The 121,421-nt window shown below is 34.3% G+C and overlaps 10 protein-coding genes across 17 annotated transcripts; 7 read left to right on the plus strand and 3 right to left on the minus strand.

The window, feature by feature from the left end:
* Positions 1–250: 250 nt before the first annotated feature.
* On the minus strand, positions 251–4,924 carry LOC142609376 (WD repeat-containing protein LWD2-like). 3 transcript variants are annotated; one of them, XM_075780948.1, is made up of 2 exons: positions 4,748–4,924; positions 251–1,620 (listed from the first exon to the last, which is right to left on the minus strand). In XM_075780948.1, the coding sequence occupies exon 2, from the start codon at positions 1,591–1,593 to the stop codon at positions 583–585; it is 1,011 nt and encodes a 336-aa protein (XP_075637063.1). In that variant the 5' UTR covers positions 1,594–1,620; positions 4,748–4,924; the 3' UTR covers positions 251–582. The 3 variants fall into 3 exon arrangements, with proteins under 3 accessions (XP_075637063.1, XP_075637061.1, XP_075637062.1); XM_075780946.1 differs by having other exon boundaries at positions 251–1,646; positions 4,748–4,922; XM_075780947.1 differs by having other exon boundaries at positions 251–1,610; positions 4,748–4,899.
* A 30,569-nt stretch (positions 4,925–35,493) lies between these two features.
* Positions 35,494–50,239, plus strand: LOC142610280 (putative UDP-N-acetylglucosamine--peptide N-acetylglucosaminyltransferase SPINDLY). 2 transcript variants are annotated; one of them, XM_075782059.1, is made up of 18 exons: positions 35,494–35,727; positions 36,158–36,596; positions 37,513–37,674; positions 37,764–37,939; positions 38,100–38,175; positions 40,139–40,267; positions 40,397–40,516; positions 40,655–40,723; positions 40,806–40,887; positions 41,747–41,841; positions 43,440–43,504; positions 44,748–44,946; positions 45,855–46,049; positions 46,582–46,676; positions 46,783–46,918; positions 47,047–47,264; positions 48,791–48,918; positions 49,430–50,239. In XM_075782059.1, exons 2-18 carry the CDS (start codon positions 36,186–36,188, stop codon positions 49,855–49,857), a joined length of 2,784 nt encoding a protein of 927 aa, XP_075638174.1. In that variant the 5' UTR covers positions 35,494–35,727; positions 36,158–36,185; the 3' UTR covers positions 49,858–50,239. The 2 variants fall into 2 exon arrangements, with proteins under 2 accessions (XP_075638174.1, XP_075638175.1); XM_075782060.1 differs by lacking the exon at positions 35,494–35,727 and having other exon boundaries at positions 36,470–36,610.
* Positions 50,240–52,471: 2,232 nt separating this feature from the next.
* Positions 52,472–56,040, minus strand: LOC142609720 (peptidyl-prolyl cis-trans isomerase CYP18-2). Its single transcript, XM_075781423.1, has 6 exons — positions 55,875–56,040; positions 55,611–55,706; positions 55,454–55,515; positions 54,683–54,816; positions 54,035–54,119; positions 52,472–52,841 (listed from the first exon to the last, which is right to left on the minus strand). The coding sequence occupies exons 1-6, from the start codon at positions 55,944–55,946 to the stop codon at positions 52,796–52,798; spliced, it is 495 nt and encodes a 164-aa protein (XP_075637538.1). The 5' UTR covers positions 55,947–56,040; the 3' UTR covers positions 52,472–52,795.
* A 1,790-nt stretch (positions 56,041–57,830) lies between these two features.
* Positions 57,831–63,260, plus strand: LOC142609541 (mitochondrial fission protein ELM1-like). Of its 3 annotated transcripts, none has more exons than XR_012839625.1 (11): positions 57,831–58,126; positions 58,354–58,468; positions 58,597–58,663; positions 58,869–58,965; positions 60,819–60,968; positions 61,090–61,216; positions 61,497–61,609; positions 61,686–61,749; positions 61,843–61,947; positions 62,041–62,149; positions 62,775–63,260. XR_012839625.1 is itself a non-coding variant. In XM_075781144.1 (11 exons), the coding sequence occupies exons 1-11, from the start codon at positions 57,941–57,943 to the stop codon at positions 62,874–62,876; spliced, it is 1,224 nt and encodes a 407-aa protein (XP_075637259.1). In that variant the 5' UTR covers positions 57,833–57,940; the 3' UTR covers positions 62,877–63,260. The 3 variants fall into 3 exon arrangements, 1 of the variants encoding a protein (XP_075637259.1); XR_012839626.1 differs by having other exon boundaries at positions 57,832–58,126; positions 61,843–61,904; XM_075781144.1 differs by having other exon boundaries at positions 57,833–58,126; positions 61,843–61,936.
* A 1,226-nt stretch (positions 63,261–64,486) lies between these two features.
* LOC142608592 (casparian strip membrane protein 1) lies at positions 64,487–65,937 on the plus strand. Its single transcript, XM_075780282.1, has 3 exons — positions 64,487–64,892; positions 65,174–65,297; positions 65,513–65,937. Exons 1-3 carry the CDS (start codon positions 64,624–64,626, stop codon positions 65,726–65,728), a joined length of 609 nt encoding a protein of 202 aa, XP_075636397.1. The 5' UTR covers positions 64,487–64,623; the 3' UTR covers positions 65,729–65,937.
* A 2,642-nt stretch (positions 65,938–68,579) lies between these two features.
* Positions 68,580–72,826, plus strand: LOC142610724 (DNA-directed RNA polymerases II and IV subunit 5A). The gene is made up of 4 exons (XM_075782642.1): positions 68,580–69,485; positions 70,484–70,663; positions 71,251–71,364; positions 72,533–72,826. Exons 1-4 carry the CDS (start codon positions 69,285–69,287, stop codon positions 72,656–72,658), a joined length of 621 nt encoding a protein of 206 aa, XP_075638757.1. The 5' UTR covers positions 68,580–69,284; the 3' UTR covers positions 72,659–72,826.
* Positions 72,827–74,813: 1,987 nt separating this feature from the next.
* Positions 74,814–79,910, plus strand: LOC142610927 (mRNA-decapping enzyme-like protein). 3 transcript variants are annotated; one of them, XR_012839903.1, is made up of 9 exons: positions 74,830–75,148; positions 75,345–75,385; positions 75,562–75,611; positions 76,199–76,343; positions 77,195–77,251; positions 77,511–77,625; positions 78,540–79,016; positions 79,326–79,437; positions 79,515–79,711. XR_012839903.1 is itself a non-coding variant. In XM_075782917.1 (9 exons), the coding sequence occupies exons 1-8, from the start codon at positions 74,990–74,992 to the stop codon at positions 79,380–79,382; spliced, it is 1,101 nt and encodes a 366-aa protein (XP_075639032.1). In that variant the 5' UTR covers positions 74,830–74,989; the 3' UTR covers positions 79,383–79,399; positions 79,515–79,810. The 3 variants fall into 3 exon arrangements, 2 of the variants coding, with proteins under 2 accessions (XP_075639031.1, XP_075639032.1); XM_075782917.1 differs by having other exon boundaries at positions 79,326–79,399; positions 79,515–79,810; XM_075782916.1 differs by having other exon boundaries at positions 74,814–75,148; positions 79,326–79,910.
* A 2,700-nt stretch (positions 79,911–82,610) lies between these two features.
* LOC142608599 (uncharacterized) lies at positions 82,611–85,143 on the plus strand. Its single transcript, XM_075780288.1, has 3 exons — positions 82,611–83,503; positions 84,274–84,822; positions 84,999–85,143. The coding sequence occupies exons 1-3, from the start codon at positions 82,649–82,651 to the stop codon at positions 85,098–85,100; spliced, it is 1,506 nt and encodes a 501-aa protein (XP_075636403.1). The 5' UTR covers positions 82,611–82,648; the 3' UTR covers positions 85,101–85,143.
* Positions 85,144–86,511: 1,368 nt separating this feature from the next.
* On the plus strand, positions 86,512–88,982 carry LOC142609904 (small RNA-binding protein 11, chloroplastic). The gene is made up of 4 exons (XM_075781631.1): positions 86,512–86,698; positions 88,197–88,265; positions 88,364–88,470; positions 88,547–88,982. Exons 1-4 carry the CDS (start codon positions 86,584–86,586, stop codon positions 88,664–88,666), a joined length of 411 nt encoding a protein of 136 aa, XP_075637746.1. The 5' UTR covers positions 86,512–86,583; the 3' UTR covers positions 88,667–88,982.
* A 10,456-nt stretch (positions 88,983–99,438) lies between these two features.
* LOC142609952 (putative F-box protein At2g36090) lies at positions 99,439–100,737 on the minus strand. Its single transcript, XM_075781678.1, has one exon. The coding sequence runs from the start codon at positions 100,618–100,620 to the stop codon at positions 99,565–99,567; it is 1,056 nt and encodes a 351-aa protein (XP_075637793.1). The 5' UTR covers positions 100,621–100,737; the 3' UTR covers positions 99,439–99,564.
* Between the last annotated feature and the right edge of the window lie 20,684 nt (positions 100,738–121,421).

A 121,421-nucleotide genomic window follows, 5' to 3' on the forward strand; every position in this document is an offset into this window, starting at 1 on the left:
TTGTTTTTCTCTAAACTGGTTTGAAAAAATCTTTTCCAACCAATCACGTGGCAATATATTATGTCATCTAAGTGGATTATTTGATTAATCTCTGCATAGAAGGTTGGAGGAATAAAACATAACTCTCATTTCACTTTAGAAAAATTGAAACAAAATCTTGAGACCATGATAAAGTGTATTAGAAAACATGACCAAAAAAAAACAAAGAAGGAGAAAGAGACCAAATGTAGGAAATTAACGAGATTCAGTCTTAGAAGATGGCAACATTTCTATTATTAAGTTCTATATGGTTTATTTTTAACTAAGAAAGATCAACATTATTTTGCTTTCACTCCAAATAAGACTTGAATTATTTTGCTTCCTCTCCAAGATCTAAAGTTATATAACTGATTTGAACGTTGATTAGAAGTAGGCTTTTTTTTTTTTTTTAGAAACAAATTAATTGTTAAACACACACACTTAATTATACTCTCTCATCAAGCTCAAGCACACTTAACCCAAAGTACCACTACAAAAAGGCCTAAAATTAGAAGTAGGCCTTAATATCACTAAGATCAATGACATATAATTCTATTTAGATCTCTAAACCTTCAAGAGCTGCAGCTTATTTAAGAAGGCAATAGCAATCCAATCCATCTCCAAGGGCGACCAACGTGCTTGATTGATCTCAGCCGTTGATCCATACCACATTTCAGGCTCCAAATCACCGTTAATTTCTGATCGAAAACCCAGTCCCACCACGTCCCAAATTAGAGCCCTTGAATCATCCCCAGCAGAGCACAGCTGCTTTCCGATACGTGGAGCCCATGATACAGCATTTACACTCCCCTTATGCTTATTTAGCTCCATCAAAGGTGATGTTGGAAACCTAATGTCCAATATTACAACTCTATTGCTATCCATTCCAACTGTGGCTATAAATCTTGGGTCGGCCTTGTTCCACTCTAGCCTCAACAATGGGATATCTCTAACAGGGTTTTCATATATTATGGTTGATCTTTCTTTGTCTCTTAAATCAAAAACCCTAACAGAACCATCACCAGAGACTGAAGCAAACACATTGAACCCACCCCATGAAATGTCATACACTTCTTTGTCATGTGCTACTAATTGTGAGTCCACAATTTCAGTCTCTACATCCCAAATGGTACAAGTTGTGTCCACACTAGACGTGGCAATGCGCCGCGTGTCACATTCTGCCCAATCAAAAGAAGTGATAGCTGAATTGAATTCACTAGTCTTGTTGCCATTGAGGAGTGCCTTGAGCTCAATTCTATCCTCATGGATTTCCCACAATCGCAAATAGTCCCCGGAAGTGGCTATAATGTCAGGATTTGTGGCGTCTTCAGAGGGAAAGAACATTAGGTTTGTGGGTGAATATGGATGATCAAAGACTAGGCGATTGTCTGTGGAGAAATCAAATGTGTCATGGCTGAATTGAACAAGCTCAACCTTGTTGCTATAATCTTCAAGGAAACTCCCTATAGCAAGACGACCATTCTTGTCACCACGGACTGACCAAGCTAGTGAATAAATTGGCCATTGACTCATATAAGTGTACACGCCTTGTTTTTTCTCTGTTGGGCTTTGCATGGTGGTGATCGAGCTAGCTGAAATGAACTGAATAAGATGATAGTCGAGAATTTCTGCATAGTACATTAAAAAATAGGGTTTATAACTATATAATTCTATTGTGTTCTAACTTCTAATCAATCAAATTCATGAAATAGCTTGCGGAATATATATAAAATAAGTATGATTCTACAAAGTGGTGGAGGCAAAATTTTAGCAATTTAACTATAAGCCTTCACCAATACAAATGCTCTAAATAAAATAGAAATTCAAAAAAAAACATAGAGAAACAAGTTGCAACTGGCGACTTTTGTCACTTTTTTTTTTTCAAAACCAGTGGTCCCATTCTTAGTTAAAAAATAAACTATATGGTCCCATTACTCCTGTTTCACAGTAGTATTATTTCCCAAAATTTTCATGAGCATATATGGTTGATTCTTTAACCAGTTAAGCTGAATTGCTTTCAGTTTTTCTGTCAGAATCCCAAATAGTATTTCAGAAGTGACGAAGTCACATTTTTTGTCGACATATATGAAACAGTCGATTTATTAATTAAGGACAATTGCTTAAAGTTGTTTTTTGGGATCCCAAATTCCCAATAGTATCTCAGAATGATCATGGGCATAAAAATTGTCCAAGTCTTATCATGAAATATACATTCAAGTAACAAAGGTAATTTCCGAAGAATTTTTCTGGAACTCTAAATCATGAAATACACAGTAGGCACAGACTCCTGCAAAAAATAAAAGTAGAACAAAATTGTCCTATTCAGACAAGGATGAATCACATCAATGACCTTTAGGTCGAGAAGAATAAGGTGATTTTCATAACCAGAATTTCATTTTTGGACGTCAAAGTATATACCAAACAAAATTTCACTGTTCAAGAACAAGAAATATACTAAAATTCAAGATTAAATTAATATATTAAAAAAAAAACATATATTTAGTATTAACAAAATATATATAAAAGAAGAGAAGTAAATAATTGTTTCCTAATACATTTTTATTCAATCATGTCTATGAAGAACTTGACATTTTTTTAAATCTCAATAATTATCTATAATTGATTATGCATTAAATTTCATACTAATTTATATTTCAATGAACAAAAGTAAAGATTCTATTAATTTTTCATTTGTGAAGCTTAGTTTCGACAAGATTTATGTCTAGAAGAGATCAAATAAATTATATATATATTAATTATATGTCAAATAATTTGTTAGCTGAAGAAACTAATTAGTTTTTCAAGTAAAATAAAAACCAAAACCGCAAACAAAGTTAGAAATTACTAGGCCTCATCATTAAGTTTTGCGATATGAGTAATATTATTACAAAGAGGTTAGAATTTAAAATAACTTGAGATCATGTTACGTGCATCCAATGCGTGGGTTTTCTGGGAATTGAATTATGTCATGTAATAACTAATAATACTTTAATCTTATTTTAATTATAATATTATGAAATTTATATGTGGAAATACACAGAATACTTAATAAAATTCGAACTTCATATATAGAAACTTTCCTTGAATATTAGGGAAGCCTTTCATAACAAGGTACCCTAATTAAGCATGAAATTCAAATAAGACTTTTTATAAACAGGAACTGATTTATTTATTTTTACTTTTTGTTGAAATTATTTTAATATTTTTAAATAAAATTTGAAAATTTACATTTTCCATGTCATCATTTTAATATTATTTTATTTTATTTTTAGACAAATAGTGTTAAAAATATGTTAGTTTAAACTAATTAGAACTAATATATATATATATATATATATATATATATATATATATATTTTTTTTTTTTTTTTTTTTATAGAGGAACCCAACATTAAACAAATTTTGGATGCATTTGAGATTTGCTTTAGAAAATTGTTTTTTTGCCTTTTGTCTCAATTTTATTTTTTGTGCAAATAATCTAATTTTTCCCTTTTTAAAAATAAACTAAATTTTAGTTATTTTTTTAACACATTTAACATAAAAATTGCCAAAAATCACATCTTTTGATAAACATTATGTAAATAAGTTATTGAAAATAAGTAAAAGTTAAACACTCTCTTTATTTTATTCAATAAAAATTATAATCAAATTAATCAATTGTTTTTCTAATAAAAACCTTAATTTTATTTTTTATTTATTAAAACTTGTTATTCAAATATGCATCATGTATAAATAAATCATTTTTTATGAATTTCTTACACATTGCAGATAGTATTATTATTATTTTGTTGCTGATGGCCACTAGTATTACATATGTTATTAATAGATTATAGTTATTCAAAAAATCAATTTATATATATATATATATATATATATATATCAATTCAAAAATAATATACGTAGAGTTGTGGTATATTTTTGTGTTAAAACCTCTTTTCATCTTCTTCATGTGAGTGGGTTTGTTTCTCAAAAATAATAACAATAATAATATACATGGCAGTATTTCACGCGTTAAATACATGATAGGTGAGACTGTATGTTATACGTACAGTATTGATAACAAACCTCTCGCAATTTGAAACTTTGTAAAAATTATTTGTTAGGAAAACAATTACAAAATTTAAAACATGCTTCGAGGTATAAGTCATCAACCATACATGTGCAGAGAATGATACTCCACTATCGAAAACTGATGAAAATTTAGTATAATCAGGAAAGCTGGGGATACGAAAAATGGAAAAGAAGAAAACCAACAGAGATAGAGAGAGGCTATCCAAATTATTCCAAAGTGTTGTAACACTTCACTTAGCAAGTTTGTAAAGATATTTCTAATATCTTAGCTTATAAATGAGAGACCTTTAAGGAAAATAATTAGATGATGGTTATTTCAGTATTTCTTTGTACTATTTGTGTATCGAAACTCCTCCTTTTCTAGTAAATTTTTTTTTTCTTTCCCCTTCCAGCTTAATAAGCAAAGAAAAGAAACACTGTTGGAGAGAAAATGGAAAAACAAAGAAAAGAATCGGAGATGCGGAGAGAGAATAACATCATCAAAACAAAGTACAAGTTTACAGCATTATTTTGGGGGGTGGGGGGAACAATTTGTAGAAAAAATATAAGTCATTTTTGTGATATAAGCACATATATATTTACACTTTAGAACAGTGTTGGTTCATATAGAGTTTTCAGTTGCTACCAATGGCTCAAAGAGATCGAAAGAGAGACTTACATTATTGGTCAAAGGCACAGTTAGTTCCAGCTCCTTTGCAACTCATACAACCACATGTACATGATATCGGACTCTCTTTTTTTTTTTTTTTTCTTTTTTGTTGCTAAACTGTTATCGAACTCAAACAAGAAGAGTGAGAGAGGATTATTGATAGTAGGTACTGAGGGTGGATAGCTCAAAGCTTTGTAGTTAAGCCAAATAAATGGGATGGTTAAACTTTCAAGTCAAGGAAGGGAAGGTAGAGCTGATGGTCAATGCACGCGCACACTAGTCCGGAAGGGTGGGTTGTTATTCCTTTGATTGTCTTTATTTCAAACTTTCTCTTATTTTCTTTAACTGCAACTCGGAACTGCTTTCTTACCCACCTACCTTTGATCACCTAATTGCCCTTTGACCTAATTGCTAAGATGTATGGAGATTTCATTTGAGGCATCGTATCCATGTCATAATAGTGTTCAATCTGCTATATCATGTAATAATTTTTTAAAATTTGCTTTTATCATTAATTGTAAAAATCTCAATGTACAATTAATCATGAAAAGTAAATTTTCAAAAAGAATATGAATCGTTGTATTTCTAAATAAAACAAGCACCCACTTTTATTTTCATTTTGACTTTATGCATTTAGTAGAAGAATTGATACTTTCATAGTTTCATATCATAGTATTAAAAGGAAGAAACCCCTTTTTTTTTTTTTTACTTAATTTTCTTGAACTTCCTATATATGGGTTTTTTTTTTTTTTTTTTTGCCTTCCAAGTTTAGTTTGACGGATGCCTTAAGGTTACCTTGAATATAAGATGAAATATTGGTGTCTGTTTAGAAATAACTTATTTAGCTGAAATTAAAAACTTTTTGCTGAAATTGCTGTAGAAAAAAATAAAAGATAGCTGAAATAGTACAATAGAATCCAAGAATAATACTAAAAGTGCAATAAGACCTATGAATAGTAGCAAAAATAAACTAAATAGTAAAAAAAAAAAAACTGACTTTTTAAGCCATACCAAACGCACATTGATTATATAAATGAATATTTATTTATTTATTATTATTTGGGAAATGTAAACGGCACCAGAAGGATCATATATTGTGAGATCCACTTAATAAAAAAAATTGGTATAAATTGATAAAGTAATTGAAAATATGAAGTGACAAGTATAACTTAAACAATTAGTTTTATTGACTCTGCACCATGTAAAATTAATTTAAAAAATCTGACATAAAATACAATAATGTGACATAAAATAGTTTCTTAATAGGCACCTTACGGTACCCCTTAACACTACCTTTATTATTTTACAAAAACAATGTATAAATACTAAATAGTACCGGTGTAGTTGGACTCAATGGTCAGCATATATATATATATATATATATATATATATATGTATATATATATATATATATATATATATTTTTTTTTTTAAGGTATGATATCTTATATGTCTTTAAGCATGAAATCTTTTTTCTTTTTTCACATCAATAATTGGAGGTGAGAGATTTTAATCTTAAATGTCTTAATTAAAAATTATTAGGAATTTTTGTTGTATTAATAACTTTATTATGTTTAAGTCGTAACGAGGCACTTAGGGAATTTAATGTTCACACCCTAAATAAAGAAAATTAATTTCATCAAAATAGGGGCACTTAGGGAAAAACGTTCACACCCAAAGAAAGAAAATTAATGAAGGAATCAGGATTTTTTTTTTTTTTTTTGAGAATGAAGGAATCAGGAATGTTGACAAAGGACAAACAGGGGAATATATATAGCATACCATATCTCCATATCACTTCTTTTCTTTTCTTTATTTTTTTGAAATTCCTAATACAGTTTCCCTTGGGATACGATATATTCTATACAGGAAAGGTCTGTATAAAAATCACGCGCGTTTTTTGGCCCTTTCGAGGGTGCAAAAAGACATAATCTTGTTGTTATTGTTGACATTTTCCTGTTTTGGGGGTTGTATTATTTCGTTGTCCACGAGGCTACCAAATATAGGATATCATCGACAAACAAGAACGGAGAAAGGCATATACTACTATGATACGAAACATACGTAAAAGTGTGAAGTGTGTGTGATTTTGTTGTTTTCTTCAATAAATATATAAGGGATTTATTCAAATTTAGAGCATTTGCAGCAGTGAAACTAAATAATTATATAACTATTTTAGCTTCATCAAAACATAAAAATACATGTTGCAACAATGGAGTCATACCTGAATTTTTTTAGCTTCTTGCTATAGTGCACATCCATACATAAATGTGCACTGTAACAAGAAGCTAAAAATAATAATAATATTTTATTACACTACTTATTAAAATAATATTTTTTTATCTTCCCGTTTCACATATCATCTCTCTCTCTCACGTTACTTCCCTCTCTGCTCTCTCAGACCAAAGCTCCTCTCTCTCATCTCACAGATCAGGTGTTTGGTTATGGGTTTGGTCATTGAGATCTCTACGAAGCTTTATTCGCAAAGCTCTTTGGTCTTTCTTAAAGCACTCATCGAACGCCGATGAGCACGACGTGCCTCCACTCTTGTTGCTCGACCTCGCCGTCAGTGAGGGACCACGGCGATGATTTCGAGGATGCGAGGGATCCAAACATCTTTTTGACTCGAGCTCGGAAGCTATCGTCTATGGATTCTGAGGACGCCATTGAGATTGAAGGAGAAGGAGATTTTTTGAGGTTTTCGTTCACTCATTTCTGCGGGAATTTTTCTGGGTTCATGGAATTTTTCTGGTTTTGGATTGTTGGGTTTGTGATCGAAGCTCTGTGGGTTTTATTTTTGTGGTTGTGGGTTGATTTTCTTGGATAGTTGTGGGTTGATTTTCTTGGATAGTTGTGGTGGTGGTAGGAGTAGACTGTGGGCAAGGTGGTGGTGGTGGTAGGCTGTATGAAGTGGTGGTGCCGGTGGTGTGATGTATTATTTTATTATGATATTTATATTATTTTATTGTGTTAAAAGCTAAAAAGATCCACTACTGTTGAATGTTTTGTAAAATGTGTAGGTAAAATAGATAGAATAGTTTTTTGTGGTACTAAATAGCTAAAAAAATAGCTACATTGTTGTGGATGCTCTTAAGTCTTGCACATGCTTGCCATTCTATTGAATAATGAGATAAAATAAAAAACAAAACTGAATTTTCAACATAGGGTAATAATTTGAATAATTTGATTTTACCCTTGTGTTTTGTACGGAGATATTCAAAAATCGAATTCTCTTGAATTATAAAAAATAATAAAAATTTTGTAAAACTTCTGAAAGTTTTACCATCAATAAAAGAGTCATCAATTTTATTATTTAGGAAGGCAACGCATAGATTATAAGAGGTTGCATAACATTAATCGAAAAGTCATCAACTTTATGAGGTGAAAAAGTCCAAAGCTATATAAGTTGTTATTCAAATTAATTTAACCTGAATAAAAAAACATTGAAAATTTGAAAGGTAGTCAAAAGCTTAAATGATGACTTCACGTTGGAAATACTATATGAAATTAGTGGGTAAGTTAATATTATAAATGTATACAAAATAAGAGCATCTACATCAGTCTCTCTATTTTACACTAAAACCCTACTTTTTATATTTTACACATTCACTTTTACAAAATACCCACATCAGTTCCTCTATTCTACCCATCTTTTAATTAAATAATCAATACTCTCACAATTTTTTATTATTTCTCCTAACAACTTTTACAAAACGCTCGCTCTCACTCTCTCCTTTCTCATTTCTGTTTTTTTTCTCTCTCTCTTCTTTCTCATTTCTGATTCTTTTCTCTCTCGCTTTCTCTTTCTCTCATTTCTCATTTCAGATTTTCTTTTTCTCTTTCTCTACCCATTTCAAATCATCCCGTTTCAGATAAACTCTCTCTCTCTCTCGATTAACTCTCCGATCCGCTCGGATCCGAGCTTCGATCCGCTCGGATCCGAGCTCCAATCCATGATTCACCAGCTCAGAGCTCGGATTCGCTCCGATCCGTCCTATCCGCTCTGATCCACCAGCTCCGATCCGCGCCGATCCACCGGCTCCGATCCGAGCTCCGATCCGCTCCGATCCGTCCAATCCACGAGCTCCGATCCGCTCCAATCCACCAGCTCCGATCCAAGCTTCGAGTTCCGATCCACGATCCACCAGCTCAGAGCTCCGATCCACAAGGTCCGATCCACAATCCACTAGCCACGAGCTCCGATCCGAGCTCCAATCCACTATCTGTGTGTGTATCTCTGTTTTTTTTTTTTTTTGAGAAGTGTATCGCTGTGATGATGTTTGTGTGTTTGTGTGTGGGTGTGTTAGTGTGCATCTGAGGAAAACGAAGATGAGCAGTTAACTAGGTTGTTGAGCACGGATAGGAGAGAGAAAAAAAGGAGCCAATGGAAATTAATAACAAAGGGATAAACAAGCTACGATAACCGTGTTAATATACACGGTTACTGTAGCTCGGGGATGGATTTGCACAATTTTGCATGTTTTTACACCCACTGATGTGTGCATTTTTTGGCTCAAAATGTGTAAAATTGGTAGTTTTTTGTATTTTAGATGATTTTAACTGGACTAATGTGGATGCTCTAACTCATCAAATTAGGTATCTCTTCCGTACAAAAAAAGTAAATGGGTGGTTGAACCTAGCATCTGATCCAAAAAGGCATCAAATCAAGTTGACAAAATAATATCTAGGCACAATAATTATATGGTGCACACAGCCTCAAGAGTCAAGATATGTTGCATTGAGCATGCTTAAAATTTGGATGTTCCAAAAATCTCCCATTTATTTTTTTACTAATGATAGGCTACTTTTTTGCTAAGCTAAATTGGAGGATATTCATGTTATTCAAGAAATTTTGAAATGTTATGAGGTTGCATCTGGTCAACAGGTTAATAGGGAGAAAATAACCTTTTTTTTTTTTAGAGAGAGAGATTCAACTTATGGCCTCTGCTCCTAATAATAGCTCTTTATCATCAGACCAAGACACCAATCAGTTTTTGGTGTAGGCAGGAAAAAACAACCTTGTTCTTCAGTAAATCCGTAAGCAGCTTTAAAAAATTCCATTAAGTTTTTGCTTCGGGTTTCAGAAATAAAGGAATACGAACAATTCCTTGGCTTACCAATGGTTGTAGGGAGAAATAAGAGGGCGAGCCTGAACTATATAAAAGATAAAGTCTGGAATAAGTTGCAGGGGTGGAAAGAGAAGCTATTGTCGCAAGTGGGAAAGGAAGTTCTATTGAAGGCCATTATTCAAGCCATACCCACCTTTGCTATGACTTGCTTCAAGCTGCCTATCGGTTTATGTCATGACATTGAGATAATGATCCGCAAGTTTTGGTGGGAGCAAAGAGAAGATAGTCGGAAAATCCTTTGAAAGAAGTGGGGGACTTTGAGCAAATCAAAGGTGGTGGGTGGATTAGGGTTTAGAGACTTATGCAAGTTCAATGATGCCATGCTCACAAAACAGGTGTTGATGCTCATTTTGGAAAAGCCCAACAGCAGGAAGAAGCCCAACTATATGGGCAGGAAGAGAGTTAGTGGATTGAGAGAAGAAACCCATCAAGCCCGAATGGCAGGAATGATGGGTCTTAGGCCCATAAGGTAAACAAATGGGCCTACAGGAGCCCAAAGGAAGAAGCAGTAAACTCATGGGCATTATGTGATGTAGAAAAGTGAGAATGGGTCACAGCAAGCCCGAAGTAATGAAGTAAGAAAGTAAAGGGTTGATAGAAAAACTCATGAACCCCAAGGATGAAGGATATAATAATTGGGCGGAGGAAGCCCAAAAGAGTTAGTAAAAACTCATGGGAATGTAGAGTTGGAAAAGGGCCGAGGACGCCCAAGGAAAGAAAATGGTCTGAAGAAATGGACCAAATGAGTCCACAAGCAATGTAATAGGTCAAGAAAGTCCAAAGTAACATGATAAAAAAACCCAATAACAATATTAGGACATTGTAACTAATTGAGGGAAGAGCATACAATAAGCCTAAAAGACCCCTAACAAGCAAGGACCAAATAGCACCGTAGCAAAAATAACAGAATGGCATGGCAGAAACACTGGAAAGCCAGCGAAAGGAACAAATAGTGGACTAAAAGAGAGAAAAGCCCATAATCAAGTAAGGCCTAACCCTTGGGGGAAGCAAGCCATAAAGAATGGAGGGTCATAAAATAGTTCACGCCACATGAGGTCAAGAATGAGCGGTAGAATGCATAGGCAAGCCTCCAGTCCGCGGCAAACGCATGAACAGCAGACAAGTTTTTGACATACACGAAAGTGGAGCACACACAAAACCCAAGCACCACTAACCTATACCTGTACCCAGTCAATACAGGAGTAGTAGGCCATGGGTTAGAGGTAAGAGAGAGTATGGTCTGGCGGTGGGGAGAAGGGAAGGCCTATTCTGGTGTTCCCGCTCAAACTCTTTTGGGGAAAAATGTCCTACTGGGATGACATACTACTCAAAAGAAAAAGGATAAGTTGGTACCACTAGGTGCATGCCACGAAGGATAAAGAGAGAGACAAAGAGCCCACCTTGTTGCGGATAGGAATGTCACGGTGAACAAGCAAACAAAGTAAAATTCTTTATTTGATAATGGTGTGTGGCACAACCAGTGCAGATAAGTGGTGGTGGCCGGGCACCTAACAAGCCAATAAGTGGTTTGGAAGTACACCCACGCCCAGACAAAAGTAGTTAAAGGGTAAAATAGTAAAAATCAGTCACGACAGGCAGTATTTAAAGGGCTATAGCAGTGCAAAGGATCGTCATCGCAACAATAACAACCATTAGGAGAGAATTACAACACCACCATCACCATAACACTACACGAGTAAGCACTAAAAAAGAAAGAAAAGGAGTGGGAGAGAATCAAAGTAGCAAAACAGAAAAGAAAGAGAATGAGAATCAGGAAGAGAAATAGAGTGTGTAGAATGGCAGACATGCACCAATAGGCTAATCCCTTCTCTCCCTCTAAAAACCCACCCTATGTTAAGGATAAAGGATTCGTTTGGGTATAAGTCATTCAAGCTCGTTCCCTCAAAGTGGGTAATTTCTAACGGCAGGATCCTCCTGCGAGGTTACCCACGTTGAGGAAGTGGTTCCCTTCTTAGTCTTAATCCCATAATACAACTAAACGCAGCAGACAAACCTTTTTTTCCTTTTGATTTTATTATTTATCATAATTATTTCATTTCTTGTCTTTGTAATTTCACTCATAACATGTTCCTTATTGCTATATCGTTTCTTTTGTTAAGGATTCCTTATTTATTTCATCTAACGGGAAGCATATTGCATACTGTACTTGTCTGCCATAACTCTTTTGTAACAGTTTCGCCTGTCATGGGCATGTGACCAAAGTTTCAGCAAAAAAAGGGTATAGTTTGTGCACAAGCCAACCCAAGGTAGGTTGCAATTGGACCTGTCCCAACTCTCCTATCCAGAACACTTGGGCCTCGGTATAGCAGGAGGCAGTCCAGCCCAAAATCACAAAAGGCCCACCACAACAGGTTTGGAGGTTGGTAAACGATATTGAATCCCTTTTTTTACAAGGTTTTTAAAGAGAAATATTTTCCAAATGGCTCTATATTTGTTGCTAAAGCTTTTTTTGGGTACTTTGCTTGGAAAAGCATCCTACGGGCTAGAAAAGTTATTTCTGTGGGACCTAGATAGAGAATTAGGGATGGGATAAACATCAGGATTTTTGAAGATTGATGGTTACCAGATGCAAGGGGTGGAGAAATTCTTTCACCAGGTCCAAACCTTCAAAGAGATGCTACTGTGGACACACTTATTGATGGAGACTCGGCAAATTGGAATTTCCAGCTAATTGATAAAACCTTTCTACCTTTTGAAGCAAGTAGAATAAAAGCAACCCCTCTATGTTCTTTGCAACAAATAGATCGATTGTTCTGGCCATGGGATAAAACTGGGGAGTATTCAGTGAAGACAAGGTATAAAATATTGTAGGATTGTGATTTGGCATTTGCTTTAAATAATGACTAAGTGGTAAAGTTTTGGAAGAGCCTTTGGAAGCTAAATGTCCCAAGAAAGATAAAACACTTTCTGTGGAGAACTTGCTCTAATGCGATGCCAACTAAGATTAATCTCCACAAGCGTAAAATCATTCCTGATGATCTATGTTCTCGTTGTTCTAAGGAACCTGAAACTGTGATGCATGCCCTTTGGTCTTGTGAGGATGTGCAGATGGTGTGGACAAAATATTTCAGATGGATGGATAGAGGCGTGGGTGCTATGTGGTCCTTCTCTAACTTGCTAAATATGGTTAAAACTCAACCACACTTGTTGAATATTTTTGCTGTGATAGCTTGGAAACTCTAGAATCGCAGAAACAATATCAAAATGGTTGAGATAATGATCCCTATTGAGACTAAGACAGATTCATCTTGGGCATACAACTTGGATTGTCAATAGGTGTTTAAGCAAAGAAAGCATACCTCTAGACCCCACAACATCAAATGGAAGCCACTAGATGATAACTGTGTCAATGTGAATTTTGATGGCACAATGTTTAACGACATAGATGAGACTGGTATTGGGGTTGTTATTCACAATGCACGTGGTGAAGTTATGGCCTCCCTTGCTAAGAAGATTTAGAAACCCACCACGATGATTGCCCTAGAGCTACTAGCCGCCAGATGAGCTGCCCTCTTTGCTCAGGAGATTGGTCTTCACCATGTGGTACTTGAGGGTGATTCTGAGCTTTTCAACAACTCCCTGAAGTTTGGTACAGATTTCAACTCAATGCATGGTCACTTGATAAAGGATATTCTCTCCTCTATAAACTCTTTTCAAAGTATTTATTTCTCTCACACTTATAGGCAAGGTAATGCGGTCATAGATGCCTTAGCTAAGAGAGCTAGATTTTCATTTTTGCTTTTAGTTTGGATGGAGCATGTTCCATCTAATATATTTCAATTTGTTTTAGTTGATTTTCCAGCGACTTGATCAATAAAGCTTCTTGGTATCTTCTCTAAAAAAAAAAGGTTTGTTTCAAGTTTAAGCAACATACAATATTAATAATGCTATTAAAAAGTTTTCATCATTGTGTATAATGCTCTACTTATTTGCTCATAATTTGAAGCTAATCAGAGCTTTAGGTTACAAACCTAAATCATACTTAACTTTAAACATTTCTATCGAGTAACTCTGGTTTGGATTAATTTTGCTGGAAAATATTTGATTATTAAGTAATGGCAAACATTTCTATTCCATATGTGCCTAACAAGGTGAACCAAAGCCAAAACCATTTAAGTGAACATAATTAAGCATGGAATTTTGTGGTATTTAATATTATAACTAACCTTCATCTTTTTTTGATCTGATAGGTTAAATGCCAAAGTTGGCAAATGTTTCTTTTTCCTATAGATGACTCACAACCACATTTTGTCATACATACATTTAAGAAATAATACTAAACTTGCTAGGTTCTAAAATGTTAGAACAAGTGGTAAACCATGAGCATTGATTTGTTTAGATATAGATCTTAGAGTTTATAAAGTATATTAGATAATGCTCAAGGTACTGTAAGTCATAACATAAGAAAAATGAAATTGCAAGTTCAGGAAATTCAAAACATGTCAGGTTCGACCAATTAAAAGATAGGCTCAACTGATCAAAACATGAATTTTGCAGATTTTAATTTCAGCCCAACAGTCCACAAGCCCATTAAGTAATTAGGGTTTCAGATTTATTTCACATAATATTTCAAGGAAACCCTAAGGCACGTTTTGCAGAGACTTTGGAGGTGCTCTTATGAGATCTAAAAGGTATTGTACTTTCCTCTTTCAAAGTCATTACCGAAAATCATTTTCATACCATTAGAACCAGGAGATCTGAAGTTGCTGCAACAAGATCAACAACTGCTGATGATCTAAACCTTCAAGGGTGGTCTTGGAGTCACAAACTAGAGAGTTTGTGTTACTAAACCTTTGATTGGGATCTCAAAGTCATAAGCGTTGGAGTTTGTGTGCTGCAAATCCAAAAAAAAAAAGTCTGTGGATTCGGAGCTTGCACGTGGTCATGTCATTTCATTGGTTTTCCTAGGTGATTATATATATGTGTTATTTACTTTTTTGCTGCTGTGCATGATATGATCTTTCACAGTTTAACCTAGATCTCATAATTAACCTAAGTAACTATTTGACTAGTTCACTAGGTTTAAACAATCTGTTTTAAGGGATCTAAACAAACAAACAAAATTAATTAACAGGTTCTCATCATTATTATTATTTATTTAATAAAGATCTCATTATTTATTATGTTCATTATATTCTTTCTCTCTTATTATTTTTTTTAATAAATGTCTCATTATTTGTTTTGTTCATTGCCCCTCTCTCTCTCTCTGGCCTAAGGTTGAAAGTGTCTTGAACTTCTTATTTTGTAAGTGAAAGTGAACGAGGGCAAAAGCCCCACCTTCAATTTTGTGCAATGATTCAAATTTGCTCTCAAAAAAAATTTTGTGCAATGAGACCCACTTCAATTTTGCTTAAGTATCAATTTTCCAACTTGAGCCACGTACGTTAGTCCTGCACCAGAAACCTCAAATTTGTGAAGAGCTTTTACAAATCATCATTTAGCGGTGAATAATTTGCTTTTGTTTTTTTTTTTGTTAATTATCTTATACATAGGATACATGTATTAGCATCATCTCTTCCACAATGTGTATAACCGCAAGATTTACATAATGTGAGAAGAAGGATATGTACATATATTCCACATTTACGTTCTTGTTCTTTAGAAATTTGTCTTCATCCACGACAAGTTGGCCAAAGTCTTTTGTTGGGGGGGTTGACAAAATCCATCCTTGGCTTAATTGTTGAACTTGAGCTACTTAAATAATTCATTGACAAGATCATGGGGATTGTTTAATATCAACGTATGATTCTTTTTTAAACTAAACGATTACATATAGACAAAATATAAGTATAATTCCTCGATTGTTGTAATTAAATTTTTTTTTTTAATTGAGTTTGACCACCGGAAAATTGAACGATTTAATAAAAATATATAGTATTAGATTTTTCATTAATAATTAAATTCAACCATGTAGTTAATTTATTATTCAATGCAACTACATGGTTTAATTTTATTGTAAAACTAAAAAGAACTAAAATACCTAAAAAAATTTACTTAAATTTTACCCTTTGGTAATTCAACTTCCAAGGATAAGAGTGGTTGATGCCACGATGATTGCTTCTTTCTTCCTGTTCATATTGTAAGTGCACAATTGTACCTGGACCCAAAAACAAGTGATTGCTCAGACCCAATGAGCCTTATACAATGAAATTTGTAGAGTATGGGTTTGAAACCTAGGTTTGGGATGTTGGAAGTTGATTAACAAGCTAGAGTGCCACAATTTACGCAAATGATAAACAAATATGACAAAGGGGTCTCCTCGGACGTAAGCCGAGGATGAGTTATATAAAAATTCTCTTTCTATGCCCAAGTTTACAATTCTTAGTTCCTGTTTTTGTTTTCTCAGTAAGAAAAATGTCGATCCCCTTCTCTTTCCTCTCTCGTTTCATTATATACTTCCCCTTCACTGGTTCATCCACGTATCATATAAATCTTTTCCCTGGATTCTTGTCACTTCCACCGCTACCTTGAAGTCTTCAAACAGATAACAGTGGGGCTGCCCCCTACTGTTCAGAGGTCATTTCCCCATTAATGCGGGGGGGAATTAGATGTAGGGTCTTTAATGTGGTGGTAGCAGCCTTTTTCTTAGATATTTCTCTCACATCCTTGCTTCTAGAGGGTGCTTGGATCACCCTCCTATCCATCAGTTTTTCCAGAAGCTTGCCTTTAACTCGTTTAGCAAGTCACAGGGCCATCGCTGGGCCTATTTGAGGAGATATTCCTCCTCGGACAGCTCCTCGGACCTTTACAGTGCAGATTGACTTGTAGGCCTAGAGACCCTGATCAACAACAAACTGATACCAGCCAACCAGGCCCAAAGCCCAAATGTCTGTTCAAGAGTTTTTACCCCCACACATATCTAAACGTGTCTAGAGTACAATTTTTTTGTCTTCAAATTGCAATTCACGGTCATTTTCATTCAGCATTAATTAATTTCATGTCATATTAACTTGATTGGAAAAGAAATATTGCCTCACATAATTCTGAATGGTCCTTACACATGCAACGTCTCGATCCAATTTTTATAACAATGCAAAAACGTGCAGGCAAAAAGATTGGTTCATGGGTGCTATATTAGGCAGCACACAGTTGGTTCTGTTAAAACAAACACCATCATTCATTAAAAAAACAAACAAACAAACACCATCTACTAGTCCACGACTAGCTAGTACAATATTCCCATCCAAACTTCAATATATCATACGATTGGTACGGAGGATATAATATATTTTTAATCAATCATTCATCAAAAGTGAACAATGAAAATAACGTGGTGATCATCAAAGGGGGAAAATAAAAAACTGAGTGAGGTAAGAAAAATTATATAGAATATATATCTAACAAAAGAAATGAAATTGACATAACTTCATCAACTGTTCTTCAAGTAGATCATCTGTTTCACTTTCAGATTGCCTTTGAGATTAGAAGTTAAAGTCAACCTATTTTACTATTTAACTTATTTTTTCTATTATTCATGGGTTCCACTACACTTTTTGGTATTATTTATAGGTCCTACTGTACTATTTCAACTAGTTTTTGTATTTATTTACAGTACTTTCAACAAAAAGTTTTCAATTTCATATAAATGAGTTCTTAACAAATGGACTCTAAGGGTACGTTTGGTACACTAAATGAGATTACGACAGAAATTGTAATCTTTATTACTAGTAATAAAGTATGTTGTAATGTAATAACTAAACATATTCATTAGTTTAGTTGTGAGTTATAATATTAGAATGAAACCTAATATTTATTTTAGGAAATATCTTACTCATACAATTATATCTCCTTAAAAAATTTTATTTTAAAATTTAAGAGAGATATGTGTTATTTTTATGATTTTTTATTTTTATAATTATTAGATGTATATGGAAAGTTTGTTTATTTGAAAATATATTAAGTTTTGAAATTATTGCACTTACTAAGTAATAGCTAATACAACTTTTTAAAGATGAATAGTTATTCCTCATTTTGAAGAATAGTTATTCATAAAGATGAATAGTTATTCAGCTTATTTTTTCTATTATTCATGAGTCCTACTGCACTTTTTGGTATTATTTATGGGTTCCACTGTACTATTTCAGCTAGTTTTTACATTTATCTACATTACTTTTAATAAAAAGTTTTCAATTTCATATAAATGAGTTCTTCCCAAACGGACCCTAAAGGTATGTTTGGCACACTAAATGGGGATTACGACAGAAATTGTAATCTTTATTACTAGTAATAAAGTGTGTTATAATGTAATAACTAAACATATTCATTAGTTTAGTTGTGAGTTATAACATTAGAATGGAACCTAACATTTATTTTAGGAAATATCTTACTCATACAATTATATCTCCTTAAAAGTTGTTATTTTTAAATTTAAGAGAGATATGTGTTATTTTTTATGATTTTTTATTTTTATAACTGTTAGATGTATACGAAAAGTTTGTTTATTTGAAAATATATTAAGTTTTGAAATTATTGCACTTATTAAGTAATAGTTAATACAACCTTTTAAAGATGAATAGTTATTCCTCATTTTGAAGAATAGTTATTCATAAGGAATGACTATTCCTTGTAATAAAAACATAACTAAATTAAAGAATAACTAAAATATAAAAATAACTATTATATTACAGCGCCTATTACAGTCTAACAAACATGCTCTTGAAGTTCGATTTTATGCTTCATAAACTGTGGATAATTATGTACGATTTTTTCTCCCCATTATAAAGAAACACAAAGGGGACAGACTGCATTAATGGAGCACTCAAAATATTTATTTTTATTCGTTCAAATACCAAAAAAAAAAAAAAAAAAACCCCAAATTTAGAGTCTATGGTGGCTAGGGGACCCCTCGGTCTTTAATTTATAGACTTCCCATCAAGTGATTTGTTATTAACAGTTATAGCTTTTTTTTTTTTTTTTGAGAAACTATTAACAGTTTAGTTGATGTAGGATCGGCTCAGTATAATTTGATGTCATAGGTGACAACTTTAAATAGGGCAATTTTATATAAATGTATATTAAATAATCACGTAAAATATACTCAAGAATGTTAAATTTTTTCCAAGTGATTTTTTTTTCTCACACCAGCTGTTTTTCCACTTATTTTTGAAATTTGAAATTTGTAGATCTCAGGGCCCGTTTGGTGAGTAAGTTTGAGTAATTTTTTTGGGTGTTCTTGATATACGTGTGGGTGAAAAAGTATGTGAAAATATGTGTTAGTGTGTTTAAAATGCTGAAAACTATTCTTGAAATAGCCTGCCAATGGAAAATGTTTAAGTAATGCTACAATCACAAACTATTTTACAATAATTTTACAAATTATTGATGTGGCCAACCTTTTATTGGTTTTCATGTAGGCCCAACATTAATATCATTTTTTTCATTTACTAATAATCACTTACCATATCAGTAGTTTTTAAAAAAATTTGTAAAATAGTTTGTATCTCTAGCATTATTCAAAATTCTAGTTCCTCGTTAGGATTGGCTTACCTCTAGTATTTTTTAACTGAAATATCTTTTTATTTTAATGAGAAATTGTCATATCACCCACTTATTAAATAAAATGTGAGATTAAAACCCACTACAACTTGTCATTGTGTATTTAAAATAAAAGGAGACCTCCAGTTAAAAAAGTACTGCAAGTAAGCCAAATCTTAGAAATCATCTTTTCTTAAATCCACTCACATTAATAACTTACCACCTATAGATAATTTTAAACTAATTTTAAATTTTTGTTCATAATTATTTAGAAGTATAAGAAATAGTAACAATTTCTTTGTCAGTCAAAAGTCAAAACACTTATTTTCTGGCTCTTTTTTTTTTTGTGGAGAATACTAAGTATTTTTAACACACACACATGAGAAGAAGGGAGAATATTTTTAAAAAAAAAACTTACAGTGGTGTATATCTAGAAGGGCCTACTTTTGGATACAAAATATAGGCTTTAAACCTCTTAAACTCACACTCATTTTCCAATGTAGGATTAATCCACTGATTTTCTTTTCATAATACTAAGTATGTTTAACACACACACAGGGAGATGGGAGAATATTTTTTAAAGAAACTTACAGTGGTGTATATTCAAAAGGGTCTAACATTTAAATACACAACATAGACTTTAAACCTTTTAAAGAAACTTTTGGCTCATAAGTCACCATCTCATTTCATATAAATCACAAATAATAACCTCCTTATGGGTCAAGTCGTTATTTTTAGGAATTGATTGCAACTTAGATAATATTTCATAAAGTTTTATGATTCTTGTCGTTACGTGACTTAAATTATTTTGGTACTCACTGGCATCATAAAGATTGGTTAATCATCATGTTGGCCATGGCTATTTTGTACTCAAATAATGTCATAAATTAACGTTTCAAAGGCATAATAAGTGCAAAAAAGCCTGAGCACTTAAACATATTTTTCACTTTAAAACGATGACCAAAATTTTACCCTTTTTTTTTTTCAATATTTAGGAGATGATAGATTTAAATCTTGGATGTCTCTATTGAAAATATTAAGATGTGTCAACTAGCCAATTGAGTTATAAGACTCTTGGTGACCAAAATTTTACATATAGCTATGAACTTTATAGAATATAGGGTCTTATGTATCAGAAGCCCTATCAAATAATTAAGGATTTTGTTAACAAATGCTCTAAAAGTATTTGTTTAGGAAATACTTCTAATTTTTTTTAATAAGAAATGAAAAAAAAAAACTGAATTTTTTGACAATTTTTTTATATGTTTTCATAAAAATTGTATCAAATTTTTTAAATGGCTCTTTAACAAATGTACTCAGAGCACCTATTAATTGGACCTAATAATCAAATATCCAAGAATTTGATACATCAATCACTAAATCATTATTCATTCATTAACACAAAAAAAAAAAAAAAGGACATTGTGATCTGTCATTACTAGCTACATGAACAAGGTTAACAAAATCAATATGAAGAACTTTTCGGTCACACTACATGGCAAACACACGTGACATGTCAGCATATTCCTATCCTTTAACATATGAACATGATATTTCTTTCAAGATAGGTATGTAATGAATTTAAAAGAGGTGTAATTCCAACCACATATATGAAATACTATAAAATAAAATAAAAATGTCACTATCACTAAACAATCACTTAAACACGTGAACATCATACCTTTAATATCCCGTTAAAGATCAATAATGGGCCTAAGTGAAGGATAGTGATTTTTGGGCCTAACAGAGAGAAGTGCTTAGAATGTAATTTGACAAAACAACCAATAACAATGGGGGAACAAAAGTCATGGAAATGTGAAACTATGTCTTATCATATGAAGATCAACTCCATTTTGAACCCAATAAAACCTTAATGGGAATCCTACCATTAACACTTTAACAGCAACCTTCAACTAATATTTTTTTTTCTTCTACTTAATAGTGACATTTGACATCACAAAATGGAGAGGATAGGGCGCCCATCCAAAAGCAGTGGGCCATCTAAACTCTAGCTAAGGGCAGAGAGAGCTTATCATGTCAAAAACTAAGGGCCGTTTGATATGCGTGTTTAAACAACAGTTTTTAATTTTTTTAAAAATACGTGTGAATTGAAAAGTGTATAAAAATACGTGTAATATTGTTTAAAAACTGAAAAACATGTGTTTAAACATATATACCAAACATGCCTTAAACATTTCCATTATGATAATGAGTAAATAGGACACGCCCTGGCTGAGCACACTTTCCATATGAACCATTACAAACAAATGAATTCTTAGCATGTTTAAAGTCGAGTGGTCCAAGTGGAAACTGGAAAGCAATATTTTTCTTGACAGTACGTTATCTCCATTTGTAATACCAATAGAATTAAGAATTCCCATTATTAGCAGTTTCCATGAACTATATATAAGAGTACGATTCTAGAATCATGCTAACTAAGCTCAAATGAAAAACCACATATTGAACAATATATATAATATAGCATTAACGAAGCTTTTAGAGCAACCACATCAATGGTTGCAAAGTCCTGCAAAATACAAAAAGGACTTCATTTTACACATTTTGACCAAAAAGAACACCCACATCAATGGGTGTAAAATTGTGCATAAATGCACAAATGATACATTAACCGTGCATATATGCACGGAGCACGGTTATTGTAGCTCTTACATTTAATATTTTAGTATTTTTTGGTAGTGTTGGGTCTGTGAGAGAGAGGGGTAGTGAATGAGGAAATAATAAAAAATTGTAAATGAATAAATATTTATTGAATAAATGTGTAGAATAGATAGACTGGTGTAGGTGTTTTGTAAAAATTTGTGTGTAAAATAGAAAAAAAGTAGTTTTTTTGTGCAAAATAGACGGAAAGTTTGCAATAACTAATACGGTTGCTCTATACTACAATTAGGAATGTACCCCGGTAGGAGGCTTGACCCCTAGGGCTTATGAAAAAAATATATCTTTTCCAGACAAAAATAATATAAAATTTTATATTTAGGCCCATCTTCTAAGTAGCTTAGAGTCCATTTGGTATTGCTGTTCTAATAATATTGTTTAAGTGTTGTTGAAATATATGTAGGTAAAAAAGTGTTGTGAAAATTATTGTGTTGTTTGAACAACGAAAATGTTGTTTAAACAACACAACCAAACACCCTCTTCGCCTTTCTCTCCTCAAAAATCATCCACCCAACGCATTCTAGTCCAGCCCAAACTCGTAAATTTTCAGCCCAAAACATATTCTGATTTGTTAATATTTTTATTTTTAGAAAATTATACAAATTATAAAATGAAGGCAACAAATTCAAGGCCGACATGCATTAGGGTAGTTTTTGTGCATTTTCAGCAAACAACTCAACAGTCAACAGTCAACTATTTTTTATTCTTTTTGGTTTGTGGGGGGTGGGGGGGTTGGACGTGATAACAAGGAAGGGAGGTTTACATATACACTCAACAAAAAATGGTTTGAGTGTTGACTGTTGAGTTGTTTGCTGAAAATGCACCAAAGCTTGTACCCCAACGCATGTCGGCCTTGTAACTTTAAAAAGATCGCCGTAGAAGAAACTTATCGTAATAGCAACATCCACGGAGTTACCAAAATATGTTATAAGAAATAGGTCGCCTTGATAACTGATTGTGTTGACTTTACAGCTACTTCATTTTTGTCCAATGATAGGCTTATTTGTTCCAACAAATCTGAAGAGTCTGTTTGTTTAGAGTGGAAATATGGTGGATAGAAAACTTTGGAAAGAATATGAGAATGAAAACTTTTTTGGTGTGTGTTTAATTAAGTGAGGAGGAAGAAAAATAAATGGTAGGGCACAAGTATTTTCTCTCCGGGCCCACCAAAAAGTTTTCTTCCCAAAATAGAGAGAAAACTAAAGGGAGCAAATGGAGCTGCTTAATAGGCAAAAATGTCCATGTCCAGCTTTTTTTTTTTGTGTGTTGGGCATGTAGCCTCTTTCTTTTTCGCTTTTTTCTTTCCTGGACATTGCCTTTTCTTTTCTTTTTTTCTTTTTTTGATTTCATGGGTTGTGGGTGGGCACATTGCCTCTTTTTCTTTTTTCTTTTTTTCCTTTCTTGTACGTTCCCTTTTTTTTTCTTGGGCTGTGGGTGTGATAGTTGTTTTGTTTTTCTTCTTTTTTTATTTTATTTTTTGTTTGACTAGTCTAGACATGAATTTTTTTTTGGGACATGATATTTATTTTTTAATAAATTTGGTGATTGCTTTTTTTTTGTGTGTGGTTGTTTGTTACTTTTTTTGTTTTAATTGGCCATCATTTTTTAATAAGAATGTATGAGTAAATTTATATAAACTCACTTTTTCCATCCCTTCACTTTTTCACTCCCAACCAAACAAAAAAGAGAGAAATTAAAATATTTTCTATCCTCCTACTTTTTCATCATCCCACAATTTTCTATTCTCCTACTTTTCTACCCTTTCAACTAAACAGACCCTAGAGTGTGTTTGTTTGGAGGTGAAACAGGATGGATGAAAAACTTTGGAAAAAAAATGGGAAGAAAAACTTATTTGGAGTGTGTTTGGTTGGGTAGAAAGTAAGAAAAATAAATAATGGGATCCAAGTGTTTTCTCTCCAGGCCCATCAAAATGTTTTTTTCCCAAAATAGGGAAAAAAACTGAGTGAGGATGAATTTTTTCTTGATTAACAAAAATGCCCATATGCATGTGCACATGGGTTTCTTCAAGTTGCCTTTATTTTTTTTCTTCACCTTGGGCAATAATGTTGCCTTTCTTTTTTTTTCATGGGCAACATTGCCTCATTTTTTTGTTCTTTTGATTTTCTAGGCCTAGACGTGCCTTTTCTTTTTCTTCTAGCCAGTATTGTTGCCTCTTCTTCTTTTTTTCTATTCTTTTTTTTTTCTTTTGATTTTCTAGGGCCTAGGTGTGATTTTTTTTTTCTTCCCTTTTTAACTAGATGTGATTTTTTTTTTGGACATGATTTTTATTTTTTAATAAATTTTGGTGATTGCTCTTTTTTGTGGTTATTTGTCACTTTTTTGTTTTAATTGGGCATTATTGTTTAGCAAGGGTATATAAGTAAATTTATTCAAACTCATTTTTTTCATCCCTCCATTTTTCCACTCCCAACCAAACAAAAATGAGAGAAAATAAAATCTTTTCTATCTTTTCATTTTTCCATCTTCCCACCATTTTCTATCCTATCACTTTTCCATCCTTCCAACCAAACAGACCCTAAACTTTCTTATGCTGCTAGGAATATAACAAATTTAGGGGTACATTCAATTTTACAACATGCTACATGGTAGGATACTTTTTGTCCACTAATTTTTACATGGATTTACTACTCTCTTTTTTTGCTTACAATTGACCACCTCAATATATATGTTGTGCAATTGGGTGTGTCAGTGGTATTGTTACTAGGAATAAGATCCTCTCATTTCAAATTTCAAGTTTTCTCTATTTGTCAATTTTATTTTCAAGATTTTACTTTTTGGATATAAGGGTGTATAGACTGTCATATGTTGGGCTTTGTGAAGCCTAGTTGTGTTTAATCTAGTTGACGACTCGACCCGACCCGACCCGAATAAACGTTGTTTTGGTTTTTTTTTTTTTTGTGGTTGTTTTTTAGAGTGTGAAAAATTGTAGCCGTACTTTGTATTTTTTTTCCTGATAATAGTGAAATCCCTGCAACTCTGTGGATGTAGGCAAATTACCGAACCACGTAAATATTGTCTTGTGCGTGTGATTATTTTTTCTTAGACATGTATTTTCTCTTTTTTTTTTCTCACAGGTTGGGAATTTCATGTTAATTCCCTACAACTGGTATCATAGCCTAGGGTTAGGTTTAAGTGGGAGCAATGGTAGAGGAAGCAGGAAAGGCATTTGGAATAGAAAAGTTCGATGGCACAGACTTCGCGTATTGAAGGATGCAAATTGAAGATAATCTCTATTGGAAGAAATTGCATCTGTCTCTTTTGGGAACAAAACCTGCGACTATGAAGGATGAGGGATGGGCTCTTCTTGACAGACAGGTACTGGGAGTTATCAAGTTAACGTTGTCTAGGTCTATTGCACGCAATGTTGTAAATGAGAAGACCACAGCAGATCTGATGAAGGCTTTGTCTGGTATGTATGAAAAGCCGTCAACAAACAACAAGATGCATTTGATGAAGAAATTGTTCAATATGAAGATGGCAGAGAACGCATTAGTAGTACAGCATCTAAATGAATTTAACACTATCACAAATCAATTGTTGTCTATAGAAATTGATTTTGATGATAAGATCCGTCATTGATCATTTTGGCTTCTTTGCCAAACAGTTGAGAGACAATGAGGATGGCAGTAAGCAATTTCACAGGAAAAAAAAAGCTGAAGTATAATGACATACAAGATTTAATTTTGGCTGAGGAGATTCTTAGAAGAGATGCAGGTAAAACCTCGGATTTGGTTCTGCCCTAAACCTTGAAACAAGAGGCAGAGGTAATGATAAAAATTCAAATCGTGGCAAATCAAAATCTAGAAATTCAAATCGGGGCAAATCAAAATCTAGAAATTCTAATCGGAACAGAAGCAAATCTAGATCAAGCCAACAAATACAATGCTGGAACTGTGGAAAAACGGGTCACTTTAGGAGGCAATGCAAAAGTCCTAAGAAGAATAATGAAGATGATTCTGCTAATGATGTAACAAAAGAGGTAGAGGATGCATTACTTCTTGCAGTAGACAGTCCACTTGATGATTGAGTTTTGGACTCAGGAGCTTCGTTTCATATCACTCCACACCGAGAAATCATACAAAATTATGTTGCAGGTGATTTTGGTAAGGTGTATTTGGCTGATGGTGTAGCCTTGGATGTTGTGGATATGGGAGACGTCTGGATACTGTTGCCCAATGGGTCTGTTTGGCTACTGGAGAAGGTTCAACATATTCCTGACCTGAGAAGGAATCTGATTTATGTTGGACAACTTGATGATGAAGGGCATGCAATACTATTTGTTGGTGGTACTTGGAAGGTTACAAAGGGAGCCAGAGTATTGGCTCATGGAAAGAAGACTAGTACTCTATATATGACCTTAAGTCCAAGAGACACAATTACAGTTGCTAAAGCAAGTACTGATACAAGCTTATGGCACCGCAGACTTGGTCACATGAGTGAGAAAGGGATGAAGATGCTGCTGTCAAAAGGAAAACTACCAGAATTGAAGTCCATTGATTTTGACATGTGTGAAAGCTGCATCTTAGAAAAGCAGAAAAATGTAAGCTTCTTGAAAACTAGTAGGACATTGAAGGCTGAAAAATTGGAGTTAGTACACACTGATTTGTGGGGGTTTTCTCTTGTTGCATCCCTTGGAGGTTCAAGGTACTATATCACTTTCATTGATGACTCAAGCAGAAAGGTATGAGTTTATTTTTTGAAAAATAAATTCTGATGTGTTTGAAACTTTTAATAAGTGGAAGGTCATGGTTGAGACAGAAACAGGTTTGAAAGTAAAATGTTTGAGGTCAGATAATGGAGGAGAGTACATAGATGGAGGGTTTAGTGAGTATTGTGCTACACAAGGAATTAGGATGGAGATGACCATTCTTGGGACACTACAACAGAATGGTGTGATTGAGCGCATGAACAGAACTCTCAATGAGCGTGCTAGGAGTATGAGGTTGCATGTTGGATTACCAAAAACTTTATGGGCTGATGCTGTTAGCACTGCAGCTTACCTGATAAACCGAGGACCATTAGTTCCCATGGAGTTCAGACTTCCTGAGGAGGTTTGGAATGGTAAAAAGGTAAAATTTTTCCATTTAAAAGTTTTTGGTTGTATTTCTTGTGTTCATATTAATTCTGATGCTCGTAGTAAACTTGATACAAAGTCTAAAATATGTTTTTTCATTGGCTATGGTGATGAGAAATTTGGCTATAAGTTTTGGGATGAACAAAACAGGAAAATTATCAGAAGTAGAAATGTGATATTTAATGAAAAGACTATGTATAAGGACAAGTCAACTGTAGTGCCAGATGTTACAGAGATAGATTAAAATAAAACTGAGTTTGTCAACTTAGATGAATTGATTGAAAGTACTGTCTAGAAAATGGGTGAAAAAGATAAGGAGAATGTAGATTCACAGGTAGAGCAGAGTACACCTGTAGTTGAAGTTCGTAAATCTTCCAGGACCATTAGACCTCTACAGTGTTATTCACCCGCTCTAAATTACCTTATGTTGACTGATGGTGGTAAGCCAAAGTGTTATAATGAAGCCTTACAAGATGAAAATTCAAGCAAGTGGGAGTTCGCCATGAAGGATGATATGGATTCCTTATTGGAGAATCAAACATGGGAACAGACTGAATTGCTAGTATGAAAGAAGGTTTTGCACAACAAGTGGGTATACAGAATAAAGAATGAGCATGATGGTAGCAAACATTACAAGACCAGATTAGTTGTTAAAGGGTTCCAACAGAAGAAGGCATTGACTACTCAGAGATATTTTCTCCAGTTGTGAAGATGTCAACAATTAGAATGGTAGTCGAAATGGTGGCTGCAGAAAACTTACATCTTGTGCAGTTAGATGTGAAGACGACATTCTTTCATGGTGATTTAGAGGAAAATATTTACATGATTCAGCCAGAAGGGTTCGTTGTTCAAGGACAAGAGAATCTAGTCTGCAAATTAAGAAGGAGTTTGTATGGCCTAAAACAAGCTCCTATTACAAGCTCCTAGATAGTGGTACAAGAAATTTGACAGTTTTATGCATAAAATTGAGTTCAAGAGATGTGAAGCTGATCACTGTTGCTATGTTAAGTTTTTTGATAATTCTTACATCATTTTACTGTTGTATGTGGATGATATGCTCATTGCAGGGTCTAGCATTGAGAAGATTAATAATTTGAAGAAACAATGAAGGATTTGGGAGCTGCAAAACAAATCCTTGGTATGAGAATCATTAGAGACAAGGCTAATGGTACATTGAAACTTTCATAGTCAAAGTATGTGAATAAAATTCTCAGCAGATTCAACATGAATGAAGCTAAACTAATGAGCACACCCTTGGGTAGTCTTTTAAACTAAGCAAAGAACAGTCACCAAAGAAAGAAGAAGAAATGGACTATATGAGCAAGGTGCCTTGTGCCTCAGCTAGTGGCAACTTGATGTATGCTATGGTGTGTACAAGGCTAGACGTTGCACATGCAGTGAGAGTTGTGAGTAGATTCATGAGTAGGCCAGGAAAGCAGCATTGGGAGGCAGTCAAGTGGATTCTGAGATATCTGAGGGGTTCATCAGATATATGTCTTTGATTCACAGGTGCAAGTTTGAAACTGCAGGGTTATGTAGATGCTGATTTTGCTAGTAATATTGGTAGTAGAAAGAGTACTACTGAGTTTGTATTTATTGTGGATAATACAATTATATCTTGGGCTTCAAATTTACAAAAGATTGTTACTTTGTCTACTACAGAAGCTGAGTATGTTGCAGCAACTGAATCTGGAAAGGAGATGATTTGGCTACATAGCTACTTAAATGAATTGGGTAAGAAGCAAGAGATGGACATTCTACATAGTGACAATCATAGTGCAATTTTTCTTACTAAAAATTCAGTTTTTCATTTAAAGTCAAAGCATATACAGACAAAATACCACTTTATTCGGTACCTTGTTGAAGATAAGCTAGTAATATTTGAGAAGATTTGTGGATCTAAGAACCCGGCAAACATGTTGACTAAGGGTGTCACCATTGAGAAGCTAAAGCTGTGTGCAGTTGGTCTTCTAGCTTGAGGATAGGAGGATGAGTTACAGGGATGAGGGATTGTTTTTTGGAAGATAACTGCTGATAGTGGTGATTGAACTAGTCTCCAAGTGGGAGATTTGTCAGGTTTTGTGGAGCCTAATTGTGTTTGATCCGGTTGACGACCCGACCCGACCCGACCCGAATAATGTTGCGTGGTTTTTAATGAAAGATTTTCTGAGGCTTAGTCCCTAATAATAGTGAAATCCTTGCAACTCCATGGATGTAGGCAAATTGCTGAATCATGTAAATACTGTCTTGTACGTGTGATTATTTTTTCTTTAGCGTGTGTTTTTTCTATTTTTTGTTTCTCACAGGTTGGGAATTTCGTGTTAATTCCCTACATCATATCATTTAAAATTTTAAATAATTTAGTTTGTACATCTATAAATTTATAAAATTTAATCTAAAACATGAAATAAATCCATTTGAAATAGAGAAGATCCTTTTTGCATGCCATTTTAACTTGTGTTTATGGTAATGTATAATATTCTAGGGGACTTTCAATGAGTTTTACTTGTGTCGCCTTTAATTATATGGCCTCCATAGCTATTTCAAAAGGTGTTTTTTAGTCATCTTGGCCTCTAACGCCTTTATAATTTTAATTGAAAAAATACTAGAGACGTTACTAATTTATTATCTAAGTTTTACAGACCAATACGGCAATCTACATAGAGCTACATCAACTACTAAGCAATTTCATAAAAATAAAACTACTAAGCAATTAGATTGTCACATGTTATTACCATCTTTTCCATAATCAGAAACATAATAGGCAGAATTATGGTTTTCCTCAAAGTTTACCTGAAGTTCGAATTTTGTAATCCCTGTATTATATATTGAAAACATTACATTTTATGTCGTTCCACCATTTTTTTTATTTATTAATTTGAGAAACATTCCACCAATTTCTATTAACTTTATATCCTATGTGTCTAACAGAATCTTTATTTGGCGTAACTTAATTTGACATAGAACGCGAAATTAAAAAGTAATAAAAATAATACTTAATATGATATGGATTCAAATTGAAAAGAAAAGTTCCAAATTTATCAACAGTTTCCTTTCTTTCTCACAATTTCTTGGTAGCCAAGCACAATTTTTTGAAAAATCAAAATTCAACCAAGAGCCTTATAGCTCAGTTGGTACCTTTTGATATTTAATTTCGATGAAAACATATAGGGTTTAAATCCCCCTCCCCCATTGTAACTATCTTATATAAAAGATAAAAATAAAAATTCAAAATTCACACATCTAAACCATTAAGAAAATGGAAAAGCAGAAGCAAGATTAAGCAATGATTTTTAGAGATAAGGAATAAACATCAATTTCCTTTGATTGGAAGAGAATTTTGACGACAAAAATTAAAAACATCAATTTCCTTCTATGAAAAATTTACATGTACGTATCTATTTCACATATTTAATAATTTTTAGTTGAAAACCCATAGCGTAAACATTGTATTTTAATTAGATCTATTTTTTTTCTTTGTTAGGGGCCCAAATAAACTCTAAAGAGAAAAGTTTTTTTTTTAAATTTTTTATACAAGATAGAATTTTTACTCTAGCCTAATCTAAGTGTATATGTGTGTGAAGCTCCCACCTGGAGACTTGAACCCTGACCCTTGCCCCCCACACCCTACAAGCACTTATACCTATAGAGTGACTATCGCACCAAAAGCGTACGGTGATAAAAATAAAAATGTCTAAAGAGAAAAGCTCAAACAATTAAGAATGATTAATAGAGGGGTAAAACAGTAATTCACGGATTCCTTAATCTTAACTCTTTTCCATTTTGTTTCACCCAACCTTGGGTGACTGGGTCATTGTTTAGCTCTTTCACACTCACTTTTTTCCGTGCTTCGTATTTCTTTCCTACCAAACTTTATTATTTTGTGAGTATGTTCTAGTAAACTTTATTCTCATTGAATAAGAGATTTATATTCAAAATCCATTTTACTAAAAATTGATTGATGTGTTTTAGCTTAATCATAAAAGTTGAAATTTTATCGTATCTAGTAATAAATAATGTTACGAACATAAACTATTTTACAATATTTGTACATACTGTTGATGCAGTTTTAACATTTTTCAAATAATTATTGGTAAATAAAAATGTGATGCTAATAATAGGTCAAAATTAAAATTACTAAGAATTTGTCACATCAACAATTTGTAAAAATGTTATAAAATAGTTTGTGACCATAATATTACTCAAAAATAAAATGGTATGGGCTCTTTTGTTAGTTTGCATATTTTATTTCAGTGAATAAATTTTAAAAAACTTTATGCATAAGTAGTCTTTTTTTTTTTTTTTTTGAGAAGAACTTTATGCATAAGTTGGAGGCTTTGTTAGTAGAACACAATTTTCAAATATTTTTTAAATAAAATATTGTATACAACTATTAAAAATACACACACAATCATGATAAATTTATATTTATAATTTTAGCTCAACTTACACTTTTTGATTTTTCTATTGGAGATATATTTGGTTCAAAATTCAAATGCTCCATCCTCGTTGGAATAATATCTAGTGTTACAAATCAATAACGAAAATGATAGAAGTATATATATACAAAGTATAAACAATAAATCATTAATAGATAAATTTTTATTTTGCGGGTTAAATTTAGCTCAATTGGTAAATGTGGGGATGAACCTAAGCTTGAGCCAAGAGCTAAGGGCCCAACAAATTATTTCTTAAAAGTTGGGTTTGACCCACCTCCATGGGATCTGCCCTGTGGAGTTATCTTTCATTCCACAACCCTCTTTTGGACCAACCACCATTACCAAAGCTCCACTACTAAGGTAATAAGCAAAACCTTTCCTATATTAGATACGCAAGGAACCATGGGCGACTAGTTCCTCTTTGGACCGAGATGCCACCTTCCATCAAGCTCACCTTGGAGAACAATATGAAGAGATAAGAACCACTCGGGCAGTCACTTCCCCATTAATGAGACGTTTTCACCTAATCTCTTCTACATTAAATCCTGATTGACTAGCCTAGATAGTGAAAATGCCCTCAGAGTCCTCTTTCATAATGAAAGAATGACAGAATCAATGGGTGATGGGACAAGTATCTCCCAAATTCAACTAGAAACATGACAACTAGGGAAAGAGGGAAGGGGGAAATTGCCCATAAAAGGAGGGGAGGTGCAATAGGAAATGAGGTTCAAAAAAATTGAGATAAGACTTAGAGAAGACAAGAGAGAGAAGATTGTAAGAGCATAATAATTTTAAGAGTTTTTAACTTTCAATCCAACCCTTTGTACCTCGGGAAAGCAGTTCTTATATTAATAACAACCTTTTTATTACTTATCATTTTTCAATCGGTTGTTTAGATCTCTCACTGTGGAATTCCTGTCCTTCTGTTCTTATAAATTAATTGTGTAAGTCATCTACTTAGTCTATACCTTCAAAGTGTTTTGTTTTTGACACCCACAGTAAAATTCTTTATATGTTCGAATTATGTAACTATAAAATAAAAAAATAAAAAAAAAATTCATGTTCAAATTTTATTATTCAATCCATGGCCGCACCTAAGTTGAATCTGGGTATATGACGCATTCTAAAGTCTAAACTGTAGTGTTTCGTGCCTTTGGCTAGAAAGCACTGCAATTTTTGTCAAACGCGCGTGGAAAGGGTCAAGTCAGCTCTCCCACAATCCACATGCCCAAAAGGAGCTTTACTTCATTATTTGATTATGTTATTTCATTTCAAAGTACACAAACATCTCTTTTTAGTTTACTGCTAGATTCTAGTTAGAATCCGTCTTAAAAAAATTGATAAAATATTTTTTATTAAAATTTTATTCTATATATTAAAATTGTTAATTATAGTAATTATTAATATGTACTTATTATGATTATGTTAGTATATGAAATTATACATTTTACCATTTTAGAAAAATAAAATGTGAAAGATTTTAATAGAATGTTTAAAGGATAAAATTTAGCTACAAAATTAGTTGTAGTCTAAAACTACAGCCTTAATAAATACCATTAATATCACTACATATTTCAAAATTCTAACTGTTGAATTGTATGTTTTTTGCGCTATTAATACACATATCAAATTTTGTGTCTATTAGATATTATTTACTATATAATTTATAAGATTATATTTTATGCATAATTTTAAACTAAAAAAACTTGTAATTTAAATAATTATTGATGACATAGCTTTTGATATTTAATTTTATAAAAATTTTGCAAGCATAAAGGATATATATAAAAAATGTAATCCAATGATAGATTTATCAAAATTCATATTGAGTAAGGTTGTAGTCTTAAGTTAAAACCAATTTTTGTTTATGTTTAAATATAGAATACAAGTTAAACTCAATTAAAAAAAATATAGTATACTAATGTGTAGACTTATGAGGCCTTAAAAAATTGTATGTAAGAATATTATAAAAAAAGTCAAACGTTTTTTTTGGTATAGATTAGATGCCACAATACCATCGTTTGCACAAGGTTCGTCATCTCTCATTTTCTTTAACAATAGTAATATGATTTAATAGCTGTTTGTATATTTATTATTTAACTTTTTAAAATTAATTGTTTGAAAATTTTGTACCTACCAAAATAGAATTTGAAAAAAGCTCTACTTCAGAAAATTGAAATTTAAAACACCCTCCCAAACGAACACTTAATTCAAGTTATACACAAGACTTTTGTGATTTAAACCTTTACCATATGTTTGGTCCTTGGATGGGAAAAGAGGGAGAGAGAGAATAAAAGGTAGGTGGTTGGAGAAATAGAGGAAGAGTAAAGGGGAGGTGCTCCTCTTTACTTTCCATCCATCTAGACATATACTTAGGGTTTATGACCCACTAAAAGGAGGCTTAGGTTAGATTGTTTCAACTTAAAATCTTAATATATACTAGCTTTAAAAATCTTTTTTCTTCTATATAAATATTTTAGATATCTATGATTTGATTACACAACTTAATTTTTAAACAAAATATATTTGGAAAAAAAATCCTCCATTGGAGAATACTTTTTTATGTATGAAACTAATGTAATACAACGAAGATGATACATATGACAGATAGACGGGATAAAATTATTAAAGTTGCGAGTACCATACAGTACTAATTGAAATAATTTGATATATACAATATTGGCCACTAAACTATGAGTAATTCTTAGGTATTCTCTGAATACGAAGAATGATACTCTCGCCCCCTCAAAAAAGAAAAGAAAAGAATGATATTCTCTCCTCTCATATTTATGGTGATGTTCACTTATTAAATTCATGATGAAGTTCATCATAAATATAAGAGGAGGAAGTACAATTTCTTCGTGTTCAAGATGTATTTAAATTTTTTTCCTAAACTAATACATATACCTCACTTAAAACATCCCAAATAATTTATAGTTTGTAACTTTGTATTGACGCTTCGTTTGTTTTCATTTGTTTCAATGGAAAAAACTTTAGATGAATATAGTTTTCTACATTCTATATTTGTTAGTACAAAAAAAAAAAAAAGATTTGACTTACCTTTAGTACCTTTTTAATTGACATGTCCTTTTGTTTTAAATATATAATGGTAAATGGTAGTGAGTTTTAGTCTGCATATTTTATTTAATTAGTGGATAATGTGGTAATTTTTCATTAAAATAAAAGGAGATTCCAGTTAAAAAGTACAGGGGTAAACTAAAAAAAAAAAAAAGTCAAAGAAAAATTAGCTCTTAACTTTCCATATTTAACTTGAAGATAAAGCTGTTTTCCACTAAAATTTTATGGAAAGAAACAATGTCTTACGCTAAACTAAATAAGGAAAAAAATTTTATCTCACTCAAAGCTAAATAAGGAAAGCCAAAAAATAATTTTCCAACTTAGATCACTGCCAAAGATAAGAAAATGAGACGGTTTTCTATACAGGTTAATACATTGAACTTATATCTTAAATTCTATATTTATATCCTCAATTTTTTTTCATATATATATATATGTATACATTAAATTTTTTTTCTTGCTAAAAAAGTTTTTTTTTAATATTATATATTTGTAAATATATACAAAAAAAACATAATTATAAAATGGGCATCAAAAATATTTTCGAAAATGATTAATAACTAGACTGTAATGGTGTGTGTTGAAAGCTGTGATCTTAGTTCAAAATTGGTGGAGCGAGGCCATTGCAGGAGCACGATAGGCAGGTTAGCATTATTATTTAACATCAACAACAACAACGAGTGCTACCGACAATAATGAACGCCATGAACTTTGCTTTGAGTGGTATTAACAGCAAATACCGACGAACAACAGGGTTAAAATAACATTAACCAAACCAAACCCAACCCTCCTTCTTCAACTCTGCCCTCTCTTATATTCCAAACGTTGTTTGTTATTGTAATTAACGGACCGAACCATTGGACTCTCTCTCTCTCTCTCTCTCCTCTATTCTTTGCCTTTGGGGTTTTAGGAGACATCGAATCACTCTGTCGGAGAGAGGGTCTTTCTGGCTCTCTCTCTCTCTCTCTCTCTAACTTTCTCTCTCTTTCTCTCTCTCCCTCTGAGCCCAAAAAAGAAAAGAACTTTAGCTCCTACTATGTGCTTCTTGTACTCGAAACAAACTCATCGACCTTCACTGTAAGTGCCACCAAATCCCTAATCTTTTTTGAGCAATTTCTCACTCTCATTTGAATCCCTAATCTTTCATAAATGTTCTATCTTGCTTTCTTTAATGCCAGTTTGTTCACTAGGGTTTTTGATTTCTTGATTTTTAAATTTTTTTTTTTTTAATATTGTGTTATTTGTGATTAGTCTTTGTTAGAGAGTAGCTACTGTGATCATGCTATATCAGCTTAGGGTTTCAGCTTTTGGGTTTTTTTTTTTTGGTGCTTGTTTCTTGTTATGCTGTTAATGTTGTTGTTTGATTGAGCTGAACTGATTTTTCAATTGAACTTAGTGTTTTGAAAGTTTGGAACTTTGGGTTTTATTTATTTATTAAGTTGAATGTACTAGCTAGCAACTTTTGTGTATGTGGTTTGAATTGTATATGATGGTTTTTTTGGTTCAGGGGATTGAGGTTGTAGGGGGGTGCTTGGATGGCGTGGCCGGAAAAAGTTGTTGGGAATGGGAGAGAGGGTGACCCGGTTAGAGATAATGGTTTCTTGAATGGATCACAGTCGTCTCCTAGTACTAGCAGCTCTCTTGTGGGGGTTGTTCCGCTGCACAAGAGGTTTGAAGGGAAAGATGCCATTGCTTATGCTAACATTCTTCGCTCGAGGAACAAGTTTGTCGATGCCCTTGCTCTTTATGAGAGTGTATTGGAGAAGGATAGTAGTAATGTGGAAGCTCACATTGGTAAAGGGATATGCTTGCAAATGCAGAATATGACAAAGCTTGCGTTTGAAAGCTTTGCTGAGGCCATCAGATTGGAGCCAGAGAATGCTTGTGCCCTTACTTATTGTGGTATTTTGTACAAAGAGGAGGGTTGCCTAGTGGAGGCTGCTGAGGTATGCTTATGACAGTTAAGTCACTTCTAGTTCTATCATGGCAAAAGAAAGATTTTTCTGTGGTAACTTTTTTAAAATTTTGGATTAATCAGTTTGATTTCACTATTAAAAAACTCTTTAATTTCATGTGCCTCTTGCATCTTGGCACTTTAACATCAACAAGAAGGCTGTTTTCTACTAGTCCAGTAGTTATCAATAGCTTTTATCTGAAAGGATGAACGTACTTATCAGAAAAAAAAGGAGGATGAATATATGAAATGTGAAAAGAAAAGCACCTGGAAGAATTCATATCAATACATATTTGCTGATTTGGCTTTTCTCCTATATGCTGCCATGTGAGCTAAAATTTCTCCTAAACGGGTAGATTTAGTGTAGATGCTGAGACCCAGCCTACTCCAAAGCAGACCTATATATTGATAACATTTCAACATCGTGACCTTTCTTTTTTATATCAATCTTGCACTTCATTGAAGTGAAGAGAAAATTTTCATGAGTTGTTTAATTTTGGTATCGGTGTCTGCTAGATGTCTGTTACATATTGGGGGCCAAACTTAGGATGAATAATTCGGGTTATGGCTGAGTTTGGTTTTAGGTATCATGATTCTAGCTGAGCTCAAGTCATCATCAGCTTTACCTAACTTGACCATTTATCAGCTAATTCCTGTAACATATTGTGCATGCCTTATTAGCAGTCATCGAGAATGGCCCCATAGGTAAAGGGAGGAGGGTAAGTTTATGGGTTCAATCATGTACAGGTGCATGGGTTGTTTTTACCTATAAAAAAAAGAAAAGAAAGTATCTATGATCACTTTAATTTGAACTTGATCTACATATTGCATCGAGCAATTAATTGCAATTTTATACTAGAGCCATTTACTGAATTTTGTAGCTAAGACTTGATCAATTTGATTTACAGTCGTATCAGAAAGCTCTGAGAGCAGATCCCGCATACAAACCAGCTGCAGAATGCCTAGCCATAGTCTTAACAGATATTGGAACTGGCTTTAAGCTTGCTGGGAGCGTTCAAGAGGGAATTCAGAAGTATTATGAAGCACTCAAAATAGATCCACACTATGCTGTAATTTCATTAACACTCTTTCTGCTGCTGTCTGCCTTTCTTTTTTGTACGCAAGCAAATTTATAGTCTTTACACTTTGATACATGCAGCCTGCATATTATAATCTTGGTGTCGTCTATTCTGAGATGATGCAATTTGACTTAGCTCTTAATTGCTATGAGAAGGCTGTATTGGAGAGACCTATGTATGCAGAAGCATATTGCAACTTGGGAGTCATATACAAAAATCGTAATGACTTGGAGTCCTCTATTGCTTGTTATGAGAGGTAATCTGCCAGAAAGCTGTCTGCTGGGCCTTAAAAGTTTTTTTTTTTTTAATTAATCTTTTTGGATCTGAGCTGGGCCTTGCATGTGATTTCTGTATTTTTCTTTTCATGGGTTTACCACTGCTGATGCTACATGTGCTTAATTGCCTTGCTGTGTCAGGTGTCTAGCTGTATCACCAAACTTTGAGATTGCAAAGAATAATATGGCAATAGCCCTGACAGATTTAGGAACAAAGGTGACTTCTCATCCATTTATTTTCATTTACTTCTTGTAACTATATCTGAATTTGCATTTTATGTACTATGTTGTTAACTCCTGGTCCTCAAAGTTTAAGCTTTCAGAAATTGCGTCAATAAAGTATATTGATTATTGAGTTCACAGATACACTTGCACTCATCCTCCCTATAGGCCTGTCCAACAATCCTGAACCAACCTTAGGTCTTGCTTATACAGAAAAGAAGAAACTGATAAATTGGGTGGCACTAATACTTAAACCAAGGACCTTTTAGATAAACAGGGTTTTGATACCATTTTAAAAACTACCAACCCCAAGGGTTAACTTGCAATTTTTTCTTTTACCATTGTTAATATCTGCTAATGCTGGCGGGGTTTATGGTTGTTGATTGGCTGACAAAATCCCATTTTTAAGTTTGGGCCAAGGGACATAGCATTCTTGATGTTGGTTGGAATTCAGAATAGATTGTAACCTTGTGTACCCTAAAAAAACTAAACATGGAGTTATCTAGACATACAAGGGAAAAGACTGCATTTCACTCTTAGTGTTGTGAATCTAGAAATGGATAATACTACTTCTTCATGGCTTAGAATGTCTCAGAAGAATAGCAGTATAAGTTGTGGCGTAATTCAATTTGTAGTCATTTGTCACTATTGAAAGAGATCAACAACTTAAAGGAGAGACTCTGCAACCTCTTTCATGGCAAAGTCCTTTCAAAATTCTTCACTTTCACTTTGCATCTTGCACTTAGATCCTAGGTTGCACCGACACGCCATTTTTGGCAACGTGTCGGTGTCCGACACGTATCGGACACCGGGACCGGTACGACACGTCCGACACGCCAGCAATGAAAAAAAAAAAGAAAAAAAGAAGAAGAAAATCACAGATTTTGAAACCCACATCTCAAATTCGAAACCCACCCTCCCTCTGACCTCTGCCCGCTGCCGCTGTCCTCTGTCCCTCGCCGGAGCTAGATCGGGCCGATCGGCGAGCTCCATTGACGTCGATGCCGCCCCTGTCCCTTCCGATCTCTCTCTCTCTCGGCGTGGACAACGGGTCCAACCACTTCTCTTCTCTCTCTGTTTTTTTTTTTCTTTCTTTCAGATATTTGGGTGAATCTGATTCTGAATGGGTTACTATTTACTAATGCGTTTTGTGTTATAACTTATAACGCGTTTTGTGTTTTTTTTTTTTTTTTAATCCCACGTATAAGTCACTGTGTTATACTTATTATTATGATTTTAAAATTTTTTTTTTTTGTTTCTTCACTCAGCCTTTTATTTTTCCTTATATAAATTATAATGTTTATTATGAATTTAGTGATTTTTGTTTTTGTGTAGTCCTTACATAATTTAAATTCTAGATATAAATGTATTTTATGTTTAAAAATATTAAAAAATATGTCTAAATATAAAATTTAATTAATTATTTAATTGCCGTGTCCACGCCGTGTCGTGTCCTTATTTTTCAAAAATTGCCGAATCCCCGTGTCCGTGTCCGTGTCCGTGTCCGTGTCCGTGTCTATGTCCGTGTCCGTGTCGTGTCCGTGTCGTGTCTGTGTCTGTGTCTGTGTCTGTGTCTGTGTCTGTGTCCGTGTCCGTGTCCGTGTCCGTGTCCGTGTCCGTGTCTGTGCAACATAGCTTAGATCACTAGCCCTTACCTTTTCCTGAAGAAACATGGTTGTCCTATTTTACTGTAATCATAACAGTAAACGTGATAGTCATGCACTTGCAATGGTTGCCGTATCCATGATTGTGCTATTCTTTTACCATTATGTGTTGGCTAAATATCCTAATATGTAGTCCTTCCACAGATTTTTGTTTATAGATTTCTGTTTTCTTTTGTGTTAGCTTGATATCCTAACAGGTTCTCTGTCCCCTGATTTTTGTTTGTGGATTCTGTTTTCTTTTATTAACAACTGTTCAATTGTTCCATGTGTGATATTGGATTTGGCATTTTTTAGGTTAAATTGGAGGGTGACATCAATCAAGGTGTGGCATATTACAAAAAGGCTTTGTATTATAATTGGCACTATGCTGATGCTATGTATAATTTAGCGGTTGCTTATGGTGAAATGCTTGAGTTTGACATGGTAAGTGATTCTTGGGGGTAATCTATTTCTCTCTCTCTCCAAACATCAAGTTCATCCTTTTCTTTAGGTTATATTGATTGGCTGTAGTTGGAAAACTTGAGATTCAATAATTAGTGTCTACTTGTGAAGGCTATTGTTTTCTATGAACTTGCAATCCACTTCAATCCCCATTGTGCGGAGGCGTGCAACAATCTGGGAGTAATATATAAAGATCGAGACAACCTTGATAAAGCTGTGGAGTGTTATCAAGTAATTTTTCAACACTTGTGCAAGACATCTCTTCTTTTTCTTGTTGTTGTTTTTACTCCCCTCTTCATGTGTGGGGTCCATGTCTTTACCATAATCAACATCCTCAACATTGTCCTCGTTATTTATGATCATTTGCAGTTGGCTTTGTCAATCAAACCGAACTTCTCCCAATCATTGAACAATCTTGGTGTTGTTTTCACTGTCCAGGTTTGGTTTTGAATTTCTTCCTGATGATTGATATGTGAAATGTCCATAGTCTAAGACAGTCAACTACCTTCATTATTGGCAGGGTAAAATGGATGCCGCTGCGAATTTGATTGAGAAAGCTATCATTGCAAATCCCACATACGCAGAGGCATATAATAACTTGGGTTAGTCTGTTGTCTGCCTGAATGTTTTATTTCTGAAATCCTTTGGTCCTTAACTCATTGGATTATGTGCATGATTTGGTATAATTGATTTTCCTATGATGTGAAAATAAGTGTGTTAGTTCAGTTTAAGCTAGTTCGTGTTGGAAATGGTTCTAGTATTAGGTTGCTGCAAGAAATGACTTATTTAGGTCTGATGAACTGTAGATTACTTTGACAGTATATCTTTGGGTACGGGAATTCTTTTTCAACTTAATTGACTACATTATAAGAATCACCTTTGGCAAGGAATAAGAAAATCTGGTCTGCCTACCTAAACCCGACTGTAATATTTTGGCTGGACCAACACTGGGTACAAGCTTTTGTCGTCGAGTATTTCCTGTTCTATCTATATGTAAGTTAATAAGGTATAACTGAAGGGATGGGTGCTTACAAAAAGCTGGAGAATCTTAGGGCAAGAACTCCGGTGGGGGATTGACCCAAGAGCTGCTTACAAGCTCATTGTGAATTCACAAAAAAATCTCCCCTGAATCTAAGTAATGTAAAGATCAATTTGGGGACAAGGCAGATGCCATGCAGAATGAATTTAAAAAACCAGGATCATATAGGATTTTCTGAATAGTGTAATGTAAAGTGGGGTGCCTAGTCTTATCATGGTGACTTAAGGTATTTTGGAGTTTTGAATTAATTGGTGTAGTGGATTAATACCTTTTTATTTTTTATAAGTGGATTAATACCTTTCTTCTTCTTCTTTCTTTTTTCAAGGAAGGTTTTTTTTTTTGGCTTATATTATCTCTTATCTTTCTGCTATTTCTTTTCTATCTACTTCTGTTATAAATTTGTTCCTCTGTGTCCTTTGTAGGGGTTCTCTATAGAGATGCTGGCAACATAACTCTCGCTATTGATGCTTATGAGCAATGCCTTAAGATAGATCCTGACTCTCGAAATGCAGGCCAGGTATTGTCACTCATGCAAATTAGCTCCTGCACATCTTAGATGCTTGTTAAGTGTTTCAAACTTTTTCATCACATAAAAAGTATTGTTTTGAGTGTTTTGTTCCTTTGTAGTCTTAATTTTCTTTCAGAATAGTAATATTACTTTTCAAAAAAAGAAGAGTAATATTTTAATGTGCTTTTGGGCACACAGATTTAGAGCGGACTTATTTTAATGTGCCACAGTGATATGATTATTTTGGGAGGATAACTGGCATTCAAATGTAATTGCACCGATGGAGATGTGAATTTATTTAATTAGGCTTAGCTGCTTATTGTCAGAGCTACTACCTAATTTATTTGAGTTACTATCTTGTGCCTGTCTTGTGTTTGGCACTTGTACCAAACAAATACTGTTACTCTCATCCCTTACACTTCATTTAGGAGTTCATAAAGGAAAGGAATGGAATTGAATAGAATGTATTAAAGGAAATGAAAAGAAAGAAATGGAATGAAATGCAATTAACTAATCTTATTTGGACTAAAAGAATGGAAAGAATGGAAGAGAATCATTTTATAACAATAATTTTATAACAATGTTACTATTATACTCCTATTTTAATATAAATGTTTGAATGTATATGGGTATTTTGGGAGTTTTAGTGAAAATTTCATTAAAGTTAATTCTATACCCTCTAAGTCCTCCCAAGGGGAAAGAAATTTGGAGGTTTCAAGGGAATAGGGAGGTATGAGTGTTTCCATCTACCATTCCATTCCCTCTCACTTATTCTCCCAAACAACCAAACAAGGGAATTGTCTTTCTATTCCTCCATTAAAACTCCCAAACAAGGAAATGGAACCTAATATTCCAAAATAATTCTTTTTATTCTTTTCCTTTCCCTCCTTCCAAATATAGTGTTAATGTTGTAACTGGCCTTTTGATTTGTTGTGAGTTTGCTCATGCCTTATGGAGTGAAGTGTTTACTATTTTGGGATCCATTGGGTGTTGCTGGATAAGGTAGCATCCCTTCTTTTCGGTTGGGGAAATTGGTTTGACAAGCATTCCTTGAATGTATAGAATTTGGTGTCAGCATGCGTGATGTGATTAGTGTGGAAGGCATGAAACAGTCGCATAGTTGAGGAGATTGAAAGATCTATTGATCAATTGAAGTCTTTGCTACTCCATACTTTGTTTGATTGGTATCGGCATGGGGTTTTACTATTTGTACTTCAATTATTTGATTTCCAAATTTCCCTTTGATTTTCTGTTTGAGCTGATTATATTTTCTAAGCTGCTTTATGTTCATCATTGTGAACATAGAGTAGCCCTTTTCATTTTCAATAAAATTCTATTACTTATCTAAAAAAATAAATAAATTTGTGCTATAACTAAATCACGAAGTTAACAGGTTTTTTTGTAGCCAGCAGTTTCAAAATATGATTTTTTTTTTCTTCATATAGCATTTTCAAATTTTTAATACATATTGCCCAGTTTATGGTAATTTTATCTGAGGGCCACATGCCTGTGTGTTAATTCTTTGCTAGAGTTGTCTTTTTTTGGTGGTTGGGCCCCCTTGTTTAACCGCATTGTTCTTATCTGTGGTTGATTGACCATTTTTGCAGAATCGATTGCTTGCAAAGAATTACATAAATGAAGGACATGATGATAAACTTTTTGAGGCTCACAGGTTTCATCTGTCTCTAATTAACTGTCATGCATTTGTTCTTCATTCTTGGATGACTAATATGAAATTAAAATATATTTATTATAAATGTATGATTTATTCGTAGGATCATAAATGTAAGAATTTTTATTCCTGCATCACCAGAAATGTTCTCATGTTTTCCTTGGGAGTAACTTCTAGTTTTTCTGTTTGTTTGTTTGTTTTTTTTTTTGGTGTGCACGCGCGTGCGTGTGTGTGTGGGTGGGGGGGGGGGTTGGTAAATCTATTTTGTGGTGATACGTAACGCACTTAATGTGCTTTTTAAATGTTGGAAAGCAAATTTTGGTTGAGATAATAGTATCATCTCTTTGGATGTCTGTTCCACTATCTTTCGTGGATTGTTTGGAAAGAACATAATACTCAGACTTCTGACAGAGTGGAACATATGGTTTTTTCAATTAAAAAGGGTTGTATGACTGGATGCGACCAATGTAGCTTTTCATCATGAACCTATGTAGAGAGGCCTTCACCCCCTCATTTGGCTGATGAATCTAATCATGAGATTCATCTGTCAGCCCTGTTTTAGAATTCATATAATTTTTCTTTAAAGGGTTTTGTATTTCTAGAAAGTCATTACATGTTGCTGTGAGCATATGCACATATGTTAAAGCAGCAACTTATATTCATTTTAATTGGTGCTTTATATTCATATTGTGTTACTGAGCCATAAAGACCAAGAATTTTTGGGTCAAGACAAGTAGCACACTGTATTCACTATTAAACTTCACAGAACTAAACTGAGCATTTTTAGAATATATATGTGTGTGTGTGTGTATATATATATATATTCTAATATTTGGTTTTAACCAGAAGCCTGATTTGAAAATTGTGAGGTTGGTTGTTTCTTAGTTTACAATTTTGACTGCAAGGTTAAGATTTTAATTTTTCTACCTTGAATGCATCTTTTTTGAGTTCTATTGAGTAAATTTACTCTGCAAGCTGCTAGATGGACGCCGTTTTATATGTTAATCATTTGCCCTAAATGAAAATCTCAGTTGGAGGTCAGGGACACTTCTCAGTGAACTGCATTAGGAGTGTCACCACCTGATTTAGAATAAGGGATCTCATATAAATTGATTTTGACACAAATTCGATTTGTATTTGGTTTGCAAGTGGTGGTCCCTCATCTCATTCAATTGCATGGGTTTAATACTAGAAAATTTTCTAGCTTTGATCATTTTCATCTAAATTGAAAGCCTACATGCAGGGAGTGGGGTAAGCGCTTCATGAGGTTATTTCCACAGTACACATCGTGGGACAACCAGAAGGATTTGGAACGACCGCTTGTGATTGGATATGTTTCTCCTGATTTTTTCACTCATTCTGTATCATATTTTATAGAAGCCCCCCTAGTCTATCACAACTATGAAAAGTACAAGGTGGTTGTTTATTCAGCAGTGGTGAAGGTATTATCCTCTGACGTACAACCATATTATTGATGTTATGCTGTTTGCCAAACTGTTGCAATCATTTCTATTTCCATACATCTATTTTTTGGTCTCCTCTTTGTGTGGTTTCTATATGTTTGATTGCTTGGATTTCAAAAAAGTTAATTGCTTCACTCATGGCACCATTTCTTCATCATTTTTATGGGAACCCATTAGATTGCCCAAAATTTATGGTTTGATCCTTGGAAAGACAGAAGTACCACTGCTGGCTTCACCTATGACAATATCATCGTGTTTTCCTGATTAATGCTATTGCTGCCACTAGAATTGCCAGTCTTCGCTGTCAACACTGTTGTGACCACTATTGCATGTGGCTATTGTTGCCTCTGTTCCTAACGCCATTCTAAAAATGACCAGTATAGCCTCCATCACAACCACCGGGCATTGTTAGCATTATCACAACTTCATCTAATTTTTACCAGAGGCACTACTGCTAACTCTAAGACAACTGCCATTGCTTCTCAACATTGATGTTAGCACTCTGAAGTTCACCACCACAACTGCTACACAACCCCCATCTCTACTGCAGTCGTCACTACTGCCATCAGTGCAGCCTCCATCATTACAATGATTTTATTTAACACTACCAAAGTCTCTGGCATCACTGCCTCTATCTGAGAAATGCCCTCCATTTTCTTTGAATTCTTTATTTTAAAATCTGATTAGTAATTACTAGAATTTTGAATTTTACACTTAAATTAATTTAGTTTTACAGTAATATAAAATTGATGCCTATATAATTGAGAATGCAAGCTCATGCATTATTCAAACTTGAGTGAATTCTTCAATGCTTATACTACATGCTGGTCTCCACAAGTCATTATTAATTCTCATACAGAGCATTTTTTATTTAAATGATGTTACAGGCAGATGCAAAAACTAATAGGTTTAAAGAAAGAGTCATAAAAAAGGGTGGGCTATGGAGGGATATATACGGGATTGATGAAAAGAAGGTGGCAAGCATGGTGAGAGAAGATAAAGTTGACATCCTTGTAGAACTTACTGGTCATACAGCTAACAATAAGTTGGGAATGATGGCTTGCCGACCTGCACCCATCCAGGTATGTTGGAGGCTATTGTACCTCTCCTATGTTAATTTTTTTATAATGGAGAAGTTTCAAAGCTTTTGGTATGATTAATTTTCTTGTTATTGTTTTTGTGGAGCTGAAATGATTGAAGTGTTTTTAGAATACCTGGGTACTTGCTAAATTGATACACCTGTTATTGTCTTATGAAAAGCCAGTTATTGATTTATTTTATCTTCTGAACCTAAATACGATACAATGCCTGTCGCCAAAAAATATTTTGCAACTCCAAGCATACAGACTTGCATTAAGCAATGATCAGCTCGGTTTTTTGCATATTGTATAGGATGATTGCTTCAAACTGTTGGCAGTCTAATTATTCATTTGTCGTCACTTGGAGAATGACAAGCATTGATGGTCCATGGTCTTGTGTCCTTTATATTTAAGATCAAAATTTGGCATCATTTTGAAGTGGAATGACATATTATGCATATGCAACAATGGTATGCATCCTTTGGTATGCTGGTCGTTATACATATAAAATAATTGACTGTTGTTGAATTTGTAGGTGACTTGGATTGGCTACCCAAATACAACCGGTTTGCCTACGATTGATTATAGAATCACTGATTCACTGGCAGATCCTCCTGATACAAAGCAAAAGTAGGTCTTAGTTCGCACATTTCCATGTGCAACTTAACGCACTAAATTTGATCTTTGAGGTATATTATTCCACTTTTCTTATAATGATATTATTAATAAATGGCAGGCATGTTGAAGAGTTGGTTCGATTACCAGAATGCTTCCTTTGTTATACACCTTCCCCTGAGGCTGGGCCAGTCTCCCCAGCTCCTGCTCTTTCCAATGGCTTTATTACATTTGGTAGCTTTAATAATCTAGCTAAGGTATTGGTTATACTGGAATGAGATCACTGATTTACTTGAAAATGTATATTTATTGAAGTCCAACTGATGTTCTGATGTCCTTTGATTTTGTTCTTTATCTTCCTTTCTATTTGTTTGTCCTTCATCAGATTACCCCTAAGGTGTTGCAAGTTTGGGCAAGGATTTTATGTGCTGTTCCAAATTCTCGCCTTGTGGTGAAATGTAAACCTTTTTGTTGTGATAGTGTAAGAGAGAGATTTCTTTCAACATTGGAGCAACTGGGTTTAGAATCATTACGTGTTGATCTTCTGCCACTGATTCTTCTTAACCATGATCATATGCAAGCCTATTCTCTTATGGACATTAGGTAATTAAATCTTCATTCCTTAAGCCAGTAACTTTACATTTTGTTTCTTTAGAAGCCAGATATTTTTTACATATTATGGACTTTTGTTTATATAATTATATCTTTTATTAATAATCATTATAGTTTTTTTTTTAAAAGAAAAATTATTTAAAAGGTTAATACAACTCTTGCCACTCAGATGGGATTGAACCCATGACCTTGCTCTTTATCCTTTTTTGGGCTATATTGGATTTAATTTGTTTTAGTTAGTGGCAGTTTTCATTAACTATTAGGACTTGACAAGGGTGCCTTTCTAGGACCTTTTTTTTTTTTTTTACTAGGACATCTGAAATGGCAACTTTTTAGAGCAAGTGGAAGGCAAAGAAAGCATCAAATGGAATGAATTTGATAGCTTCAGCTTTCAATTCTAGAAATTTTAGTTCACTCCCATTATGGCTTATGTCCTCAGAAACCACCTTTAGACCATTATAAAATGCTGCAATTATGAGTTCTTAAGTTTGTTCTTTTTTACCGACCTCCTTCGTTGTGCTTACAATTACAACATAATTTTGTGCCTGAACACCAGAGGGGGGTTGTGATTTGTGGCCGACAGCTAACATAAAACACCTGTCCAATTTTTATGAACAAAATGTCTAATGCTTGGCATCTGAGAGGAAACTATAGCATAATATGTTTTTAGTTGAACAGTATAATAGTTTTTTCTGATGCAATTATTTTTTACTTACCAATTAAATAAAAAGTGAAGTATCTGAATTGGGCAAGGATGCAAAGGATGGAATATATTAGACAAACTACTACTGTCAAAGTGACAAACCTGCTGTGACTTGTATAATCAATGAGTTTTTTTAACAGGGAATTTTTCTCTGAAGTTTTTTGCATGCTAAATGAATACTAGCTCAAATGGCACCTCTTCCTTCCATCTATAAGAACTCGGTGGAGGGTGAGGTCAGGTCCAAGATCCATTGGATGTGTATGTAAGTGACAAAATAGAAAAAAGTTACTTGAAATATTTATTTATTATTCAATGAATCTAATGAGTGAGGTGCCAAAGTCTGACAAAAGTTCTTAATTCAGTGTACCATATCATTCATTTTAAGAAGTGTGTCCTTCACAATTTCCTCTCCTCATTTTCTATGGTTGCATACCAATGCCTGAGTTTATTCAGCATAAAATGTACATACCAATCTCAGAGATGCTTACATTAGTTTATTTAGCATATAATGTAAATATACAGAAATTTTTTATTTCTTTTTTCATCTCCTATCCTACTTTTATACAGGACTAAAAGTAGCTCTTTGTTCTTCCTCCTTTAAGTGATATGTGTTGGAATTGGAATTATCGTGTTTTCTATGTCAGATAAAACAATTTTGTTGAAAATCAGTGACAATAATGTCCACTTAAAGTTCCTTTCTAGTTACTGTGTTTGTCGTGTATAACATGCTGCCAATTGGACTACAAACCATGTATCTTGTGGCTTCTCATATGCATGCTATATAGGGATTCTTACTTATGTTCTCTTTATGTAGCCTGGACACTTTTCCGTATGCTGGAACCACCACAACATGTGAGTCTTTGTACATGGGAGTCCCATGTGTTACTATGGCTGGATCAGTGCATGCTCACAATGTTGGTGTGAGTCTTCTCAGCAAAGTTGGTGAGAACCTTTTCCCTTTCCCTTTTTGTTACTGTCCATCTTGTGTCTCCTAAATTTCTGTGATATGCCTACTTGCATTTGATTTATGTGCATGATTTGTTGAAAAAGACAAATAGGACCATATTTCATATTTTGTATATGACTAAGAAGGAAGTATATGTCTTCCATGCTTTAGACACCTGTGATTAGGAAGGGGAGCACCAAGAAGGTGCAATTCTCTGTTTGCATTCTGTAAGAGTGTAGATGTATATCCTTTAAAGATAAAAATTTGGTAACTCCAAGCCCTAAAATGTATGTGTCAACAATTCAACTCTTCAATAACAATAATTTAATAGTGCATCTCAGACCAGGTAATACCAAGTGGGACTAAAACAAAGGAATAACAGGCTGGCTCTGTGGTTCAGATTTTCAGCCTTTTTTTATTGCACTAGCAGTGGTAGAGTGTATTTATTTAAGATTTTTATTTCCCAAACATCCTAATTAAGGTGGACTTCTGGCTGATGCTCTGTAGGTTTGGGACATCTGGTTGCCAAAAATGAAGATGAATATGTCCAATTGGCACTGCAGTTGGCCTCTGACGTTACAGCCCTCTCAGATTTGAGGGCGGCTCTCAGAGACCGTATGTCTAAGTCCCCTGTCTGTGATGGAGAAAACTATATCCTTAGTCTTGAGTCAACATACCGAAACATGTGGCAGAGATACTGCAAAGGCGATGTGCCATCTTCACGGCACATAGAAATGCAACAGCCTGTGGTTACTGAAGAACCTGATGTTAAAAATTCAGAGCCAACAAGGATTACAAATACAAGAGAAAGCCCTCCTGCGTCTATCAAGAGTAATGGATATAGTCCACTTACATCATCAATGCCTAACGTTTCTACTTGTGAAGAAAATGGGGGTCCATTGAATCAGAATATTAACTCAGGCAAGCTGAGCTGAGCTGAACCTGAATTTATCTGACTAGTTATTATCCAAGGAATTTGCTAAGATTGGATTGATTCAGTGGTGTATTACCTTTGTTGGGGTTATACTACTGTGGTGTATATTTATAGTTGGCTGCTTCTGCTGAAATTGAGGGTGGGTGGTAACTGTGAGTTGCAACCAAGGGGCACCTTTCCATAGGATCACATTTTTTTGGGGAAAGTATGTGGGCGGTAGTCGAGAGATTTGATTTTTTACGTGCAAGAAATAGGATATAGGGGAAAGCAAAGAGGTGATGGTGACATTAGCTGATACTTAGCTGTATTGCAATTTTTTTAACCTGAATTATAGAAATTAGTTGTGGCTTGTAAATTATAAGGAAACCTTTTGCTTTTGCTTTTGCTTTTGCTTTTGCTTTTGCTTTTGTTTTTGTTTGTTTGTTTGTTTTTGGTTTTGGCATGGCTTGTTTATTTGATTATGAATTGACATGGATAGTCAGATCACCTAGAGGACGAATAAAGTCCTTTCAAACTTTTGGGTTCACATTGTTTAATTATGTAGATGGAAATGGTGATGTCAAAAAAGATGGCTTGCAATGCAGTGGCCAAAAAGGCCAAAGTTAAAAATAAAGGATAAAACTTAACTAGAGTTCACTTTAAAATTTTCTAAATTTCAAATACATGATTGTATTGATTAATAATAAAATACTGAATTAAATTCAATGTAATCTTAATTTACAAATTTAAACGACGATGGACAAACTTCTTGCAAGGGCAAATGGACAATAGTGCACCGAGTTAACATGCGACCTGCTAAAGCATTTATTGCTAGTGGAGGGTTTATTTTTTTGCCGCACCTTTAGATGTTGAATATTTGATGCAAAAAAAAATATAGGAAGGTAGAAGATAGAAGAAAGTCAAATCAAGAATTAAAATTAATTTTTAATTGCATTCTAATTTTGTGTTAAATGCCATTAATTTTGCATTCTATATTTTAAATGCACTCTAATTTCATGTGAAGTGTCATTTCAATTATACTTTAATCATGTATTAATTAGGTTTACATTCCTTGAGCGTGTAGGGGTTGCCACCCTCCTCTCCTACACATTTTTTCTCTCTACTCAAAAAGAAAAAAAAAATGCAATTCAAATTTATTAGGTTTCTATGTAAGACTGAATTATATTCTATATAATATCTAAAACCTGAGCTATTATTGTTATTACACTTATTGAATCACATCGACGTAGCATTTTAGTCCACTATGATTCACTCGATCCACGTATGGCAATTAGGTCCAATTTGATCCACAGTCTACCTTGGTCCATTAGGTTAACTAGTCCGATTCTGTCTACCTTGGTTCATTAGGTATATTTCGGTCCAATTTGATCCACATCAGTTAATTCGGTCCATATTAGTCCATTTCGGTCCACTTAGTCCCATTTGTTCTATTTTGGTCCATGTTTTATTCATAATAATTTCATACCAAATCTTAGGTGGTACGTTATTATTAAATACACCAGGGAAGAGAGAGGGCTTAGTGGTGACTCTTCTTCCTCAGAGAGAGAGAGAGAGAGAGAGAGAGAGCAAGCATTTGAGTTGAACACTCTTCAAATTCATATTCAAAAGCAAAATCTCACTTCTCTCTCTCTCTCAATTCAAAAAAAACTAAGTGTATTGTTTCTTTCTTTATTTCAAATGGCTAAATCACTTTATTTGACACCACATATTCTTTTTTTTCTTCCAATGGTCACGTTTTTATTTTTTGGATCGCATTCTATTAATCCATCATTTTTATGGCCCACTAATCCTCCTCCTCTTTTTACCATTTTTCTTTTATATATATATATACATCATTCATATAAAACTTGGAATAACCAATAACTTTATAGTTTGAAGTTACTTCTTATTCTTATAGCGAAGAACTTTAGCTTCAATTCATATAAAACTTGGAATAACCAATAGCTTTATAGTTTAAAGTTACTTGTTATTCTTAAAGTGAGGAACTTTTTGTGGGCAATGTTATAATTGGGCACGAGCCATTACAAGTGATAAAAAGATTCTTAACCCCCTCACATTTTGTGTCCATTATGAATTGAAGCCAAAGCTACTCGCTTTAAGAATAACAAGTAACCTTAAACTATAAAGCTATTGGTTAGAGAAAAAAGTGAGATTTTGCTTTTGAATTTGAATCTAAAGTGTTCAACTCAAACGCTCTCTCTCTCTCTCTCTCTCTCTTTGAGGAAGAAGAGTCACCGCTAAGCCCTCTCTCTTCCTTGGTGGTTATAAGGTAACCCTAACCTAATTCATACCCATGTTTTATTTTCAATTCATGTAGCAGTATGTGTCATAAAGAGTGTGACTATCATTACTTTCCTTAATATTCATGGGTCACTCTAGCTACTCCTTTAAAACAAAAAGGGAATTTTTTTCATCAACGTGAAAACTCTGGTTGGACAAACAAAAAAAAGGCATGGAAATTTGAAACAATTAGCACAAGACTTTGGTCTTTGGCTAAAGTTTTATAGAATTCTTATGTTAGGGAGCCATTTGAAGTAAAACCAAAGCTCAGATATTTTTTGATTACTCGTAGTTGGGGAAAGGAAGATTTAAACATTGGATGTCTCAGTTAGGAATACCATGAAATGCCAGTTAAGTTGCTACTTGCAAGGTCTTGGCCAAAGGTTAAATATTTGAGAACACTTGGTTAAAATTATAACAAAAAATAAACCCTGAATCCAGGCAGATACTTTCCTACTTAAAAATTTTCGAAACTTTCTGCCCTACTATTCTATGAAAGCATTCCAAATACAATGTTTTATCACATTTCTGAATGGTACAAGATATTCAAGAAACCGTTTATTAAAAAAAAAGAAGAAGAAGATATTCAAGAAACCCATCACTTGAGTCTCGACCATTTTGGAACCTGAAACATGTGCCTCAGTAACAGCAACTCGATATTAATCTTTGACCAATGTCCGTAGTATCTTCACATCATGGATGGGTCTGTAAACACAGCATGTATCACAAAAAGTTAAGTCTTTAAAAGTGTAAAGAAGAGCTCAATTACCAGAATAAAGTTACAACACAGTAAATCTGGGTGGAACCTATGATCTATATGCCTTGATTGCATTATTTTGTAAATCTAGCCAGGATATCATCTATCAAAACTAGGAATTTGCAATGCCAAATTGTGATTTAGTGATTGTCACTTCTGCAGACTGAAGATATTTGAGCTAGAAATGATTGACTAAACCTATTAGTAGGTCCCCTTTAGTCACTAAATGTACCAGAAGTGTCTATAGCCAATATTGTTCCAGCATCCAGCTTGATTCTGTAGCTTATAATTAGTTCTCTCTAATAGAGCAGTTACATTTTCACTGAAAATTTTGAGAACTAGCGTCTCGGCTTTATCTTCTTTTTTTTTTTTTGATAGGTGTCTCAGTTTTATCATTCAGCAATGTATTCATAGAATCATAAAGGGTCCTGCCTATAGCACTTTTTCTAATAATCGCCTATATTGCTTATTATTTTAAAGTTTGCTAACTTTGTGACCTAACAATTTGAAAGGATCACAACCTCACTGAGCTATCTTCCCACAATAATTACGTACTTCTTTGTTGTTTGTCTTTTCAAGTAAAGACCTGTTTCAGTCTTCTTGGCCATTGGATTATTAGTTGATATGAACTCATAGAAAACCAATAGAACATTGGGAAGATTAAAGATAGATGTCAACTGATAAAAATTAAAAATTTCCACTTGTTGAGCCCTCTTATTGAGGAGTTTGGACGTGAGAAAGAGTTACAATAACAGTTAAGTAATTAAGTTCACTTTTCCCATCAATTGTAGCTTTTGGGATAGAATTTCTTATTGATAAGTTTCATTTTTCAAGAGGGACCAACATAACACCATATTATTCTCTTAGTTTCCACTTTTCAGCTTTCACAAGCAACACAAGGCTAGTCTAGCTGCACTCAGTTTTTGGATTAATCAGGGTGAGGAGGCCACATTATTGGGTTTCAGAGCAGTGGCATGCTTAGATGATTGTCAATATTCAAGTTTTATTCTCTAGAAACAGTTAGGAAGCATCTAATATGTATATAAAAATTCATATCCAAATAACAATGCTGCAAGCTGATGTAGCCTGTGTTCTAAATCAAGGCACTTAAAGATCAGGGATATTTCTAAGGAAAACATACCTGTCATTATTATCAGTTTGGACACTGCCAAGTCTTTTGATTATCTCCATTCCCCTACAAACTCTTCCAAATATGGTATGTTTTCCTGGACAGTACAGATACATCAGTTCAGCATTATGAGCACATGAAAAAAAAAAAAAAGTTTCGATATATCAGACAAAGAAAGGAACAACCATGCTTACCATTTCAACATGAAACACTCATTAATAAAAAATATATTTTTGAGGCAGCCCAAACACATTGTACAGTATAAAAGCTAATAGATGTCAGAAATATTAGCTGCTCAAAAGATGATATTTTATCCTGAAGTAGCCCTTTTGTGGCTGAGTTGTAATTTGGCATTTACTTTGGCCTTGTAGGAAGGGATAAAAAAACTAACAGCTTAAAGACATTTCAAAATAAGGAAAAAAAAAAAAAGGCCCCAAACAAAGGTGTAATAACTTCAAGGAATTAAGGGGTCCATTCTTGAATAAGTGTTGAAGCTTTACATTTTATGTCAACAGTACAAGCATGGTTATTCTGCAACTTAATCATACCAGTAATACAGTACCACCTATACCAACCGCATGGAAAAAAAAGGTTGAACAAATTTTCAAAGAGAATGATCGAACACATGCAAGTTGTAACAGGGCAGGATCATATCATTACCGTCCAGTGATGGACATGGAGCCAGGGTTATGAAGAACTGACTTCCATTTGTATTTGGACCAGCATTTGCCATGGACAAAATACCGGCCCCAGTGTGCTTCAACTCTGGTTTAATCTCATCATCAAACTTTGAACTGCAAAGCATCACAGAACAAGTCATACAAGAAACCCCTCTTTTTTTGGGGATAAATAACATAATTTATTGAAGAAAAAAGACAATGTATACAGGACATATACTAGAGACCATTATAGTCAATGTGTAGAGTACAATGATCAATGAAATCCACATACAAGAAATCCCTCATAAATCATACATAATATGACATTCATTCACAATTTTTAGTGATCCATTGTTCTTAAGCAGTATTGGAATCAAACTATGGTCTAAACAATCACGGAACAAATTTGATAAGAGGAAAGTGAAAAGGGATTTAAAATACACTATCATATATTAAAGCTAACTCCACCTGTATCTATACCCAGTATCATATATTTTATTCGCATTCAATCCCAAACCCCAAAAAAAGGAGTTAGAGTTGTGGTAAGTTGACAGTGAGCATAAAATTTAGTCACCACTATATATAGTGCGCGGCTGACCCTGATTAGTATGTTTAGGATCCATAGCCGACCCAATAGTTTTGGGACTAAGGCTTGATTGTTATCATTTTACTATATACTAAAACTAACTTGGAGAATAATTTTCCAGAAACAAATTTGTCATAAAAGATAGAAATTCCCAAAAAAAAAATTAAAATTAAAATCGAAATTTACCCATATATGGATTCTCCACCTCTTCCTGTTCCAGTGGGATCCCCACCTTGCACCATAAAATCCTATTCCAAAAATCAACCAATGTCTATGTAAACATTTACATTCCTCAACAAAACAAAAAGTACAACACAAGTACAATTTTACAAGAGAGAGGGACCTTGATGATTCTATGGAATTTAACGTTGTCGTAGTAGTTCCTGCGAGAGAGTTCAATGAAGTTCCTGCAAGTTCTCGGTGTGTGCTTGTAGTATAGCTGTGTTTTACATGACAAATTTAAAAATTTAAAAAAAAATTGAAGTTTGAAACCTAATAACACTTTGCATTTGTATGAAAAAAAAAAAACTCAATCTAGTACTTTGTCTGATTTTCTATGGCTTTCTGAGCAACCAAACAGAAGGTAATTAAAAAGAAAGGAAAGTACCTCAACGGTGAAAGAACCCATGGAGGTTTCCAGTGTCACCTCCGGAGGCCCTCCTTCCGCACTGGCCCACATCTTCTAGAGAGAGAGTGAGAGTGAGAGTGAAGTGTGAAGACTGAATTCAAGAGCTCGAGTTCTTGGTCTCAGCTCAGGCGAAGGTGTGAATTGCAGGGTCTGAACTCTGAACCCAATTCTAAATACTTGGGTTCTGTGGGCTTTCTTAAATGGGCTCAATTTTGGGTCAGTTTTAAATATTTGCAAACATGGGCCAATGTAATTTTTTTTTTAATATTCCATTTTTTTTTTCTTTGGTGACTAAAAATAATAGATAATAATAATCCCATCCTTTGATTTTTTTTTTTATGTTGCGTGTTGATTTAATCTCTACATTTGCTTTAAAAATAATAATAATAGATCGCTACATGACTGTGTCTTATTGATTATTTTGTTTTCACTAGTTAATTTTTTAAATAACATCAATTATCACATCTTCTTTTATGTGGTGCATTTGTGAGGATACTCCAACTTTGACGATTTAATTAACTCATCTTACTTTCTAAAAAAAAAAATAGATGGATTTGATAAATGAAGGTATAATTTCAATTTTTAAAGATGTAATAATGTGATAGAGTCATTTACATATAATGTCATTAAATTTATTCAAAACGATAATGTTTTATTTTAATTGTCCTTTTGGAATATATTTTTTTCTTGTTAACTTTATTAACTTATTTGTTTATGTATAAGTTTTAAAATTTTCACTCTTTCATATACAATTATACTTTTTCCAACTTTCAGTAAACAAACTTTTGAAGAAAATAATTTATAATAAGATGCTATGTTATAGGAGTCTTATTCAAATCATTACATGATAGTTTATTTTATACTTTATAGTACTATTCATGCATATTTTAATCATATGATCCATCAAAGTCATCTAAACAATTTCTTCTAAAAAAAAGTCATCTAAACAAGTTATACAACCATTTAAGTACCATTTAATTTTAATTTTTAACATGTTGGATCAACTTTTTTAAAATAACTATTCAATATTTTCAAAGTACAACAATTTGTTATTCTCTCATCTCACATACTAATGAATTATTCTAATTGAATTCATGGTAGAAAACAAGCTATATATTCAATTTTTACCCCCATACAAAAGGATACATTACACATTTATTCATAATTGTCAACATTCTAAGTTTGGTTGTGTAATTTTCTAGTTTATCTTTGAGTAGGGTCAAGAGAGACTATAACCCTGTTGCTCATACAATTACTAAGTGTTAGTTTGTAAACAACTTATTTATTTGAAATTGAAAATTTTTTACTAAAATTACTATAGATAAAGCTAAAAGGTAATTGAAATAGTTTAATGAAACCCATAAATAGTATTAAAAAGTGCAATAAGAACCATAAATAATAGTAAAAATAAGTTAAATAATAAAAAAAATTAGTTTTTTAAGTCAATTCCAAATGCATGCTAAGTTTGTTTTTAAGTTTTCTAAGTTTTTTTGTTTCAATAATGGCAACCTACCTTTGGTCATAGAGTCTGTTTGTAGGGTGGAGTACCCCTAATTGTCCCTTGATTGACATGCTAAGAAGGAATCACTTACTAGTTACTAGTACAACATTATTATGTGTCTAGTTTTCATGATAGAATAAAAGAAAAGTTAGTACATTAAGTCCATATGTACCCCCAAAAAGTATCTTTAATTTCGAGAGATGCTCCGAACAAAAGAAAAGTTAGGAAATTTTTGATAAACAAAAGTTAGAAAATGAAGAATGAAAGAAAAGTTAAGTGGCATGGATAAGTATATCTTTTTATTCCGAGAGATGATAATTCTGACAGATTCTCAAAAAAAAAAAAAAAAAAAAAAAAAAAAGAGCAAAGAAGAGAGATGATTCTGACTATAAATTGACACACTTGTAGAAAAAGAGACTAGTCGACTCAAAATGGGCATAACGTGGGCCCAAGCCGGCCCACTAGAAATTGGAAAGGAAAAAAAGTTAAAAAACTGAAACACAGCCAACGGGTTCTTCTTCTTCCATACTGTGTCTGACTTCTGATGAGACCAATCAGGCTTCCCGAACCGCCCAGCGGGTTTTCGGGTCTGCCTGAGATCTTCGATTCTGGTGGGGTCTACGGCGCAATCAAACGAGCTATCATCATCGGAAACGGCTTCGCCGGCTCAGAAAATCAAAGCGTTGGTCTTGTTCGCGCTCTCGGTCTCTCTCGCCACCACTCCTTATACGTAAGCCATTTCACTAGTTCAGCTATTTCAACCTTTTCTTTTGTCATTTTTATTTATCGTTTACAACAAACTTTACTAGTTAAGCCATTTCAACTTATAGTGTTCGCTTCACAACCAGCGTTTTCTTTTGTCATTATACTAAGACATTTACTAGTTGAGCTAACTGTAACTCGTGTGTACTGAAATCTTAAATGTTTTCGCTAATGATTTTGTGCATGAATTTGCAGCGAGTTACAAGGCCAAGTGGAGGAATCAATGAGTGGCTTCATTGGGTTCCACTTTCTCTACACAAAAAATTCGACTATTTCATGAAAGTGATGCCTCTTTTTTCTCAAACAACTGGTATTGTATTGAATTCGCTCTCAAATTATGTATGAGATAGATGTGTTTTGTGATAAAGATAGCTGTTGATTATGTTGGAAATTGTTAATTTTTTGATTATATAGAGAATTAAAATGGTGGTTGCACAGGCCAATCTGATGTTCTAGAAGCTGATGCAAATCACATTGCAAAAATAGCCCGCGAAACATTTGACAAGTATGGTTTCCATGGTTTCATTTTTTTTCATGAATGGTTTTATTAATTGGAGTTAACACTTACAAATTGTATGTGCTTCATGATTCATATTCTTGGGAACCTCGTGTATAACAAAGTATATTGTTCAATGCTGATGCACTTATATATCCAAAAGACCAAACAGATTACCAATTAGTATAACAGAGTTTTGCTTTTTTTTTGGCAGAGACGGCCCACTGTTGGTGGTTGCATCAGGCCGAGATACTATTTCTGTTTCAAGCTCCATAAAACGTTTAGCTCCGGAAAATGTTTTTGTTGTTCAGGTTAAAGTTTATTCTTTTTTGATCTTTCTTTGATTGCATATGATGGCTCTGTAGTTTTACATGATGTTGATATCAAAACATGATGCAGAATGTTTGTTTTGTACAAATTTGTTTACATTTTCATTTTTAAAGATTTAGCTCTTTTTAATACACTGGCTACTCCAATGCTTTTTGAAAATGTGATTGATTTCTAATTGGCTATTTTTGGCTTTTGTAAATGATTTCTATTAGTACTAGCTTTTCAATTACTCCAGCAATTTCAATGCTTTTTGAAAAACTGTAACTTGAATTATATCTAACTTTTTTACTTTTAATAGAATGATAAACTAGGTTGCACCGACACGCCATTTTTGGCATCGTGTCGGTGTCTGACACATATCGGACACCGGAACCGGTATGATTCGCCGGACTCCGGTGTCCAAGCAGTGTCTTTTTTTTTTTTTTTCTTTTTTTTCTCGCTTCTCCGACACGGCGCCAACACGGCTCCGACGCGGCTCCGACACAGCGCCAACACGTCCGACACGCCAGCAGTGAAAAAAAAAAAAAAAGAAAGAGAAGAAAATCACAGATTCTCAGATTCTCAAGTTAGACCGAAACCCACATCTCAAATTCTCACTTCTTAACCCACCCACCCTCCCTCCCTCTGACCTCTGCCCGCTGCCGTTGCCCTCTGTCCATCGCCAGAGCTAGATCGGGCCGATCGGCGAGCTCCATAGATGTCGCCACCGTGCCCTGTCCCTTTCGATCTCTCTCTCTCTCTCTCTCTCTCGGCGTGGACGTCAGATCCGACCTCTTTTCTTTAAGCTTCTCTCTGTTTTTTTATTTTTTTTTATTTTTATTTTTATTTTTTTATTTTATTTTTATAGATATTTGGCCATTTGGTAATGTTTGGGTGAATGGGTTACTTATAAATACTCACTTATTATAAGTACAACGTGCTTTTTTTTTTTAATCCCACTCTCACTGTCACTGTGTGAGAGTGGGATATAATGTAACGTTTACGTTGTTACTGTCATTATGTGCCAAATATAATGTTGTTAATTGTTACTGTCATATAATATAATATTGTTATTGCTATAGTTTTATTAATTTATTAAAGTTAAACTTAAATATTGTAGATGATTTTATTAAAATGAATACTGAAAGTATAAATTGAAAATGAATATTGTAGGTTTTGGATGTAGCCTATTTAAACTTTTGGTTTGTACTCTAAACATTTTATGTGTATTATTGTACTACTTTGAGTGTTAGTTTACTTATTTGTAGTTCTTACATAATTTAAATTTAAATTCTAGACATAAACGTATTTTATGTCTAAAAATATTTAAAAATATGCCTAAATATAAAATTTAATTAATTATTTAATTGCTGTGTCCACGCCGTGTCGTGTCCTTGTTTTTCAAAAATTGCCGTATTGCCGTATTAGTGTCCGTGTCGTGTCCGTGTCCATGTGCGTGTCTGTGTCCGTGCATCATAGATGATAAATGAGGGTTTTGTTGCCAATGATTTTTAGCCCAATTAACACCTCCCCTCATAAGTGCCTAGGTGGAGGATGATGTCGTGGGTTCAAGACCCATCCCAGATGTGTATTTAACTTATCAATAAAAGAATAAAAATAAATAAGGGTATTGGAACAATTTCTATTAGCTACAGGGTATTTGTTTGTAACAAGTTTACTTTCTATTTTGGATATTTTATTTAATAGCTTGTTAAGCATTTTGATGGTAATTCTTCTTTCCCATTTTTTCTTAGTTCCACCATACCATTTGGTACTATGTGGATTTGATTTGCTGATGCATGCAAGCACTACAATGTCTGGTTGTAATAGATTTCTTTTTGACAACATGTTCCAGATACAACATCCAAGGTCCCATTTGAATCGGTTTGACATGGTAATCACTCCTCGTCATGATTATTACCCTCTGACTCCTCATGCACAAGAGCAAATTCCTTGGTTTCTCCGCGGGTGGATAACTCCACGCGAACCTCCAGGCAAAAATGTGGTAGGTATAGAATTCTTGCTCAAATGGTTAATATGTGATGGTCATTAAACTTTTTCTGCTACGTATGGTTAGTTACTGCAGTGGCTTATGAAGCTCACAAGTGCGGAAATTTGGATTTCAGGTTCTCACTGTGGGAGCTCTTCATCAGGTTGATTCTGCTGCACTTAGGAGTGCTGCTTCTGCCTGGCATGATGAGTTGGCACCACTTCCAAAGCCCTTGCTTGTGGTCAATGTTGGAGGGCCTACTAGTAATTTTCTTTGCACGTATAATCTGTCAAGCTTTTGCTCATATCAAACACCAAATCTGATTGAAATCTGTGGAATCTAATTCTACCTCCCATGCATTAAGTTCTGTGGTGTTTTGTAATTTAGACTGGTTTTTCTGCATCAGCAACTGTGGTTATCTCTATGATATTATATCTGCAAGAATTACTTATTTATTTGAATAAAATCACATCTTGAGCCCTTCTTCTTTCACACTTTTCTCCCTGCCATTCCCTGAGTATATGAAAGATTATCATATTCTAGGCAATTGTCCATATGGTGCGGATCTTGCAAAGCAGTTGGCAACTATGCTGCGAAATATTCTTTGGAGCTGCGGAAGCATCAGGATATCTTTCTCTAGAAGAACCCCTGAGAAGGTATATATGCTTTAGGAATTTATTTTGAAGAACTTATTGATAGTTGCACACTTATTCTCTGTGCTGTTAACAACAGGTGTCCAATATTCTAGTAAGAGAATTTAGTGGTAACCAAAAAGTGTACATTTGGGATGGTGAAGGTACTAAGATATCACAAGTACAAAGAATATTTTTTGAAGTATATTTCATAAGTACAAAGATTGTTTGACATTTTTTTATGTAATACTGCATAGATCGGAATCCACATATGGGGCATCTAGCTTGGGCTGATGCTTTTGTCATCACAGCTGATTCAGTAAGTATGTTGAGTGAGGCTTGCAGTACTGGGTATGTTCAAAGTATGATGATGAGGATTAACCTCTCAACAATTGTTTTTTAAGTTCTTTTGATCTGAAGTTCATGTTTTTTAATAATGATTTTTTCGGCTATAGGAAGCCTGTTTATGTAATTGGTGCTGAGCGGTGTACATGGAAGTTTGCTGATTTCCAAAAGACTCTTCAGGAACGAGGAGTTGCTCGACCATTCACTGGTAAAGAGGATGTAAGTTGCTATTTGTCTTATTTTGTTCTCTTTAGCTGAAATATTATGTTTTACCTTGCACTTATTGTTTCTCACGTTATTTCTTCTAAAGTTGGTCAGTGTTGAGAGAAGAATCTCACAGCAGATGTTCTAATTTTATTTTTAGCTTCTTGTTTTCTCTCAGTGCCTTGTTTTTTATTACCACTCGCCTTTTTAAAAAATAAAAAAAAATTATGGGGCCTATATGTGGCATATCGGTTACATCTCACAAGAAATTTTATAGTATATCGCCGATGATCTTTAGTGCAAATGGAACCTCTCTTCCCCTTGTAAGAGCAATGTGAATGATGAAATTGTGGGTTCAAGACCCACCATGCAAGTATGTAATTATCAGTTAAAAAAAATGGCTTAATATTATACCACTTCTACCAGAAGGTAAGTGCAACAAATGTTTTATTAGTGTAAAAATGAGGAACATCATGTAATAAGCTCTTATAGCATAGGAAAATATTGCTTCTACACAAGTAAAATGCATTTGTGCCTTGGCCTATGTCTCATCTGATCACTTTTTTTCTTTGGCCCGAGTAGCCTGATCACATTATAAACAAAACTAAGGTTCTTTCACAATGCGCGGTTTGATTTACAGATATCAGAGAGCTGGAGCTATTCTCCACTTAATGACACTACTGAGGCTGCTAATCGTGTGAATATGGCACTTGCCCAGCGTGGATGGAGTATACACAGATAATGGGTTTCCTTGTTTTGGGTCCATGATCCCAGTAGTCTATCGGGGGTTGGAATTGCCTCCAACCAGAAGCAGTCTTTACCTGGTCCTTTACCAATTGACGCCTAGAAGCAGTGTCTGACATGTTTTTTACTGACTGATAGAAGCAATTAACTCTGACCAGATTGACCAATTTTGCTCATACCCTGTGTTAGAATTCTTTTGTTTGATTTTGGGATTACCTGCATCTTGTTCAATACCACAAGAGATTTTGAATTGTTAACTGAACTTACAGCAGAGCAGCCTGTCTTGTAAATTAAAAACTGAATTATACTACTTGTTCACTTAAAGTATGATGATATGTAAATTATTTTGATTTGGTTGATGAAATTTTTGGTTCTTTGCTCTTGCATATAGTGAATTTGATTCCAAGGCTTCCCATTTGTTAAATAATCTTAATGCATGTTGTATTACAAAGTGTATTAGTTCTCTTTTGGTTTGTTTTAAACAAAATTTAAACTCAATCTGGGAATACGATCCTGAGGACCAGCTAAACACTAACATTGAATGGTCTCTTTTAAGGAAAATTGCCTGAGGGAATTCACTTTGAGGGAAATACGACCCTTTTACCATGGGAGATGGGATTTCACTTTGTCTGTCTTTAATCTTTGTCTTATTTTATTTTTTATTATTCTTTTTTGAGGAAGATCTTTGTCTTATTTCTTCTTAGTTTAAGAGCTTAATATTTCAATGGAATGAACCTTAAGGGGTAACTTAAAAAGCTGGGGATCAGTGGAAGTGAATTTTCCTTCTCTTTATGGCCAAAATTCACTTATCCTTTCTTTTTTTGAATCCAAACTCGATGCTTAATTTAATCTCATCATATGTTTTTAATGGGGGAGTTATGGTGTAGCAGCAAGTTGGGCAACTTCTAGTCTTCACCTTATTGGTAACTATGATTTCTATTGAGTTGTCTCTTTGAAGGAAATTTTCCTGAGGACCTAAGGTTAATCATATGATGAAGAATAAGAAAATAAGACACTGGATTAATGGTCTTCAGTCACAACCTTGAAGGGTGCATAACAATGTGGTTTTATCTAAAGAGAATAAGGTGTAAGTTGGAAGTGGGGTAGGAAAGATCCGTATATTCACACAGTTGGATTAGCGAGGCTATGTGGTTTAGTTGACTGATTAGGAGAAATAATAAACTTTTGTTAGTTATAGCAGGTTGGCATTTTTACTTTAATTTTTATATATTAAGACCCTAGCTACTATTCCCACTTTCTATTTTCTCCATTATATGGTTCTAAAAGCAACAGTATGACATACTAAAATGACAAAGGACAGACATGCGAAAACTCACTTCTGCTTGATCTCTGCATAAAATTTCTATTATATCCAACCTGTGACAAAAATAATCGTAAATTATTGTTTGGTCGACTTTATTTTTGAAGTTGGAGCACGTAAATTATGAGTTTATAAACATCTTGTACTTGCTTTGTGAACAAAAAGTGATTTCAAAATTCATTCAAATGGAAATGGTTAGCAACTCCCTTAGTTCCCCCAGCTACCATTGACTATAACTCCACAATTTTAAATGCAAATAATTTCAAACCAATTCCTTTGTGATTCTCTATATAAGGTTCATTCATCAAGTCATTCTCATCATTACCACAAGCTTCAAAGTCTCTCTTATTCAACTATTCTCTCAACACAGGCTTTAAGTTCTCATCAGTTTCTCTTTAGCTCACTCTTTCATTTCTACACAAAAATGAGGAGCGGTGATTCAACCACAATTGATGTTCCAGAGTCAAGCGCTGTTGCTAAAGGCAAAGCACCTCTTGTGGCAATTGTCAAGCATGAGCAAGAGAAGGGTGGATGGAAAAGAGGAGTTGCCATATTCGACTTCCTTCTTAGGCTAGGAGCTATCATCACGGCTCTAGCTGCGGCTTCCACCATGGGTACTAGTGATGAGACCCTTCCCTTCTTCACTCAGTTCTTCCAGTTCCAAGCTAGTTATGATGATTTGCCCACTTTCCAGTACGTGATTTTTCATCTCTCTCTCTTTCAATCCATTTTATGTTTAAGATTTTATTAAATCCAAACCATAAAATAGTTCCATTTCAAATGAAGAATTTATTTTTCTCTTTCAACTACAACTTTTGTCAATAAATAGAAGCAAATGCCACTTATGCAAAGCAAAATTGTATCATACATTTATACACAAACTTTGTGAATGGTCACTAACTCAATATATACGTGTCCATGCATGTAAAACGTATGAAGTTTATTAAAATTTTTGAGACTTCAAAAAAATGCAGGTTTTTCGTCATTGCAATGGCAATAGTGGGTGGCTACCTTGTACTTTCTCTTCCCTTCTCCATAGTATCCGTCGTTCGCCCCCAAGCAGTCGGACCAAGAGTGCTCCTACTCGTTTTGGACACAGTAATTAACCTCTTTTACCTTTTAATTCAGCACCATAATTTGCCATCACATTTTTTAGCAGTCTTTGATTTTTTCACATCAAATAGTGTACACAATGTGGATATTTGGTGTTAAAAGTGTGGATATTGTGTGAAACATTTCACATCCAAGAATATGAAACAATAAGTAACCTTTTCTTAACTTTGGCATTAAATTAATCCATCTATTAAATTCAGGTGGCGCTTACTCTAAACACCTCAGCTGCTGCCGCGGCTGCAGCCATAGTCTACTTGGCTCACAATGGCAATTCCAACACAAATTGGCTAGCTATCTGCCAGCAATACGGTGATTTCTGCCAGAAAGTCAGTGGTGCCGTGGTGGCCGCATTTGTCTCGGTTGTTGTCTTCATGTTCCTTATTTTGCTGTCTGCTTTGGCCATCCGAAAGCCTTGACAAGATGATGGACCGGCTAGCTAGCGGTTTAAATACATTTTAGTTTTTGTATTGTTGTTTATGGATTTCTTTCTGTCTTGCTTTTAATTTTGTTGTGTGACGTTTGAAAAAATTGTAATCTACTTTGTTTTGTTTTTTTGTTTTTATAACAAAATTGTAATCTACTTGATTGTATGGCATGTGTTGTAATGAAAAATTATTGTGATCTATGCGCATTGACTTTTCATGCCCAGTTCAAGCTTTCTTTTTTAAGGAGAAATTACATATTTTTGACTCTAAATTATACCCAATTTTACAACTTTGCTTCCTAAACATTGAAATGCACAATTGAACATTCAAAATTATAAATCTATGATGATGCAAGGAAAATCAGTAGGCTGGATGCTCTAGATTTGAAAGGACCACTCGCTCTCTAATGGCCTGAAAAACAAAGGAAAACGATCAAAGGTGACCGGGATCGCCGGCCAAGAACCCTCCGATTGTAAAGTCAGTTTTCTCTCTATATCTTTGGAGTTCCAGTTTCTTGGGAAAATGTTCAACCTACCTCCCATTGGTCTGAATGACTGTTTATATAGTGTCTTAGGGGCAGTTATTGAAATTGTAACCTCCCTTGGACTTCAGGAGGTTCGGGGTTCTTGGATAACTCCCATAACCACCTGATAGTTGCATTTTCTCACACAACGGTCATCGGAAGTTATGCGTGTATTACGGAATGGTAAAATGTGCTTAATAATTCTTAAGTGTAAAGGCCTCGTCCGTGAGTCTTTACGTGGATGAGTCCTCTAGGGATGGGCTACATCCCTCATCCTTTGGAAGAGGGATGTAGCTTTGCTATCACCCAAGGATGGCCTTGCGCGTTAGCCTTGTCTTGATGCTAACTCCTGGACGACTGCCGAGGTGATGACCGTCCAGGGATGGTCTGAGCATCTTCACCCCTCATCAATCTATAACACTTAACTTTTTGTCATCTGTTTTGGGGTTAAGTCTAATATAATTTTACATCAAAAGTGTAATTTACTCCTCCCTCTAAAACATACGGCATATGGTAAATTGGTCTTTTAAAGTTACATTCCATTGGACTTTTTTTTTTTTTTTTTTTTTTTCTAGATGAGATACATTCCATTAGACTTATTACCAAAACAAATGTAGTGGGTGTAAGTGTTACAAAGTTGTAGCTTTGGGGGTCGTTCATGCATTTCGATTATTCAGAGGGCAACATGTAAAATGTGATATAGTTTAATGTGAAAAAAAAAAATGCAATTACCCCTTTGTTTATTGTATTATTGTAAAGTTTAGACCGTACTTTTCCATCACTTTGAAGAAGAAAAAATCATTTGTTAAGAGTTTTGTTGGTACTTCTTGGCATATTTATGAAGACATCTAATGTTCAAATCTCTCTTTTATTTGTTGTTAGTAATTACAACAAATAAATAAATAATCATTATTTTGACATTTTTGCAACACTAAAAACAAATTATTTTGTAATATAAGTTTTCAAGTGGTATTTAGTCTATAAAATTAAGATATTATGTAGGTAGGACATACTATAAAAATACTAAAAGACCTATTCTTTAAGGTTAAAAAAATTAATAAATATTTTAAAATATATAATTGAATATTTAAGGAGGAAAGTAAAAGAGAAAATCAACACAATTGAATTGATTCAAGGAGGCAGTCAACACAACTAAATTATATGTGCGAAATTCAAACTTTACAGGATCTTATTGTTAAGAGAGAGGAGATTATTATTATTATTTGATAGGAAGATATTTGTGTTTAAAACACTAATGTAAATTGAGGTACAAAACTTGAAAACTTTACTAGACTTTTGTTTAGCCCAGAAGGAAAATAGGTACGAAGGACATGTCACAATGACTTGCTGTTAAAGGTCTAGCTGGTATGGATCCCTACATAAGTCACAACTCGTAAAATTTGGCTTGGGTCCAATGTCTCATGGACTAGATCCACTAGGATGCTTCCATATATCTAAAAATGGTCACATAACATCCTATATGCATCGAAATATATAGAGTCCGTTTGGTTAGAGATTTTTAGTATCGTTGTTTAAATGTTGTGAAAATTTGTGTGGGTTAAAGAGTATTGTGAAAATACGTGTAAAGATATTTAAATACTGAAAACTATTATTTAAACACCCATCAAACACCTTCATAGCCACTAATTAGAGCATTCTCATCAAGGGTTCTAAAATTTTTAGCATTTAGCATCTAAAAACCTAGCTTTATAGCATTTAACACATCACTTTACAATACACCTAATATCAAAACTTCTATTTTTTTACCATTTCATTTAAATATTTTTTCTTTATTATTTTTTATTCTTCCTCTCTCTCTCTCTCTCTCTCCCTTTATCTCCCCCTCCCACAGAAGAAAAAAACATTAAAAAATTATAACATCTTTAGCTCTCAAAAATGAGAGCTGTCAAATTTTTTATCATATAATATCTTTGATGGAGTAGATTTTTGTGATTATAAATGCTAAAGATAGCATTTTAGCATTTATAATACTCTTAATGAGAATGATCTACGGTCCATCTTCCATTCTAAGGACCATCTTCCATCTTATGTAAAAATGGGCCACGAAGCCCATAAACGATAAACCCAAGCGGAGAAAGGTTATACTCGTAATTTCACCATTAAGCACCGACCGACCGACCGACCGACCGACGATATAACATATGTACACACGACTCCGCTAAGTACTAGAACTGTAAAAAAAAAAAAAAAAAAAAAAAAAAAAAAAAAAAAAAAAAGGGTAAATTCCTTCGTAAAAAAAAAAAAGAAAAAAAAAAGAAAAAAAAAAGAAGAAGATAAATTCCACAAACCTACCTTCAGATTTGTGAAAATACCAATTAAATCCAAAACATTCTAAAACAAACCAACTTAGTCCTTAAAAGACAATTTTATCCCTACCCTTTAGTGATAATACCAATCTTCCTCTTCTTCCTTTTCTTTCTCCGTTCCTCTCTCCTTTTCTCTTCTCTTTCTCTCTCTTAAAACCCACCGCCCAACAAGCCCATATAACCCACAGCCACTAGGAAAGCCACTGACCACCACACTCATATCATCTTCTCCGGCAATAATTCCAGCATCGTTTACCGGGAACGAAAGGCTACGCCGGCGGATCGAGCCGTATAGTCTCTCAGCGCCGGTGGATGTTTCTGGGTTTGATTTAAAAATGGGTTCTTGGTGGTGAATGTTTTGTTTGTGTTGAATTCTGTTGGTTTGTAGAGTAGGTTTCTGGGTTTGATTAAAAATGGGTTTTTGGTGGTGAATGGTTTGGGTAAATGGGTTGAATTTTGTTGGTTTTATAGGGTATGTTTCTGGGTTCGATTAGAGATGGGGTTTTGGTGTTGAATAATTTTGTGTTGGTTTTAAGTAGAGAGAAAGAAAGTTAGGGACAAAATTGTCTTTTGAGGTCTAAATTGGTTGGTTTTAGAATGTTTTGGACCTAATTAAAAAACCTCTTTGGTTTTGTTCTCTGTCGTCAAAGCCCTTTTCTTATTTGTTTCAAAGAGAGAAGTTGTGGTGTGCTTTGCAATGGTGCTGTCGGATGATGAAATAAACAGGTTATTTAGGATTCGAAAAACAGTGATGCAAATGCTTAAGGATCGGGGTTATTTGGTTGCAGACTTTGAGGTTGACATGACCAAAGACCAGTTCAGAAGGAAATACGGTGAGAGCATGAAAAGGGAAGACCTTGTCATCAACAAAACCAAGCGAACTGATTCCTCTGATCAGGTTCGTTTCCCCATCAATCAATCTTTCTCTCTCTATTCAATTCTATTCTACTTTTTTTGATTCTCGAGAAAAATTTAGAAGCCCTAAATCGTATATTTTTCTCATTTTGTAGTGAACCCATATTGTTTCTTGAAGCCTACCCTTCTAAAGGGTTCTAACTTCTAAACCCAATTCACCAAAAAACACATAATTTGCCTTACGACTCGGGTTTGAATCCCTTGGCGGTAAACGAGCTCGAACTCATTGCCAAACAAGATTTTATGTTCAAACTTTTGACTCATTGAGCTTGTTCACGAGCTACTTGATTAACTTATTCTTTCCTATATATTGTGAAACCATGACTAAAAATGTTTTATCTCTTCACGATTCCATGAATTTTTCTTTTGAATGGACTTTTTATATCATCAATAATATGAACCTATTGACAAACTTATACTATTCAATTTCAATCAAAATGGGACATGTTAATTAAGAAGGTAACATAGAGTATGCTTTTTGGATAGAATAGAATGATGCAAAAGAATACATGTGGCTGGCCCACCTGATTAGTCTTTGAGAATCCTAGCTTACCCCAAAATTTTGGGACTAAGGTTTGATCGATGTTGCTTGCCTACGTTAGAGTTTTTCTTGCTTCCAGTATAGTTTAGTATTTCCCTGTGCAAATTTTCCTCGTATGTACTTTTAGCACTTACATTTTTATTGTCATTGATATCACTACTTTTATGATTCTTTTGGGATCATGGAAAGTGGAGCTAAATTAATTCATATGTTATAACTGTTCTATGTGCATAGTTTCTTTATTTTTTCTGTCAAGAGCCTTGTAGCTCAACCGGTTGGCACTACCTTGTGTTGTTTCCAACAGAGACATCTAGGATTTAAAAAAAAAAAAGGGTTATATGTTTTGATATATATGATCAGAATGTACGATGCATGGTACCTGTGTATACTTCTATGCATTCTTTTGTTGGTTTTCTTACTGGTTGTTTCTTGTATACCAGATCTATGTATTCTTCCCTGAGGAACAAAAGGTTGGTGTTAAGACAATGAAGACTTACACCAATCGCATGAAGTCGGAGAATGTTTTCAGAGCAATCTTGGTTGTTCAACAAAATTTAACACCCTTTGCGAGGACCTGTATAAGTGAGATATCTGCAAAGTTCCACTTGGAGGTTTTCCAGGTGAAAGTGACTTCATAATGTTGTAAGATCAAAGTTGTGGCTCTTAAATTATGTCTATTATCTTGCTCATCCATTATTTTCTTACCAAAGGAATCTTAGTATTGTAGACATTAGGGCTGTTGCAATGGCCTGCTTAGTATGCACATCTCTCAAGGGTCTTGGTGGTTTAGCTATTTGAGTGAACTTGAATGTTTACCTTCTAAGTGGTGGTTTTGATGTTTATTGAACTTGAATGTTTATTCAACCAGTCACCCTTCTTGCAACTTGTTGGTTGAAGAACTTTGGTCAAATATGTTTCCAAAGAAATTTTTTTAGTGTTGCTTTTCTTTTAAACTGATTTATCATCTTTATCATCAATTTGAAGAGATTTTACTCTAAAGTGAAAAAGTAATCATCTTGGGACTTTCAAAAAAAAAGTATATTGGGACATCTTTGTGATACATGAACCATTTCTTTTATGTCTGTGTGTGAGGTGTTATTGGTGACATTCAATTTGCTTGATATTTGTGGAACATATTCAAATGCAGCTTTTTGTGTAAGTAAGTTTTTTTTTCTTCTCAAATTCTTACTTATATCCATTCATACAGGAGGCAGAGATGATGGTAAACATTAAAGAGCATGTTCTTGTTCCCGAGCATCAGGTGCTTACAAGTGAGGAGAAGAAAACTTTGCTGGAGAGGTACACCGTAAAAGAAACACAGGTCAGTGCAGGTTAACATTTCAGTTGCAAATATTTGGAAACTGATAGCAGTTAAACTTTTGTTAGTATCTATTAGATTAGTTGCTGAGACCGGAGGCTTATACTACAGAAAATATGCCTTAACATGACAAAAATTAACTATTTAGGTGCACACACGTAAATATTGGTTTTAAGAAATGATTATTATTATGCAAAATCAATCATTTGAGCATCATTTTTGTTCTAGACAACACAAAACTTGTTAGTCTGCTCTATGATTATAGAGAGACCAATAAATATGCTAAAACTTTGGCCAAATGATGCTGTGTTTAGCAGAAAGACTTTTGCTATTAGTGTGTATCCTTGGATTATGTGGCTTTGTTAATGTCCTTCAACAGTCCTAATTTGTACTGTGATCACCCTGTTGTGGCAAACTCTTACTTTTGTTTATGTTTGTTTGGTTAATGAAATCCCTTCCTACAAAAAATGAAATAAAAATTTGAGGTTGAAATAAGGTAAAGCTTTGAAGGACTAGGTTCATAAGAGAGCTAATGCGCAGAGCTGAGGAAAATTTATCCTAGTGATTTTGAGTGTAGCGCTGTTCTCTAAAGCATGTTATAGGGTCCTAACAAGTCAGCTGGGCTCAGGTTATCCGTTATTTATAGTGTGCTTTACTGTCTGGTATCACTGGATATGATCTATGTCAATGGACAAATTCTTGGGGTTTTCGGTTTTCCACAGTGCAATCTAAGAATTGAATGTAATAAGTCAAACTAAGTTGTAAACTAATTGCAATTACACAAAACCGCCACAATATTTCAGAGTTACGTAATCAGACAATTAGGCTACTATAAGAGTGCCCTCCTTATGATACCTTGGACAACTTTGTAATTATCCAATGTTTTACTCTAATGTTAACACATCTTTTTCGAAATTTTTCCTCTAATGAAGGCATCCTTTTCAATCACATGGTCATGAGTGAATTTGAATGTGCAATCTCTTCTTCCCCCCCCCCCCCCCCCTTTTTTTTTTCTTACTGGGATATCTGTGTAGATCATGTCAATTTTTTCTACCATCCCTCAAAATTGGGATGTCAGCCCCTTCTGAATGCATGTCATTTTGCATGTTTGTTACAAATACCATCAAAGTTTGATATTTTATTGACTATGTTTTGGGTGATTGGAATGCAGCTGCCTCGTATTCAAGTGACCGATCCAATTGCCAGATATTATGGGCTGAAGCGTGGACAAGTTGTGAAGATAATCCGGCCAAGTGAAACTGCTGGCCGATATGTCACCTACCGATATGTTGTATGAGTATTTACATATTAGTGACTGCTTAGGAGATTGTTTGAGCTAGACTGGAGTTGAAAGTGCTGTTGTGCTTTTCAAAATCGTTAGAGGCCAGTTTTAAGGGATTTTGTAGTGGGAGTTTCAAGACAACTATGTTATGAGAAATATCTATTGTTATTCTTCAGTCGTGCATTATAGTGTATGCTGTCTGTGGTGGTGGATTGCAATCCTGTTAGCAATTTCCTCTTGCAACTTAACGTAAGCGTTTTTTGTACTTGTTAAAGATGCAAGCTGTGTTTTCTCTGTAGCGGCTCTCTCAAACAATAGAGTAATTCCTAATACCACAAACCCTCTCATACTTGTGGTTATCCTGGTGATGCTGTTCATTGAATGTGCTTGACTAATATCTAATTTTCCCAGAAGCTAAGGGGCCGTTTGGTAATGTTGTTCTGATAATATTGTTTGTATTTTTTAAAAATGTCTGGGTGGAAAAGTGTGTGAAAATAGGTGTAATATTGTTTAAAAACTGAAAACATGCGTTTAAACTATCGTATTAAACGGCCCCAAAGTTTTTTCAGGCATTATATGCCCTTTTTACATGCTCATTTGTTCTCTTGAGTAAGGCCTAGCTGTATGAAATAAGTATAGCGCTGTATGTTGTGCCATGTCGGGTGACTGAAGATTCAACCAAAAGCATCCGAAACCAACATTTTTTTTTTTAATAAAGAATTAGAAAACCAACCTTGGTTGGTTCAGCATCTATCATTAGTTATGGAAAATAAAAGGCATATTCTTGGCTTTACATTCAGGATATCAAAGAGACTCTTGTGGGATTCCAATTAGCAAATGGCAATGAAGAGTAAAGCCTACAAATCAAAAGTAGAACGAATAAGGGTTTGTTAAGAATGAGAAGTCCACCCCTCTATTTATTTTGAGTTCCACTTCCACCACTCTGCTTGTGGAACTTGCACACATCAGCTTCCACATGCTTTAATAAGCTAAAACATATAATCAGATTCTATACTGGGAAATTTTGTGGGAGGCTAATTCCAGCTATTTCCTGAATAATTTGTCATGAAAGAAGAAAAAAATTTTAAGCATTGATCACATGCATTGGTATAGAAAATTTTAATAATAAACAAATTTCATGAGTAATTTTTAGGTACTCCCGAAGCACGGAGAATGGTGCTCTCTCCTCTCATATTCATGGTGGGATCCGCTCATTAAATTCATAGTAAGGTCCACTATGAATGTGAGAGGAGGGAGCACCATTTCACTATACTCCGAGAGTACCTAAGAATTTTCTAATTTCATACTCTTTTTTTTCTTTTCTTTTTTTGGGTCAAATATAAAGAGATCCCCTACGGGGTCATTATTAAACACAACCATGTACTATAAAAATGACTTCATAAATCCTTAAACTTAGTACCTCCAAATTTTGAATCTTTTAAAAAAAAAAAATAATAGGGGGCCTTAAACCAATTATTCAACAGCATTTATCAAAATTAATAATAATAATAATAATAATAATAATAGAGGGCTTTAAGCCTCTTTGGGCTAGTCCCGTCAATAACTTCGTGACATAATATTAGGATCCAATATAATTCCTACAATGCCCTAGGTATTGCATTAGGTGCAATTACCCTATTTCCCTCGCGCGCGAGCACACATATACACAAAAAAAAAAAAAAAAAAAACCATTTTGATTTTTTAACTTTTTCTCACTTTTTAATTTTATAGTTGAGACTGAAAGTTACTTTTTTCAGCTCTCAATCTTAATTGTTAAGAACTATCGCTTTTTTATTTAATGGTTGAGACTAGACGTTGCTTTTTTATTTTACCTCCGCTTTTTTCATTGCATGTGATAACAACAAATGTCATCTAAAAAATTTGAACGAATCCCATAAATTAGAACGTAAAATACTTAGATAGTTTCAGAGCATGATAAAATGGTGCTCTCTCCTCTCGTACTAATAATGAACTTTACTATAAATTTAAGTAGACTCCACCATGATGGTAAGAAAATAGATCACTATTCACCATACTCCATATATATCTAAAAATTTTTCAATTAGAATATATATAAAATCCGGAATTAAAAAACCCAAGCAGAGAAAGGGTATAGTTGTAAATTCAACGCCAGCTCTCAACAAGTCTCAAAGCACCTATGATCTATATCATATTAAGCAGATGTAGACGACTCCAGTAGTAGTAGAAACTAGAAAGTAGAAACAGTAAAAAACAACCAAAAAAAAACGTTTTCTTCTTTCTCTGTAACTTTCCCGGGAAAGTAAATTCCAAAAGGAAAATTAACTTCGATTTAGGTTTTTATTTTTTATTTTTTGTGTGTGAATAATGTCTCAGACAGGGAAATTGATGCCGAATCTGGATCAACAGAGCACAAAAATGCTCAACCTCACTGTGCTCCAACGAATCGATCCCTTCATCGAAGAGATCTTAATCACCGCCGCACACGTCACCTTCTACGAGTTCAACATCGAGAGCAACCAATGGGTTCGTTTCTCTATTTCTCTCTCTTTTTAGCTCCTGTTTGGCTGCCGAGAAAATGTAGGAAACTATAACAATTTTTAGGATTTTTTTTTCCTGTTTGACTTTAACTCTGCCTTCTACACTTACTTAATGCCAATACAAAGTTTTTTTTTTATTATAATTTTTGTTTTAGTAAAAAAAAAAATTTTGGCGGTTGCAGAGTCGCAAAGACGTTGAAGGATCTCTTTTTGTTGTTAAGAGGTAAACATTTTGTTTTTTTTTTTGTTTGAGTTTTTGATTTATGTTTGGTGTTAATGAGCTTTGCTTTTTTATGTTATTTAGATTTATTTTATGTCCCAACTTCTTAGTTAAGCTTGTTGTGTTTATAAATTGTTCTGTCTAATGCTAATAATGTTGTTGTGTTTTGTTATTGTTAGGAATACTCAACCACGGTTCCAATTCATTGTAATGAATAGGCGTAACACAGGTTCAAAATTTTTTATTTTTATTTTTAATTTTATGATTTTGTTCTGTTAAAGAGGATGATTTTTTTTTAATAAATATATGAATTATGTCAATCAATGCTAAAAATCTGTGTGGATCTTGCTAGTTCATGGTGTAGAATAGAAAAAACCAAGGCCCATTTGAAGTTAGGGAGAATAGTCAACTCTAGGAATGGCTTACCTAACCTTCCTGCTATGTTTTGAATGCTCTCTATTGTGGGCATTAGGCTACAATGTAGATGAAGACTTTGTAGTCCCTTCTCTGCACTACCTTACTAGGGGTTATACCATAGCAATTAAACCAAGAAAATTTCTGGAAAGAAGCAATTAATGTCATGATTATCATGTGGTGTACACCATTGATTGATTTCCGGCCAGGAATAAAGCTAAACTTAGTTTATGGTTCGAACTCTCCTCCCCCTTTCCCATCTATATACTAAAAAAAAAAGCTACACTTGGTTTAGGTTCCTGGTTTTACTTATTGGAAATGCCTGTATCTTTTAAGCACATGTCACCTGGGTCCTGACATTTTCTTTCTCTTATGTTTGTTTTCGTTTTAACCCGTTAACAGATAACCTAGTGGAGAATCTCTTGGGAGATTTTGAGTATGAAGTTCAAGTTCCATATCTGTTGTACCGGAATGCATCCCAAGAAGTTAATGGAATTTGGTTTTACAATCCACGGGAGTGTGACGATGTTGCAAATCTATTTAGTAGGTACAATATATTCCTTGTCTATATTGTCATTTGAGCTAGAGTTCTTACTTCATCGGCATGCCATAGACTTTGTTTATGCCCTCTTCGTACCATAACCTTAAGATTCTAAATCATGTTGTAACTCTAACAAATGATTTTCCTTCACTTTAATTTTGTCAAATACTCAAATCAGATTACATCTCTAGACAACCATGTGACCTCTCCCGAAATATGCCTAATTGTTCATCAATAATTATTGCAAGTTCTGCATGGTTCCTTTTTTTTTTAATGTAATTTAATTTTTATTTTTTCCCCCAGTTCAAGCTTATTTTTACTGTTCTTGGGTTCGCTATTTTTTCCTCAATAAATTTTTTCATTATCTATAAAAAAAAAAGGTTATTTTTACTGTTAATTCATTTTCCTTTTATCCTATTATCTTCACACTACCACTCCTTTGACATGTCTTAAATAGGCAGTAAATATAAACACGCATAGTCTCTCTTGAGGCACACATCATTATGTCAATTTGAAACCACAGAACTAAAATTTTCTTTTTTGTCAAACTGATAGCATAACATATAATGGTCCTATTATTCATTATCTATAACAATGTAAAAATTCAAGAGGATGCTGTTAACATATTTGAGTAGGACAGACACTTATCCAAGAAAATAAGAAATAAAGAGGTTGAGGACAGAGAATTAGTAACTAGGGCGTGTATTGGGATCAATAACCAATAACTTGAAGTTCAAATATCTGGATTTAATCTTCTTCTACTTATGTTGTATAGGATTTACATTATAATTCTAAATGATGGAGGTTTATAATTAGTAGTTGTCTTATAGATACATTTTTATGTTTCCTTTCTACAGGATACTTAATGCATATTCAAAAGTTCCTACAAAGTCAAAAGTATCTTCAAGCAAAAGGTAACCATAAAAAAATGCTGACAACAATATTGGTGAATTCTTTTCAAAATGACATAACATCTAAGATGTTTATGGTTTCCCGGGTTGGTCCTTGGGTATTCGCAAAACTTGTATTTAATGGCGTTCTGCTTCAGTAATAGTTTCTTCTAGTTGCATTATAATTTTATCTTGTTCATTGCAAACTGTGCTGTAAAATTGTGAACAATTCTCTTACTTTCTTTCTTGTTTTTTATCCCCTCAATTTTTTTTCTGTACTCAGTGAGTTTGAGGAACTTGAAGCAGTCCCATCCATGTCATTAATGGAAGGTCCTCTGGAACCATCATCATCTGCCACTGATGCACCTGAAGATTCTTCCTTTCGGAATCTTTTTAATGTATGTGGTCTAGTTTAACATTGATACTTCAAAAAATTTTCTTCAATATCTTAGATATAGTGGAGCACTGGTTTTATTCTATTTTGAGCTTTTTCCTGTGGATATGTTGGTGACATGCTACTTTTTCTGTGTTCTAAGCACTACTTTGTTTCTCTCAAAACATGTTGCTTGCATCCTAAGATGAAGCATATGTGTGTAATGCTTATGGATGTAATTGAGATCCGGTCCTTCAGATGGTATTAAAAGCTTTCTGTTGATTTTGAAAAATTTCCATGCATTATGGTATAAAGGTAAAAGTATTTCATTCATCATTAAATTTCTCCACTGCTAGTGAGTAGTGACTACATGTCAATTTTTTTTATGGCACTGAAGGTGATTCTGCTGGTGGAAATGATACTCAAACAAGTTTTTAGAACTTTCTTAATTTAGTAAGGAAGAACTAGAAATGTAGTATTTTTCATTACCCATCCAATGTATATATGATTCCGAAGGAAAGATTAAGGATAGAGAGTTGTAAGCATTATAGATGTCTTTGCTTATAGTTTTGTCATGCATACGTAATTTCATAAGTTTTGTATTCAGCATAAGATGTATGTTATTGCTGACTTTCTCGAATTGAGAACCATAGCATGTATGAGATACTACATAGTGAATACACAGGTGAACTAGTGAGAAGCTGATTGCTTTGAAGATGTGAGGTTTCTTCACTTTGTATTATCCTTCTTGTTTTTTGTACAACAAATTGTAGCCCTGGGTTGGATGTTCCATTCTATATTCTGAAAGTGATCTATTTGATATTGGATGCTTGCAACATTGGATGCCATTAAGCCTGCATCCTTTTCTTGCCTTTGCTTAATATTAGTACATTCATTCTGTCTCTTTCCTGACTAGTTTTTTCAATTCTACTATTGCAGACAGCTATGAATATTGGAGCTCCAAATGTAGTGAACTCTAGACAGCTGTCACCGCCCTATCATTCTTCTGCAGCTCTCCCTTTATCTTCTCATTCATCTAGTGTTGTTTCTTCTACTGCTCCAACTCCACAAGTACCATCACTTTCTCTTTCAGCGCCATCTAATCCAACCCCCCTTCAAGACACCGTTGATCCAGTTGGCAGCAGCAATCTGGTCACTAATCTTCTGAAGCCCTCTTCTTTTTTTGCACCCCCGTCCTCATCGGCCTTGATAATGCCGCCTATTTCTTCATCTATACCAACTGCTCCTGTCCTTCACCCTCCCCTGAATCTGCAACGTCCATATGGCACTCCAATGCTTCAACCCTTTCCACCACCCACTCCACCATTGTCGCTTACTCCGAGTTCTTCTCCTACAAATGATGGACTTCTTATTAGCAGAGACAAAGTTCGCGATGCACTTCTGATGCTTGTTCAGGTATCTCCATCTTCTCTTTTTCTTTTTTCCATGGTTATCTAATTTGTTCTTGTATAAGTAAAACCACTTTGATAGGAATTGTTCTGAACCATGGCATACATGATTATGTTGACACCTTACTGTGCTTGTATGGTGAGGCTTATTTATTTCTGCTAAATTGTCGTGTATTTACTGTTAACTGCAACTTGGTATGTGTTTGGTGGATGATCCTTGTGGTTGAATGTTGTTGTTGTTGTTGTTATTATTATTATTAAACAAATTACTGTTAAACAAATTACTGGCTGATTCATGGAACTGTTCTTTTGCTAGGACGATCAATTTATTGACATGTTTTGCAAAGCATTAGTGAAGGTGCAACATCCTTGAGTACCTCTAGAGAACTAGTGAGCTTTCCTTCTGAAGATATTGCTGATCTAAACATGTGTGTAAAAATCAGTTCTGTATATAGCTTGTTTTCTGGTTCCATAAATAATGATGGTGGATAATATCTTTGAACAGAATTTTCTTCCAATTCAAGCCGAGGAAAGTTTCCCCAGCCCACAATATAGCAATTCAACCGATCATCTATGTCTATTTTTAATCGCATTACCTATTTAATAGCTATACACTTGTTTAGGCTACTTAATGGGTCATATGATTAAAATTCAGGTGGATGGTTATTTTAATCACCAAGGGTTTGAGGAGATTCCTTTAAATCGGTTTGGAGGAAAACTTTGTGCAATATCTTTTTTTGTGTAACATTACTGATACTTCAGCCTCTTTGGAAACTTGTCTACTTTGAGAAGTTGCTTTCTTGGAGGAAGGGTAGCGCTCTCTTGTTGGGTTTTGTTTATTTCATTTTCCTCCTTTGAATAGAACGTTGGTAACAGTTGAAATAGATTTTTGTTCATTTCAGAGGTTTATATGTTTGTTGTCGGTTCATTAATGTTTTGGATTGTATTGTTGGTGTCCAAATCTCTGCTCAGACATTAGGGACAACCGGCTATTATGAACATTTATCAGCAAAAAAGAAGTATTATGAACTTCGGCTCTAGTGGAAGGTGAGCCTACACAGAAAGTCTTGAAAGTTTCTTTCTGTGATGCAGACATTTCTGTTTTCATGTCTTGTATTTTCGAGGGATACAAAAAAAAAAAAAAAAAAAAAAAAAAAAAAAAAATATATATATATATATATATATATATATATATATATATATATATATATATATATATATATATCACTAAAATTCGCACAAGATTTGTCTTGCTTCGCCTCACTGGATGTGACTCAATATCTAATGAGGAAAGTGGATAAAAAAAAAGTTGGTGCTCAAAATGGGACACAGGTTTTATTTAGCAATATGTAAAACTGATGAAACTTACCTATACATGGAGACATTTTAATGAGCAGCTGTTTGAAGTTAGTGAAAAAACTTTCCTCTAAAAGGAAATTTGAAGAAGTGAATATTCTTTGACAAATGTGCAGTAGATATGATTGTCATTTTAACAGCACAATTCTAATTAAGGAATAATTGAAAAGGCTACTAGAATTTGTGTACTGTTTTTTTCTTTTTTTAAAGTTTGAAAATATATGCAAATATTAATGGAGTTATAAGAGGGAAAAAGAAAATGAGAGTCTTGTATCTCGATTAATACCTTTCGGCTTATCTAACGAAGAAGTTACAAATTCCTTCTTTTCCAACTATTGAATTCTCAAAAATATGGAGAAAAAAGAAGAAGTTATGTGCATTAAATGACATCCTCTAGAGGGTACAAATTCCTTCTTTTCCAACTATTGAATTCTCAAAAATATAGAGAAAAAAGAAGAAGTTATGTGCATTAAATGACATCCTCTAGAGGGTTGGGTTTTGATGGAGTGTTAGTGTTGGATAAAATTTTAAATTTTAACCCATTAAATATATTAAATTTTATTAGTGTCGGATAAAATTTAATTCATCCAGCTAAATGTTTGGAGATTTGTTTATTGTTTGAATATAGTTATTTTAGGTCAAGATATCACGCCTAACAACATTATTTTTAATCACTAATGAATAAGCGATATTGGAGTCCAATGTAGATTTGGAGAAATTGAATATACACTTCAACTCAATTTGAATTTGAAAGGATAAAATGCAGGGAAATCTTAACAAGCACCCTCACCTCTAACAACATTAATTTTAATCACTAATGAAAAAGCGAAACTGGAGTCCAATGTAGATTTGGCAAATTGAATATACACTTCAACTCAATTTGAATATGAAAGGATAAAATGTAGGAAAATGTTAACAAATACCGTTTTCTCTGTATGGGCTTCACTTAAAATAAAGGAAAAAAAATTGTCAAAAAAACTGCCAAAAAAGTTATTGTTATTGCTAAAAGCTGTCAAAAAAATTGTTGTTAACGGGCACTTTAACACACCCCTAAAATGTATATGAGTAGATTTTTTTACATGTGAAAAAATATGTCAATCTATGCTCAGTGCAGTTGCCGTTGTGGAGCGCATTCAGTATATGATCATTTTGGGGATATTTCTGCCACAAAACTATGGACATGTGATTACTTAGCAGCAGCACGGGCTTTAGCCAATATTTCAGCTGGACAGTTTGTGATGGGAGTAGAAGATAATGTGACCTCAAGGTCATTGCCTGATTTTGATGTAGTAAATTCAACAGTTGGCGGCGATAACAAGTTAGGTAACGGAGGCGGTGGGTTGGCAAGATTGAAGAAATTCAGTAGTAGGAGTATTGGGTTCTCTAGCAACAACTAATACTAGCCCCGGTTTTGTTGTCAGTAGGAGCATGTATAGGGGCAGAAGTGCACCCTTGATATGTAAGGTTACTAGTTCATTGGCTACATGCAGTCATTGGCTCAGATATGCTGTCTCACAGTCACAGGGCTACTCATGTTTGGGTGATTGTATTGAGGATGAAAGTGATGATGTTTTAGTTGGGTTATGCCCACATTTTGGTTGCAGTTACCAAACTGCCTGCTGCACCTATTCCTTCCAATCGATCATCTGAGGCATTTGGCAGTGAAATTCAAACTTGAATTCTTTAATTTTTTATTATTATTATCATTTCATAATAGTTGTATTCTCAGCAATAGTGTCTCTTTTGCAATTGTCCTCTAAGGATGTCTTAGAGACTTGGGCTTGCGAGACTCGTATGTTTGTCAAGATTTTGTATAATTTTGTTGTGAAAAATAAAAATGTAGTAGTTTATAAAATTTTAACAAAAAAAAAAAAAAAGCGGTTCCTTTAGTTGGTGAGTTTGAGTTTGAGTTTGAGTTTGATAAAGAGTAAGTAGATATTTTTGTAAGACTGATGAATAGTTTAATTTTTAATATTTTAAATTGCATAAGATGGGATAAGTATTAAAACAAAAAAGTAATTTGAATGTGAGGGTGTTTTTATTTTTATTTTTAAATAATTTTTTTTAAAACGTTTTTAAATAGAATATTAGAAACGTGTGTTATTTAACTTTTTTTTTTTCTAATTTTCTTTTAAAGTTTTTTAATGGATTATGCGATTTGAATTCACACAAAACTATCTTCTTATCTCAATATTGTGTTGTTTCAATTTAGCTAAATTTTTATTCCTCCTCCAAATACCTTTTCTTTCTCTCCTCTCCGAATCAAAACCTTTGAACTCAACCATGAAAGCAAAAGATTCAAATTATTGTTCTCTTAAAAGAATAATTGCTTGCTTATTTATATTTATGAATCTCTCTTACTTGTTTGCATTTATATACCAGCCATATTATTGTCCCAAACAATCCTTCTCTTTCTCAGTCCATCAGCAAGATAATTCTGCGATATCATCTCTCCATCAGCAAGATAATTCTGCGATATCATCTCTTGGTCCAACTCCTAAGAAAACAAATTCTAATACAACTCCTAACTCCCTAGAAAAAACAAATCTTTCCCATATAGTTTTTGGCATTGCAGCTTCAGCCAAACTTTGGAACAAAAGGAAACAATATATCAGTTTATGGTGGAGACCCAATGAAATGCGTGGAAATGTTTGGTTAGATGAGCGTGTCAAAGTCGAACCTAATGATAATGATTTACCTCCTTTGAGGATTTCCAGTGATACTTCAAAGTTCAAGTACAAGCGCAAGGGAGGCCATCGGTCTGCCATACGAATAACACGCATAGTATCGGAGACCTTGAGGCTAGGCATGAAAGATGTTAGGTGGTTTGTAATGGGGGATGATGACACATTTTTTGTTCCTGATAATTTGGTCAAGGTTTTGCAGAAGTATGATCATAATAGCTATTATTATATTGGAAGTACATCTGAAAGTCATTTGCAAAACATAGACTTCTCATATAATATGGCCTATGGTGGTGGTGGATTTGCTATAAGTTATCCATTAGCAGTGGCACTTGAGAAAATGCAAGATAAGTGTATACAGAGGTATCCAGGTTTGTATGGATCAGATGATCGAATTCAAGCTTGCATGGCTGAACTAGGTGTTCCTCTCACAAAGGAAAAAGGATTTCACCAGGTTAGTTTTTTTTTTTCTTAATTAATATGCATGAAATTAAGAACCTCATTTTTGTTTGTTCCACTAAACTTTTGTTAAACTAATGAAAATTGATTTCGTATTTATGTTAAGATATAGATAGGAGAGAGTTTGGAAACTCCATATAAGAAACAAAGACGTTTTTTCTATCCAAAGGGAACTGATAAGTGGTCAAATTACAGTAGAATTTTAGCTAGATAACATTTCTAAAAGTAGCCATTATAATAATGAGAACAAATTTCTGCGCCAAAGATTTATTATTGTAACCCTTTATGTGTGTAATTAAAACTAGTGTGTTGGGTTTCTCCAATAAATATAATATGAGAAATGATATGTCCACAATATTTTTACAACATTTTTACAACAAATCTTAAGTGGCAGGTTGTTACTGGTTGTTATTGTTGGGGCAAAAAAGTAATCTTAGTGTTAAGTTCAAATTTGAACCAATAATAACTAACCACCTATGATTTGTTGTGAAAATGTTGTAAAAATGTTGTGGACGTAGCACCTCTCATATGATATTATACAAACAATATAGAATTTAGATAAATAGATAGGGATATTTTATTACGGAGTAATTGTTAATAGCTAACGTGCCATCAATGGGTTTAAGCAAGACTGTTGTCTTGGGTTTAGTTTTACAATGATGAATTAAATTAATAACATGCCTAAAAATTAGCTATAAATAGAATAGAGGAAATAAAAATATTCATCTCTAATAATTTATTTCTTCTCATTGAATTGGTGATTAGTTTGATGTGTATGGCAACCTAGTGGGCATCCTAGCAGCGCACCCAATTGCGCCTCTAGTCTCGTTACACCACTTAGACATGGAGGCTAATTACATATTTCCCAATACGAAGGACAAAGTGAAAGCCCTAAAACGACTCAGACGCCCAATGAAGATGGACTCGGCTGGGCTGATGCAACAATCCATTTGCTATGACAAAAATCGAAATTGGACGGTATCTGTTTCATGGGGTTACGTTGTACAAATATTCCAGGGCACTTTCTTAGCCAGAGATATGGAATTGCCTAGAAGAACCTTTGTTGATTGGCACCATAAAGTTGATGACATTGCTTTCTCCTTCAACACTCGCCCTAATAGTATGCACAAATGTGAAATACCATTTGTGTATTACATTTCTACTGCTACAAAATCGTCAAATAAGAATGAAATAGCCACTGAATATCTTCCGTATCAAACTCCACTATCAAACTGTGAATGGCAAGTGTCAACTCCTCCTCAAATTAAAAGAGTGGAGGTTTACAAGACGCCCAACCCATATTTGTGGGATAAGGTAATCAGTTTTTTTTTTTCCTTTCTTTAGGACAATAGTCAATGAGTAATTACTACCTAATTTAATTGATGTTAAACACTAGAAAATGAATTTAGTCAACTTGAGTTACAAATATAATCATATTATCTGTCATTATCATGGTTGATAACTTACATCGTTTTTTATATTTTGAACAGCCTCCAAGAAGAAACTGTTGCAGGATCTTGCCGGGTAACAAGAGAGGTACTATGGTAATTGATGTGGGAGAATGCAAAGAAGATGAAATTATTGCATTGTAATGACAAAACTAGTATTGATTTTTCCTATTTTGTTGTTAATATTGCCCCTCATAATTTAATGATTTCTTCTCTCTATTTGAATATCCTCTTCTACTCTATTCAATCTAAAATCTCATGAATTGTTTGTAGAGATTCATGATGAGTCCATAATTTTATTTTATGTATGTGAACATAGGAAAACAAACATGGCTTTTTTCATCGGTGCATGAATGTAAGAACATTATTTAGGAAATAAAAAATTCTTTTATCAAAATGTTAAAACCAAGTTTAATTTTTATTTATTTATTTTATAGTAGCACAACTCTATTAAAAAAAATTATAAAAGTTATGAATGAGCAATTTTATTTCAAAGAACTTATTATTAATTTTATGACAATACAAAAACATTTTGAAAATCATACTGGAACAGCCCGCAACACAATGACAGTGTCATACATATATGTCTGAATATATTCAGACATATTTTTAAATTTTGGCTAAAATGCAAAACTGACCCACTAAGTTTCTTTAAATTTCATTTCAATCCACTAACTTTTCTTTCGTTCATTTCAATCCTCTAAGTTTTAGATTTATTCAATTAAGGCATTTCCATTAACTTTTGTTAATTTTTTTTTTTAAATCTAGAAAATATTTTTCAATCATTAATTGAATTTTTTTTTAATTTTAAAAATGTGAAGAAAAATTTATAAAATTGAAAATTAATCACAATATATAATAAAAGTTGATGGACAAAGTCTTAATTGAATAAACTTGAAAGTTAGAGGACTGAAATTAACAAAAACAAAATTAAAGGACGGAAATGAAATATTAAGAAACTTAGAGAATCAGTTTTGTATTTTACTTTTACCCAAAAAAATTTATGAAAAGATTGAAACAACATGGAAGGCTAATCTCTTATTTTATTAATATTTGAGATGGAAAACTTAGTTCATTTCGCTGGAGTAGATTTACCATTTTTTTTTTTACCTCATAAATTCAAGATTAAGGATGGGATGTGTAGATAATTGTGATATATATTAAGATTTTAAAAATAGATTATCCCATAACTTCAAGTACTTATCATTTTAATTTCGAGTATTTATCATTTCATATATTAAGATTTCAAAAATAGATTATCATGTAACTTCAAATATTTATCATTTTAATTTCAATTATTTATCATTTCATATATTAAGAATTTAAAAAGAGATTATCCTGTAACTTCGAGTACTTATCATTTTAATTTCGAGTATTTATCATTTCTTTAAATAAAATTATAGCCCGTGATTACATAATACATAGTTTGAAAACTGAATTTTAGATTGTAAATTTAAAATTCTATGTATTATATTTAACTTAGGATTAAAGGGTTTCTCCAAAAAAAAAAAAAAAAGGATTAAAGGTATATATATATATATATATATATATAGCGGAATAGTTTCCATCATTTCTAAGCTCTCAAGAGTAATTCCCTGGCAGCAGAACCCAGTGTGTGTGGCATCGAATGGCGGCGCTTAGAAGACTAGTTGGGCATAATCCTAATCTATCTTACACTTCTCTCCTTCCTCCAACTCTTCACATTTGTTCCAGAGGCATAGCTTCCAAACTTTTCGTTGGAGGTACTCTCTCTCTCTCTCTCTCTCTTCCTAACTTTTTGTTTCACTTTGCTTTACGACGTTGTACCATCTCAAACCGTTTAAGTAGTTATTACCCACTATTTATGTGTGACCAAAAACCAGTCATATGTTTCGCTGTTTATCACTTCATCTACCTCACCATAATGTTTTGGATTACTTGAACTATGACCATAACCTGTTCGACGTAATACCTATATGAATTTTTGCGTTTTCTTCACCTTTTTTCTACAAAATATATGCTCATTTAATTCATCCATAACCAAGTGAGGCTTCCAGAGATCTGAATGGTCTTGTGGGTACTATTGAAAATTTGAAATCCTTAACTACAACCATGTACATGGCTCTGACCTTAATTAAGAACTCATGCTAATCTTGATTACATTTACATCAAAACCTTTATGCTTATCAATATTCATGTATGGTTCAGATTGTTTTTATTTTCAAATAAAGTGGTGGAAGTTGTCTGCTCAAGTCTTGTCTAAATAGCATTTTATCTTTTTCGCTTAGCTACTAAATAATTAATCTTGAGATTGTTTTTGTATGTGTGAATGCCTTTTATCATCTGTAACCAACATAGAGATGTGATTCTCCTAGCTCATGTTTTTCTGATCAATATACTGTTGTGTTATACATGCTTTGTATTACTCACAGAATTCCAGATCCTACTTTTGATTACTGGATGGTTCTATCCAATTCAACCTGTTAAAGTCCGTTTGATGGGGGCTTTTATAGGGTGTTTCGTCATTTTAAAGAACAGAAGCATCTCATTAGATAAATCAAAGGTGCTTTAGCCTCTTGCTAATTTTGAGAAGCAGCACAAGGATTGCTTCTCATAATATTAAAAAAGAAGTTCATTGAATTGTACTAAAAAAGCACTAAAAAGGTTGTACCCAGTGCTGAAAGCTCTTGCTTTTGAAAGTTTTGGGAGGGGTGATTGGTAGGCAAGCTTACCCCCAATTTTTTTGGAAAATGCTGATTCCCAGACTCGAACCTGTGACCTATTGCTTTTGGTGAAAGGCACTTGCCATTGCACTGCGGCTTGACCTCTACTAAAAGAGCATTGGAATCTTTTATGAAATTGCTACTTATTTAAGTTTTGAATTTTAGTAGAATGTTTCCCTTGATACTTAGCAACATGCTTTGTCAAAAGAACACAAATCATATGGAAACATTTTCTCTTTGTATTTGTATGTAAAATATATCAAGCAGTGGAGAGCTTCATGATCCCTAGATTCAGGCCATAGAGTTTTTCTGATTCTTTTTTTTTGGCTTCTTATCTAAATCATTTTTCCATATTATCTTTGCCAACAAAAAGTTTTGGTTAAATGTATATTAACTCACTTAGACTTTCCAAAAAAAAGGATAACATAGTTTGCAGCTTTTTTTGCCCTATATACTGTATAGTTTCTCAAATTTTTTTTTATTTTTTATTTTATGTTATGCACTTGCTAAAGCTTTTTTTTCCCTCTCAATGCTGTAGGATTGTCATTTTACACCAATGACAAAGGATTATCAGAAGCATTTTCTCAATATGGTCAAGTTGTTGAAGGTGACAATGGGCTTTCCATATGCAATAACATTAAGTTACCCTCTTCAAGCCAGTAGAATATTCAGTTAGTTGGAGGTTAACATTTTTTCTTTTTCCAGCTAAAGTTGTAATGGACAGAGTCTCAGACAGATCAAAAGGATTTGGATTTGTGACCTTTGCATCAGAAGATGAAGCTCAGAAAGCCCTTACAGAGATGAATGGAAAGGTAAGGCCCTGTTTTCATCTCTGCATTTGATTCTTTTAAGCTTTGAAATTCAAAAATAACAAATAACTACTGGCAGCCATTAAATGGGCGTGTTGTTTTTGTGGACTATGCGAAACCCAAATCTGATTTTGGAGGTGGAATGCCAATAGCAAGAGGGCCTCCAGAGCCAAGAGACGACAGTCAAGTACTTATATGAAGATATAATTTGCGCAATGGACAATGGCAGGAAAAGTTGGATTCCTATAAATTATGTCTTATCCAAATGTCTGTGTTAACTTTTTCCAGCTAATAATCTAATTTTGGTCGCAAGGCATGTGTCTGCTACAAGTAGAAGCACCACAAATCATCAGAAGCAACATCAGATAGTATTTTAGATCAATATCCAACAAACTTTGAATACAAGTTTTAAGTGTGATCTGTGAGATAAGAGTTCACTTGTCTTGAACATTTAATGAGTAAAGGTTGTAATATACTTTAATATTTTTGCAAACTGAGAGAGTTCATTTGTCTTAGACATATATGTATTTGAGCTTGAAACCAATCTGATCTGGAGCTTGAGAGTCTGACTCTCGATCTCAAGACTTGAAGCATGACAAGGAATCTGCGGTGGGAGCCTTGTATACAATATGTTAGGATCATACGCACTAAAATTATTTCAAATTTTGCCTTGATACAGCATCATGGTCTTGAAGGTGCATTGCCATTGGAGGGGACAATTGATCTGATTTTTGCCTTGATACAGCGTCATGGTCTTAAAGGTGCATTGCCATTGGAGGTGACAATTGGTCGACTACCTATTATAAAGTTATTCCATGACCACATATTTTGTCACAACTTATTAAAGTGATCGACTATGAATGTTGAATCATCATTTTTACATGAACTTATCATTCATAGTCAAACATATTAGAATTGTAGCAAAATTGTGTCATTAGAGATTAGACTCTCTCTACTGTAAGAGAATTGCGTAACTTGGGTATGTGTTGTGCAGCTTGGTTCAAGAAGTCCAGATGGCTTGCAAAATGATTGCAGGAAAGTCTGGGGTCCAAGAAGTTCACATGGTTACGAAATGAGTGCATGCAAGTCTACATGGCTTTGTAGAATTATTCCACGCAAGTCCATATATATGTGGAGAAGAAATGTTGGAAAATATGGCTAAACAAACAAGTTTTGATTCAACAATACAAACCCGAAAAAATTAGCAATGACAAAAATAATTAGATAGAGTTAGAAAGATCTCACAAACTATAGAATCACGCAAAATGCATTGTCCTTAAAGGTTGATTCGTGCCACCCGGGATAAAACTCTGTGTGAATGGCTCTCTTGGCCGAACAACCCCCCAAGATTAGACTATAGTGATTTCTTCAAGTTGATCACACACTCAAGCAAGAAGAACTAGGAACAACCTTACTTGCCTTTCCTTTCCTTAAAAAAAAAAAAAAATTGAAGCTGAAATTTCTGGAGCAAACAAAGAGGATACGACTGGAGAAGATGGAAAATATGACTATTGAATAATGTGAGTTGTAGGGTTTATATATCAACTAAAGGAAGACTAGTGGGCTAACTAAATGGACTAGGCCTCTAATGGTTACTATGCAGATTTGATGCCTAACAGGCTACTTAGATACTCACCAACGGCCACATCAAATCAAATTTGGGCTAAAAGAAAGTAAGGGAAAATGTGAGGCCCAAGAATGATATAACAAACCTAAGCCCAAGCCCAAGTCAACACCCAGCCCATAGTGTTCCAACTTACCACTTTAGATATGCAAAGCCTTATAAACTTATAACAATATTTATTCCTAACCAATGTGGGACACAAAGCAAAGGTTAAGTGTTTGATACACACATACTCCAATAATCCCCCACATGTTACAAACACTAAATTAGGAAAGACAATAAATTCAAGAAGGCATGCATCGATATGGTACCATAAGGTTTTAACCATACTTAGGATAAATAAGTAGGAACAACTAGACAATGGTAGAGTTAGACTCTTTTAACCAAGCTATTAGATAACCAAACTTACCACCCATATACCTTTCTTTACCGAGGTTGTTCCATAAGCAGGTTGGCGCCTTATTCAGGCCATGCGCCACTGGGTTTCATGAGAGCTCTAAAGACCTACCCAAGTCTCATAGGAAGCGACACAACTTCCACTGCCACATAGGTGGCATCCATCAAGAGTGTGTACAGTACACCCCATCCCAACAGGTAGGGACTATAGGTCCATTAACAGCTAGAGCTCAGCCTCCAACAATCCGCAACTTAACGCTGTCTCACACCATAGGAATGGACTCATCGCTAATCTCCTCAATGAGATAGCAGAATACATAATAACTAATAGTGCCCATATGGACCACAAATGACCTCTACCCATTTAACCCCTGCGTGGAATCACCCATCATAGAGGTTGGGCATTGGCCATAGTGTCACAATTTGGATATCAATCCTATCCCTCTCGATGTCTTACTCACTAGCCTTCTTGCTAGTGGCTTGGTCAAAAGATCGGCCAAATTCCTTTTTAACCTCACAAAGTGCAATGACATTACACCATTATCAATGAGTTGCCTCACAATATTGTGCCTCTATAGGATATGTCGACTTTTCCCATTATAGATTTTGCTTTTAACACTTGCTATGGCAGCTCGACAATCACAATGTATGCAAATAGAGGTAATAGAGTTAGTATACAATGGTATATCAATTAAAAAACTCCTAAGCCACTCGGCTTCAGACCCAGCCTTCTTTAAGGCTATTAACTCTAATTCTATGGTGGATCTCGCTATGCAAGTCTGCTTGGATAATTTCCAAGAGACAGCCCCTCTAGCTAGTGTGAACACATATCCACTAATGGACTTGACCTTATCTGTATCAGAGATCCAATTAGCATCACAATATCCTTTTAATATAGCAGGATAACCACAATATGACAAACCATAATCAAAAGCATCCTTTAAATATCTTAACAATCTAGATATTGCATCACAATGCTCAATGCTAGGATTATGAGTATATCTACTTAATCTACCAACAACATATGTAATATCAGGGCGAGTACAGTTTGTCAAAAATATCAAACTACCAATGATTTGTGCATATTTATCTTATGAAACACTATCACCACAATTTTTAAATAAGTGCACCTTTGAGTCAAACAGAGTAGACATAGGTGACATATCAAAGTGTTCAAACTTTTTAAGAATTTTTTCTACATAGTGAGATTGTGATAGTGTAATGCAATCATTATCCCTAAGGATCTTGATGCCCAACATTATATTTGCCTCACCCAAATCTTTCATATCAAAATTAGTGGCAAGAAAGCATTTAGCATCATGCACAACATCAAGGCTAGTTCCAAATATAAGCAAGTCATCAACATATAAACATATAAAAACACCTTCATTATTAATAAACTTGTTATATATGCATTTATCTGCACCATTGATCACATACCCATGTGTAAGCATAACATTATCAAATTTTTCATACCATTGTTTAGGTGCTTGTTTTAAACCCTATAAAGATTTAACCAACTTACAAACTTTATGTTCTTGTCCAACAACTACATAACCTTCAGGTTGCTCCATATAAATCTCTTCTTCTAAATCACCATTTAGAGAAACAGTTTTAACATCCATTTAATGTACTACAAGTTTGTAAATAGAAGCAATGACAAATAAAATTCTAATAGATGCAATTCTAATAGATGCCACATTACCCTCTGGCTACTAAGCGAGCTTTAAACTTATCAATTATACCATTCGGTTTTAATTTCCTTTTAAACACCCATTGGCAACTAATAGGTTTAACCTTAGGTGGTAGCTCAACTAATTCCCAAGTATGATTAGACATAATAGATTCCAATTCATTATTAATTGATTCCAATTCATTATTAATTGCTTCCAATCAAAAAGGTGCATTCACGGATTTAATTGCATCATAGTAACTTACAGGTTTATCTTCAATGACATAGGCAAGAAAATTGTTACCGTAATCCTTTTCCTTCCTAGCTCGCTTGCTCCTTCTTATTTCTTACACATCATTAACAAAGTCATTAGAAATTTCAATAGAATAATGCAATTCTTTTTCCTTATTTTTCAAAGGAAACACATGCTCAAAGAATATGACATTTTTAGATTCAATAGTAGTGTATGATTCCAATATATCACTTTTGATGACAAGAAATCTATAGAACGAACTATTACAAGTATAGCCAATAAATACGCAATCACACGTTCTAGAACCAAGTTTTCTCCTTTTAGGCTTAGGTAGCACGACCTTAGCCAAGCACCCCCACACTTTGAGATATTCCAAGTTAGGTTTAAGCCATTCCCAAAGTTCATAAGGAGTTTTACCGGTTTTCTTATGAGGTATCTTATTTTAAATATGGCAAGCCGAAAGAATGGCATCCCCCCACTTGTTGGAAGATAGCCCAGAACTAACGAGCATAACATTCATCATCACTTTAAGAGTTATATTTTTCCTTTCGGCTATTCCATTAGATTTCGGTGAATAAGGTGGAGTTACCTAATGTATTATGCAATTTTGTTCACAAAATTCCTTAAAAGGATTAGACTCATATTCATCGCCTCTATCGGTTCTAAGTCTTTTAATCCTTTTATTCTTTTGGTTCTCAACTTCACTTTTATACTTTATAAACATCTCCAAAGCTTCATCCTTGGTTATTAGTAAATAAAGTTTAGTGAATCTAGAGTGGTTATCAACAAAGATCACATAAAATCTTTTACCACATTTAGTTATGGTGTGTTTTAAATCACCCAAGTCACTATGTACCAATCCAACAAGCTTGGTTTCTCTTGTTATAGATTTACAAGGTTTCTTGGTGATTTTAGTTTCGGCACAAATTTCACATTTGTTCGTATTAGCTTCACTTAGTGAGTTAATAATTCCACATTCTTTCATTTTCTTTATATAGCTAAGATTAATATGTCCAAGTCTACCATGCCAAACATCAATGGAATCAACTAAGTAAGTACAAGAAGATGAACTACTTTCATTAACAACTTGATCAACATTAAGTACAAAAAAACCTTCATCATCATAGCCCTTACCAACAAAGACTTCATTTTTAGATAAAGTAACTATGCCACCATCAAATAAAACTCTAATGCCGGCCTTACCAAGCAAATGTACCGAAATGAGATTGTGTCGAAAGTGAGGTACATGAAGGACATTATTGACTGAAAGAGTTTTACCAGAAGTAAGCTTTAAGAGTACTTTCCCTTTAATACTCACCGGCATGGACCTATTGTCCCCAACATAGACACATTCAGTGCCTTTCGCCATAGGAGTGTAGGAAATAAACTCCTCTTTGAATGCACCAATGTGTCTTGTGCAAGCCAAGTCAAACTACCCATCCCTTCACTTTTGTCACCAAGTGTGCCTCACACACTATCGCCGCAATGATCTCTTCAGTTTGCACCACATTTGCCTTATTTGATGTAGAACATTTGTTGTTGTTCTTATTGTTGTTGAAGTTACCCCTTGCCCTACATGTTGCCGCCTAATGACCTACCTTGCCACAAATAAAACAATTACCCTTTTTCTTTTGGATTTGAGGATTTGGGTCATTTTTATTAAGAAATTTTTCGTTTCCCTTGAAATCATGTTTCTTATTATGTTGTGGAGGTCTAGAGGGTCCTCCCTCTACAACATTAGCCTTGGAAGTAAATTCCTTAGCTCTAGAAACTTTTTCCGACATCCTATTTGTTTCTTCAATTTGAATATCAATAATGGTTTGTTGAAGATTTAAATAGGTCCTATGGTGGCTATATCGGTGTTTATACTCTTTCCAAGAGTCTGACAACTTAAACACAAGGCCATGAGCCACAAACCTCTCGAGCAAAACATCACTCTCTTTAGCTAGGTTGGATACTAATTTTTGAAAATCTTCAATTTGGCTAGAAACACATTTTTCCTCAACCATTTGAAAAGACATAAATTTAGTTGTAGCAAACTTTTTAGCACCCTTATCCTCAAAACCATAACGACCATTAAGTTCATCCCATAAATCTCTAGCACAAGTCAAATGACAATAATTATCAAACAACTTGTTAAATAAACCACACTTTATAGTATGAACACACAATTTATTTGTTTTTTTCCACTTTGCTATATTTTTAGGATCATTATCAGGTTTAGGCTCATACAGAACCCGGTCAATTTTGGTAAATTCCAAGATGAACAAAACTCTTTCTTTCTAACGTTTAAAATTATTTCCGTCAAAAGCCTCAAGCTTTGTAATTTCCAAAATGACCTTAAGAGAATCCACAACTTTTTTCTTCATTTTTAAAACACAAATATCAACCTTTAAGATTGTTGGAAAATATGTCTAAATAAACAAGTTTTAACTCAACAATACAAACCCTAAAAAATTAGCAATGAAAAAAATAATTAGATAGAATTAGAAAGATCTCACAAACTATAGATTCACGTAAAATGCGTTGTCCTTGAAGGTTGATTTGTGCCACCCGGATTAGAACTCAGTGTGAATGGCTCTCTTGGCCAAACAACCCCCCAAGATTAGACTATAGTGATTTCTTCAAGTTGATCACACACTCAAACAAGAAGAACTAGGAACAACCTTACTTGCCTTTCCTTTCCTTAAAATATAATAAAATAAAAAATTTGAAGCCGAAATTTCTGTGCAGCAAACCAAAGCAAACAAAGAGGATACGGCTAGAGAAGATGGAAAATATGACTATTGAATAGTTTGAGTTGTAGGGTTTTATATATCAACTAAAGGAAGACTAGTGGGCTGACTAAATGGACTAAGCCTCTAACGGTTATTGTGCAGATTTGATTGGGTTGATCATTAAATGCCCAACAGGCTGCTCAGATACTCACCAACGGCTACATCAAATTAAATTTGGGCTAAAAGAAAGCAAGGGAAAAGGTGAGGCCCAAGAATGATACAACAAACCCAAGCCCAAGCCCAAGCCAACACCCAACCCATAGTGTTCCAACTTACCATTTAAGATATGGAAAGCCTTATAAACTTATAACAATGTTTATTTCTAACCAATGTGGGACACAGAGCAAAGGTTAAGTGTTTGAAACACACATACTCCAACAAGAAATAGAATTAACAATTTAACACATGTATATGCCATGCACTTTTTCGATTGAGAAGTTGACAAAAGTGGCTAAACATGTGAGTTTGAGACATTAAAATCAATAAGCGTTTGTGTCCATTATGAAAAGGAAACAAAGAACACTTGTACAATCCTATTGTAGTTTTAGTACCACAAAACCATTCCACAACTTTTTGTCACAAGTCTAACCCATCACTTTTTTTTTCACCATTTACACTCTGACATGTCATAATTGTGGCAAATAAGTTGTATAATAGTTTGTGGTACTAGATTTGTTTTTTCATTTGTTATAGAATGTAGAGATTGAGCTTTTCATAATTTTTACCATAAAAAAATATTGATTGAATAGAGAGATTCGTACTTAAAAATTTTAGGGGAATAAGTTAAAGAATTCTCGACCCAACCCAACCTATTATCGGTGTAAAAATCAATACAACATGTTGGATATAAAATATTTCATTTCTTGTAAGGGAAAAAAAAAAGACTCTCAACAATTATAAGTCCCTATTTTTTAATACGATTTTATAATTCACATAATATGCTTAAATCATATCCCAAATTTATAACTTAATCAAACAAATTCTCAAAATACTATAATAAATCAAACAAAAAAAATTAAATAAATTTTTAGGAGTGTGCACGCACTTGTGTGTTTTTGAATAGGTTAGGTTTGATGTTATTTTGAAAAATATGCTATTTAACATTTTTTTTTTTTTTTTGAGAAACTTTGGAGAAAGCTTTTAGTTTTAAAGTTGTTTGCCCCTAATGTGTTTTATTACCTTTTCTAAGATTCACTAGATATCTTTGAATGCTTGGCAATAGACAAGTGTTAAATTTGGCAATCATATCATGTGAGAGTCTAATAATTAAGGACTAGTAAGTTGGCAGGAAAAACATCTTTGCCCAAATTACATGTTACTTTTATTAAAATATACCAACTATCACTTGTCATGCTAAGAATATTGTAATTTAATTAGCACTTTTTATTTTCCAACATATATATCTAAGATTCAAATTCCCTTTCTTTATTTAATGTAATTATCAAATTATTCGATATATGTGTGTGTGCACGTGCTTGCACACGTGTGTGTGATGATACAGTGTAGTTACCAAAAAGTTAAAAAAAAAAAAAAAATTCATTATCTTGTAAAGTGGTAATTACTAATTAGTTTAATTATAAAAAGTCGACTACCCATGAGGAAGAGAGATAAGCGATTACAAGTTAATACTTCGACATGTCTTTATCTTCTTCTTCTTTCTCTCTTTCTTTTTTGTTTTTTGTTTTTGTTTTTGTTTTTGTTTCAGTTAGCATCTCTTTTAGTTTCTTTACATTTCAGCTCAAATTAACCTAGTAACCATTCTACTTTAATAAAAATAAGTTTCTTTATAATCTTTTTAACTGAGGCAATATCTAACCGAACCAAATCATTTGAGTTCAATTTGTTGGGGGACCACAATTTGAATCCCTACAACCACTTTAAAAATAGGCCTGAGTGGCGTGATATCGAATGTCATAAAAAATTTGAGTGTGTCTTCTTTATCACCAATTGGTTTTAAGGTAGAATAACACAACTCACGGTCCAACAAATGATATCAGAGCTAATGTCATGGGTTTGAGTAAAGGGAATGTCATTGTGTGAGAGGGATTGTTGAAGGACCACAATTTGACTCCCTACAATTACTCTAAAAACAGGCTCGCATGACGTGATGTCAAATGACAAAACTCACGGTTTGACACAATCCATTCCCTTAAGTTAGAAAAAAAAAAAATATATATATATATATATAGGGTAAAACATTATTGCATGGGTTAGACCACTACAAGCAAAGTCCTCTCACATGCTATTTCTCAACTCTTCCATTATTTGATTTAGCAAATCTATGGCAGAGACACGCTAGGCTAGTTGCTTGCTTTTAGTTTTGTACCAAACTGTTTTTGCATATCATAACCTAAGGTTAATGTCAGAAATAATGCTTTGATTTATTAAAATATACAAGAGTGTGCGTAGCTTATATAGGAGGCATAAATATGTGTGATACAACTAAAGTGGACCTAAAGCACAAGACTTTATGAATACAAATTCTCTATACACTGTAATAGTTAATAATTGTAAATAACCCTAATTAAAATAACCATAGTAAGTCATGTAAAGCATGAGAGAGAGAGAGAGAGAGAGAGAGGACCTTGATTGTCCACACCAATAAGTTTTAATTTTTTAAGAGAAAGATAAGTTTGGTTCCCCCTCCTGAATTTTCAACCACCTTCGGCCTTTTTTGTGTTTCATTAAAATCAGCCAGTCATACTCTAACAGCTCTTGGGTCTTGATAATTAAGTCAATATTTACACATTCACACTCAACTTAGAAATGACTTAATTTTAGGACAATTAGGACAAATTAATAGCAATAAGCAAGTACGCACATTTCGTATATGTAATGTCAAACCTGAATTTCCACCACAATTATTCTGCTTGTAACCCACATTGAATACACTCTTGTTCATTTCACGAAAATTTTTCTGCCTCCACTAATGAAATCTAATGTAGGTCTAACTCCACATGATTGTATACCACATTTTGTGTTTTATTATATGTTCTATCAATTACAATTTAACATGTGTTTTTTTTTTTTTTTTTTCATTTTAAACTTTGGTTAATTTATAAGGAAATTTAAACAAATATATAGTAAGTTGTGATTGGTAGAACATGAAGTATAACACAAAAAAATAGTACAGAAAATTTGTATTATTTAGGTGGTAGACATTAAAAGCTCTTGACCACATTATTTCAAAAATAATTTTAAAAAAAAGAAAAAAAATCATAAAACAGTGTCCAAGCCTCTTAAAACTCTTATTTTGTAAGGGATTTTTAGTATTATAATTTACACGCATTGATTGCTTGATGTTTGAATCAAATATTATAACATAAATATATTTCGGAACTAAATGGCATAGAAAACCAAGTCTACGCTTTTGTAAATAATAAATAAGAGAGAAATATCTTATTAGTTACAACATTACATCACGTCTCCTTTCAATGTCTATATCTTACTCTCATTTATTGCCAATATATCTATGACAGCTACTCTTTATATATATATATATATATATATATATATATATATATGTATGTATAAAACTTTTTAAACTATTCTTCATTTCTTCTTCACAATGTAATTAATTTTTATAGGCAGAACCAATCTAATGGTTGACAAAACCACAGAATAGCATACTCTTTGATATATTCCTAGGAGAACAAGACAATAGACCTATTGTTTGGTTTAGTAAAAAACGAAAGGAAGAAAGATAGAGATTGATTTTTTCATCTTGAGTCCATCTTTAATAAATTATGAGAGAAAACATCTTAAATACATTATTTGATAACCTTATTATTCTAATTTATAACAAAAAAAACTTTTAATACAAAATGTAATAAAAATTTAATACAAAATGCTTTATTTTCTCTCCATTTTTTTCTCATTCTCTTACCAAACATTTATAATGAAATTACTAGTCTCTCTTTTCCCTTTTTTTAATTTTTTTTTATTATCTATCCTCGTTAAATTTTCTCTTCTCTCACTGTTTTATCATCTCTACCAAACAACTTCATAATGTGACCAAAAACTTCTTCACGACATGCCCAATCCATGCCAAATTGCATATTTCCAATTTAAACCCGCATTACTAAAATTCATATCAAACCATTATATCCTAAGAAATCTCTCCAAATATTTTGATTCTAAATTCTTAAATTCAAAGACAGCCTAGAATTAAATATAAAAGAATATTGCTAAATTAAGAAAGATATACTAAACTCATATAGAGGTAATTGTACAAAGGATGAAAGGAAATGAAGTCATATATAATTTTTTTTTCTCTCTTCTTGTTTCTTTATAATTATACCAATGCACTTGGAGAAAAAAAAAAGAAAAAAAAGAAAAAATAAAACCTTAATTTCCTTCTTCTTTTTTTTTTTTTTTATCTGCACAAAACAAATAACCAAAAAGTGGCAAATCCCAAGACCCCAATAGCCACACACAACATATCTAATATCCCTTCTGTTCTTAGCTTCCTCTCTTTCCTCTCCTTCTTCCTCTCCAAAAACTGCTGGTATCTTTTCCTTCCTTCCTCTTCCCTCCTCCTTATTCCCTTTTTACCCTTCATTGCCCTCTGCAAAATTACCAAACTTTCCTTCCCATTCAAATGAATCCCATCCATGTCCTCCACCTGCAAACTCATCTCCTTAATTAGCAGCACCCTTCCCTGGGACCCACCGCACGTGATCACTACCCCACACTGCACGAACTCCGATGATGATCCTCTGTGGTGGTCGCCGGCTAAGATTGTCGCGAACCGCACGTGCACCTCTCCACTCAACCAATGACGTTGTACCGAAACTGGCTTCTGACTCGACACGTTCATCGCCCGCCGTCCGATCGGGTCAATCAAGATCCAGCTCAGCTCCAAATCCTCCTCAAGATCGCGACACGTGTCGTCGTCATCGTCCAGCAACTTTATCGGTGTTGGGACCACGTCCTTGGGGTCCAAAAGGTCCAACCGAAACGGTGAGCATTTAAACCAACCGGTTACTGTCTCGGTCTCGATCACTTTGCTGAATACGAGGCTGCCCTTGTAGTAAACATCGACGGCTGAGATTAGTTCCGATGTACGGTCGTGATGGCTTTGGGGAGAGTTGTTTGGGTGGTCCAAATTTGTGAGGAGTGGGAAGGAGTCGGAGAAGAAAGAGCGGGGACCGTTCGGGAACGTGGATATGACGTGGCGTATACGTGGCGCGTTGGTGGATGGCCACGTGGAATTGCAAATGTTTGTCCAAAGTGTCTCTTGAGATGAAAGTGCACTGAGCTGAGAACAAGTGCAAGCTGCGGAGGCTAAGGTGGGCCCGTCTAATCGTGTTAGTATGTGAGTTTGGAGAATATCTGAGTGGACGGCGGAGATTGAGGTGGCGCTGCCTTCATCGACGGTGGTGATGGTGATAGTGGTGGTGGTAGGTGGTGGTGTAGATAAGGAAGCCATGTATGTTTGGTACCAGTGTTTGAACTATTGATAGTTGATACCTTTTTCACACTCTTTGGTTTTATGAATTCATGAGGTTTATATAGGAACGTTGGGAATGAGTTTGGGCATGAATTTTTCAATAATTACGAGATTGCCCTTCATTTACTATTTGTATAGTACAGTACTCATGGGTTGACTCCAGGCTACTGTGGCTGATCATTGTTGATTCCCTTGATAACACGGTTTGACTTTCAAACAAAGTTTACTTTTAGTTTGTGAGAGATTTTTTTTTTCTTTTTATTTTTAATAAAAAAATGGATGTCTAAAAAATATTGATTTAAGAAACATTTTTTTTTTAAATTTTTTATTGAAAAAAAAGTAACAAATTTTTTTAATTATTTTTTTATATACATTTTTTTATAAAAGTAACATTAAAACTTTCTTAAATAACTTGTTAACAAATGTCCCAACAACATGTGTTAGCCACACTTATTTTTAAATGTAGCATTTCAAATTTTTAATTCTTGGAGCATGTGTATAAAAATTGTATTTGGTTTAGGGTTTTTTATTTTTATAAATTCAGATTTTTAAAATCTAATTCTTTCTAGATATAACTATATTTTTATCAAATAGCAATAAATAAACGAATAAACTTTTATATAAAGAACTAATTAAGCCAAACGCAGACTTATATTACAGGTTAAGCACCAGAAGGCTGTTTATTAACTTATATATTATACAAGCTCTAACGTGTCCGGGACTGTCCTGGTTTAGAAGGTGTTTTTTTTTTTTAATCTTCTTTTTGCGTGTCCACAATTTTGGTAAGATGTGATGAGTGATGAACATAACAACTAACCCAAAAAAAAAAATGACACTTGCACTTGTTTAATATGTATTTAATGAAGTTTCCCGTTTCAGCGGCCGGGGAAAAGCTTATTACAGCACCAATCTTAGATTTTATTTCATTTTTAGAACAATCTTAGGTTTTCTTGTAATGATTCAATGTTTTACTTTATTAATTTATTACATTCATTATAATGTAACATTAGTTGATATTATTTATTACGTTCATTTATATCGTAATTAACCCTACTTTCTTTGATAGGGCAAAAGTTATGGACCACAGTGATAAATAATCCATGATATTAATTTTTTTTTCTCATCATGTGTATACATAATCTATATATATATATATATAATATTTCTCGAAAAAAAAATCTATATATATATATAATAATAGGTAAAATTGATAGAAAATCCTATTAGATTTCAAATTAGAATTCAATTAGAGTCTAAATTTGTGCCACGTGTCCTATCTAATTTAAGCTTTTAAATTTTTGTGCCAAGTGAGTTAATTCAATGCAAAAATTGGATTTCAATTACAGTTTAATTTTGAGACATGTATTCCATCTAATCTAAATTTTTTAATATTTTGTACCAAATGAGTTAATTTAGTGTAAAAAATGAAGAATCCAAAATAGGTAAACCATAAAAAAACATAATTTTGAATGATTTTATATTTATGAGCCTTTTTTTTTTGTAGAACTAAAAAAAATTCAAATTTATAAGTCATATATATATATATATAAATAAGTAAAGTTAAGAGAAAATACAATTAGAGTTTAAATTAGAGTCTAATTTTGCTCCACGTGTCCCATCTAATAAAAAAAATTTAAATTTTTGAATCAAGTTAGTTAGTTCAGTGTAAAAAATTGATTTCAATTAGAGTTTAATTTGTGGGTTCCAGTTAGCTCAACTGGTAAAATCTCTGTTGGTTATATAAAAAATCTAGAGTTTAATTCCCGCCTATACCAAAAACTGATTAGTATCTTGGTCTAATGATAAAGAACGATCATCAGGAGTAGGCGCTATAGGTTGAAACTCTCTCAAAAATAAATTAGAGTTTAATTTTACGGCACGTGTTCCATCTTGAAGGTTTTTTTTTTTGGTACCAAATGAGTTAATTTAGAGTAGAAAATGACGAGTACAATATAAATAAATCATATATCTAACACTATATATAAAATTAGAGGAAGAGAGAATTTCAATGATTTTATATTTATGAACATTTTTTTTATAACTAAAAATAATTCATTTGACACAAAAATTATATATATATATATATATATATATATATATATATATATATTAATAGTTAAAATTTAGAGAAAATCCAATTAAATTCTACAATTGAATTTCAATTTTGTGTCATATGTCCTAAATTATGTATTTTTAGAGAGTTATATTTCTTAATTTTGGAATCAAATGTAGGACCATATCATAAATATCCATTCAAGTGAGTTGTTGTGTACAAAAACCAAAGAATCTAGAATTAATGAACATAAAATATTTTAAAAATTGACAATTTACATCTTCTACCTAATAACATTTTTACAAGAATTTTTAAAGAATTAAAAAATATACAAGAATGACTATTAATAATATTCAAATTATATATGTAAGATTATTATACCATGCATCTTAATGTGTATCTTTTAAGTATATTCATACATATATATGGATATACAAGCTAGTAAAATATAATTAGTAAGCCATTTAGACATTTCAGACAATTTTTGTTACACTTTGTGTAACTTTAATCAATATTAGACTACTCTTCAATATTTTTTAATTGGATGCAAATTTTGACAAATCCACCATTAGATTACATTTTCTTCACATATTCTCCATACTTGCAAAATTTTAAGGTGATCAAAGATATGGGTGGCGTTATTTTATGCTCAGGGGGTTCAATTGAACCCCCTGACTTTAACTTTGTTCTTAAAAAATTTTATATAATTTTTTTTATTAGTATAATTTACCCTTTAAGATATGTTTGTACACTCTGGTTTAAATCTTACACACCCTAACCACATATTAGCCCAGCCTAAAAAAAAAAAAAAAAAAAAAACATAAATAGGTCTCTCCAAGAGTAAAAAGAGAATGTTTATAAGTCGTAGGTGTCTCTTTTTATTATAAATTTATATTATATGTGTGTGAGTGTGTGTTTAATATTTATTGTGTGTCATTTTTTATTTCTTGTTACGTTATTTGTGTGAATTATGATATATGTGAATGTGTGTTGTGTGTTGTGTATTACAAATATAATATAACTTTATATAATTTAATAATTAGAAAATATGGAGGATTTGTTACTGTAAGTGCACAATTCAAACTCTCAATCTAAGGTTGGAAATGGGCTTGAAAGACCCTTTTACAATAAATTTGTAGAGAGTTGGTTTGTAATCTAGTTCTCAAGGATGGTTTTAAATAACATAGAGAGGAACGGGCTCCGGGACCAATGGCATGAAATAAAGAGTTATTTGTAAGAGTATAACTAAAAGCTCTTCCTCGGACACGATCCGAGGATAGTTTATAATATTGCTCCTAAGGTTGGTTACAATTGTAGATTATCATATACTATTGTCTTTCTCCTATCCCGAAAGAAGCTCCCCTTTTTCCAAAGGTCTTTTCCTTTATTTATACTTCCTCTCCTTCTCTTTATCATCTTCCACCTCATGGTTGTAATGCTGATTTGGGATACTTATCCCATCAATTCTCCCCCAAAGTCCGCTGAGGTCAGGGACCAAGTTCCAAACCTCATGCTCAGGTCACATCTTTCCATCCATGCAGTTAGTATACCAATTACAAAGCCTTTAATATATGGGCGGTGGTAGCAGCTTTACCTTAGATATTCCACCGCTCTCCCTATTGTCCTCCACGTGTACCATGTCTTCTCGTAATCATAGGATTTTTCATAATATAGCCCGGGGATATTAAACCTCTCTTCTTTATGACCTCGGCTTAAAACCCGAGGACAAATCTACTCCTCGGACGTGATTGGTCACTCGTTTATCATATCTTCACTTGGTATCTTCTTTATGAGGTACACTCATGTACTTTTAGATCATTTGATGTCCTCGGATTTTGGGTTTTTTGCCCAAAAGACTTTGTTGGGCCATCCTTGGTAATTTACTGGGCCCAATGCCCCTATAATAGCCCCTCGAGATTCTTTATTTCTTCACCTCGGGAGGAAAAGAGGATCTCGATTTAAATCTCTTCTTTGTCTTGCGGATTTTTGGCAATATTGCTGACGTGGACAATGACTTTTGAATTGCCCGTTGCATGTTCCCGATGCTTCGGTATATGAAGCGCCCCTGAGTTAATTTCTGGCGTCTCTATGTCCCCCATGTTTCAACAATGCGACACATATCCAACGGTTGAGAGCCGTTCCTGGGTTGAGGCGGGAATTCTCCCGCTTCATAACTCCTTTTGATATATATAAATACTAATTTTCTTCAAATCATTCACACTACAATAACCTTATAACGTACCTGCCACATTTGCTACCTTCATGTGCCTTCTCATTTTTACCATATACTTTGTCCGAGGTGACCGTGCCTTCTTCTTTTTTAAAGTAAGTTCTCCCATACTCTCTCCCCTTCTTATCAGCTCTTTGTTTCTTTTGTTTTCTTTCTCTCCCTTTCTTTTTCTTTTTCTCTGTATCTTTCGTCCTCGGCATAGTTCTTTTTTAGTTTCTTCACACCCCCCTTTTTTGAAAGATGGGCAGATTTGCGTCCCTAGTGGATTCAAACGAAAAAATAGAACAGTTCAAGGTTAAGTACCGAATCCCCTCAGACGTATCTATCAGGTACTGTAACGAGGAGGAATATTTTGAAAAAAGAAAAACGGGGGAGGTAGTAATCCCGATGATTACATTCATCGAAGGGGGAATGAGAATCCCCATGGGAACCGTGACTAGGGATTACCTTAGGACTTTTAGATTAACTCCCACCCAGTGCGCCCTAAATGTCTTTAGGATCTTAGGTTCCATAGACGCTTTAAACGAGAGGATGAACCTAGGGCTCACCTATCATGACGTGAACTGGGTTTATAACCTCCATTACCTGACAAAAAAAGATAAATATTACCTAAAATCTAGATACCCAGAAGTTAGGCTAATTCAGTGTCTGCCCGAATCTAATAAGGGTCTAAAAAACGACTTCCTGATCGTATCAGGAAACTGGCACGACGGCCTACCCTGTCCGACAAGGGAGGGGACTCCAGGTGAAGTTTTTGGTCTTTTTTATCTAGAACCCTAAAAACCATTATTATATTCTTCTTTTTTCTTTTTGTTTTTGTCTTCTTATTTATTCTTACCTTTTTCCTTTTGGATAATTCTACAGATCCACACGCAGCGGATCGTCATCCTCTCCTCGTCGATTTTGGACGTTTGGACAGGATCCTACAAGCCGAAGTTTTTGTGCATACTAACGGCCAACTCCGAGCGACTCATCTCATCCTCGGCTACAATCCAATTTCCAAAGCCTTTTAGGCACCGAAGTGCGTGATCAAGGCCAAGGACCCCCGCCTTCCTCGGATTAGCGTTGCCGTTGAAGGTTTCCTGCTACCGGAGGGGGCTCCTATTCCCCAAGGTACTCTGATCACTCAACCAATACAACCACCACAACTTGTTCTAGTTGGGATTCCCTTAGTCCCTATTCCCCCACAATCTGTACTTGGTGAAGCCACGTCTTCCCATTCAATTGTAAAGGAAGAAGAAAACATCGTCGAGGTATCTGATTCTGAGGACGAGTTTGAGGTTTTTAACCAACCCCACTCTCCCGAAGACTCAATTTCTATCCTCGGCACCTCTTCAGAAGTCTTGCCAGCCATTGTTCACCAATCCGATACCATGGGCATTCAGCGCAAGGTCAAGCCCAGTCTAAAAGATGTGCTTGAAGGTCACACAGGCTCTCAAGAGCCTCCTAAGGAAATGCGCCCTAGGGCCCAGGATAAGGGTGCTGACAAAGGCCCTGAGTCTAGACTCCTTCCTCCTCCTCCTCCTCCCCAAACTCAACGTCCCAATCCGGCTGACCTTAAAAGAAAAAGGGAACAGCAGAAGGGAAAGGAAGTGATGGAGGTTGGGAAGGGCTCTCTTCCTAAAGAGCCCGAGATTGAAAAGGGTATTAAGCAGGCCCGCATGGTGCAGACCAGGTCGGACAAAAGGACCGAATCACAGGTGACCGTGCAGGCTCCTTTATGGCTCCCTGACATGACCATGGACAATCGGGCTATTACCGTGGATGCGTCCATCAGAATTTCTGATGAGGGGACCACTGCCTGTGTGGCAGACGCATTGGAGCAAGCGTTGCTGCTCCCTGAGGACATGGGTGAGCTCCGAAAGAAAAGAGACCACAATGTCTTCATGATTTTGAAGAAGGAGCTTGCGATGGTAAGTTTTTCTTTTAAGCCTTATCTATTTTTATTGTATATATATATTTTTTTATATTATATTATATTTTGTTTTTGTTCACAGGCTGTTCAATCTGCCCATAGGGCATAAGAGATTGCCATCAGCTCATACAAGTCTCTGAGGGCCGAGGAATCTAGGCGTGAGGCCGCCCAAAGGATCTCGGACATTCAAAAGAAGAAGCTGCAGGAGGTCTCAGCCAAGTTGGTTAAGGCCGAGAGTGAAAGGTCAGGTTTAGAGGCCGATCTCAAAACAACCACTAAACAGGCCAAGGACCAGCGACTGATGCTTCGACAAGCTGACGAGAACCTCTCTGCAGCACAAAAACTTATTGAGGATCTGAAAAAAGATCTGAAGGAGTCTGAGAAGGCTAAAGAGGAGGCCATCAAGGGCAAAGAGAAAGCCCTCGAAGAAAAGGAAAAAGCTGAGAAGGCAAAAGAAGAGGCCGAAAATTCAAAGGAGCTGGCTGAACAAGAAAGTTACGAGATTGGTGTGAAGGAGATCACAGAAACCTTCAAGGCTCAGGTTCCCGAGGTATGTAGACATTACTGCCTCCAAGTGTGGAACGAGGCACTTTCTCAAGCTGGGGTTGATGCCTCTTCTACTCTTTGGAAAGCAGAGAGTGTCTACTATCCTCCAGCAATTCGAGCTTCTGACGCTCCTTAAGCCGACAATGAAGCTGCCCAGGTATCATCTGAGGATAAGAGAGGTGAACAGGCTGAACACTCAGCTCTTCTTGAAGATCTCCACAAACAAGCTGATTCAATACAAGAGAAGGCACTGGAAGATGTACAGCCTTCAAGTGACCTTCAGGAATCTTCCAAGGATGAGTTGGGTAACCAAGCAAATCCGATAGCTTTGGAGGATGATTCCAAAGGAAAAGGAATTGCCGATGAGGCCTCGGTGCATCTTCCACCTTCTCAAGACCCTAAAGGCCCTCTGAAGATAAAGTTGAAGCAATGACTGCTTTTCCTTAGTTTTGATTTTTTCTTCATTTTCTGCTAAGTGTAATTTCGCAGTTTCTTGTAATTACAAAGTACTTTCTAAATCTAATATAAGCACAAGTTCTTTTTTGTTTGATGGCCATTACTTTCGTTTTGTTTTGCCATATATTTAGAACAATAATCCTTTCGCCCTTATCAATTTACAAAAATCAAAGCCAGAAAAAACTGGATCAAACTTAATATTATAGGCAGGAGAGGCATTAAGTGATGCTCGTGGGTTTCTTATCCGTTTATTACTATATCAGGGAGACTCTTAAGCAGTTGTTTTTTCATTTAGACCTCTAGTTTGATTTATGTCAAACATATGTAATAAGGTATATGATCTAATGACCTAGGCACACCAAGCTTTGATACTTTAAGAAAAAGAAAAGGAATGTTAATTTTCCCAAAGTAGATGATCCGAGGATCAGACATAACTAAGGTTCTGTTTAACATTTGATAAAAAATATCAATTTAGACAAGGTATGTGGTCCGAGGATCCAGGCACACCAAGTTTTGATACTTTAAGAAAAAGAAAAGGAATGTTAATTTTCCCAAAGTAGATGATCCGAGGATCAGACATAACTAAGGTTCTGTTTAACATTTGATAAAAAATATCAATTTAGACAAGGTATGTGGTCCGAGGATCCAGGCACACCAAGTTTCAGTTTGATACTTAGATGAAGCAGTTGAAATGTTAATTTTCCCAAAGTAGATGATCCAAGGACCAGACATAACTAAGGTTCTGTTTAACACTTGATAAAAAATATCAATTTAGACGAGGTATGTGGTCCGAGGATCCAGGCACACCAAGTTTCAGTTTGATACTTAGATGAAGCAGTTGAAATGTTAATTTTCCCAAAGTAGATGATCCGAGGACCAGACATAACTAAGGTTCTGTTTAACACTTGATAAAAAATATCAATTTAGACGAGGTATGTGGTCCGAGGATCCAGGCACACCAAGTTTCAGTTTGATACTTACATGAAGCAGTTGAAATGTTAATTTTCCCAAAGTAGATAATCCGAGGACCAGACATAACTAAGGTTCTGTTTAACACTTGATAAAAAATATCAATTTAGACGAGGTATGTGGTCCGAGGATCCAGGCACACCAAGTTTCAGTTTGATACTTAGATGAAACAGTTGAAATGTTAATTTTCCCAAAGTAGATGATCCGAGGACCAGACATAACTAAGGTTCTGTTTAACACTTGATAAAAAATATCAATTTAGACGAGGTATGTGGTCCGAGGATCCAGGCACACCAAGTTTCAATTTGATACTTACATGAAGCAGTTGAAATATTAATTTTTCCAAAGTAGATGATCCGAGGACCAGACATAACTAAGGTTCTGTTTAACACTTAATAAAAAATATCAATTTAGACGAGATATGTGGTCCGAGGATCCAGACACACCAAGTTTCAGTTTGTTACTTAAATGAATGAAGATAATGAACGTAATGCAGTTTTAACAAAAATGGCCGAAATGCCTTTTATTTAATAATAGTACCTTCGTAGGTTATTTACATTCCAATGACGTTGTACAACATGTTCGTCCAAATCCTCCAGATTGTAAGCCCCTATTCCTGCGACTGAAGTAATACGATAAGGTCCTTCCCAGTTGGGCCCTAGTTTTCCCCATGCTGGATTCTTTGTTGTGCCCAAAACTTTCCTCAATACCAAGTCGCCAGGTGCAAGAGGTCACAGTTTTACATGAGAATCATACCCCTGTTTGAGCTTATGTTGATAATAGGCTAGTTGAACCATGGCATTCTCCCGTCGTTCTTCAACTAAGTCTAAGTTTCTCCTCAATAGGTCATCGTTGTTATCTGGAACGAAGGAGCTTTTCTTTAGGGTTGGGAACCCAGTTTCTAGGGGTAATACTGCCTCGGCTCCATAAGTCATGGAGAAGGGTGTTTCTCCTGTGGATCTTCGTGGGGTAGTTCAATATGTCCACAAGACATGTGGCAATTCTTCCACCCACCTTCCATTAGCGTCACCCAACCTTTTTTTGAGTCCATTAACTATCACTTTATTGACGGCCTCGGCTTGGCCATTCCCTTGAGGGTAAGCTGGAGTGGAATATCTATTCGTGATGCCCAGATCACAACAATATTTTCTAAAGGCTTTTCTATCAAATTGTAAACCATTATCTGAAATGAGAGTATGAGGGATGCCAAACCTGGTAACGATGTTTTTCCATACAAATTTTTTCGCTTCCATGTCTCTGATATTCGATAATAGCTCAGTTTCAACCCATTTAGTGAAATAATTTGTTCCGACGAGGAGCCATCGCCTGTTTCCTGTTGCTTTTGGGAAAGGTCCAACAATGTCCAAGCCCCATTGAGCAAAAGGCCAAGGGCTAGATAGAGGATTAAGGACACCTCCTGGTTGATGTATGTTTGAAGCGAATCTTTGACATTGGTCACACTTCTTTGCATAGTCCTGCGCCTCCCTCTGCATGTTGGGCCACCAATAGCCCTAAGTAAGGGCTCTATGAGCCAAAGACCTTCCCCTAGTGTGACTTCCACAAATCCCTTCATGCAACTCTTCCAAAAATAACGTTGTTGCCTTGGGGTGCATACATAACAAATATGGTCCCGAAAAAGAGCGTTTGTATAATTTCTGGTCCTTGGATAACCAGAACCGAGTTGCTTTCCTGCGAATCTTATCTGCTTCGACTTTTTCTTTAGGCAGGATATCATCTTTGAGAAAAGTTACTATTTGATCCATCCAACTATGCCCTGTCCTAATTTGAAGAATTCGAGTGACGTTACCATTCGTCTCAGCAGGTTTCAGCAGATCTTCGACAAGGATAACCCGCGGTAGGCTTTGCATCGAGGATGTTGCGAGTGTGGCTAATGAATCGGCATGGGTATTCCCACATCTAGATGCATGTGATAAAGAAAAAGACTCAAATTTAGATTGCATACACCTGACCTGGGTTAGGTATCCTTGCATTCTTGAATCTCTTGCTTCTAGCTTTCCTTTTACTTATCCTACCACCAGTAATGAATCCGAGAACATTTGTATCGTCTTCCCTTCCATTTTATGAACCATGTTATCCCTGCGAGGACGGCCTCATATTCTGCTTCGTTGTTGGTGGCCGAGAACCCCAATCTCAACGATTTCTCAAAAGTAATTCCCTCCGGGGATACCAAAACCAGTCCCACACCAGATCCTCTTTGATTTGTTACTCCATCAACGTGCACTTTCCATAACGGAGGCTCTTTGCATGAAATCATGCCTATTGATTTTTTACCCACACCTGATCCTTCAATATATTCTTTTAATGAGGGCTCAGTAAATTCCGCCACAAGATCCACGATGACCTGCCCCTTTGTAGAGGTGCGAGACATATATTTGATGTCAAAAGCCCCTAGGATAGTGCCCCATTTCGCAATTCTTCCCGTGTAATTCGCACTCCGAAGTATAGATTTGAGAGGGAGTTGTGTAAGGACAACCACCGTATGGGATTGGAAGTAATGAGGAAGCCTTTGTGTAGCATGCACCACCGCTAAAATAGCTTTCTCCAGTGGCAAATAACTGACATCGGCTTCATGCAGGGACTTGCTTACATAATAAACTGGCCTCTGGATATTACTATCATCTCGTATAAGAATCAAACTAACTGCATGATTAGCTACTGCAATATATGCAAACAGAATTTCATCAATATCTGGCCGAGACATAATGGGTGGTTGCGAGAGATACTCTTTAAGCTGTTGAAAGGCCACAGCACACTCCTCGGTCCATTCAAAACCCTTCCATTTATTCAACAACTGAAAGAAAGGCCTACACCTGTCTACGGACCGAGATATAAATCGGTTGAGGGCAGCGATCATACCTGTTAATCTCTGTACTTCTTTAGGATTCCGAGGTGGGTGTAAGTTGTTAATGGCCTTAACTTGAGCAGGATTCGCCTCAATTCCCCGGTGAGTTACCATATATCCTAGAAACTTGCCTGATCCCGCACCAAAGGAACATTTAGAGGCATTAAGTCGTAACTTATAATCTCTTAGCGTTTGAAAAGTGTTGCTCAGATCTTCCAAATGCGTAGAAACTGCTTTACTTTTTACCACCATATCATCCACATATACCTCAATTGTCTTTCCCAACTGTGTCTCAAACATTCTCGTCATCATCCTTTGATAGGTAGCCCCTGCGTTTTTCAAACCAAAGGGCATTACCTTATAATGGTAATTTCCTGTAGGAGTGACAAAAGCAGTTTTCTCCTGGTCCTCTACAGCTAAAGGTATTTGGTGGTAACCTTGGAAAGCGTCAAGAAAACTCATCTGAGGATGTCCAACAGTAGCGTCCACCAATTGATCAATCCGAGGCATTGGGAAAGAGTCCTTAGGGCAAGCTTTGTTTAAATCTGTGAAGTCCACACAGACTCTCCATTTCCCATTCTTCTTTTTCACCACTACTATATGGGCTAACCATTCAGGATAAAAAACTTCTTTGATAGCACCCGCCTTCTTGAGTTTCAGCACCTCTTCTTTCACAGCCTTGGAATGCTCTTTAGAAGACCGCCGAGGTGGTTGCCTCCTTGGTACCGCAGCTGGATTGACCTTTAAATGATGACAAATGAAACTTGGATCAACCCCAGGGGCCTCATAAGCATTCCATGCAAATACGTCCACGTTTTTTCTCAGAAATAAAATCAGCTCTTCCTTCTCCTCCTGTGGCAATTGAACCCCTACCTGAAAGAATTTCTCAGGGTCGTTGTCTATGAGAATCTTCTCCAATTCCTCACACGCAGGTTCATCTACCTTGGCTGCGCCAAAGCACTTTGATTGCTACACCTCTCCGCCAGCCGAGGATGAGGACTCCGGCTCAAGTTGATGCAGAATTGCAGCCGTGATACACTGTCGAGCCACAGACTGACTCCCAAGTAGCTCCACCACCTGGTCTCCAGAATGAAACTTAACCTTAACATGCAAGGTTGAGGAAACAGCTCCTAACGCATGCAGCCAAGGTCTTGCCACAATTGTGGTGTAGGGAGAATAGGCATCCACTACAATGAAATCTACGTTCACCACCTCTAGGCCTGATTGTACAGGCAGTCTAATTTGCCCTTTTAGAACGACAGCCCTTCTTTCGAAGCTTATCAAGGGTAAGTCATACGCCATAAGATCTTCAAGCTTTAACTTTAAACCTCTAAACAGGTCAGGGTACATGATATCTGCGCCACTGCCTTGATCGACCATCACCCTCTTCACATCATAGTCCCCTATTCTTAGGGTTACCACCAAGGCATCATCATAAGGCTGGATAGTCCCCACTTTGTCCTCTTCCGAGAAACCTAAAACTGGTAGGATACTCGCCTTAATTCTCTTCGGCTGATCCCTTGACTCCTTGGCCAAAGACCGAGCCACTGACATTACCTTAAAGGGAGCTGAGCCAGTCCTTCCAGGTGCCGCAAAAATTACATTGATGGTACCTAGAGGAGGCCTTAACGAAGGGCCATCGTGGTTTGCCACCCCTGATTGGTTTCCTTGCCCATTAGGCTGATACAGGAATTGCTTTAGCTTTCCCTCCTTGACCAACTGCTCTAAATGATTCCACAGAGTGCGACAATCCTCGGTGGTGTGACCCCTTTCCTGGTGATAATGGCAATGGAGATTTTGGTTGCGCCTCAGAGGGTCCCCTGCCATCTTATTTGGCCACTTGAAGAAAGACTCATGCCTGATTTTCTTTAACAGCTACTACACTAGTTCTTTGAAAACGGTGTTGACCACCTGTGGGGGCATATGACTAGCTTGTAAGGAAAAATCTCTTGCTGGCCTATTGTTGTTGTATCTGTCCGACCTAAAATCCATCCTTTCCTGTGGGATAACCTTCGTCTTACCCTTCCCCTGCTGCTGATCTTCCTCAACCCTTTTGTATTCGTCGATGCGATCCATAAGACGGCGCACGCTTCTGACAGGCTTTTTCGTCAAAGACTTCCTTAGGTTATGCTCCGTCGGTAGGCCAACCTTGAAGGTCCTTATCGCCACATCATCGAAGTCCCCGTCAATTTCATTGAACATCTTCCAATACCTGTCCGAATACGTTCTTAGGGTTTCCCCATCCCTCATGGCCATGGATAATAATGAATCCAATGGCCGAGGAACTCTACTGCACGTGATGAAGCGAGAACCAAATGCTCTAGTAAGCTCCTTAAAAGAGCTAATAGAGCCTGCCTTTAAGCCATCAAACCATCTCATGGCGACAGGCCCCAGGCTAGAGGGGAAGATCTTGCATATCAAGGTCTCATTCTTGGAATGTACTGCCATTCTTTGGCTGAAATGGCTCACATGCTCCACAGGATCCATCCGGCCATTATAAATAGTGAAGGGCGGTTGTGTGAAGTGCCGAGGTAACCTCCCTTCCTCCAGTCTGCGCGTGAAGGGTGACTTGGAGATTTGGTGCAACGCCCTACCCATCGCATCATTTCCCAAGCCCTTAGAGGAGAAGTCCCTGCCATGCCTCCCATGCAGGTTGTCCTCCTCGGAAGAAAAAGATTCACCCGGGGGAGTCTTGGACCTCTGCCGGTAATTGTTATCCTCGGATCCCTCCGAAGAGGGGTCGGAGACCAAAGGAGTTCGCCTTCGCCTCTCGTGACGTAACTTTCTTTTTAGGCCGTCAATCTCTTTCTGCATGGCCTTGGTATTCCTCTCGTGAGGACCTCTACTTCCTCCTTGTGAATGACTTGTACTTCTGATAGTGTGTGCAGTATGTACACTACCTTCTCGGTTCTCTCCGTGATCAGGATGCAAGGAGTGATCCTCATGCTGGGAGCCTACGGACTCCGCACTGCGTTGTGGTCCTGAGCCCACCATGATGTTCTAAACTTCCTCCAAGACTAAATTCCCACAGACGGCGCCAATTGTAAGTGCACAATTCAAACTCCCAATCTAAGGTTGGAAATGGGCTTGAAAGACCCTTTTACAATAAATTTGTAGAGAGTGGGTTTGTAATCTAGTTCTCAATGATGATTTTAAATAACATAGAGAGGAACGGGCTTCGGGCCCAATGGCACGAAATAAAGAGTTATTTGTAAGAGTATAACTAAAAGCTCCTCCTCGGACACGATCCGAGGATAGTTTATAATATTGCTCCTAAGGTTGGTTACAATTGTAGATTATCATATACTATTGTCTTTCTCCTATCCCGAAAGAAGTTCCCCCTTTTTCCAAAGGTCTTTTCCTTTATTTATACTTCCTCTCCTTCTCTTTGTCATCTTCCACCTCATGGTTGTAACGCTGATTTGGGATACTAGTCCCATCAATTCTCCCCCAAAGTCCGCTGAGGTCAGGGACCAAGTTCCAAACCTCATGCTCAGGTCACATCTTTCCATCCATGCAGTCAGTATACCAATTACAGAGCCTTTAATATATGGGCGGTGGTAGCAGCTTTACCTTAGATATTCCACCGCTCTCCCTAATGTCCTCCACGTGTATTGTGTCTTCTCGTAGTCATAGGATTTTTCATAATATAGCCCGGGGATATTAAACCTCTCTTCTTTATGACCTCGGCTTAAAACCTGAGGACAAATCTACTCCTCGGACGTGATTGGTCACTCGTTTATCATATCTTCACTTGGTATCTTCTTTATGAGGTACACTCATGTACTTTTAGATCATTTGATGTCCTCGGATTTTGGGTTTTTAGCTCAAAAGACTTTGTTGGGCCATCCTTGGTAATTTACTGGGCCCAATGCCCCTATAGTTACAATTTTTTTTTTTTTTTGAGAAGGAGAGTTTGTTACATGTGTGTATATTATTATCATGTTATAATAATTTTTTGTTATAAAGGTAGTGATTTAAGAACAAAAAATGGTAACATTTGTAATTGTTTAAGCATTTTATTAATTATGTAGCACTTAGTGTATTACTTATGTATGGATGAGTGTGACTGTGTGAGCCAGTTTAATACAGTGACAATGAGTTGAGTTTGTCATTTAATTTAAAATATTTTTTTATAAAAATAATGACAAATAGATAATGACAACTTCATAAAAATTAAAAAATTTATACAAACTTAATAAAATAAAATGGTCTACTAAGATATAATATCATATGTAGGAAGAAGTCACTTTTAATTAGTCTGTTTGATAATCTTCACCGCTAAAACAATGCCCAATAATACTATATAAAATCAGATTTATTGAGTTAAGAGTTTTCTAGGTTGTTCTCTCTCTCTCTCTCCATTATCCCTAGCTAGTTATTATGTCATTTTATTTTTTCTTGATAAATGTTATTGTGTCATTTTCTATTCTCTAAAAAGTTATCAGCTAACAATTTAACATGTGAATGGTTGCTTGAGATAGAGTCAAAGGAACTTTCAAAAATGGAATTGCTTGTGTGACAGATGAAGTAATTAAGAACTTTGCAAAATACACTTTTGTGATTGCAATGGTATATCAAGATTCTTTTTTCTTTTTTTGAGAAGGTGGTATATCAAGATTCTAAAGGTACTAAAAATTGTTCCTTAAATAAATTTTGCCTGACTTTTTTTTTTGAAAGGAAATTTTGCCTGACTTGTATACATGCTAAGAGTGTACTGAATTATGTACTTTCTCATGTTTGTTAGGCATATGAATTATACATATTTGCTTGATTGACTGTTTTCTAAAATCTCTTAAAAATCAAACTGTGGATTATTTGTTTGTATGTTAATGTAACGATTCAAAAAAAAGTGCTAGTCACATTTACATTATATTTCAAAAAGATTAGTCACAATTGAGGTTTCTTATATATAGTTGTTAATAAAGCTTAGTTCAACCCAGTATATGCTTGATGTAAGACATCACACAATCAATTAAATTGGGGTATTACAGTTAATGTGACTTAAAGAGACTGAGATAAAATTTCATGTCCTAATCTTAATCGTAAATGGGAAAAGAACCACTGATTAAGAGAGGCCTATAGAGAGAAATTCATATCCAAAAAAAGGTATAACTATCAAGCGTGGCTAAATATAAATTATTAAAAACTATCTCAACCATAGACTATATGATACTAAGACTGGTTTTTCAGTTTTATATTTGATTAATTAGGTCCGTGCATCACTTTCTCAACCATAGACTATATGACAATGGCGGTTCATTTGTAGCCAAATTTGCATTCTATAGTGACTTGATGATGACCGGCCCATTGCAACTTGTTGAGTGACGAATTTTCCATTTTTTATAAGAGGATTAGGACGTTGATGTCAATAGCAGCATGATCAGGATTAGTTTAATAAACATAAGGCCAAGAAAGATTACAGTACTGGTCTGTCACAAAGATGGAAAATAGAGATCACTGTATATAATATGCATGTGTTCTTAAACGAAGGTTTGAGTAGTCAATAATGCTTACAACCACATTGTTGGACTTATATATTTATTAATCCATCACTTAATTAAGTGCTTTCTAATCTTCACTTTTGAGCTGTCATTACCATTATTGTAATGATTTTCATTAAAAATAACTGAAAATTGAATTTTTTTAACAAAAAAATAACAAAAGTTTTAATTTTTCATTAATTTTGATGAAAATATTAGGGGTAAAGTGCTTATCACCAATAATTAATAATTAATATTGTTAGTATGAAATTTAAGGAGAAATTGCATGTTTGTTAGTGAATTGCTTATTTTCGGTAGTTTATTAGCATAATATAAGACAAAAAGTTAGTTTATTTCCAAAAAGTTGAAAGTTAAGTTATTTGAAATAAAATTAAGACAAAAAATAATATGGATAGATAATTTAAACAAAAAGTAAACTTTTTAATCTATTGCCAAATACACAGTGCAACTACTATGTAATTAGAAAGAAAATATAATTGTCCTGATCAAATATTATAATTTCTAAAAGTAGTCATAAATTTTAACTAAAAAGTTTTTTAATGTATTGAATTTCATTTTTTGGTTCCCCTAAAATTTGAATTTTTGAACATTTTGGTAAATGACTTCAGTCACAATTAACTTGTGGAGTGCATAGTGCATAATACAGTTGAGTTATATGAATATTTGGAAGCTCGAAACTCCAACTGATAGATTTCATTAATTTTTTTGAATACAAAAAAGAAAAAAAGAAAAAAGATTTCATTAATTAACTACAATACAAGAATATAAGATCCTTAGTGTATCTGTTTGTCAGGGAAAGAGCCATACTTGGCAATTTCCTAGCAAATTATAGAATACTATATATTAGCCAACTTAGCAAGATTTACCCAAACTAGACTTTGGAATTATGAACCCCACATTGTTTTTCCAGTTTTATGGCGCGCAGCACAGGATTCGAGAATCGAGATGCTTACTCTGCAAAAAAAGAGACAGATCCATAAATGTGAATGATATGATATCTGTAAAATAAAATAATCTTGTTCATTTAAATACTATATATTATTTATTATTTATTACTCCTCTTGCACATTATTTGTGCGTATCCGTTTATAAATATATTTTAAGTTATCACGTTTAAAAAATATATATATCGACAAACTTGTAATGATGTCGTATTAAAGTTATCTTCTCAAAAAAACAAAAAAAACAAAACCGTATTAAAATTATTAGATTCCTAGATCTTGTGTGTCAGTGTGTGCCATTCCATTAAAATGTGAAGTATGCAAAAAATATGGTATGATTGATCCTTGAAATTTGGGTCATAGTTCCTAAATTTTTTTAGTTCTCAAAAAAATTTTAACAGACCAAGTTAATTTTTACTTATGTGAATAAAAAAATGTGTTTATTTATTTATTTTTGTTACAAGTTTTGATAAAGGATAATTAGGCATGCCATGTGGCTTGCTATGTGTTTTCTCATACATGTTAAAAAAAATCCTAATAAACCTCTAAAAGAATCTTCATTCTACAAAAAAATGGATATGAGGATAATTTAAGTTGGTATAATGGCACTCTACTTGCTAGGTCTAGATCTGTGGGATTTTTTTTTTTTTTTTCCTTCAATGAATAAGGGAAAACATGTGGAAACCTATGAGGCTTGTTTGGTTATCCTTTGTCAATGCCATGCCAAAAAATTACCATATCAACATTCTGTTTGCCAAGTAAGCCAATAGAGAATAAAGTCAATAAACGAAATCACTAACGTGATTTGTTTATTGTTGTTTATAGAATAAAAAAGAAAGTATCAAATTATAGGAGTTAGTAATTTGTTTATTGTTGTTTTTAGAATAAAAAAAGCACATATCAAATTATAGGATCAAAATATATCTGAAATTTCACGAACCAAACATTTATTTTTGTTTTTATTTTAATATAATTAATAGGAACATAATCCAAGATCAATATATGCTTAGTTGGAAACCATATATATTATAACAATAAATTCAATTGAACAAAAAATTTCAAAACGTTTTTTTTTTTTTAAATTATTTATGTGACTTGCTTTCTAATGTATAATAATAAAAATAATGCCAATGATGTGAATGTGAAAATGATGTTATTTCAATTACAAAACTACACTATATATTGTAAATAATTTTGTATCACTTGCAATTTTATTAGTATAAGCAAAAGTGAAAGGTTAGGAATGTGAAAAGGAAAAACTTTTTTTTTTCAAAAAAAAAAAAAAAAGGTTCTTGAAACTCATGATCATTATATAAATTCGAATGCTTGAAAGGTCATTTTATAATGTAATAAACAGACCATAAACATCGTTATTCGATACATTGGGGCCGGATTTTCTACGTGAGAGTTTGGTGTGAATTGTTTGAAATTAAGCTTCCATCATGTATAATATTCGCATATGAGACAAGCCATGCACATGCGTGACAAGCAAGTAAACATTAATATATAGATAAACATACCCGAAGTAGATCCATTTTCTCAGTCAAAGATATCTTTCTGTAGAATTATTTGATAAGTACGTCAAACATTAAGCCATCATAAATCTTTGTAGCTCTTACTCCCTCTCTACGTTTCCAGGTTAAACCATAGTGCCTCATTTGTTCATTTTTTAAAAAATTTTATTTTGAAATGAATCATCATGTTTTGGAATTTCTATAATCTCAAATGTGAAAGTGTGAATGTTCACGAAGTTTCTGACTAATCCATTATTAATTATTTGCTTAGCAAACAATAATCCATTTCTTATATATGCTTGCAAATAATTATCATGAGGTTAAACAATGTAGTGGTCTTGTTAGATCATTGGTGATTTTTTAAGCCTTACTAATTTACTATACTTTCACACTAGCATTATTCCCATAGCGAGCTTGCAGAGTTTTGACTATTAACTTTTAGAATAATTTTTTTGAAAAATTATAAATTAATAATCACTTGAGTCTAGATCATATAAATTGTATATAAGGCATTATTCTTTGGATACAAGCAATCACACAACATTTTTATATTAAGAAATTTCCTAAATTTGATAATTAAAAACCTAAAGAAATTTAACCAGAGATTTACATTGCCAGAATATTTGTAGTTACATCTAAAATGTGTTATGCACTTGAACAATATAGATTATATGGTATTTTATTTCAAACATTTATTTATAGTTATGTTTTGATACACTAATGGACAGGATCTCGTTAAAAATGAGTGAAGAGTCGTGAAAATTTAATATTAAATGAGTACTAAGGGATAAAAAGGATATCTAAAGTGTTAAACCATAGTGCCTCATTCGTATGTTTTTTTTTTTTTTTTTTATAGATTTTATTTTGGGATGAATCATGTTTTGGAATTTTTATAATCTCAGAATGTGAAAGTGTGCATGCATGTTCACGAAATTTCTGACTAATCCATTATTAATTATTGGCTTAATTAGCAAACAAATTTCAATTTCTTACATATGCTTGCAAATAATTATCATGAGGTTAAACAATGTAATGGTCTTGTTAGATCGATCATTGGTGATTTTTTAAGCCTTACTAGACTTTCACATGTAAAATGAAGTACTGTTTGACTTCCACAATCTCTAAGTAACATAATACTTTGGGAAATTAGCTTAATTATTTTGTAAATGACAGCTTTTTGTGTTTCATGAAAGTTAGACTAAACCTGTTTTTCTTTTTTTTTTGGTCTCACATCAGTTGTACTCATATCAACAACATGTACAACAACCCCATTTCAATAAAGTCAATTCCTTTCCACCTACCTTTCGTTAAACTATAGATTTTTGTGGACATTATTGGAATAAGAAATCCATTTTTGTTGCTTTCACAGACTCTGTATGACGATGATGATGATGATGATGATGATGATGATAGCAATGGTGTTTTTTTAGTTTCACAGAAAAGTTGAGTGCAACATGAGCATCGACTCGAAAACAACATAAGATGAGATCGACTGATCAAGCTAGCCCATCAAAGTCCTTGCAACCTCAAGTATATACTAGACAATCAGGATATTCACGAAGATCATTCCAATTGACAACTGCGTCTAAGCTTTTATATATATATGCCAATGTCAACATTAATCAAATCATGAAAATCTGAAAATCACCAACTCGAAATGGTAGGGAATGATGGTCCATTACTTCGCCTACAATGGACACCTATTTATTTAGATGGAAATAGGCCATATACCAAGTTCGTATATGCAAGGAAAGCCATACTTTTCATCATAAGTTTTATTTATACAGCT

Source organism: Castanea sativa, chromosome 9, assembly GCF_040712315.1.
Source record: "Castanea sativa cultivar Marrone di Chiusa Pesio chromosome 9, ASM4071231v1".
NCBI classification, from domain to species: Eukaryota; Viridiplantae; Streptophyta; class Magnoliopsida; order Fagales; family Fagaceae; genus Castanea; species Castanea sativa.

What these genes read in the sequence shown, in the direction of transcription:
- LOC142609376 (XM_075780948.1), bottom strand. Translation starts at nt 1,593, where the DNA reads ATGCAAAGCCCAACAGAGAAAAAACAAGGCGTGTACACTTATATGAGT.
- LOC142608592 (XM_075780282.1), top strand. Translation starts at nt 64,624, where the DNA reads ATGAGGAGCGGTGATTCAACCACAATTGATGTTCCAGAGTCAAGCGCT. An exon ending in GATGATTTGCCCACTTTCCA is followed by an intron (nt 64,893 to 65,173) that starts GTACGTGATTTT and finishes AAAAAAATGCAG; the next exon opens with GTTTTTCGTCATTGCAATGG. An exon ending in TCCTACTCGTTTTGGACACA is followed by an intron (nt 65,298 to 65,512) that starts GTAATTAACCTC and finishes TATTAAATTCAG; the next exon opens with GTGGCGCTTACTCTAAACAC.
- LOC142610927 (XM_075782916.1), top strand. Translation starts at nt 74,990, where the DNA reads ATGTCTCAGACAGGGAAATTGATGCCGAATCTGGATCAACAGAGCACA. An exon ending in GTTGCAAATCTATTTAGTAG is followed by an intron (nt 76,344 to 77,194) that starts GTACAATATATT and finishes TCCTTTCTACAG; the next exon opens with GATACTTAATGCATATTCAA. An exon ending in AAAGTATCTTCAAGCAAAAG is followed by an intron (nt 77,252 to 77,510) that starts GTAACCATAAAA and finishes TTCTGTACTCAG; the next exon opens with TGAGTTTGAGGAACTTGAAG.
- LOC142609720 (XM_075781423.1), bottom strand. Translation starts at nt 55,946, where the DNA reads ATGTGGGCCAGTGCGGAAGGAGGGCCTCCGGAGGTGACACTGGAAACC. An exon ending in AATTCCATAGAATCATCAAG is followed by an intron (nt 55,516 to 55,610) that starts GTCCCTCTCTCT and finishes TTTTTGGAATAG; the next exon opens with GATTTTATGGTGCAAGGTGG. An exon ending in TCCATGTCCATCACTGGACG is followed by an intron (nt 54,120 to 54,682) that starts GTAATGATATGA and finishes TGTACTGTCCAG; the next exon opens with GAAAACATACCATATTTGGA.
- LOC142609904 (XM_075781631.1), top strand. Translation starts at nt 86,584, where the DNA reads ATGGCGGCGCTTAGAAGACTAGTTGGGCATAATCCTAATCTATCTTAC. An exon ending in TTCCAAACTTTTCGTTGGAG is followed by an intron (nt 86,699 to 88,196) that starts GTACTCTCTCTC and finishes TCAATGCTGTAG; the next exon opens with GATTGTCATTTTACACCAAT. An exon ending in TTACAGAGATGAATGGAAAG is followed by an intron (nt 88,471 to 88,546) that starts GTAAGGCCCTGT and finishes AACTACTGGCAG; the next exon opens with CCATTAAATGGGCGTGTTGT.
- LOC142610724 (XM_075782642.1), top strand. Translation starts at nt 69,285, where the DNA reads ATGGTGCTGTCGGATGATGAAATAAACAGGTTATTTAGGATTCGAAAA. An exon ending in TCCACTTGGAGGTTTTCCAG is followed by an intron (nt 70,664 to 71,250) that starts GTGAAAGTGACT and finishes CCATTCATACAG; the next exon opens with GAGGCAGAGATGATGGTAAA. An exon ending in ACACCGTAAAAGAAACACAG is followed by an intron (nt 71,365 to 72,532) that starts GTCAGTGCAGGT and finishes ATTGGAATGCAG; the next exon opens with CTGCCTCGTATTCAAGTGAC.
- LOC142608599 (XM_075780288.1), top strand. Translation starts at nt 82,649, where the DNA reads ATGAAAGCAAAAGATTCAAATTATTGTTCTCTTAAAAGAATAATTGCT. An exon ending in AGGAAAAAGGATTTCACCAG is followed by an intron (nt 83,504 to 84,273) that starts GTTAGTTTTTTT and finishes ATTGGTGATTAG; the next exon opens with TTTGATGTGTATGGCAACCT. An exon ending in ACCCATATTTGTGGGATAAG is followed by an intron (nt 84,823 to 84,998) that starts GTAATCAGTTTT and finishes TATTTTGAACAG; the next exon opens with CCTCCAAGAAGAAACTGTTG.
- LOC142609541 (XM_075781144.1), top strand. Translation starts at nt 57,941, where the DNA reads ATGAGACCAATCAGGCTTCCCGAACCGCCCAGCGGGTTTTCGGGTCTG. An exon ending in CTCGCCACCACTCCTTATAC is followed by an intron (nt 58,127 to 58,353) that starts GTAAGCCATTTC and finishes ATGAATTTGCAG; the next exon opens with CGAGTTACAAGGCCAAGTGG. An exon ending in GCCCGCGAAACATTTGACAA is followed by an intron (nt 58,664 to 58,868) that starts GTATGGTTTCCA and finishes TTTTTTTGGCAG; the next exon opens with AGACGGCCCACTGTTGGTGG.
- LOC142610280 (XM_075782059.1), top strand. Translation starts at nt 36,186, where the DNA reads ATGGCGTGGCCGGAAAAAGTTGTTGGGAATGGGAGAGAGGGTGACCCG. An exon ending in TGACAGATTTAGGAACAAAG is followed by an intron (nt 38,176 to 40,138) that starts GTGACTTCTCAT and finishes GGCATTTTTTAG; the next exon opens with GTTAAATTGGAGGGTGACAT. An exon ending in GCCGACCTGCACCCATCCAG is followed by an intron (nt 46,050 to 46,581) that starts GTATGTTGGAGG and finishes TTGAATTTGTAG; the next exon opens with GTGACTTGGATTGGCTACCC.
- LOC142609952 (XM_075781678.1), bottom strand. Translation starts at nt 100,620, where the DNA reads ATGGCTTCCTTATCTACACCACCACCTACCACCACCACTATCACCATC.